Source organism: Erigeron canadensis, chromosome 3, assembly GCF_010389155.1.
Source record: "Erigeron canadensis isolate Cc75 chromosome 3, C_canadensis_v1, whole genome shotgun sequence".
NCBI classification, from domain to species: Eukaryota; Viridiplantae; Streptophyta; class Magnoliopsida; order Asterales; family Asteraceae; genus Erigeron; species Erigeron canadensis.
In genome coordinates, this window is record NC_057763.1 from 44,426,879 (window position 1) to 44,570,345 (window position 143,467).

The window sequence follows — 143,467 nt, forward strand, 5'->3', positions numbered from 1 at the left end:
TTATTCAATGTATCACTTCATCTCAGTGGATGACGAATTATTTAGCTACTCATAATCAAAAACAAAGCACAAAGAGTAAAAATATAGAAGAACATATTGTACCAATGTGTAGAAAACAAGTAAACGCTAAGAAAATCGACAACCGAATGCCTTGGAGACCACGAACAACCCTTAGACCTTGATGGACGAAAAAGCTGCTAAGAATACCCCCAAAGAACCCTAAAGTCGACTCGAAGTGATTGTGTGTCGAAAGGAAGGGTTATGGCCTTGTATTTATAGAGTTTGCAAGAGGTCTTCACAAACCGACCTACAGGTGCAACGCACCAAGCATCAGGTGCGGCGCACCTGTCCTTGTTACCAAATCTGGAGTTGCTCGATATGCGACGCACCACAGCGTTACCTCCCTGCTTTCCAACTTCTTCCAAGTTTCTGAGTAAAAAATGCTCCGCACCTCCTTACATGGTGCGACGCACCAGCCTTGTTTTCGGCCAAAACTTGTAGTTTCCACTCCATCTTCACTCGTACGCGTCCACGAACCATCCCAATGCATCTTTAAGTCATCCAACAGCTGTTTCTAACCATTTTACCTGTTCTAAGCCTGAAATCACTAGCAACACCATCAAAGCATCGAATATACATATAATTTACACATAATTAAGCTTAAAACGTCTTAGAAACGATATGGGAATATGCATATAAATAGACATATCAAGCCTTAACTTTAAATCGAAAAAACCCCAAAAAAATTAAAATCTAGGGTTCCGAACTAGATTCAATTTAATCCAGAAAATAACCCGATAATCACCAATACGATGATATCCTGCTCTGATACCATGAAAGAAACTTCAATCAACCAAGAACCATCTGATGTTGTATCAGATTAACCGAATGATTATTATAAATAGTAGATCGAGTTTGAGTTTGTGGTTTACAAGAATCAAATAACCATCAATTAGATGATTAATAACAAGAAGAATATATATATCAGTTCTAATATATATATATGAACGAATGCAGATATGTGTAGATATAAAAGAAAGAACAATCGATTGATATGAGCAGCAGCAGAATCAGTTGTGTTCATCATGACCCTAAAAGGGTTTGTTTATATAGTCTTTTTCAAATTTCATATTCTCCCCTCTTCTTCCTTTATCTTCAGCTTAGGTTTCTCTAACTTCAGTTCCCTTCTTTTAAGTCCTCAACCTTTATACCTGTTTACTCAAACAACCCAATAAGTAATAAACCTTTTATATCTTTATATTTACCAAGTTTTACTTGATCTAGACATTAAGATTTATACAAATCTTAACAAAATATATATTACTAGGTACAATGCATGGTAGAGTTAATTTTCAAGTTATTAGAGTTGGTATGAGTTTACCAATTATTTCCCGTAATGTTTATAGTTCAAGGATTAGGAGTTTGACGTGCTAGTAAACTTTACTATTATCTATAACAAAAATATGTTCGGACTAAATCAATGGCCGGTGGTGGCAACAACTACTTTCTGATGATCAAATTAATCTTTTGATGTTCCACGAGCATTAAAATTTTTGGATGTGCCGATCATTAAACTTTTTGAGATTAATTTCTTTAAGCTCAAACGGTCATATGAAGTCCAACACCACCTCAAGGGTATTGCCAAATGCCAATCGACGAGTTCGTCAGTTTAAATCGACAAGACTATGGGGAAAAGTCGAAATACTATTTACATGCCAAAAATATGATACGTACATTTGATAACTTGCAACTCCCGTGAGTACTTTTCAGCATCCTACTAATTGATTAGATATTTTTAACTTATCGATCACATGAACACCACTTTATGTCACATATAAACTCTAACGTACAAAAATTTCTATTAACAAATTACCCTTAATTAAAAACATAAAGAAAACAAAAATTCATCTCTATATGCTATTCTATTTATACTTTAATTAACAATAATGATAAATTAACTTTATATAACTAAAAATCAACTCAATCATAAGATGATACATATATAACATTTAAGTTAGAAAATTTGTACTTATTAACATTGTTATGTATTTTATTGAATCAATTAAAAATGGTTTATGCATAATGTATGTAACAAGTTGTGTAGTTTTGTTAAAAAAAAGTATATCTTCTACTATTTTAGAATATTTAAGATTTAATTCACCATCATGTAAGTTGAGAACGAATATCAGATAATCGGTGTGTTATTATTATTATATCTGTACATGTTAAACATATTGGATCCTATATATCCGAAATTGCAATAACTTCCTGTCATGCTACTTGCAACAACCCACAAAAATATTAAGGGTTTGCTAAATACACCTCTTAATGTTCTTAATGCTGTATTTAAGGTGCATAAATTGTTTGTATATTTACCATGAAAATCTGGAGGCGGACTTTTAATATGAAAGGTACAAGTTTTTTTATGCCTGAAGGCGGACTTTTAATATGAAAGGTACAAGTTTTTTTATGCACGTTAAATACAATCCTTAGATGTGTATTTAGCATTTCCCAAAATATTATATATTCATATCAATTAAAAAAAAGTATCAACTTATCATTTACTATATCAAAACTTCAATACGTATGTACTACTTTCTGAAGAACTAAATCTGAATATCAACTCATAATTTGTTTTTCTATACAAATGATATTGTACCAATTCAAAACTAAATCATGAATGAAAATTAAAGTAGCTAATCATAGAATTGACGTGATTCCAACATCACTAGACATCTTACTTTTTTACTACTAGTAAAAGTTAAAAGAAGGGTGGTAATAATCCATTCTTGATTAGCAAAAACAGACCTACACCTATATGGTATTTTTATATTTACAACTTCGTGTCATCAATTAGTCACACAGATTAACTAATCAAAAGAAATCAAACGACGTAGTCGTCGACCCACCAAAGTACCTAGACGAATTCGTCATCGAAGACGTCTTTTGATGTCTAGGGATGAACGGGGGCGTTGATGACCGAATCAACGCAAAATTCAACCCGTGAAAAAACGGGTGGGTCTTAATATCCGCGGCTCCTCGTTTAGAGCCGAATCGGCTTTCAGGATCCTTATCCAACAATTTAGATATCAAATCGCGCACTTGCGTCTCACGCGATGAGACGGACACAGATGGAAACATAAGTCGTTTCTTGACAATGTTACGCAATGTGGCTTCATTTGTTACACCTGCAAAAGGCGTACAACCATAAACCATCTCATATATAAATATCCCCAACGCCCACCAGTCAACAGCATTGCCATGTGAATTCCCGGACGCCACTTCAGGCGCCACGTATTCATGCGTCCCGACAAAAGAACATGACCTCGCGGTCACCGGTTCCGCCACGAACAAACGGTTGGCGGAAAATGACTGGACTTTCTTTGACCTGAATAGTTGGCTCGGTAGACAAGAGAAGGGGTGGAGAGATGGCTGACGTGGCAGGGGTGATGAAGGAACAGTAGCAGTAGTAGGATGATCTGGTGATGAGGAAAGAGATTGATGAGATTGAACGGCTGGGATGGCATCAGAGCATAAGGATAGGTCAAAATCAGTGAGCATGATGTGACCGTCTGATCTGACCAATACGTTTTCAGGCTTTAAGTCTCTGTATATAACTCCAAGCATATGTAGATACTCTAGAGCTACCAATACCTCAGCAGCATAAAACCTGGATTCACCAAAATATACATTAATAAAAAACTACAAGTAATAAATTAATTAAAATCCTAGATCTAGCAACTTTGGTTTTGATGATCAAAAGAAGCCTCCATTAATAGCAAAACAAAATTCACAGGCCAAAGAAAAGTCAAAAAGTAGCATATATCTTAAAATAATCGGTTGAGTCCAAAATTTGTTTTGAAGTTTTCACACAAATGACTAGTGAACAAATCAGGAAAATTCAATATAGAAACAAGCAAAAGAAGACATAACAGAAGTTACTTATATTTAAGTAATTAATCACAACAGTCACACCATTGGTGTTGTTTCAAATAATTAATTACTTTTATATATATTTTAATTTTAAATCACGAAATTAACTAATTAAGAGTAGTACTAGCTAGATCGAAGAAATGAAAATACGACCTTGCGGCGGAAAGGGAGAAGCGTTTGCGAGGCTGTTTATGGCGTAAAGAATGCAAATCACCACCGGAGCAATATTCCATTACAACACACGAAAAATGCGAGGCTTCGAACTGCGCATAAAGAGACGGCAAAAACGGATGATCAAGCATATTCAATATCTTCTTCTCCGTCGCCGCTCTTTGTGTTTTCTTCTTCAGAGCCAGAACCTCTCTGTCCACAACTTTCATTGCATAATAACACAACCGATTTTTATCCAATTCGTCATCATGACGTAATCGGCATAAGTAAACTTTACCTATATCGCCACTACCTATCTGACGTACAAGGCTAAAATCTCTAAAGTTCAAAACGTTATTGCCTCCGTGATCAACACCGCCGCCGTTATAACCTTCGCTGCTGCTTCTTTTCAAGGTCATTGACCGAATTGCTTGCCAAGACGATTCCGATGACCGGTGTGGCTTTGATACCTTGTTGTTTTCCGGCGAGTATAACGGCCGGCAAGGTGCGAGTAGCTCTAAGGCATCAAAAGATAACCGGCTGAAGCTCGTGCAGCTGTCGCTGCTACTCATTGAGCTTTCGCTTGAATTATTCACTTGTTCTGACTGATGAAGATGACTATCTTTTTGTATTAACTCTAACATTATATATATATATATATATTGTAGCTATAGATATATAATGTTTAATTAATTATATATATATATATAGTTGCTTTGTTTTTTCCGTATAGTTCGGAGGAAGGTGGAAATGAAAATGAGAAAGGAAGGAATGGGGAGGTTGTATTTAAAACGACGTCGTACGGAGGGAGTAAAAAGGGAGAAATAGGGAAATAATAATGGAATGGGGATGGGAAATTGGGGTGAACTTTTTTGGGATTTATATGGAAGGTGTGGAGATTAAGGTGACACGTGAGTGGAAACAGTGGTCGCACGTGCTCAAGGGGGTTAAAATTGGTGACGTACTACTATTAGTAGGAGGTCTAGGAGGCTTCGTGGCACGTGAGTTACGAGCAATGCAGCCTGTTCGCACGTGGCAAATGTGAAGAGTGTTGCTTCTTCCGTTAAGTCTATGTGCCTAAACCTATATACGTAATGAATCAGAAGAAATGGGGGAAATTTACTACGAGTACTAGCTAGATGCTGGTTCCTAGAAAGAAATTAACTAAACACGAGAGAAGATTATTTTGGAAGTTGAAATACTCTCAAAAGAATTGTTTGTGTATTGTTTTGTATAAGCTCTCATAAAGGCTGTATAGAATTATGCTGATACAGGCATTATAAAAGTCTAATTTTCTGTTAGACACGAGAAATGAATATGAGAGTAACCGAATCAAAGTGATAACATCATATTATAGATAAATGTTCTTATCTTATTATGACAAAATACTATTATATACTCGTATTTTTTTAAACAATTTATGGTATCTGGGTTGAAAATCGGTATTTCATGTAAACGTATTTTATTTGAAACAAAATTTAAAAGAAGTTACACACATTGATAACTTTTGGGTTCTTTTTACATGACTTAAAAGTAGAATGATATTGTTTCTTTCTAAAGATTATTTTCAATTAATTATGTAGAACTTAGAAGCAACATTTTTATTTAAGTTCTATTGACATTTTCATCTCTCACACACACTGATATTCGGGATAAAAAATGAGAAAGAAACTACCCAGTTTCTTCTTCATTATTGAGGTTTGGTTTAGATTATATATATTTTTTTTTCAACCTAGGTTGAGAACATATCATCTCAAGTTTTTACTCTCTGAAGTTTCTTTGAGTAAAAGTTTTGTGACAGTAAAAATAAGTTAGTAATTAAGGACTTAACTTTATTTCATGATGAACCGTTAATCATGTTTGTAGGAGCTTCAGTCATGTTTATAGCATTTTGATTGGCTCAATTTGACAACTTGAACAAATATCAACCCAGGCCCTCCAAACTTTATATAGTTCATTCTCTTTTTATATATATTTATCTAACTAGATTTTTCGAAACAAGTATTAATGCTCATATTGATTTTCTCAAAAGGATGCCTAAGGTCCAAGTCGATCATTTTGCCATTAACATGTTGCTTCCATGCATCACTGGAGTTGGTCACTAGAGCCACATCTAAGGGGACAAAAGTATGTGTTGATATTACGTTTAAATTTTGAGCATTTCTCACAATCAAGTAGATAGTGACGCCTAATTATTTAACAAAAACGCAAATTATAAATGACACAAAAAGGTACTATATGTGGGCACAAATAATTATCACGAGTATTAACAACCTATCGTGAAAATAACATAACTTTGTTAATACGCCTGTATGTATTGGTCCCTTTGTGATCCACTTGGTTGCCAGTTGGTACTCCACATAACAATTTTCAAAACGTACTTGAAACTTGATACGTGTATTGTTAATTAATTAATTAATTAATTAAAAAGTATGTTTTTATTAGGGTATATTGATATTTCTAGTTTTGTATGAACTTTTATTGTTGATCAATTGAAGATGTCCTGGGCTTGTGTACATATGTATGCATTAATGTTGGGTATATATAGACGTTACAATCATGTATGAAATAAGTTAAATATCTCTTGGCACGATATATAGTTGAATAATTCTATTCTATATATGGATTCCATATACCAAAAGAAGTCCAACCATGACATATGAACGTGAGAGAATTCCATTGACTCAGTACATTTTGCACAAATATATCAAATCACTTTAATGTTCATAAATTTCACGAACATATACAATCACAGTTAATGACATTCTTAAAACAATCATATGTTTCTCTCTTTGTTTCTTTTTATTTATTGTTTTTATTATCACGCGTGAGATGTTAGACATTTATCCGTTGCTGTCTTTAAAAAAAATACACATGATTATTGTGCATCTCAAACATTAAAACATATCGATCTTATGTGCTCCCAATACAAGTGAATATCTAATATAGTGACATATATATTATCAAACTCTTTTACACAATACGCTATACAAACTTTACTTTTCAGTAAAAGTATAGCTTAGAACAATTTATTTTATTTTATTGGTTATGAAGTTTGAAATCGATCACTTCACTATATATAGAGCCCAAATTAACTAGCTACACTAGTAAGTTACCCGACTAATTTGATTGATATATCGTGGAATAAAAGTGACTTCAACGTTGTCATATTTAATTGAAGGTTGCTTTTGGCGAAGTGGACCGAACATGAATGACATGTCAACAATATTGAAGCAAATGCCAAATGATAGTTATATACTCGTAGTTAGAATTATTAAAAGGGCCACCACCCTTTAAATATATAGGCATTGGTCCCAATACAAAATATAAAGAAGACAACTTTTTGGGATACAACAATCAAGTTTGGCCCATGTTTCCCATAAGCAAATCTTTTATCAAGGTTATATATATCTTATTCAATCAGTACTACTGTATATCGTTAGCAATTCACAATAAAGGTGATGTAAATTGAATTATGTTTCAACCAAAATCTATATTGACGTCAATCATTTTAGTTACAATTGGTAAAAAGAATCGAAACATGCTAATCTTAATATAGAAGTTAATTTGAAGTATTTGGTTAAGTTAGATTTAACCTTTTATCTTGACCTAGATGTCCAAGTAAGAACTCGAGAACACCCCAATGCCGTCTTTCATGAGTTTTGGTTTCTATTATCTTGACGATGTATGGGATAGGGTTGAGATGTAGACACGATGCTACTAACGGTGTCAAGCTTTGACGCGACCGGGACACACCGTCGTGAGCGCCCTTAGACACATTTCAAACCTATCCCACCCATTGTTGGGTTTAAAAAACTCATTTTCACTCCCGCATAAAGTTAATACTAAAACTCATAAAATCATAAAACATCCTTTAATGTACACTTATTTGGTATTAGTGAAAAGGTTTCTTGGCTATTTTGTTTATCTATATAGAAATTAAAAAGGTAATTAGATGGGCAGCCTTTGATCTTATGTATCATCTAATGTCCATTAATCTCATAACCAGACTAATGTTCAGGTGAAATCATTTAATAATTTCTGGATTATTTCAAGTTTGTTTTTGACACAACTCGAACACAAATTAAAATTCCTTTAGGAGTGAGTGAATAACGGCTGATGGCCATTGGGCTATCATCCAGTGTTTTATCTATATAGAAATTATACGTCACTTAAATAAAATAAAGGCTTAAAGAAAATCTGTCTCAATGAGCATACTTTATAATCATGTAATCAACCTCAAAGACAATATCAATAGATCACGAAAATTGACAACCATATCTATATCCTATTTGGGCAATCATATAAGTTATCATAAATTTTGAAAATCTTAACTAATAATATACATCAAAATCTTGTATATCGACTTAAAATTTCATCAACACCATATGTGTTAATCATATATATAACGAAACTCGTTACATTTTGTACGAGAAAACGGGTCCATATAGTAATGAATACAAATAAATGTCGAGAAAAAGGCAGCCAAAAAGTAGCATGTAAGTGAGAGAAACTGGAATTCCTCAAAAAAGTGAAGCCACCTCCCAATATTTAATTTGTTTATTTATCTTCATGTTCATCGTCCAAAAATTTTGAGCCCCATAAAACCTTGCAACTAACATGTTTTACTATTGACTCACATGAAACCCCTTTTTAGCTTTTATATCGTTTTATTACTGTTTTAATTTTAATTATGAGTGTTCAAGTCTAAGCATGTAAATTATCTTAATCACTATGAATACGTGTTTAAACTTGGCTTGTCCATGTTCATCAAACATCCAAACTTAAACCACATGTAACCTAAAGAAACCAAACTCATTTAATGAGTGCCAGAAATAAGTGACCAATAACATAAGTTATTTAACTTTGTATCATCGCAAAGTCATGATAAGCACTAGATTGTTATGATTATTTAACGGTTTTAAAGGTTGCGTACTACTAGATTGATATGTCTTTTTTAACGGGTTTTCTTTTACCAAATTTAACCCCTTACTTTGTTCGATGTTAGTACATGCAAACAACTACATAATTAAACTTGTATAAATAAAGCATAATATTATACTATTGAAAATCAATTATGTCAAATAGACACCAAAATCTAAGTAACAAGTAAAGATAATTGGCTACAAAATCAAGAAAATAGCAAATAAAATATGAAGTATAAGCTACACACTAAATATTGATGCAAATGGGAAATCTCACTTTAGAACTCAAGGGATCTTGTACTCTCCTTTGTGGGAATTATTTTTCTTTCTAACTATAAACAATTAACCAACTTTGTTTATTGAGCAGTTTGTGGGATCTTACAATATATGTAAATTTGGATAGGATATATAAGAGAGATTATATAAAATGTTTGTAGAGATAATATTATATTGCATAAATATTTCTTAAAGGATGATGTTAGAAACTATTGGAACTTTTCCAACACTAATTATCTTTGTTTCGTGTGTATTGTAGTTTCGATATAAAAATTAACAAATAATTCCCCTTTTCCTTTGTTGAAATATAAATATTTCATAGCTTAAAAGTGATCCAAGAAGTATCTTGAAATTCACAGTAACAATAATAATTTCGTAACAAGTAATCGGAGCAATATATTTGTTCGTATTATCCGGGAGTAGCGAGCCATATTTTAATTTATATATAACAGTACCCAATCCAAGTTATTATTTTACCAATTTTTATCACCTCAAACATGTTTGCTTAAAATAAGATTTTAAAATAAGACGTTTAATTTTATGAGAAAGACATAACTTTTTATCACTAGATCACAATTACATCAATATATGTGCTTCCATATTGAAAGTCCTCTTTTGACAATTTTTCAACGTAGTGAAAGATAACCTTATATATTCGACACTGTAAAGATGTTCGTTGACCAAGTCAAGTTGTTGGCTAGAATTCATTAATGCGTACTCCTATTTTTCAAGTCATTGAATTAAAGACAATACAAAACATCCTGTGCGCAAAAGTTATATATATTCAAAAAAAACAAATCATTTCCATCCGTAACTTTGTGGACATGTGTATCTGCTTAACCTATACATCTATATTTATACTCCTTATAAAACATTTTGAAGTTTTATTTATAATATGTCTTAAAAATTTAAGCATACTTTTTTTTTCTTCCAAAAAATCCCTTTCACTATATATATGGTTCTCAAAATGGTCCTCCGTACACTACGACACTGAATTACCGTATATCTACCCTTATAACAAATTGTCACTCCTAAAACAAAATTTCGCCGCAACGTGCGGGTATTATGCTCGTAGAAATATAAACAATACGAGTATTAAAGTATTGTTTCGACTTTCGACTTATTGTTTGAATTCTCACAAAACCTGTAATAGTTCCTTACTCTTTTGAGTGTCAATAATTACAGAATTGGGTAATACCTACAAGATTTTTACTTTTTGTTTAACTTATATTAGTTACTTTTTTTCTTTTCTTTTTTTTTTTTTTTTACCATTTTTGTGTTAATTGGGAGATATTTATTTTTCATTTTTATTGATAAACGTAACCTATCTAGACTAGTAATAATGTGAATAAGCTTGAACCATGACTTTTATGTTTATTCGTTTCTTGTCACTAGCTTCAAGCCCCGTCCTTTGATTGTTGACTTGTGCATGTATTGACAATTATGGTGTTCTTTTTAGTCTATGTTCATACTCCATACATTGTTATATAATAATAATAATAATAATAATAACAATAAATGGATAATGATAAATCAATCAAACTCATATCCGTAAAGATCAACCTAATTATTAGATGATGACATTTGAAAGAATCAATTGATAAGATTAAAATAAAGACTTAGTTTTTAGGCTTTTAGGCTGACTTTGGCACATTTTTAGGTCAATTCATCATTTTTCTTACGAGTAATCAATAATTAAATATAGATAATGATAAATCGACCTAACTCATGTGCCTAAAGGTCAACTTAATAATTAGATGATGGCATTTGGAATAATTAATGGATAAGATCAGGAAATAAACTTAGTAGAATCCATATATCAAATTTTTAAGCTTTTAGGTTGTTTGTATACATAATTGAAATTTTTTTTACCAACAACACTACACAATCTGTATAATCGGAGTATCAAATATTTTTTATACAATTTGTTATTTCCTTTATAATGTGCCATGATTATATGATTGATAACTTGATAAGAAAATAAGCAAGCATCAATATTAATACAAAACATGACATGATATTTTTGGGGCCACATGAGCCCATTGAGTGCTCTACTTCAGTGATTCAACATCTTACGTTGTATTTGAGGTAGATTTCATGAAAAAGGACAAACGATATCTGCTAAGTTGTTAATTTAGCATTGCAAAGTTGTAATTGACATCACTTTCATAAAATTTTATTAAGATTTGTGAATTACTCTAAAAATAAAATGATTTTTCATCTATAGCTAAATACACTATGATAAAAATTGTTAAATTCATCAAACAACTAGCAACATCCTTTATTAATAAAATTAAAGATAGTGATGGAGTATTGTTAAATGGTTAATGTGATCTTTCAACTATAGCTAAAATTCCCTATGAGAAAAACGTAGTTATGAGAAATTCATCAAATAACTAGCAATATCCTTTTTTAATAAATTTAATAAAATGAAAGATAGTGATAGAGTATTGTTAAATTACACTTTGAATAAATAAAATGAAGTAAGGATCGAAGTCAGGATTTCTAGGATTTTATGATATTAACAAACATAAAAATTATATTACAAAACTAACTTATGTCAGTTTGGGATTGCCAATTATCTTTAAACTAAGTAAATACTTTAAAATAGTACTCCCTCCGTCTTATTTTAGTTGTCATATTGACTAACTTTAACCGTAAATAATTTTGTTTGTACTATATGTTAGTTGATGAAACTTATATAGACAAAAATACATTAAAAACTCAATCCATTTATATATTTTATATCAAGTGTTACATGACAAAAATAAAGTTATTTACGATTAAAGTTAGTCAACATAACAACTAAAATAGAACGGATGGAGTACTAAAACTATAGACTTTTAAAAATATTATTAAGTTCTTATGGCCGTGATCACCATATATCTCCATCACTCGAAAGAATGGAATAAAATAGAAAAGTAGAGGGGGCATGGTGGCAATATTCTCGGTGTATAGATGGGTGGACAAACGGACAAAATCTGTTGTCACATCAACCAATTTCCAGTTTACCACCCTATGCCTATACACATCGAATCTTTTCTTTTACTATGTCCCCACACCACACAAAAACTTGTATTGTATTTATTTATGAAAAAATCATTAATATTTAGAGATTTACAACAATATTTGTATTTACATTAAAATTTATATTTTTATAGTGAATGGTTAGATTCTGTTGTAAAAAATCATTTCCCTTTATTTATATTTTATTTATGGGGTTTGCTAAATCATTTCCCTTTATTTATTTAGATTTCCATTCAAGTTTTTGCATATCATTTATCATATTTATAAGTCAATTCAGCTTTTTAAGTGTCAATATTTACAAAAACTTAAATATATAATAAAGATGACGGTAATGGATCGAAGAAGGAACAACAACTATATATTATCAGACAATATAAAGTTATCTTACTTGATAGAGATCGTTAATTGAAATCTGTATATTGTAAATTTTCATTTACTAGATAAATTACTCGTACATTTCTTCGTTACTCCTTGCACGAGTGTACTACATAAGGTATTTGCTTAAAAGTTATATATATATATATATATATATATACAAAATGATGATAAAAAAGAAAATATTAAAATCATGATCGTCATACTTACTATATACAAGATCTATAGAAGAATACACTACCAAATATTGAATGAAGTTAAATCAACAAATAAAATATAAAGAGTTGAAATCTACAAATATTTTATTTAGGATTTTGTTGGATGAATCAAAAAATAAATAAAATGTCCCCAAAGACGTTCAGCGATGCTTCTGCACCCAATTTTACTATTTTCAACTAGTTATTAATATATTTATTTTTGTCGTTTAATTTTTTAATCTTAAGTATTTATATATTTTTTTTTTTTTTATGATAGACAGTTTTCTAACACATGACAGGAAATAATAATAATACTCCGAACTATATACTATAAATAAATAATTTATTAATCATTGAAAACTAATACAGTATTTGATTTATATTGTCATTATGAATCATTAGTCTTCATTAAACAACTTAATTTAGTATATATTTTACAGGTTGACCAAGTTGTTATAAAAATAAGATCATATTATCTGTTATCATACTTGGGTGGAACTCATGAATTTGTTTGCTGACTATTAAACAATTTGATCTCTCGCCATTAAGCAAGTTATCTCCTTGATTATGATATATAGATTTGCTTAAAATTACTCTGTCAGTTAGTCATATACTCATATCTTTTAGTTCGATTACAAAAGAAAGTAATTCAAATCTTTACACTCTCACCTGAGGTCAATATGTAATTTTTTTCTTATACCGGCTGATTGAAATCCAGTGTATACTTAATAGTACTAAAATATTTCTTAAATATCTGATATGTCGTAATATTATACTTTAGATTAAAAAGTTTCGTAAGCATTAATTAAATTAATCATCTTTCGATCTCGCATCTATTGTATGTTGATGATGTAATTTTATTGGGTGAATGGTCAACGACAAATCTTGATACTATCCAGCTAGCCTTAAATTTCTTTTACACTATTTCGGGCCTCAAAATTAATTTTCATAAGTCATCAATCTTTGGTATTGGCGTGAAAAGTGATGAAGTTGCCTTTACGGCCGAACGATTTTGGTACAAACCAGGTTCATTTCCTTTCTCCTATCTAGGAATTCCAATTGGCCGATCTATGAGGAAAATCAAAGAGTGGGACAGTTTGGTGTTAAACTTCAAGAAGAGGTTATCGGTATGGAATGCAAAACTTCTTTCTATAGGTGGTAGGTCCACTCTCATTTCATCAGTTTTGGGTTTTCCTTGGAATTTACTATCTTTCCCTCTTTAAACTTCCAAAGAAGGTGGATAGCAAACTTGAGTCGTTGAGATCCAATTTCTTTTGGGGAAGTACGGATGATTGTCACAAGATGGCGTGGATTAAATGGAAATTAGCATTAGCTTCTAAAGAGGTTGGAGGTTTGGGCATTGGCAGTCTATATGGGCTTAATCTCGCACTTCTTTATAAATGGAGATGGCGGGCTCTTTCGTCTACGAATAATTTTTGGGTCAATATAATTATGGCAGTTCATGGCCGAGAGTGTCTTATGAATTTCAAGGCTAAAAACAGTGGTATATGGGATTCGATTTGTTCTTCATTCAAAGAATTCCATGCCTTGTCCTCCGTTCCTGCAAATGTTATCGCTAGGCGGTTAGGCAATGGTGAGTCAACCCGTTTTTGGACTGATATTTGGATGGGGAATGAGGCCTTTTCTAGCAGGTTCCCGAGACTTTATGCTATGGAGACAAACAAACAGGCCCTTATTAGTAATAGGTGGAATAATGGCGAATGGTCTTGGTTATGGCGCAGGAACATTCGCGATGGGGCTAAAGCAACACAGCTTGCCGATTTAACTTCATTGATTCAATCTATTCAACTTATAGATAAGACTGACTCTTGGACTTGGAATGTTCTAGGTAATACATCCTTCTCTATTCGTCAATTTCGACTTTGTCTTGAACGTGCTCTGCTCCCATGTGAGCCACTTAAGACAAGTTGGAATTCTTTAGTACCTAAAAAAGTTAACATTTTTGTGTGGCATCTTTTGAGGGATCGTCTCCCATCTCGATTAAATCTCAGCCTCAAAGGACTAGACATTGATGATATCTCTTGCCCACTATGCCCATACCAGGTTGAATCAATCCAACATCTCTTTTCGTCTTGTATGTTTTTTAATGAACTGGCACAACTCATAAGCATACGAACACGGATTGACATTGTTATTGCTAACCCAAAATCGATACTAGAATGGATTCATGACTCTCTTTTCCCGTTCAAGTTTAAAAGAATTTTGGAAGCTATTTGTTTCGCATGGTGGTGGTCGTTGTGGAAACACCGTAAATCATGTGATTCACCGGGAGATTGGCGACTCGTGTAATGTTGTATTTCACTCTATTGTTTCTATTTCATATTATTGGATCTCTAACCGTGATAAGAAATCTAGTATCCCATGGTCATTATGGGTGACGAGCCCATTATTTTTATTGTAATTTGTAGTAGCTGGTTTATTGCCTAGGCGTCTTGTCAAAGCAATTTATTATTAATAAACTTAATGCTGTTCAAAAAAAAAATAATTTGTGATTAAAAAAAACTTATATATACTTTTAAAACGGATAAGCTTTACCCATTAAAAATACATTGGAAAAATTGCTATAATGATTTTATTTGCGATAATATTTGAAAAGAAAATTTGTTTTGATAATCATTAAAAAAAAGATATATTTTGCATAAATTTTCTCATACGAGTAATTTATACTAATTTTCTCAGACATGACTAAAAAATTGGTGTTGAAAAATGAATTTCATTATCTCTTTTAATCTTAACATTTAACATTTAATCGGTCATATATCGACACTATATTTTAGACATATATTTAAGATGACCAAATACATAATCTACAACCTTTTTGGATGATAAGTCATCTCAAATGCAAGGCCCTTCGGTTTTAAAACTACTCCGTATGACATTACAAAAAACTTATTTAAAAAGGCTACCTCAACATTCAAAACAAACAAGCCTGGTGAATAAGATGAACTAATTGTATGAGAAAGGCTTGCAAGGATGTATGTCATAAATCAATTAATCGGTCTATTTAAGTCATGTTGGCATCACTGAAAAATGGCTTCACGATGACATATGCCCAAGATCACTTTAGCGACTCAAGGCTAAATCCCAAGATCACATATGACATATGCCTTCACGATCCAAATTTTTGTAACAAAAAACTAGTCAAGTATAAACAGGAATTCCCTTCAAGTTTGACTTGCAAAAGTTCTTCTTACTTCAAATCAACCAAGAACTAAATATATCCATGAACAAAAGCAAGATCGTTATTCGCAAGAGAACTTTAATCATAACAAGCATACTAGTTTAGGCCGATATTAATTCATTGGAGATACATGAAGTTTCTCAGATTACCTTAATTGCCAGATCAAAACACTGTACGGGATTATTGCAATGTTATTCGGATTACCTTAATACCATAATATAGTTCTTATTTGGATTTGGATATGAGTTATCTGGACTGAGTTATTCACCAGTACATACTTCTTAAAAAAAAAGGATGATGAACAATACAATGCTTCTTCAATTTACTGACTAGACCCGAATAAACCCGATCCCAAACAAGTAAAATGATTATATAATTATAGATCAAATTAATTGGAATAAAAGAAAGGGACTGATATTTCCCTTGACCTGAATTACGAACACACCTAGAGAAATATCTGTGCATATAAATATATAATCTCCAGACCAACTAACACTTAGCGGGGTTGCAAACGTCACACGTATCAAACCAATACAACCACCCAAAGACGTAAGCATTACTAACACGATAGATTTATTTGCCGGTAATGAATTCGGTTAACCAACAAAGCCCCGTTTTCAATCGTAGTAATCATAATCATCCTCTTCAGAAATGACACTACCATCGGAGAATTCATAGTCGTTATATGAATCATCCCCGGAAAATTCATCCACATCAGAATTCCCAGATGAATACATATCATCAAAATCATCATACGCATGAGCTCGAGGATTAAACCCACAGTTTTCTGTTGGGTCATTAGGGCACATAAAAAATCTAATTCGTTCCATGCATAGTTTTCCTAAGCTCCCACCAAGATCGAGGTTAAAACACCGACGTACATCAAGAAATTCGAGGTGAGGGCAGCCATGCAAAATGGCTTCGAGACCTGCATTGGTCATTTTATTACCAAAAAGCTGCAAATGGCGTAACTCAGGCATGGCATTAGCAATGGCAAGGGCATCACCATCACATTCGATATGTGGGCGTCTGAACTCTTTGTTCAATTTGAAAGATTTCAGCTGAGGACAATTGGTTCCAATCACTTCAATGTCTTCTGCATCAATAGAGGTATAGAAAAGGTGAAGTTGCTCCAAATGTGGTAGCCTTTTGGCTGCGTGACTCAACCCACTACTTGTAACAGCATAGCAGCTTGAAAGGCTTAGACATTTTAGCTTACTTGAGCTGTGCAGAAGATGATCAATAGACAAAAAGAACCGATTAAATTTTATGTTCCTTTGTAACTTTCAGTTGTTTTTATACATCTTTAAACACCAAGGGTTGCTAGAACAAATTTACTGTGAAGAAAAATGATAAAGTCAAAGTGCACATTCAAACTAAACAGAGTAATACACAGACCTACACCAACTAAAGAAAATAACACATAATCAACCAGTTACTTTAACGTGGCCTATTCATGAGGGGACTTGATGTGATCACAACAAGAGGCCTCATGTTTAAATCTCTTGGGTAACTTCTTACTGGTGCCCAACGAAAGGGTTCGGAATTGGAACAGCCTGAATACCCTGGTTTAGGCTCCGCACACTAGAGTCAACACACTTGCCTCCCCAGGATAACAGAAAAACCTCATCCGTTGTTAATTTGGGTTTAAATTCCCTTACGGATATTAAAAATTTTAGGAGCATTGGGCCTTGCATATTTCTCTGGTTTTATTACTAGAGCAGAAGTTTATAAGGCTATAGCAGTGGGCTTTTTGCCTTTCTTTATTCCTCAGTACATGTGCTCTCGTGTGATAATTTTGAATCCTTATATATGTCCATTTTCTACATATCCCTTTTAAGAATTTTCCAATACCGTAGCATTTCTAGGTGGTACTGAATCAGGAACTTTACCATATAGTATTCTATCTCTACAGCTTTCTTTCCCAATCACTACATTTAACAGGATTTCAAGACTATCAGACATCTCCGTTACTTGACACACGTTGGTCTTTTGACATCACATCATCTGCTTCTTAGTTGAGTGAGTGGATAATTCCGGATATTTGATAGCCATATGTAGAATCCCATTGAAACACAGAGCTGAAGCTTTTGTTATATGTATTTTTAGTTATGTCGTTGTGAAAAACCCAACTTTATACAAGGTGGTAGAACTCGTGGATCGGAATCGAATCGGCTAGGTAGGGAGACTGGATTTTTTGAAATATCGGGGTGATATCGGCGAGGTAGGGAGACTGGATATTTTGAAATATCGGGGTGGAATCGAAGCAGCCGATCCCGATACCGAGATATCGGCTGATATTTACAACACTGCCTTTATATGATTAATGCTCTTCAAGCACAAAATAATAAGAAATAAATTTCCAAATGTTGATATAAATCTCGTTAAAAAAAGTGGAATATCCCCTGACTTATCTTGCACACATATTTTTTGATAAAATGGACTATGCAAAAGCTAGATATCAATCTGAGGTTGTGCACACTGACATATCTTAAAGTTTGGCACAATTTTTTGAGACATTCTAACTGCTAACAGTTTCATAAGATTAACTACCCTACCATGTCGTTTTCCTTAATGATCTTTAAATTATTTGTAAATCCTAAATATATGAGACCATACTATATATATAGAGTTTATTGTATAGTACTAAATTACATGCTAGCCATATAAGTGCATCATTGTCCTTTTTTTATCTTACAGAAAGTAGGAAAACTTAAATGAGAAACGTCAGTCTAGTGCTAGAAAGGGCGACTAATAAAGGGGAATGGCAATTGAGATCAGTTTTCATCTGAGCTATGTCTTGTTAAGCCTTAGAAGCACAAGCTAATATTATATGGTAGTCCAGCACAACCAATTGGACGCCTTAGGTGTTACAGCTTCATACTTAAAAATACTTTGTTTCAGTTTACTTTGCCTTCTTAGAGTCTAGGTTCCAATACCCTCGGTTTTCAACTTTTATGTCATTATGTGGCAACCTCCAAAGGTTATGGTTACTCCAAGAGTTTGAGTTTTCTCGATTCTTTTAGGCATTAGACGCTTTTCAGCAGAATTGCTTAGCATTTGTCTATAAAATGAATTGTCATGACGTATGATGTATAGATGACATCATGAATACCACTTAGGAATCAAGTTGGGTTCACCATATGGCACAAGAGTTGGGGCTTCCAATACAGATACTACTGAATTAATAAGATCACCAATTCACCATGCATATCTCTGGAAACCAACATTCCCAACAACGTGTAAAACACTTGGAAATTGATTGACACGATTGTAAGACCACATACTAGGTACCTTAGGTGAATCTCCACCAGTCCACCTATCCGGTAACTCTGGGTTAATTGTGTTGATACTTTAACGTTTTTAACCAAACCCCTTGAAGAATATATTAGTCCTATAATGTGACAGTTTGTGCTAATTATATGTTTATGCTCCAAATTGAAGAATCCCAAAAGGCTTATAATGTACCCATTTTGCAGGAATTTCAATACTGATCTATTTTCATCATAAAACGCTGACACCATTCCGGGTACTACCGATCTATTTTCATCATATAAGGCTGACACCATTCTAGGTATACTTTTACAACATCAACCTATACTTACTGATCTTCTATTAACTAAATTACTCTCATGTTTCAACAGCCGTAAAGAGTATCATAATATCAAAACAATGTAATAGGACGCTCATATAATGATATAACCTTAATCATAAATCAATTATGACAAATAAAAAAGTGACAACAGTTTTTGAGCGAAAAATGTATAAAGACACAGGGCACAAAGGCTTCCCCAGGGCGTGGGTGTAAGTTGTAGAGCAAAACAGTAGCTATTCAGTCAGTATTAATATCTTCCAATCATCTGTCGAACACTCGAACCAATAGTAACAGTAGTAAATCGAGCATGTAACCTTACACTTATTCATGTGCATGCCAACCCAAAACATACCATATCAAATCATATCTTATCTCTATAAAGTGCTTCCCCAATCACTACATTTTTTCAGTAACTAGGGACTTCTCGGAAAATTGTCAGTTTGGGAAATGTTGATTAATTAACAATTTAACATCCACTATTCTACTGCTTATTTAAGTGAGTGCGCAATTCATTCAGGTTATATCCGCGTCTAAAGCATTTGAATGTTGGTAAGCTAAAGTAGAATACATGTATAACTTGTTTATATGTAAATAATGTCAGTTAAGCAAGCACATCCGTACATCATATATTACCCTAGTGTATCCAAAGTGAGTCATATTATTTGAAAAATCTCTCTATTGAAACAATCGAGGGGTTTAGGCAAACGTTCAATCTTAAATTATTCCAACAAATGACAGTTTGTGTATTTTCAATCTTGTTTCATGCTCTTTCATGATGCACCTGAAATTAGGTGCATCACTTTACAAAAGGTAGGTAGTAATAACACCTTCAATCCCCCCTTCCTATTCGCATCCCAACCTTTCCCTACAATATTCCTCTAAAATCTATTCGCATTAAAAATCTTATATAATTATAGTAATAATCAACACACACACACATATATCGGGTGACAATCAAATGAGAACGAAATTAAAATGAGAACACTTAGAAACTACATTTTGATGCATTAAAAGTCCATAAAACTGACATAGTGCATAACTAATTATTATTATTTAAGTGTTTAACAACATATTCATCCGTCAAAATCGAAAAAATCTCGTTTTTTGTTAATATGCATCCAAGATGGATGCACAAAAAAAATGGTGATTTTTTCGATTTTGACGGATCAATTTGTTGTTAAACACTTAAGTAATGATAATTAGATAAGCACTTTGTTAGTTTTATGGACTTTTAATGCATCAAAATGATGTTTTTAAGTGTTCTCACCGTTCTTATTTTAAAAGGGTTATCAACGGAGTGTTACCCTATATATATACACAAAGAGAGATAGAGAGCGAGCGTACCGTTGAGAAATAAAATCGAGTAAATCATCGTTGCAAAGAGACTCGAGTTTAATATCAATTAATTCACCAGAGCTCCGAAAAACCGCCTGTTTATATAGATTCAGGAGCATATCCCAATCATTTAATTCAAGACAATCTGGGGGAAAATTTATCACTTTCCACATCGCCGGATCCTTACAAACTATGCGCCAATATGTGCATACTTTTTGTGCGTTGTTTAGTATCTCTACCACACCTAGTTTTTGAAGTATAACTGACATCAGTTCATGTGGCATCTCTAGCCAGTTTGGTGTTATGTCCGCCGTCGTCTGCGGCGGAAGTCGACGCCATATTTTTTTCCAGTGTTTTTTTTTTTTTTTTTTTTACAATGAGAGGTTACATATGTAGATTATTGCTTTTCTATTTTGATAGAGTGAGATGCAAAACTGACCCTAGACTTTCGTGTATTGTTTTTAAAGTCCTTTGAAAAGAAACTAAGTTGTTGTATTCTAAGATTTTTCGTGTCCGTGAGCAACATTATGTTCCGATACCGTTCTAATGCTGCAATGTATGTACCGGAAAGTGATACCAAATCTCTAAGTTAAACCGGGACCGGTACTCACTTTTGTTAGTTCACTAAATTTAGGACCGCAGTAGTATGATATATGAATATCGAGCTTGACTCAACTAAGTCTGTATCAATTTCAATTTGTTACGAGTCAAATTTCGAGTAACCTGATTCGATTACACCTCTACAAAACTGCTTGTCATTTAACCTATTGCAAATTATTTATTGGTTATATACTTATACTTGTATATGGGTTGACCCAAACCCCATATCCGACAGATCCGGATTGTTAACATATAAATGGATCTAATGACATGCTTGATTGTTATAAATAGAATAGAGGATATATGTAGTTGTATCAAAAAGAGATTCGTAGGGAAGTCAAAAAGAGAAAAAGTCAAAGAAAGAGCAATGAAGTAGGAAAAAACATGCACCATTAACCAACCATTATCCAATGAGACTATTGACACCACAGAAGTCATTGAATTCAAACATCATCATCCTTAACTAACATTAAAAAAACAAAAAAGCAACAAAAACATTTTCTAAAAAGACAAGGAAAGGCTTAGGCTGATCTTTGAGAAATTGGAAGAAATATATAAAAGAGAGGGAAAAAATATTTTAATCTCACCCCTCTCTTCATTTCTCTTATCCTTTCTCAGATCACCATCATACCTTTGATTATATTAATTTTATCATTTTGTTTTTTAATCATTTTTTGATATGAGTAAGTTTAGGGAAAAAAGACCTCCAGAAGTAATTGCAACATCAACACATACAAATTGTTATGATGATGCTGCTTTAGAAGGTAAACAATTTCGTTTTTGTTTCATCCTTTTTCATTATTAATACGGATAAAAATGTTGTCATTTTTTGTGTTTTTGTTTGGTATGGTATGCAATATTATTAGGTGTTGCTGCAAATGTGAAGTTATTGTTGAAATTAATTCAAGACCACAAAGATGCATGCAAAACGCAAAGAAACGATGGAAGAAGGATGTTAAGGGTGGCTGGAATGATGACCATTCTTGACATGGTTCGGACCAGGATTCAAAAATGTCAATCTTTTGGAACCAAAAAAGCTGATTTGGCAAGGATGAGTCCTATTCAGAGCCCAAAGGATAGACGGCTAAGCGAGTCAATGGTGCTTGATGAGAAAGAGAATCTAAAAAGAGAGCTTAATGCAAATGTGGCTGCACGCAAGAGTCTTGAGATCATGTGTTCAGGTTTGGGAAAAGAAAAGGAAATAATGATGGGAGAATTGGCAAAAAAAGCACATGAATTGGCAGAAATGGAGGAACATATAAACGACCTTAAAGCACAAAACGAGACGTTATTGGAAAAAGTGCAGGAATGTGTGGAAGTGCATAAAGATGGAGAGAAAGAGAAAGAAACACAAGGAGCCGTTGAACTACAAGACCGTAACAAGTCCCTTTCAAAGCAGCTTCTGAAGTCGTTAGATGGATATAGGTCTATGAAGAGAAAGTTAAAAGAAATGCATGAAGAGAATATGATAATGCAGGCAACAATGGAAGAAATGGGAGTCAAAGTTAGCGGAAGTTTAGAAAAGATTCGAAACTATAGACAGCATGCGACATCAGAAAGTGATGAAATTGTAGATATCGAAGAAGGAATTATGGAAATAGAGCACATGTTCAAGTGTTTTGAGCTGAATGAAAAAAAGCAGGGCAAAAAAGGTGGTGAACCTGTTAAAAATACAGATATACATTCATAGACAATACCGTAGAAACATGTATTCAATAAAAGAGAATCACTTGTAAGGTTTGTAAAGAGAATGATCAGTTTTGTAGTCCGTGTACTGTCTCTTGTAAAGTATAACATGAAAACTAACTTATTCTTTTTTTTTTTAATGACTAGCACAAAATTAAGTTGAAACAGAAGAAACAAACATATACGTCTTTCAAATTTGTTGATATATTAAGTTCTAACATAAACTTATTTTATACATTAAATTCATCAGAAATTAGTAACCAAGTGGTAATTATCTAGGCATGATTTAGCAACTTGCAGGAGCCAATGGAGTTCAAAACCCAAGAGTTGCTTACAACTACAGCACCACTTGATTTTGCCAGAGCTTCTGCCTCAGACTTTCTTCGACTTAGAATCAGATTTTCCTCATTTGCTTTTAAGTTAACAGGAAGCTCAAGGCTGTAAATTATAAATTGTTGTTCACCTTTTATTGGTATTGGCTTCCTATGCAGAACTGTACCTCCAGCAGCTGTTAGAAGGTCATGTAAGTATCCCTTGTAAGAAGCCACAAAATCTCCACTAAAGTAGAACTTCAAACCATAAAATAGTCTTGGTTCCTGCAAAATAATCACAAAGTTAGATATACAATACTGGAACAGAAAGGGTAGTACTTAATAAAACAAAAAACTTTAAACAGAATTTAGAAAGAAAATAACCTTGTTCAGGAACCTAGACCGGCCAAGTTCAGGTCCACCCTTGAATCCATGAATGTCAAGTTTAATTTCATAAAGCTGTTCGTCAACAGGTTTCTTGACCTCCATGCAAGCCTTAATCCCTTTAACATATAAAATGAAGAAGGTTTCAGAAAATAGTTATCATATGATCTTAATAGCTGATATGTGGATACAAGTTTTCAGAAGCATGCTTACATTCAATATTGAGAATCCACTTCCCCTCTATTATACCCATCAGATATTTGAGGGTTCTTCTGCATGCTCCATTCCCATCCACAGATGCAACAACATGGGTAACCCTGGAATCCCATATTTTCAATACTGTAACTCCAGATAACTTCTCAAACTTTACAATTGTTTCCTGTACCATAGTTAGCATGCTAGTGAGTAAAAACATGATATTCAATTCAATTTCTATATACAAAGATATTTTCTTACCTTCTCAATATTTGTAAGAGCAGAACAACAAAGAACAACTTTTGTGAATAGTCCATGTGAATCCCAACGAGAAGTCGCGGTGACTGTATCACCAAGAACTTGAGAAGGTTTAACAGCAGCTTGTCTGTTGCATTAAATCCAACAACAAATATTAGAATATTTCTAAGTGCAAAGAGCTCATTAGGCAAAATAACTTTATACCTTTTTGGAGCACAATTCTTTTTCTCTTTTGGTTGAGAACCACATTTTTCATTGGGCAGCTTATGCAAGGCATGAAGCGGACATAACATGACAAAATTATCCTAGAGAATAGGAGCATAAATAGAATTAAACAATGTTTACCATATAAGTTTTTCAACTCTAAACAGAAGATTTTGATACATACATCATCCCATCGGCATTGTGGTGTTAACTTCGCACAAGTGAAATGAAAGCTCTTACGACAACTCTTTTCATAACAACCAAGAGCTGCCCCCTTTAATCCACAGCATGAACACTTAATTCTCTTGCTTCTGGCCAATTCTGCTTCTATGTTGATGGCAATATCATCTTCAAAGTACACATTAGGAGCCCTGCATATAAGTTAAAGTTCAGTCTCTAAACAAAAGAAAGAGTACAATGATATTTCCTGTTTCCACATACTGACCATTCTGTGCAGTTCCTATGTGCATGTATGGCACTCTGTACATCTTCATGATCCAAAGTTATAGGCCTTCCTTTTAAATAGTGTGAAATGCATCCAGAAATCTGCATTACATATGCTTCTAATTTGAGTCTGACATGCAAAGCAATTTGTACTTGAAAGGATACCAAAAGAACACATACATTTGATTCTTCTGTCGACTGGCAGAAAGCACAACACATATTAGACAAATTGTCACATATGTGTAAGAACATTGTACTTGACTTCAATGTAGGATTGGAGTCTCCCAAGGGTTGCCTGGTCCTTGTAGCTACTTTTTCTGAAGTTGGTGGAATGTCATCAACTGATTTAACCTTTGAGCTTTCATTTCTAGAAAATTTCACCTTTTTAGAAGTTTTCAATCCCTTTGGAACATGACCTTTTTCAATTTGTTTTCTGCAAGCATGAGCTTTTATCTCACTATCAACAGTTAAAGTCCCATTGGGCAACACGAGGTTGAAAGTATTGTTGATTTTAGTTACTCTATCATCACTATTTCTTGGATCATCTTTTTTCAACCTTCTAATTCCACTACTAAGCTGCTGATTAGTGGTTTCCTTTCTGTTCAAACTTTTATTGTTGCCACTACCTTCTCCATCAAATGCAGTTTCATTATTTAATATCAAAGCCTCACCAGATGAACTATCAACAGGAACCCTCTTGCCTCTCCCATGATTCTGTTTCTTAGGTTTCACCATCTCACTAGTGTTGCTGCCTTTATCTTGATTGGCTTTCAGTGACACGGTACAGATTCCAACAACTTTACCTGCATCTCTCTTAACTCTCTTTTTTTGAATGCTTTGTTCAGTCTTTTTAGTTCTCTTATTAGACCCTTTGACTTTAGGGTCACGGTCAGCCTCTATTGTTTGAAGAGAGGATAAAGCAGGCAGAACAACTTCGAACTTATCAGTACCCTGCTTTACATTCAAGTTCTCTGCGTTCTCATTTTCACACAATTGGACTCTGCCATCAGATTCTTTATCCTGTGACCCAATTCCATATATCGGTGACATGATTATTACTTATGAAAGAGGGGTAAATAAACATAGCATGTGTGAATTTTTGAGTTAGCATGCAATAGCATAACAATACCTGCATCTTCATTGGAGTTGCACAGAGCTCAGGAGAGCAAGGTCTTTGTGTCCATTCAAACATTTCACTGTCAAACATGTTGACATCCTGTAATGATGAACACGATCAGAACACTCTGAGTACTTATACTAATAATTTCTGTAATTCACCTTAGTTAAACACTATCATTGAATTAGCTGAAAACAAAGACATCCGTGGAAGATATTAGCAAGTTCATTAACAGTTCAAGGAGTTACTTAGATAGTTTATGACAAACTTCAGAACTTTACTATAATAGAAAAATAAGGGTATAAGATCAATATACACTATTAAAAATAAATGGTCATAGAGATAAATCAATATAACAATAATTATTACTTAACAGTTTCAATACCTTCGAAGTCACGTGACAAGAAGGATCATCTTCAGAATCCTTGATATCGCTGAAGCATGGACCATCCTGAGGTGAATCACTTACAGGATCTAAAGGTGTAAGTTGTGTTGGGTTTTCAGCATCTTCCTCATTTCTCAGCCAAAAGAAAGGGGTAAACAACCTTTCTCCATTTTCATGCAAGTGGGATGTGCCTTCTGGTTCGGAGACATTAACTTGAACTTTATCTTTAAAAAGCTCAGTCCCACCTTCAGAATTTGCAGGCCTTGTTGGCGTCTCTTGGGGATGATGCAGTGGCACCTGGATCCTTTTCTTTGTGGGAAAAGACGGTCTCTCAATATCTGAATTACATCTTTTTAGCTTCTTTAACGATTCTTTCAAGGTTTTTACTTTAATTTTTCTCTGATTCTGTGATTTTGTTGTTCCATTGCAAGCTTTGCTGGTTTTCTTGCTTTTATCAACAATCTCATTTTCTACTTGGATTTCGTGACCTAAACATCCAAAGGAAAAACAAAAAAGTCTCAACAAAGTCGAGGTAAATTGTGCCTCTACATAATTTGAGGTTTGCCATTTTTAGCCAATGTCTAGAGGAAAGAAACGCCTCTATTCAGAATAGAAGTGGTTCATTTAATTTCTATTTACTGAATTTCACCAGAAATTCATTCTACTCGTTACAAAATTTTGTGTTTGATCATACCAAAAAATAGTCACAGAGTTCAAAACAAAGTCGTAACAAATACTACAAGGCATGTTAAAATATCTGAATCACCTAACAACGTATACCAGATTGACAAATTCATCGACTTTATCATCATGTAAAATGATGCAAGTTATATACCGCTTAAAACGCTCTCAAGTTGAAATTTACAGGCTTTTAGTGTTGATCATAAGTCGAAACACATTGGACCAGCAAATGGGCCAGCTTTTTCTTTCAAGACTGGACCCCTTTAGCTTAAGAGGATTTGGCATTCAACAAGTAATTTATAAACAAGAAAAATATTCAAACTAATATTGTTCCATGCCCTATGTATAACATTTAAAAGCGGAAACAATACCCGATGGTTGGCGTTCCGATTGAGTGCCAAGTATGTGAAGACCAGAAGAAACTTCCATGCTCTTGAAAATGTTCACCAGAGTATCCATGTGTGGTGCCGGACGAACCTCTATAGAAAACATAAATATTTTTTAAAAAATAAAAACAAATAGGTACATGTCCTTGTATAAATTTCACAATTATAGTATAATAATGAATATTACTGTAGCACACTTTATATGTTAAATTTTAATAAATTATAATTATAGATCTGACAAGATAAATACCTCTTCGGCGATATGGAATTTTGCAAACAGGACATGTTGAATCGGACTTCATCGATTTATCAATACATACACTGTATATACAAAATCATAAAACATATACATATGAATAATTATATATTTCTTTGATTAGATGATAGAAGTGAATGAAATAGATAAAAACGACTTACTTGCAAAAGAGGTGGTTACACGGAAGCGAAACAGCAGATTTCAGAAGACTTAAACTACGAAATCAAACATAATAATACATAATTAGATTAGATACATTGATAAATACTAAAAAAATAAATAAATAAAGCAATAAAATACCAGATGGGGCATTTGAGTTCTTCAGCCATTCGTTGGAGATGTGGTGATGATGAATTGGTCTCCATTTGGTGTGTGCGGTGAAATTTTGGAAGGAATATTATTATGAGGGTGTGGAGTGGATCTGTGAATTGAAGGTGAATTTGGAGTTTGAAAATTGAAAGGTATCGCGGGAGCATTTTATAAATTGGGGTTTCCCGCCCCCCAAATTAGCGAATGTCAAATTCAAATTATTGGATGGGATGGATTCCAACGAAAGCTTCATACACACAAATATTTTGTCTTATTTTGTTATCTTATCTTGTTATATATTTTATTACTCGTATTTAATAACTAAACAAAATAGTTTGATGCGAGTAATTAAAACGCCTTGAATCGTTAAGTTATTTATTAAAATTGTTTTGATTTTTTTTTTTTCATAAAGCTATTGTTTACTTTTAAATTATATAATAACAAAACAGATAAGATAAAAGATATCAAATTTGCATGTTACGATACAAAACAAAATGTTTTTAAGTGTCTTTGTGATAAAGTCATAAAATAAATATATATTTGATATGACAAATTTTTAATAAAACTTATATATTATTGATTAGTTTTCATTTGAAAACTCAATCAAACTAACAAACTAAAAATGTATAAATTTTATTTTTAAATTTTTTTTATCCAAAAAAACTACTAAAACGTATTTTATGATTGGGATGAATGACTTATTTTTTTTTTAAGAAAAAACTTTTTTTCATACACATTCAATGTAATCGATGAAGGTGGAGAAAAATATGTTTTAAAAAAAGGGAAACTTTACGTGTGTAGTGATAGTCAAATTGGAAGGCCATAGTCTTGGTTTGGACGTTGGACTCCTTTTTAAAAAGATAAATGATTAATCCTCGTAATAAAATAGCCTAAAAATCTTTTTAACTGTTAGATGATGACATGTAAAAAAATCAGGGACAAGATTAATAAAGAGAATTAGTGGATACCACATGTCACCTTCTTATAATTTTAAAAGGATTTTTAAGCTATTTTGTTAAGAGAAATAGTCATTTCCCTTTTTAAAAATATCAATTTGATTAAAATTACGTGATACACAATGAAGAATCACACCGGTTATGGTAGTCCAAAGGGGAATTTACATATGCCCATATAATCTTTCTCATTTTTTTAGTTAAATGCAAGAACGGTCCCTATGGTTTGTCTTTTTTTGCAACGACAGTCCTTCTCTTGATTTTTTTGCAACGTTGGTCTCTGAAAACATGTTCCAGTTGCAACAACAATCCCCCTCTAACGGATCCGTTAATTAGTTCCGTTAAGTTTGTCACGTGAGTAGCATGTGAGAGATATTAATGTCATTTTACCGACACAAACATATGGTGTTCAAAAGTATCCGTATTCGACCCTGTAATAGGAAAATCCGGTCTGATTTTATCTGAAAAGTCAGATATTCGAACTTCGGATATCCTAAATTTCGCATTTGGATAATGTTTTTTGAAAATATCAAGCATTCGAATATATCCGAGATAATTCGAAGAGTTTGGATATTAAGATTCATTGTGCGAAAGTTCGAATATGCAAAAATCAGATAGTTGAAACTTGGATATTCCCCCAATTTTTTGAAAATTTGAAATTTCAGACAAAGGATTTCAACATCCGACCATATGCAAAAATTTGGATTCGAAGTTTTCGGATATCCGAAGTATTCAAAAGAAAAAAAATCCTAGATATTTTCGTATTAAAACTAAAGGTCCGTTTCTTTTTTTAGTCATTAAGTGTTGACTGTATTAAGTGGCTGAATGCACAAAGAATGCTTGTATGTATTAAGTAAAATAAAGGCAATTGACGGTTATTTTTGTTTATTAAGTCAATAAAAGAAACTTAAAATTTGACTGAATAATTAAGTTTAGAATATTTTTCTTATATTGACGGTTAATTTTTTGTTTCAAATATTTTCGTAAAGTTTATAATATTTTTAGATATTGGAAATAGTCTTTTTCGATATTTTTTGACATTTTCGGATTTAAGAAAAAAAATATATTGAAATTTTTAAATTTTTTTAAAGGTCACTATCTGAATTTAAGTATGAAATATAGAATATCTGACTTTTCAAAGAAAACCATATCAGATTTTCGGATAACAGGTTCAGATATAGATAGTTTTGAACATCCCTAGGTTTGTGTGGGTTGAAAGACATTAATACTCCTTACATGTTACTTACATGGAAAACTTAACGACATTAATTAACAAATCCGTTATAAAGGGACTGTCGTTGCAACTGAAACATGTCTTTAGGGACCATCGTTACTAAAAATTCAAGAGAGACAATGTCTTTGCAAAGACTGACAAACCATAGGGATAATTTTTGCATTTAACTCTTTTTTTTTCTTCCCAACCTCTCCCCCGTGTTTTCTGGTTCTTTTTCCTAGTTGATATCCCTTAACAAAACCCTAAAGAAATCATCTTCGATTTCATCCTAATTTTTTGGGGTTTCAATCAAGTACACAGGAAAAATCACTAATAAACCATTCAAATTTGAACCGGGTAAAGGTATTTTCAAGGTAGTTACCTCGTGTATATATTGCAACTCGTGGGTGAATAAGACCCTAAAACAAAATCTGTCATCGAAATCGAAGTTGCAAACCCCATAACTACCGATGTTTTCTCTCAACAGGTTTTCAAATATTTTTTGGGGTGGGGAATGGCAAAGGCAATGAATACCAATGCTTGGTAGGGGTAAGGTAAGATAATCAATACCCAGAAGTGACTAATGAAGCATTATACAATAATTTGAGGGGTAAGATAATCATTCCTTTTACTTTCATTCTTCTTCCTTTGTTCTCCTTTCTCTGTCTAAGGTCTGATGGTATACATCACCCGCCCATCAAGACATCACTTCCGACAGCCAACACCCACCATCCTCCTGGGTAACCGGCGATACCCCCATCATGTTCCTGTGTTCTCTGATAGGCTACTCCGATAGGCGTGGTGGTGATGGCTGGAGTTGATTTTCGGTCGATGGTGGTTGATGATGTGTGTTCTTAGAGAGGGGAGAAATCGTCGGTGAAGTCATATACCATGCTAGATTTTCTTTCCAGTGAGAGATCGAGAAAAGAACATTCATGATATAAGATGATTTTTTGATGACAAAAACCAAAAGCATCAAAGATTCTATTGAGATAATAGAAAATTCGGGAAGAAATTTTATAGACACATCTATAATAACAGTTAATTTTTGGATGACATAAATTAAATTTTTCGTCCAAACATACTAAAGAAGATGACCAAATATTCTTTTTACATTATTTACACATCAGGCCCCTATATTGTTCTTTATTGGAGTTAATATAGTTATATATAAATATTTTGCATTCTACAAGCGGGAGAACAAAACAAGGAGATGAGAAGGAAGAAGCAAAAATACAAGTGCAGAAGAAGAAAAAAGTAGTGGGAGAGAGAAACAATGGAGCATTATTTTACAACCAAGCAATATTAATAGGGGTATACTTTGATTGCATTACCTTAGCATACCTATTATCTTTTCCTTTCTCATTACCCTATCTGAACCAAGTACCCCTTTAGTAATTAAATTGATGATAAATATATGTTTTCTTAAAGGTGTTAGTGCAACAATAAACTTGTGTTGTCTTATGTGTTGATTTTCACAATGCAAGATTGGAACATGCAACATCCCAATCACTAATTACATTGGCATCAAATGATTCATTCTCAATTTGAATCTTTAACCAAAATAGGATGGAGATATTATATATGGATTGAGATTGAAACCGCAACCCCGGTAGATGAATATGTTTTTCTTTGAATTCTTTTTTTTTTTAAGAATAAAAATAGAACAATGAAAAAGGGGGGGAAGGGGGGAAGTCCCGGAAAAAAGAAAGAAATGAACGAAATTGTATGAGGTGCGTGTCTAATCCCTATTGGAGTAACATAACCCATATGATATTCACACTATGCATGACAAAAGTTTTGACCAAATGGATCATTTTTTAAAAAAGTGTCTAAAGCAAGACCAATACATTTCCAAATTGACCATGTACGTAAATATCCATTTGAAAACTATACTATTTAAATAATAGTGGGATAAAAAAAAAAAATTATCAATAGCACTTTACCATTGGTGATGCTCATAAGACTTATATTTAGTAAATAGTTATTTTGAACATTTTTAAATCTTTAGTCATGATATTTGAACTTATTTTGATAAACATTGGGTTTCAAACAGTTCAAACTTGTTTTCTAACAAAATTTTCAACAACAATATGTTTAGTTCTCCGACGCTGCTAGTTATGTACTCACGAGTTATCAAACCATATATATACATACAAACATAACTATCACCATTGAAAATGTTTTTTACTTTTGCTTACTCGTGACAGTTACTTAGTTACCATGAGACACATAACGAGCTAACTACAAGATTGGTTGTGATTAGCGGATCACTATGAGAACCCTTATAGTCCTTGAGGAACTTCAAACACCATCATTTTTTCTCTTTTTTAAAAATTTAAAATGTAATCTATTATTTCTGAAATTAATCAACTAATTATTTATATATAACAATCAAAGTAGCCTTAGCTACAATAGATTTTCTAAATTTTTTATTCTTACCACTAAACTTTTAGTTTTTTCTATTTTTGTTACAAAATACTAAGGCCTCTCCTTATAGGAGACACTTCTTACCCACTTCTTCCACTATTTATCAGGTTTCTCTCTCCAAGAACACCTCCTCCTTATAACCCCACTTATTCCCCACTTATTCACTATTCATTCACTATTTTATTATTCCATTTTTCTTTTTTCATACAATTCTCTTAAGTTATATAACAAATTAATTAAAATTTTATAAATAATAAAAATAAACAATATACAATTTCAAACTATATATATATATATATATATATATGCAGGGTGTAAAAGTTAAACTTTTTAAACTCTAATAATTATTTTGTGAACAAGTGAAAAGTCAAATGGCTAAATTGAAAATTTACATTAAATATTGGTAATAGATAATCTTGCACGTGATCTTCTTCTTCAAAGGTTCTGCAAGTTCCTTTTAAGCTAGAAACGGATATAAAAAAAAAGAAAAAAAAACCTTTTTTTTTTTAATTTTAATGGCTCAAACTCGCAAAGGGACCCACCTCAAGCCAAGAAACGCGCGTCTGCAAGTGGAATAAACGGTCGGAACGCGCTTGAGACGCAACCGTGCTTATAGCGGCTATCCCCGGCCGCGCGTCCGACGCCGGGAGATGCGACTATAAGGACGGGCCTAATACTTCTGTTGTTTTACATTTTTAACCCAAACTTTCACATCTTCTATTTTTGATACAAACTTAAATTATTTTAGATTTTTTGGTTTCTTATTTTTTGCCACATAACTTTCACCTTTTTTTGTAATTTTTTTATTTTTACCACTAAACTTTTAGTTTATCTACTTTTGCCACAGAGTACTACTACTTTTGTTGTTTTACATTTTTACCTCAAACTTTCACATCTTCTATTTTTGATACAAACTTAGATTATTTAGATTTTTTGGTTTTTTAATTTTTGCCACATAACTTTCATTTTTTAACTTTTGTCACATAACTTTAACTTCTTTTACTTTTAGCACGAAAGTTTGGTTTTATTTCGTTTTTAAACACATGTTTTTTTAATTTTGTCACGTAAGTTTCATTCTCTTATTTTTTACCACATAACCCTTTTTTTTTATAACTTTTGTCAACAATTTTTACTACATAATTTTTGGATTTTTAACTTTTGTCAACGAAGTGTTATTTTTTTAACTTTTTAGTTTTCACCACATAACTTTAAGTATTTGAAGTTCACTTACCAAAGTTTTATTTTATTTACTTTCAATTTTGTAACATTTTTTCACGAAAGTTTCATATTCTTGACTTTTTACCAAATAACTTCAAATTTTTCAATTTCAGCCACCAAAGTTTCATTTTCTATACTTTTGACCACATAACTTTTATCTTTTTAACTTTTGCCACAAAATTTTCATTTTATATAAAATTTTCCACATTTGTAGATGTTTCGTAATATCTACCGAGACAACGCCCGGGGACAAAAAACTAGTTATTTAACTTTTGAATAGACCAATAAAAATTTAGTTTACCTAAAACTACTCTAAAGTTAAATTTTAGATATTAATTTTAAATTGTCGGAGGGGAGATACATTATCTTTCCTATTTTATTTCCAAATCCCCGCCGTCTCCAAATTAATGAAGTAGTTTCTGCTAAACCCTAGCCGGCGCACGATGAAATTTCCCCTTGAGAAACATTCACTTAGCAATCAATCTGTGGGTAAATAATTCTTTCTTCATCTCTTTACTACCTTTATATACATATATACATATATATATTATACAGTACAAAAATCTACCATTGATCAAAAGCCGTCCCACTTGATTAACTGCTAAAGTTGTTGCAATTAGTTACTTGACACAGTCATTTTGTGGGGTAGTACACACAATCATAGCTAGTGTAACGACTTTTCATTTTGTTATGTTATCCTGCCTGTCTTTCTGTATTGGTTTTTTATATTTTTTTATGTTATCTTATTCACTGTATCAGAACCTTACGACTCGAGGCTTTGTCGTGAGGCTTATATCAGTGATACAGTAACTTTAGAGTTTCTGAAGAATCTTATAAGACTTTAGTTGGCTTGCAAGATGAATATAAAGGAAATCACTCAAACAACTTAAATGATTTAGTGAAGAAACATGCGTTGGATTGAAGCTTTTTTGGTGCCCAAAGAGTAATTAAGCTCTCAAAGATGTTAGACAATTGAACGTTTGTTGTTTTAATTTGTTTAGTATTCACTACTCGGTCTTGAAAAGATGTACCTTTTTTTAAAAATTTTTTAAAAAAGTTTTTGGATATTGTATTACTCATACCATCAAAATACCTTTTTTTTAAAAAAGTTACTAAACACAAAGGTTATTTTCCAAATACGTAAATGAAATATACTTGTCAAAGTGCTACCAACAAAAAACAACTAAATTCCCATCAAAAGTTTGACATGGAACTTGACTCTTATGTGTTTGGCAGCCTGCCCCTCATTATTGATTTTGAGCCTTGAAAAATAAGAGCTTACTATTGCATTTGCATATATCCACATAACATATTAAATGGATCGATACTCTTATTTGAGACACTGCATACAGGAAATATAGTTATATCGACATTACCAACAGAAGATATAAATCCCATCAAACATTCAACTTGCCATATGGTCTGTCTAACTTAATTGGTATTCCTTGTTCAGGAACACAAAAGTCAAAAACAATAGTAATAATATGCAGATGTTAAAAAAAATAAAAAAATAGTAATAATCTGCAACATGCTAATGTGGTATTAATTTTAATTGTTGGTGGTGTTCAAGCAACCACAATATATTTATCTTCGTAATGAGTAATGAGCTTTTGGGCTTGATAGTATAAGCTCATGATTTTCTTTGTCTAGTACCCAGTTTTTACTTGAGGAATGGTTTTTGTTTTTTTTGTGGAGCAGTGTTGAACTTTTGTTGACGAATGGGAGAAAAATTCCGTTGAAAGAAAGAAGTGGAAGTAGCTAGATCATTGTTTACGAATGAAATTCACTTCTGGTGGCTGGAGATGGATGAGTAAAAAGTAGATTGCATCTTGATTGAATGGAGAGCCTCTGTACTGGTGACAAAAAGCCGGAGACTAGACAAGTTTAAATCAAGAGGTTGCATAAATACAAGGTCAGAGAAATTATGTTCATTTTTGTTTTGTTTCAAGTGCAATCTTTTATTGTTCCTATATCATAATCGGAACTATTCCTCAAAGACTTTGCTCTCATTGTCTATTTCGTTGATCGATGTCAATGGACCAAGAAATCTGTCCTTTGCTGAAAGCTCATAGGGTAAGAAGAATTGAAAGGTAGGTTTTGTCAGTGATTAAATGGAAAGGTCAACACGAGCGAAAACCAATCAAACTCAAAAAGATAGGCAGATCGAGCGCGCTGAGGGAAATTCCAGAGATCCGGAGACATGTTATCTAACAACTTTAACTTCACACAAAACTTTCTGTTTCTAATTAGTAATAATACGTGTAACCGGGGTAAACAAACATTGTACTTGGAGTGTCGGTATGACGGTGGCAATTTTACTCAAAATTGCCAAAAGTCAAAACATAAACATGTACACACAGGGTCAAAATTTTTAACAAAGAAAATAGCTGTCGAGGAATGAAAGAGGAGTTAACCAGTTTGTAAAGGAGAGGTCTTTTATCTATATGGCTCTATGGGGTGACTTTCTTTTCCTCCGGTGTCGCTAATTTGAAGGTTAGCTTGCAGTCGGTACAGGAAGAGGAGTATTCTTTTCTACTTGCAAGTTGTAACCACAACTATTGCTTATAGAGCATAAGTTCCACTCATGAATCATGATGAGAAATTGATTCATGGGGCATGAAGTTGGCATTCATCATGAGAGAATATTGGAATAAACCACACATTATAAGATATAATGAAGGCATTCAATACTTCATCATAAAAATGGAAAATATCTATATCACTACAAAGCTTAATTAGCCATAGTGTCGGATAATCTATCAAAAAACTGAGAACATGTAAGTTTCAACTTTATCTCAATTTACATAGTGTCGGATAATCTATCAAAAACTGAGTTTGAGGTTTTTATATGCTCTCGCCTCACTACGGGCTAATCGATAGAGGTTAGTAGGCTTCGTGTCAATGCGTTTTTAAATGCTAATACAAATGAATCTTAACTGGAGAATACAAAACGATGATTTAACTTGTGAAGCTAACCAAAAGATCTGAATACAAATGAAACTTGACATTAAATAAGATACACAAGTATGAACACATATCATCATCTCTATATGGTAGAAAATGATATAAACCTGAACTATAAAAAGATATAATAATACCCATTTTTTAGTGCAACAGAAGTTTTTTTTTTCTTTCCTTTCTAATCTACCCTATCAAACACCCTTAAGAATTGTAAATGGAAAATAAAATTAGTATTGGGTGTAATAATAAAAAACAAATTTAAGGGGTGAAATATAAAAAATTATGTTGGCATTAAAAATGAAATTTCTAATTCTGGATCCAAAACAATGCGTTTGATCGACGATTGTATGTATAAATGCAATGCAATGCAATGTCTTTTTCATACATCCCGATATGTCAAAACGTACACTAAACTAAAGTCTAAACACTCACTTTGTAAAATAACACACGTTCAAAACGAGCAACAATACATAGCCTACTACAAGTACCGATCATTTGAAAACCAAAAGTAGAGCCCAAGTTTCAATTATTGCTAAATTAATTTCAAGTCGGTTTATCATCAAAAATTACCAAAGTTCAAAAAATACATTAACACTGCATTCTTGAGTTATTTATTTAAAAGAAAAGAAAAGAAAAGAGAAGAAAACTCATCTTCTTGCATTCTTGAGTTTTTTCTTTTACAAGAAAAGAAAGTGTAAGAAAAGAAAATTGATGATTTTTGCATTAGAAAACTTTCTGGCCATTATTAACCTGATTTGAATGGAAAAATTTTTTCCCAATCTTTTCTTCCCCTATCAAATTTAATCCTTTCTTTTATTTGAATAAAAACTCCAGAATACAGCCTAAGAAAAATCAAATTGGCCGTTACGTAAAATTATAAAGCTAATTACTTTGAAAGTAATCCAATTTGTCATGAACTTTTTTTGATATCTCAACAAATTAATAACGTTTCTGTTACTCCGTATAAGACAAAACTTGACATTCTAATAAACGGATATAACTACCGTCCATACCAACAAATTAATAACGTATAAGACAACTTGACATTCTAATAAGCTAATTTGTCCTAATTTTTTTTTGAAAATGTTGCATTAAGAATAGTTTTATTAATACAACCATCTACAATAAATTTACAAATTGTAATTCAAATAATGTATTGTTGTAGATGTTTAATTTTAGTAAGAATATCAATTAACAAATATTTGATTTTTTTTATTGAATTATGTTGCCCATTTACGAACCTACCGTCCATACCAAAAGTGGCTTCAAAGTTCAAACCCGTCAATCACTATCCAACCCGGTTGCTTCCATAGTCTGACTTAACGTGTCGTTTATTTTGACTAGTCAAAACCTATGAGCATTCTATTTTCCACACCAATATATTCTCAAAACACACCCACCACCTGCATCAACAACTTGTACAAACCGCATTTAAGACCGTACATTATCTAAACGTAAAAAACGTCAACTCTGGAAAAAAACATTCTCATTTTGTATATAAACTGTCGCGTGTATCTCTTCTTAGTAAAGTACAATTTAGATCTTGAAATGGCAACAACCCTGAGACCGGTCAACCACCAGAACCAACCACTCTTAACCACCAACATGCACCGTCGCCGCCGTATAACCGCCACGTTCAACGAATTAGCAATCAACGACGGTGACAAAAAGTCAACCCGATTAGCCAAATCAATCTCAAATATCTTAAACATATATCTCGATAAGCAACCATCTATCAAAAATTTCCTATATCGAACCGCATGGAACGACGTCGTTTCACAAGCCGAAGCTAAACTTGACTTACCAACGGATTCTCCAAAAGAAAATATTTCCCATATCTGGCGGGAAATACACGGCGGGTCGGATTGGGAGAATCTACTTGACCCGTTGGACCCGAATGTTCGAAGAGAGATAATCAAGTACGGTGAGTTTGCACAAGCGACGTATGACGCCTTTGATTTCGATATGTTTTCCGAATATTGCGGAAGTTGTTTGTTTGGTCGGAAAAGGTTGTTTGAGAAATTGGGATTAAAGAAACACGGGTATGATGTTAGTAAATATATATATGCCATGTCACAATATGAGATCCCAAGATGGTTGGAAAAGTCTTATGTTACCGACACGTGGAGTAAGGATAGTAATTGGATGGGTTACGTGGCGGTTAGCGATGATACCGAGACGAAAAGGATTGGGAGGAGAGATATTGTCATGTCGTGGCGCGGGACGGTGTTGCCGTCCGAGTGGTACGAGGATATGCAACGCGATCTCGAGCCGTTAGGGCACGGGGAAGCGAAAGTGGAGCGCGGTTTTTTAAGTATTTATAAGTCGAAACGCGTGACAACTAGGTATAATAAGACGAGTGCGTCGGAACAAGTGATGGACGAGGTTAGACGGTTAACGAAAATGTACAAGGAAAAAGGTGAAGAAGTTAGTTTAACTATAACCGGACATAGTTTGGGGGGAGCGTTAGCGTTATTGAATGCTTACGAGGCGTCTATGATGTTTCCGACGTTGCCTATTAGCGTGATCTCGTTTGGGGCACCTAGGGTTGGGAATATCGCGTTTAGGGATGAGTTACATCATAAAGGCGTGAAAGCGTTGCGTGTGACAATTAAACAAGATCTTGTCCCTCGGATGCCTGGGATTGTGTTTAACGAGACGTTACAAAAATTTGATGACCTAACGGGTACACTTGAGTGGGTTTATCACCACGTTGGGGCAGAGTTGAAGCTCGATGTCAGAGCTTCACCTTTTTTAAAACGTGGGTCTAATTTTGTAGGAATTCATCATCCCGAGACGTATTTACATCTCGTGGATGGTTATGTAAGTAGTAGCTCACCCTTTCGGGCGGATGCTAAACGAGATGTGGCATTGGTGAATAAGTATTGTGATATGCTTGTGAATGACCTTAGGATTCCATCATGTTGGTATCAATTAGCAAACAAAGGGTTAGTTACAAATGAACATGGAAGATGGGTTAGACCAAAAAGGGATCCTGAAGACATACCTTCACCTATTGAAGAAGAACAAAATTCTGAATTCTAGTGTTCATCATTTTGGTGATAATTGCATTTTGGTGGTGCTTTATAAGTTTAGTTTAGTTACTTTTACAAACAATATGTTTTTTGTTTTGTTTTTAGACAGGTCCAGATTTATAAATGACTGAAAATAAGTTTAACTGTACAATCTTATGATTATTAATAGAACAACTAATAATTAGCTATCTGGTTTCTTATTAGTTATTGTATTGGACTACTAGCAGTTTCAAATATTTGAATAAGTATTTTTTTGAGTTTGTTAATCATAATTATTAACAATATATCGCCAGTACACAAAGGGTATTCTACACTTCTACATATTTCAATAGGATAATCTATCTTATAAATATAGCACTCGTATTAACATCATCATTATTAATATCCAGTGGATGGATGTAGTGGTGAAGCAATGATATATACAACACAAGCGTGGCCTAATTAGCTCCATAATTTAAAGTCAAAAGCACGACTGAAATTCCAGAATCAGCACATCATATTATGTAGTTGAAACTGAGCCCAGGAGGACCAAAATAATCAAAGTGACTGACCCCCCTATAGCAATAACTAAGAACTAAATATCAACAAACAAATCATTTCAAATAAAACTTTCATTCTACTACACATCCATCATGCTACTGGTGAAGCAATGATACATACACATATCAACAAACTTGGGTTGTTTTCTCTTTAAACGTTCTCCTCAAACAGTTGGTCATCATGCTTTTCAAACTGTTGGTCATCATGCTTTTCAAACTGCTGGTCATCATGCTTTTCGGGGACAAGGCTTGGTGGTAAGAAGGACTTGTAGACGATTTCCATGTTTGGTGTCTCCTTCAACTCGTGACAGGCAACTTCTAGTGCCGTGGATTGGAAAAACCGGTAGAATTTCTTGCTACAAACGAATGAAAAGATGATGGTCATTATTGGGAGTGGGATGATGACAGGGGTGAAGTGGAACTCCTTTACTCCAAAGTACCCGACCATTGTGACTTGGAATAGTGCCAAGGAGGCTAAGATGCGTGCATGCATGTGTGGCCACATCCTTCCGTAGCTCTCATACTTTGGGACATAGACTTTCAGGACCTGCGAAATAACAACAATTTAATTATACAGATGAACTCTACGATTTAAGCAGCGTAAGTGTTACTTGAATATGACTATTCAGATTGTACTAGGAGTTATTTCATAGTCACCATACCATGGTGCACCAGATCCCAGGATACAGATATTAGTAAAGTTACAATGCAGGTTAATGTTTCTTTATTATCATCATCTCTAAGGGTTGGTTGATTCAGATATATGAAAGAAACAAATAGCTCAAAAGGGGGACAGGTCAGGTGAATTTAAAGTCATCCCAAATGTATAAATCTCCTCAAATCATTTTGTTTCAAAACTTTATTATTGAAGTAATGCATTTTAAAATCCTTTTTGACACACTCACGATTTACTATTTAAGTGTAGTAATTAGTAAAATCCAGTCTGATCTGACAAAAATGATAGTCGTAACATGTCTTGTCCCAAATCGCCTCAACCTGTTGTTACCCAATGGCCCTTTCTAATACATCTAAGTCGAACATGGTGCTCCCTAGTATGCATAAGTTCACAAAAATGAAAGCATTCCTTAAACATGTCTTACACACATGACCGCTCTTTTAATAGTCTTTGTGAAGACCAAAACAGACAATATCGGTTGGGTTTGCACATTGATATGTTTTGTCCATTTCTTTGATGTTAATAATTACAGTATTAGATTAGATACGATTAAGAAAACTACCCATAATCCCATATAATACAAACCCATATTGTGACATATTTTCACATAAATGGGTTAAAATGGTTACCCATATATTTCTGCATGAGCTGAACTAATATAAGTTAGAAAAGAATCGTCTTACCTGATTTCGAAATACCAGCCATCCTAGTCCGAAGTATATTGCACCAAACGGAATAATTAGAGGAGCGATGACAGAGTAACAAAGGGTAATTGTGAGAATAAGCATGTCATTGGGAATTTTGGTTGCGTATCCAAGATCGGAAGGGTACCAAGCCTCTTTCACATCTCCTTCGGTCTTGCACAGATACTTCTTCTTGATATGGAATATAATCAAAGGAACTAATCTTGACAACTCAAGCCCGTAACCAACAAAGAATCTGAGATTTAAAAAATATTAACAGAATAGACATTGTTAACACTTAACACAGAATCAGGTGACAAAAATAAAAAAAGCCAAATTAAAAGCACCACCATGGAATCTATTTTTATGTAGTTTTATAATCAAAGCAACCAAAGTTAGAGGTGGTTATGTTACCCATATACGAAAGCTAGTATTAGGGTCATGATCCAGGTCAAACCAAAAATGGGTCAAATGGTGCGTAAGCAAACAGGCCAAACGTTTCTGAAGTGTCGATGGCTACAAACTCCTCAACCATGGTACAAGTAACAGTCATTAAAGTAAACATAATATTTGTAATTCAGCAGAGAAAATCAGTGTTTTGGGTTAAATGTGTGGGTCAAGCCAACCCATAGTCCCATACCAAAATTTTCCGCTCCAACCCATGCCTATTCTGATTCATTACTCAACCTGTTCAGTCTGCCAATATATAAGTATTAAAAGATACAACTATAAGCTTACTTGAGAGCCACAAAAGTCAAAAAGAAAGTAGCGTTCCCAGGAAGGCTCGTTGCTAGCCTTTCAGGTATGGTGTTTGGTTTTTTCTGAATTTCCTTGAAAGATTCGAAAAGAGTTCCACCAATTGTAACACCAATAAACACATTAAACACTGAGAAATAAAAGTATTTCCCTGAGGCAGCCCTCTCTGCGTGACTCTCTGATGGAATCCCTTCAGCCTTCGATAAAAACAAAAGGAACTTGGGCAGCAAAGCTAGAAATACGATAAGAGCAATCTGAGGGAGATAAGCTCCCAGCACTGTTCTAATTGTTTCCTGATCAAGAATAGAACTCAAAAAGGGCATCAACTCTTTCAAATTTGGAAGAGTCGTGAAAGCAGAAATCAGCCCAATGGGGATCATGTAAAAGCATATCGTCAAGAAAACAATAAAGTATACAACGTATTGTCGTGTCTCTCTTTCATAAAAAGTTTTAGGGAGGTTACTCCATAAGATTTGTCGTGGTTCAGGAGCATCGATGACTGTCCATGTGTCAATCATCCGTGCATGTGCACTCTGAGCGGCTGAAGCCGCATTAACCCGGCTAGTGAAAAAGACAATGGCCGAACCCTGTTGCTTCTCTTTAAGAGTTACTTTCTGTGCAGCCTCAAGTTTTGGGGTCAACTCACGGATCTTGTCATTGTAGTATTCAATTGAATCCACCTTCTTACCAAGGAGACCAAGGAACCCAGTTCTGTGAGTCGGTTTCACAGGTTTTGGGCCTTTTTTTGAGTTTTCATATATGATTTCAGCCCGCACGACCTTCTTTTTACAATCTTGCAATTCTTCATAGATTTTGTTGACTGCTTTGTTATCTGTTACCATCATTGATTTGTAAAATGTATCAGGATATATTCTTTTGAAGAAGGTGTCAACTTGTTCCTTTTTAGAAGAAGCTTCAGATGAAGGAGGTATGTCCCTGACCAAAACAGCAAATTGTTCAGCTTTAACTTCCGGAGACGCAAGTACCTCAGCTCTCAAATCAGATACATGCTTGTATCCTTTCCACAAAAGGAAATACGAGACAAACGAAACCCAATAACAAGCTACCACAGACGCCCATAACCGTGATCCATTCTCCTACAACACAAGTTTTTAAGCAAAAGAAATTGATCAGTATATATAAAAGCAAATTACATATCACTCAAAGCGAAAGGTTTTTAAACTAACTTTGAGGTGTGCCATTGATAGCTTGTCAAGATCTTGGAAAGCATTCTTCCCAGTAGAATTCTTAACACCCGGGTTATTTTCAGTTATAGCAATGGGCAAAAGTACCGGTAGTAATACAATTCCCGATAGAAGAAGTATCCCGAATACTGGAAACAAGATAGTAAACAAAAGAAAATGTTAAAGGAGACATAAATATAATACCAACATGTTGCTAATTTGATATTTGATAGTAGAACAAAACAGGAAGTAAGAGAGACAAGACATAATCATATATCTTAAGTCACAACCAATTGGTGATTATATTTCATTCAACAATTAACCGTCCTGTTTACAACTAGCCATTCTTTACTTAGATGTGTAAATGTTTTTGCATTATATAAATTTCAAGTCATAGGGTGATTGTTAAGGCTGGTTCATGAGCCCAAGATTCCAACTAAAAAATCAGTTGGAGGCTTGGTTGGTTGGTTCCAAAGTGGACTTTCCGAATACAGTCATGTTTCAAAGTATAGTCCTGGTATGGCAAACAGTTTCCTTAACAAGCGGCTCAATGAATCTAATAAACTCCACATTGCCTATCAAATACTGTCCTATGGGGTGGGCAGGGCCGCGGGGCATTGGACCGGCCAAATGTTGCTGCTTATTAACATTTTTTGCAAAGATTACTCGAAAACAAACTAAGAAACGCGAGTAATTCACTAAATTTCCATCAGTTGATTTCTGAGGGGTAAAAAAGATAACTTTACATATCAAACTTTAAGTACTTAATAAAGTTTATACAATTTTTGTAAGGGTATACGAGGGTTGGTGTCCGCGCGTTGGGGCGGTTAAACAGGAATGATAATACAAAACAGTGGGTTGGAATTGATATGAATAGGAAGGAGAGAAAGAAGTGACTGGATGTTAGATCTTGGTAGAGTGTTCTGATTGTGTTTAGAGATATAGAATTAGAGATAATACGTGAATTAAGGACTATGAGAATATTGAAAAAATTAGTTACATTTCATAAAATAGATTTCTAGTTTGTATTATAAAATGGTATACATAAATTTCTTTTGATACTATAGTACTTCTAACACACTTTTTTTATTTATTTCAATCACCATCTTTAAAGTTAATTTAGCATATATACTTTTGAGTCATACTGAGTAATTAAAATTATTCCCACCTTACTAAAAAAAGAAAGAGCATATCAATGAAAAGTAAACAACAATCCAATACCAAATTATAAATTATTCAATAAAAATAAATTAATCCAAAAGTAAACATACTTTATTACCAAAATCAGAGATTAACAAGCAATAAAATAATATAAAAAGTATTTTAGTAATACATAAAAAAAGCCAAATAAATTAAAGAAAATAAATAAAGAATAGTACAGTAGTAGGTAAAAAAAGTAAATAAGAGAGTATATATTTACCGGTGCTTAAGAAAACAAAGTAGACGGCAGAATCAAGACCAGATAAGTTGATAACATCTCTTTCAGAAGAAGAAATAGCTTCATGGATCCAAGCAAAGGGGTTACGGATCTTGGACCTGGATCCTTCATATGGCTCCATGCCTTTCAATATCCGGTTCGGATAATAAATGACTTCATTCCCGGGCTTAGTACATAACCAGGCAAACAATATCATTAAAATCACAAATATGATAAAAGAAGTACCCAGTGAGGTTAAAAACGAACTAAAATCCATCCTTAATTGTTTTTGTTTTTGGTTTCTCTCTTTAATTAGCTAACAAAACTACACACAAACAGTAGTTGTGTTATTTTGTGTTTATGGATATGATAGATGTTGGGTTAAGAGGTGGTTGATTGGTTGAAGGATAGACGTACAGCTAGGTAGGCAGACAGGTATGAGAGGGAGGGAAGTTACCGTTGGGGTGAAGGAAAGGGGGCCGGGGGTGTCTGTGTGAGTGGGTTAAATAAAGTATACGTAAAGGTCAGGGTTTGGATATTTATATAGATATAGTAAGTTTATATATATATATATACATAAAAAGATAAAGAAGAAGAATTAAAGGGTGTCAGAGGAGCAGTCATGGGTGTGTGTAATTTCCGTGTTTTGGCTCTTTATTAGTACGAGTACATTTTTGTCGGCAGTGTCACATGTGGTTCGAGTTAAGCATAAGCATTGCTTAACACGGGTAAACCGCTCTAATTACCGAGATTCTATAATATATAATCTGTAGATGATAACCGACCAATGTTCAAAAAAAGATGATAACCGACCATCTTGGAGTTTTTAAAAAATATATATTATTAATATGATGGAATACACAGAGAATTAATGGTCAATCAAGTTCGCCAATGCGTTTAGTCGTTTAAGGGGAGGCGAGAGACTCTCTTTAAATCCTTGTGTTTAATTTTGAATATTAATACTAGTATTCAATATTTACTTGTACGTTAAAAAGAAAAATTAAGTTCAAGGAATTACACGATATTTTCCATTCTAAATATTTTGCTAGGATATAGATGTTACACGCAATACAGGCTGATAATGATATTATTCATAATGAAAAGAGCAAAATTTCAGCTTTTCTTTAACACTAAATAAAGTTGTTTAAAAGTAATAAATTCCGGTAGGGTATACAACTTTAATAATTTCAACAGGTAGTTTTGATTATTAATAATCCCATAAGGCAACAACCTACTATACGTCTATAACCTATGTCTATCATCATCTATCTATAAACCAACCATATATACTCATGTTTAATCAAAATTGATTACCAAATTAAAGTAAGGTCTAGATAAGAAGCTCTGATCCCAAGTATTATTTGATATCCATTAGTCTTCCTGTCAGGTTAATGTCTAAATGAAAGTCGAACGTCGAAGTAATTATACATTCTTTTAGTTTACGTGGTATACCACAAATGTTTTTAAACTGCCCACTTGCAATATTCAATTAATATAACTTATTATTTATACTCCTTATTAAAGATTATACATTTCCCCCAAATGGAAAGTGTTAGTGTGTTACCAAAATGTCACATGCGAAATTACCAAAATGTCTTTAATAAACACCCCACCATGAGAGAGTTTTTATAAATTACCAAATTTGCCCTTAATGAATTAATTTACATTCTAAACCCTTATTTTAATACTTAACACTTTAAGCCCTTATCTTTTAAAAATTTCCACCTACACCACTTGACACTACCACCACCACCAATAGTACCATCGCCGACACACCACTAGACCGTATTTTCCACCATCACCGCCGCCGCATTGCGCGGATACCATATTCATAAGACCTAACGAAAATATATTAAAATTGAAAATATGTATGTGTGTAACTTTAAGACAACTGTTTTAGTTGATCAATTATAATTTTTAACTACTTTAAGTTAATTAACTCAACAAATGTCATTAATTGAATTATAGTTAAATTTTATCTTACTTCTAACTTTCAGCAAAGTTATTAAATAATTTACATAGACAAATGTTGAAGTTTTTAGCTTTAAACAAACAGAATTATGGAAAGTTGAATATTAGGTTATCATGGAGCTCATACAATTACGTCATTTTGATCAAAAAATGTAACAAAAATCCCTAATAATATCACTTTTTTATATCAAATAGATGGCTTTCTTGATTTAGCTTTTGGATTGAAAAAAAAAATTGCGAGCAAAATATAAACTTAATCTGAATCGAAGAATATTTTTCAAACCAGCCTGAATTATTATTAGTGATGAAAGGAAACTAAAGCTACAATCAAATTCATTGTTGAATATCTTTGCAATAAATACAAATTGGTCCACCAACTTGTGATTAAAATTGATGATTGTCATTTTTTCTTTTATGGAGAGTGATATATCTACATACTTTTTAGTCATCTACAACAATTGTATATAATTCACAGCACAATATACAACTGTATAATGCAAGTATTTTTGTGAATGACTAAAATAGTAGTAAAACCTAAAAGTAGTTGTAGATATATTACTTCCTTTTTTTTATACATGTATGCGCATAATACGACAGTAACAGTGGCGACAATGGCGATAGCTGTGGTGGCTGAGACGAGTGGTAGGGTTGACGGTAGCGACGATGGTGGCGACGATGACGGCGATGTTGATTATTTATGTAAAAGTATTTGATGTAAAAGGGTAGTGTAGTTATTTTTATGGTTACATGATATATTTTATAAATAATTTTATTAAGGGTATTGTAAATATTATTTGTTGGAAAAATAATGATTCGTATTAATTAATATAATATAAACATGATTAATAATACTAACCTGAAGATCCTGGGGAACCTGTTAGTTGATTCAGCATACGTGCCATTGTGATCGGTTCCCAAATTAAGATGATTATAGGTTAGATGGGGAAGAAGAGAAAACACACACACAAATTAGAGAGGGGGGCCCGAAAATAATTATGTGATTAGTCACTAATGACTTAATTATGTTATATTTATATACATAACATTTATACTTAGCCCCCTTGGTGTTTTGTGTGATGTGAATTATAAGTCTCTTTAATTCTAATCACCTAATGGGAAACCCTATATTATGTCATTAATGGTAAATACGTCCATCGTATATTTACCGACATAAGGATTTTAATTATTTGTCAATTATCATTTGAGACTGATATATGATCGGTGAAGGTCACAACTTCGTGGTTCCAACATTCTCCCACTTGACCAAGCGATCATTTATCTATGAATATCACAGTTAATCCGGCCGGGATAATACTCATTTTGTTTTACACCGAAATCATAGCCAATAAGTACAGTCGTAGAGAAGAACATCAACTCAGGACCCCCACTAGTCAAACTATGACTCAGATTTAAAACTAAATAAGCAATGATCAATTGACTGAGACAAATTTTGTTACAGTAATGTCCATACATTATTATGCATGCTGAATGTAAATAATAGACAAACAAAATCTGAATACAGAGGAAAATTTTATTAAATATAATGACCCAACAAGTACAATATGCTATCAAATTAAATCTTTTGTTAGCCCCATCTTCGACACATGTCCTATGAAGATATTAGGAGGAAGACCTTTGGTCATCGGATCCGCTAGCATATCATTTGTACTTATGTACTCAATACAAAGAACATTTTCCTCAACTCGTTCGCGTACAAACAGATACTTTGTATCGAGGTACAGTCCAGCGCCAGTCGAACTGTTACTGTTCGAGAAAGTTACGGCAGCTGAGTTATCACAGTAAAGCTTCAATGGTCTAGAAATATAATTGACGATTTTAAGTCCACTGACAAGGTTCCTTAACAACATCCCATGACAAGTGGCATTGTAAACGACAATATATTCAGCCATCATGGTGGACGTTGCAGTCAGTTTCTGTTTATGACTCCGCCAAGAGATAGGTCTGCCAGCTAACATGAAAATATATCCAGAAGTGGATTTCTTGTCCTCTTTGCTTTTAGCAAAATCGGAATCAGAATATCCTACTACTTCTAAGTCATCACTCATTCTAAAAGTTAGTTTGTAGTCTTTGGTCCCTTGCCGATATCGTAGAACCTTTTTAGCCGCTTTCCAGTGTGCCAATCCAGGATTAGACAAATAACGTCCTAGCATACCGGCGATGTAAGCGATATCTGGTCGAGTGCAGACTTGAGCATACATAATGCTCCCAACTACAGATGCATAAGGTATCACCCTCATCTGCTCCTTTTCAATCTCAGTACTCGGGGTTTGGAAAGAACCGAATACGTCTCCTTTAACTACTGGAGCTACAGTGGGCGAGCAGTCCTGCATTTTATAGCGTTCCAGAATACGGTCAATATAGGCCCTTTGAGAAAGACTCAGAACACCATTACGCCTATCCCGGTGTATTTCGATATCTATGACATAAGAGGCCTCACCGAGATCTTTCATGTCAAAATTCTGCGAAAGCATGCGCTTTGTTTCATGCAGCATATCCAAGTTGTTACTTGCAAGTAGGATGTCATCTACGTACAAAACAAGGATTATGAAGTTACTCCCACTGATCTTGAGATAGGTGCATTGATCCACTGGATTCTTTAAGAAGTCTTGTCCTTTCATGACTTCATCGAACTTAAGGTACCATTGACGTGACGCTTGTTTCAACCCATATATGGACTTCTTCAACTTGCAGACCATGTGCTCTTTACCTTTTGGAATGAATCCTTCAGGCTGCCACATGTATACGTCTTCTTCCAAGTCTCCATTAAGAAAAGCGGTCTTGACATCCATCTGATGTAACTCGAGATCAAAATGAGCTACTAGTGCCATGACGATCCTTAGGGAATCTTTACGAGACACAGGAGAAAAGGTCTCTTGATAATCAATTCCAGCCTTTTGAGTATAGCCTTTTGCAACCAGTCTAGCCTTATAGCGTTCAATATTTCCATTCGGGTCTAGTTTGGTTTTGAAGACCCATTTACAACCTGTTGGTTTGGATCCTTCAGGAAGTTCAACCAAATCCCAAACGTCATTATGTTTCATGGAATTAAGCTCTTCAATCATGGCGTCATTCCATTTAGAGGCTTGGTCACTATTAATGGCTTCTTGATAAGAGGTAGGATCAGTAAGCTTTCCAATGTCCTCATCTTCAGCTAAGAAGGTGACATAATCATCAAAATTTGTGGCCCTTCGTTGCCTGGATGATCTTCTAAGCTGAATTTTGGGTTCTGTAACGGAAGGTCCTTCATTATTCGCAGCATCAACATTATGATTAGGAGGAGGATTCTGATTAGGAGAAGGAGGATCATTGATATTAGCAGCGTTGTGATTAGGAGAAGGTTGATCAGTGGTTTGAGCAGCGTTGGGTACAAGAGGAATTATCAGAGGACTAATAACCGACGAGTGGTTTCCCCCCGCATCTTGTACTTCATGCAAATCCAAGTTATGATTTGTCGTGCTCCCACTGATCTCTGAGTTCTCAAGAAAAGTAGCATGCTGCGTGTCAGTAATGGAAGTAGTATGGGTAGGACAGTAAAACTGATAACCTTTTGAGTTATCTGGATAACCAACAAAGAAACATGTAATGGTTTTAGGGTCCAGTTTGTTTAGGTTTGGGTTATAGATTTTAGCTTCGGCAGGACAGCCCCATACTTTCATATATGCTAGACTTGGTTTCTTACCTGTCCAAATCTCATGAGGAGTTTTAGGGACAGATTTGGATGGAACCCTATTGAGTATATGAATGGCTGTTTTTAAGGCCTCAGTCCAAAGGAAATTAGGTAAGTTGGTGTTGGCAAGCATACTTCTCACCATGTCCATTAAGGTTTGGTTTCTCCTTTCAGCAACACCATTTTGTTGAGGAGAACCAGGCATGGTGTATTGGTTAATAATGCCATGGTCTTTGCAATAATTATGGAAAGGACCAGGAGCTTGACCAATGTCAGTATGTCTGCCATAATATTCACCTCCCCTATCTGATCTTACAACTTTTATTTTACGATCGAGTTGGTTTTCAACCATAGTTTTATAATCAATAAAAGTTTGTAAAGACTAAGATTTTTCCTTAATTAAATACAGGTGCATATAACGCGAATAATCGTCAATGAATGTAATAAATGATGTATGACCAGTGATTGATGTGGAATAAGGGCCGCTAATGTCAGTGTGTATTATTTCCAACAAGTTGGAACTCCTAGTGGCTCCTTTCTTGTTAACTTTAGCCATTTTCCCTTTAAGGCACTTAATACATGTTTCAAAATCACTGAAATCGAGAGAAGGTAAGATTCCATCTTTCACGAGTCGTTTCATGCGATCTTGTGAGATGTGGCCAAGACGTTTATGCCACAAGATAGAGGAATTCTCCAATTTCTTAGGTGATTTTGTCTTTGTTTTAGTTACATCATCAACATTAAGAGACAACAAAGACTGGGAAAATTTATGATCTAGTTCTAATTTATACAGTAATCCATCCAAAAAACCACGACCAAGCAATTCATTATTTAAAGTAATAGCAATCTTGCCGCTACCATGAATCATTACATAACCTTCAAGATCAAGTTTACCAATAGATACAAGATTCCGAGTAATTCTCGGTACATATAAGGTATCTACTAGTCTAATAGTCTTTCCGGTACTCATATGTAAAATTAAAGTTCCCATGGCTTCGACATCTAAGAGATCACCACTTCCAACTCTAAGCTTTCTTTGGCCCTTTGGTAGCTTCTGGATTGTAAGGAATCCCTGCATTGAGTTGGTCACATGAACCATAGAACCAGAGTCACCCCACCATGTATTAATAGGTACATCAGTCATAAAAGAATCAAATATTGCATAAAGTACGTTACCTTTCTTAGCTAGCCATTCCTTGAATTTAGGGCAACTTTTCTGAGTGTGCCCATTTGCACGACAAAATTTACAATGAAGTTTGCCACTCAAGGGATTAGAGCTAGAAGCAACTGCACCAGGATTGGTCTTAGGGACTTTATTTGCATTCTTATTACCAGAATTACCAGATCTACCCTTTCTTTTCTTAGAATTAGCAGTGGTGGTAAGATGAACAGACTCAGGTTGTGCCAGTTTGAGGCGTTCCTCCTCTTGCACACACATCAAAATTAGATAACTCGTTGACCACTTATCCTTCATAGCATTGTAATTCACTTTGAAGGTGTCAAAACGAGCAGGTAAGGATGTCATTATGAAGTGCACAAGAAAGTTATCCGACACTTCCATTTCAAGGCTCTTAAGCTTATTAGCCATGTCAGTCATCTTCATAATGTGTTCACGAACACCACTGCTACCATCATATTTCAGAGTAAGCATTTGCAGCATCAAATTACTTGCCAGCGCCTTTGATGATCCTTTGAAGTGATCCTCTACAGATTTGAGGTATTCCTTCACCTTGTCAGAATCAGGAATTGCTCCTCGGATGCTGAGGTGGATTGTATTCTTGACCAACATAAGTGATAAGCGATTCGCCTTTTCCCATCTATCATAAGCCGCCTTCTGCTCCCTAGTGGATTGCTCGGTAATGGCAGCAGGTTCATCCTGGCAAATGGCAAGGTCGTAATCTAACATGCCTAGAGTCAGCATTAGTTGATCAACCAAAAATTTTCACCCTTAAAGTACTATGGTAAAAATGTCTTAGAAAAAATTATTTCTGAAAAGTTAGAGACAAATTTGACCATAAAATTATGGGGTTATTTTAAGGTCAAGGTTGTTATTTTAAGGCCGTATAATTTCAGATTTCGATAAAGACTAAATCAAAAGATGATTTAGGTTAACTCAAACTCAAATTCAATAAAGACTAAATCAAAATCGAATAAAATTAATGTCGAATTCAATAGAGACTAAATCAAAAAAGGACGACTTAAGTTAACGTCGAATTGAATAAAGTCTAAATCAAAAAATTAATATACGGTCGAGTTCGACTAGCTTGAGGTCGAACTTAACTAGCTTGAGTCGAAGTTGACTAGCTCGTGGTTTAGCCAAAACTTATGATCGAAGTTTAGCCAGCTTGAGGGTCGACTAGCACCACAATTTAGGTCGAAGTTCGACTAGTGCAAGACGAGGTCAAGGTTAAGCTAGGTCGAGGTCGAGGTAGGAGCTAGGTCGAGGTTAGGCTAGGTTGAGCTCGAGGTCGAGCCTAGCTAGGTCGAGGTCGAGGTCAAGCCTAGCTAGGTCGAGGTTAGAGGTCGAGGTCGAGTCTAGCTTGGTCGAGGTTAGAGGTCGAGGTCGAGCCTAGCTAGGTCGAGGTTAGGCTAGGTTGAGCTCGAGGTCGAGCCTAGCTAGGTCGAGGTTAGAGGTCGAGGTCGAGGTCGACTTGTTAGTTAAGATCGAAGCCGAACTGGGCAGCTTAAGGTCTAGCTCGAGTGGTCCAATGTAAGGTCGAGCTCGAACAAGATGATTAAGGTCGAGTTTGACTTGGATTAGTTAAGGTCGAGCTCGAGTTGTGAGCTTAGGTCGAGCTCGCGTAGTTTAGTCCAGTGGTCGAGCTCGAGTGAAAAAACACGATTTAAACATCAAGATTAAGAGTAATTAGGATCAAACTCAAAGAAATTAGATGAGTTTTATCAAGAACACGAAGAACACAATTAAGATTCTTCAATTTTTTCTAAGAAAAAACAAGGTTTTTTATGATCAAAATTATAACCAAAACCTTATTATTGTTTAAAAAACACGTTTTTAATTTTATTAACCATTTTCGGTTTTAATAATAATACGAATCAAGAAAACATAAACCTTGGCTCTGATACCAGATGTTGGAAAAATAATGATTCGTATTAATTAATATAATATAAACATGATTAATAACACTAACCTGAAGATCCTGAGGAACCTGTTAGTTGATTCAGCATACGTGCCATTGTGATCAGTTCCCAAATTAAGATGATTATAGGTTAGATGGGGAAGAAGAGAAAACACACACACAAATTAGAGAGGGGGGGGGGGCGAAAATAATTATGTGATTAGTCACTAATGACTTAATTATGTTATATTTATATACATAACATTTATACTTAGCCCCCTTGGTGTTTTGTGTGATGTGAATTATAAGTCTCTTTAATTCTAATCACCTAATGGGAAACCCTATATTATGTCATTAATGGTAAATACGCCCATCGTATATTTACAGACATAAGGATTTCAATTATTTGTCAATTATCATTTGAGACTGATATATGATCGGTGAAGGTCACAACTTCATGGTTCCAACATTATTAGGTAGAAAGTTTAAATTAATGAATAAAGGAAAAAGATAGTTTGAGCATATCAAGTTCATGTAATAATCACATTATTATTTCAAAATGTCATCTCAAACATTCTCTAAATTTTCTCCCCACTTTTAAAATGATTTAAAAATATTCAATATCTTCAAATAATAAAAATTATCCCACTTCTTTTCTTTTCTTCTAACAAATAACTCAAGAACTACCGTTAAGCTTAATTGTATGATAAGTACTCATAAGTTGATCGACACTTCTATCTTCACAGCTTCACTTTTGTAAGGGATTAATAATAATAATAATAATAAAAATAATAATAATAATAATAATAATAATAATAATAATAATAATAAATTTTTTGTGCTTTAAATATATAATATTATATGTTTTCAGCTACAACCACGAGTTATCACTTTTCAACTAGTTTCCTCAAGCATATGTTGAATGTTTTGCGCAAAATTCATACGTATGCAATCATGTTAATAACACGTAAACTAAAAGAATGTGAGTTTACTAGTATTCAGAATATACATGAAACACGATACCTTTTATCATTAAAAATATTTTACTAAATTTATGGAATATCTAACATTTATACGATGTAAGCATTCGTTGTTTCATGTTTTATTTGCGAATAGTTCATATGTATATGTAATCAGATTACACGTGAACTAAAAAATGTGAATTTACTAGTATTAATATGTGAATATATGAATATGGGGTTTGCTAAATACAACCCTTAAGCTGTATTTAAGTTGCATAAATTATTTGTACATTTAGAGAAATTTTTATTGATAATAAGAAGAAACGTACTAGCGAGAAGCTAGGAATTACAATTCATAGTAGAAAACAAGAAAAATTACAACTAAGGGGAAAAGTCGACATCATATCTAGAAATTGAAAGAGTTCCGGTTGTGCCACTCAATTGCGTTGTTTGCCGATCTATTTGCAATCCAAAGAAAAGTAAGGGATTTAAGCTCTTTAAACGCGTACCGGAGAGATGGGGCTTTGTCGTTGAATAACAGATCGTTCCGGGTCTTCCAAAGAATCCAACAATATGCAATAACAATTAGGTTAACCAGCTTTTTCCTCCTTGTATCAATGTCAACGTTCATATGAACTTCAAATAATTCTCTGGGATTGGATGGCCTGGCAGGGGGAGACGACACCATGAAGAGAGAAGCATCCATAGAGAGTCGGAAAACTGGCAATGGAGGAATAAATGAGTTGCAGTCTCATTATAGATGTTGCATAGGGGGCAGGATGGGGAGTTAACAACAATACTACGGTGGAGTAGCGAATCTTTCGTGGGCAGGCGATTTAGTTCAATTCGCCATCCCAAAATGTTGGCTTTCAGGGGCACCAAACGGTTCCAAGGAAATGGCCAGGTTGTTGGTCTAAGTGTAGCATTTTGGAGGGAGTACCGCATAGACTTGGTGGTGAATGAGCCAGAAGGATCTGCATTTCATGTCCATGTATCGTTTGAATTTGTGAGATAAGTGCTTGAGATCAGAGATAAAAGAGTTTCGAGTTGTCGAAGTTCACTAGAAGAGGTTGGGGGCTTAGACCAGTTCTATCGCCACCGAGAGAAAAACCCATTACCAGTGCATCGCTCTTTGATGAGGCAGGTTTTGTCTCTGTCCAGTTTGAATAAATCAGGAAATATGGCCGAAAGAGGGTCGCTACCAATCCATGTGTCTAGCCAAAAGCGAATTGTGTCTCCATTGCCAACACGACTTGTGAAAAAAGACTCCAGGAAAACGTTAAAGTGGACCAGGTGGGAGTCAGGTTTGGCGATCGTTTTCCAAACTCCAACCAAATCCGATTTGACGGGGACATGGGACTGATTATGTTTAGAAAAGTGAATGGAAGAGATGACGCGTCCCCAAAGATAATGGGGGTCCTTACGAAGGCGCTACCACCATTTGGAAAGTAATGACAGGTTTTTGATATGTAAAGAACCCAAACCTAACCCGCCCGAGTCGATAGGGGCAATGATTTTATCCCATGCGATCCACGAAATTTTCTTTTTTGATATAATACCCCCCTAGAAAAAGGATCTACAGATAGATTCGAGCTTTGAAATAACACTTACCGGCGCCTTATACAAGGAGAAGTAGTAGGCTGGGAGACTGTTAAGCACAGATTTGATCAAAGTGATTCGACCACCCAGAGAGAGAGAATGAGCTTTCCATTGAGATAATCTGGTTTCGAAGGTGCGGATTACCGGGGCCCAATTTTTAATCAAATTCATGTTGGAGCCCGCCACAAGGTTAAGGTAAGTCATAAGGTTAAGGTAAGTCATGGGGAATTCACCAATCTTGCATTTGAGTATTCTGGTAGAGATGTCGGTGGCATTGGAAGGCAGGTTAATACCAAAAAAGCTGGATTTATGCAGATTCACTTTAAGTCCAGATGTTAGATAAAAACACACCAAAATTCGTGATATGTTTTTGATATGGGTCGCAAACCAAGAGCCGATTAGGATAGCATCATCTGCGTAGAGGAAGTGAGAAATAGTAGGCCCGAAGTTTGGGAGTTTTATTCCGGAGATGAGGCCCAAGTTTGAGGCCCTTTGGATCACATTGGAGAAGGCCTCCATGGCAATAATAAAAAGGTAAGGGGATAATGGGTCTCCCTGGGGCATTTCGTGTTCGCAATTAAAATCATCAGTTGGGCATCCATTAACAAGAACAACACATCTTGTTGAGAGAAGGATACCTCTAATCCATGTGATCTAGCGAGGTGGGAAGTCCATTTACAGCCCTTAGGGCTGCATTTAACATTTTCCTATAAATATATATGATACGGGTAAGGTTCATGTGAGAAATATTCATAGATGAACATAAGTAATATTAAGTATAACTTGATTGGTTCATTTGTGAACGAAATTGTTCACATATACGTACATAAGAACATCATATTTATAATTTAAAAGTTCTCATAGTTATTCCAATTTAAATGGTTCTCACATGAACCTTTTCTTATATGATACAATGTAAGTATATGTTTCATGTTTTATTTGCAAATAGTTCATATGTATATAGATGAACATAAGTAATATTAATTATAACTTGATTGGCTCATTTGTAAACGAAATTGTTCACATATATCATTCACATAAGAACATCATAGTTATAATTTAAAAGTTTTCATAGTTATTCTAATTTAAATGGTTATCACATAAACCTAAACCTATATGATACGGTGTAAGTATATATATGTTTCATGTTTTATTTGCAAATAGTTCATATGTATATATGTAATCAGATTTTACACGTTAACTAAAAACTGAAAATTTACTAGTATTAATATGTGAATAGTTCATATGTATATATGTAATCAGATTTTACACGTTAACTAAAAACTGAAAATTTACTAGTATTAATATGTGAATTTAAATAACGATATACCTTTCATGATTTGTGTAATTTTTTTTCTATGATTTAAATATTTCATTAAAATTATGGAATATATAAATGTGATACACTACCGTAAACTCGTTTTTTCTGTCCTGTTATTCAACTTAAGAATTGAATAAAAGAAAACACGAATTGAATGGCAACTTTTTTCATAATCAAAATAGATACTCGTATTAGATACCATGTCGGCATTTTGATACAAATATGCTCTATATTAAAATGTTGTTATTGGACATAAATCACAAATAAGATGCCATGATTGATCCCAAAAAAAAAGAAAGAAAACGGAAAAAAAGTGTGTGGATTTGATAATAGTTGAGGTGGGGCATCCTAATCCAAGACTTTTGGCAGGTGTAAGTAAAATATTTGATGCCAAAACAGGAAGCTGTTTGCTTGTTTGGCAACTTGATACTTTGAAAAGGAAACGGAGCTAACACGTAGCCAACACGTGGTAGGGGACGAAGTGACCACTGACAGTTCCTAGTCACCCATTTTGTTATTTACTCAGTATACCTTTTCTTTTTAATAAAAAAATTTCGATCTTCCCTCTTTCTTCATCTTACGAACAACTTGTGTGATCGTGTTACTTTTCGATCAAAGTAATCTGTAACTCGATCATTTGTAAGCCCGACGCGCGTCATAGCGATCAAATTAATCTCAAGACTACACACTTTGTAAGCAAACATGGTGTCGTAAATTGTTATATGTGATTGATATATTATTACACGTCTTTAAATACTTTTGACGTCGTATGGTTATTTATATCTTTGGGAAATGCTAAACAGCCCTAAGGGCTGTATTTAACGTGCATAAAACAACTTGTATTTTTCATATTAAAAGTTCACCCCTGATTTTCATAGTAAATGTACAAATAATTTATGCACCTTAAACACAGCCTTAAAGGCTGTATTTAGCAAACCCCTATATCTTTCCAGCTTATTATAAAAAAGAGAATACATTTGTCTATCTACAACGTATTAAAGAGTGGAAATATTACCATTGAACTAATTTTAATTTTAGGTAATTGTAATTCTTAGTCATCAGTTATTTAAATTAGGCCAAACTTAAATAGTGAAACTTTTGGACCTTGGTTTTATTAGCTTGTATGATAACCTAACAAGTAATAGGTCATGGATTTAAGTTCCTTTGGCAAATAAGTTTTATTCATTCCAATTAAAAAAACGAAGCTGTGGATATGCATAATTTCAAAAAAGTGGTACATACCCGTGTTATTAAAATGAAGCGTTTTGTTGAACATGAGCATTACTGGCTTCTACCATATATGATAAAAATTTATACTTTGTGCATGGCAATTAAATTAAAACTCTGTGAAAACTAATATCATTTCCCAATGTGGATGCATGTTAGTACAATTGTCTTTCTTTAAAGAAATAAATTCATTAATGAGATATGACTCGTAACTTTAAAGAGGTAGCGTACGAAATGATTTATCTAAAAAAGAGTATGTATACCATTGAAACCTTATTCCATCAATCATGAGTATTTCGTTATCCAGAACACTTGTATATTTCTATTTCATTATTTCTGTCAAAATTTATATTTATGACATGTTTTTGATTATGCCAATAATGTCTTATCCGTCTCCTTTGTTCGCACCCAAAACTGGCCAAATTAAAATGGCCTATTGTGAATTCTGCCTAAAATTAAATTTATTCATTTGTTGATATATGTCTCACATATTTTTCTCTTTTTAAACTTTCTCATTAATTTTGTCATGTATTTACATATTTTTAGGTACATCTTTAAACTTATTAATTAGGTTCTGTACGTGATATAATAAATATATACAACTTGTATGATGAATATATATACGAATAAGGACTAACGGATACTTTGTTAACAGCTTCTAAACGGTATTAATTTATTAAAACGCAGGTCATGCTGATTTACATTATATATATTTGAAAGTGGGAACCACGTCCACGACTTGCCCCTTAGTGATCAAGTTATAAGCTTTCGCAGTGTTACTAACAAACACACATCCTATTCTACAACGTGTGCCCAACATTTACTTTGAATAGGTCGGATAACGATTTACTTTATTATGGACTTAAGCGAACCGGGCATTTAACGAACAGTTAATGGATTACTTGAGTTTTTATTCATTTGTTTTTTAATATAAACATATATGTAAATACAAAGATATGTTCGTTTATATATATTTAAGTTAAGGCCGGGAACCGTACACAACTCCAGTTCATTCATTTATATGTTTTTAGATTCTTTCATAATATTGATTTTGAATCATAATACTTTTATTATATATGATCATTTGGATTTACTTGTGTTCAATTCGCTCATGAATCAGTAATATTGTGATACATATAAGTTTGCGTATGATTTAATCTATGTAGTCTGTCAGTGGGGTCCATTGTTAGCGGCGATGTCGCCGCAAATAGTGGGGTCCATGGCACGTGAAACGGTCGCGTTGAATCTCTGCAGTCTGTCAGTGGAACCCACTATTTGCGGCGACGTCGCTGCTAATAGTGGGTGGTGGGGTACCCTGTTTGACCTGATCGTGTTACGCGCTTCGTTCTTTATATGATTAAAGTTGTTAATATGTGTGAAATAAGTATTATTGTTAATAGTATTAATAGTGGTGTGAAATGGATAATTGAAATTAAAAAATGGTGTGTATTGTGAATGAGTAGTTAAAAATTAAAAGTTTTATGAGTATTTGAAAAATACAATTAGTTACGATGGTTTAAAAATCAATAATATTAATTAAAAATACTTTTTGGGCGTAATAAGTGAATTGTATTATGAGTAATTAGCACAATACCCACGCAATGCGGCGGTAATCGTCGTGGCGACGGTCTGGTGGTGGGGGCGATTGTTAGTGGCGGAGGTGGTGTCGAATGGTGTAAGTTATTGATGTTACAATAATTGATGTAAATGGTTAATGGAGATATTTTGAAAGATAATTGATTGCTAGTATAATTTAATTATTAGCTAGTGTTAAGTGAGTAGTGTAGATAAAAACATTTTAAACGGTGTTGCGTGTAAATATCACACAAACTTCTACATTTCTATAAATAAAAAGCTATTATAAACGGTGTAAGTATCCGCACAATGCGGCGGTAGTTGTTGTGGCGACGGTGTGGTGGTGAGGGCAACTGTTAGTGGCGGAGATGGTGTTGAGTGGTGTAAATTATTGATGTAAAAATAATTGATAAAGGGTTAATGAAAATATTTTGAAAAATAAATACTCGTAGTTGATAGTGTAATTTAATTATTAATATTAAGGGATAGTGTGGATAAAATATTTTAAAGGGTGCTATATGTAAATATTATATAACCTTTAACATTTTCTAAAGAAAACTATTTTTTTTATCTATACTACGAAGTATATCAATAAACAAACCACTCTTCTTTATTTTCAACTCTTTACTTTTAAAATACCTAAAATACTCTTAATTTTCAACACTTTCTTAACTTTCACACTAAATCTACCAAGTATATCCCTAAAATATTTTACACTCATATTTATCCAAATTATCTATCTCCTTTATTAATTAATTTAGATATTTATATCTAATATCTCTACAACATTCTTAACAAAGTTATTTACAAAAGATAAATCTCTTAACCATAAAATAACTACACGATCATTTACGTCAATTACTTTTATATTAATAATTACATTGTTACCACTACCGCCACTAGCACCACCTGTTATCGACATTGTCGCCGTATTGCGCGGGTACTCATCTCGTAGTATAGTATAGTATAGAAAGTATAGATAGATTAACTATAGTTCTATTTATCAATGGTCACCAACTTTTCAAGAAAAAAAAAAAAGCTAAAGTACTGTAGCTACTAACATATACATGGAAAGTGCAACAATCATACCGAAAGGGATATTTCTGTTGACTTTGACGCAGATAAAATATACGTAAATATTTTGATATGTCACACTTTGTATCATTTTTCTAAAGCACGATTATGTAAATTTTGTGGACCATAATCCCCTTCGATCGCGATGTAAGTTGTAACGATGACTGCTGACATTTGAATATATAAAATATAATATTAATTCAAAATAAAACTATATATTATATTTCAATCAATTAAGCTCATGGTCTAAAACTTTAATTCCAATCCAAGTTTTACAGCAAAGAAATATATATAATTTACCATCATTTAATTCTTACACTGCCGTTTATACAAAACTGCACAACTTACCATCAAAATGGTCTGGTAGTCATTATTTTTGATGTCCTAACATAAAGTATCATCAGATTCGAATATTTTTAAACATGCATGTAAATGCATATTACTGTCATGTAGATTCGGTGACATACGATCAATACAATAAATATTTATACATACATAAATGTGATGTGGACAATATATAGATATAGTGAAGATCGAGAAGGGGAATTGAACGTACTTTGGTTTCGAGCATGACCGCACAAACGTTATCGGTATGATTAATGGCGGTACGTACGTAGATTATGAAGTGATGATACCACATAGTGTAGAAGGATTAAGCTTTAGATTCTTATGGTGCTGAAATTAGGATTGTTATATAAAAAATTCTACTCAAGGGAAAAATGGAATACCCGAAAACATACATATATGTTTTTCTTCAAAATAATGTTAATCGAAAACAAGAAACCATGCATGTTTTCCTATTTTTAAGTTTTAACTACATTTTTAAAACCTATTCTTTTTTATGGTTTTCTAAAATTTATCCACTTTGACATTTTAAAAATGAAACTTTTTTCGTGTTTTCCGAACTTGCAAATAAACTTATTCTCAAAATGTTTAAAGGTAAAAAAAACCCTTCTCATTCTTTTGAAAAATAAAAACGAAAACATAAAAATGTTTTCAATAACTAAACATGGCCCTTAGAGCATCCACAATGAGAGTTCAAAAGCTTTTTATGAAAAACTAATCCATAAAAAACTTTTGCTCAGTCACTAACAAAAAACTTTTTATTTCAATGGAGGAAAAACTTTTAATTTAAATCAAAAGTTTGATAGAATAATAAAAAACTTTTTGAAAAAATCTCTCCCTTGGAGATGCTCCTAGGATTTTTGTCTATGAATTTGCATTTCTATAGATCACTACATTTTCACTCTCGGATGATCACATGGTTTATGAAGTGTGTGTTATGTAATTATCTTAACCAGTTAGCCGTAACATTGAGCGACAAGTACACGTTATTGTAAGGAACCAAAGGCAGCAAAAGCAAACACTTTTGGCTAGAGAAATAGACCTCCATCGCATATAAAAACTTAAGCTCTGACATTGATCTATGTAAGGAAGCTATCCCCTAAAAGAACATTTATTAGTTCACTAGGTGAAACCCGTGCGTTGCACCGGTCTTATTTTATTTCTCGTCGATTATTTGTGAACTACATACAATACAAAGTTACAAACAATCTTATAACTTGAAGTAAATAGTATAACCCGCCCGCTCTATATATAGATACATATATACATTGGAGTAAAAAAAAAGCAACAAAACAGAAAGTATTCAGCATAATTACAAATGAAAGTGCTAATCAACCAGGTACAACATGAGCATTCTTTAGTTTAGACATAGTTAAAACGTGTAAACAAATTGTATAGGGACAAACTTCTCTAGTTAATTTCATGTTAAGGATACATAAGATTTAAAAGGATTAACAAAAAAAATATATATAGTACTTAAACTATTAATCTTAAATATGAATGTGTGATGCTAAAAAAGAACATATGTTAACATGTTAAAATGATGTGATTAATCTTTGTCATCTATATTGAACCAACCTCGTTTTTGCAATCACAAACTGGTCTGCCACTCAAGAATCAATATCTTGTGTGATACACTTGATAAGGAGATCCTAGTTATCCTGAAAATGGAAACCAATTTTTGCCACTCGAGAACCGGTGAGTTGCATGGACTAATTTGGTTTATAGCTAATCTTTCGTAAATAACATGCAATTAAAGAATGTTGCCCAAGATCCATTATATATGTTGCATATATAATTTGTTCTAAAAAAAAGCACATTAAAAACTTAAAAACTATGAACAACAAAATAGGGATATCGCTAAGGTATAACCAAAAATTGACATGAACAAATACAACTACTTTAATATATGCATATGAAGAAAAACTATCACTTGCGTGTTTTTGAAACAGTAGAGACAAAGAAGGAACGACAAAACCATAATAAAGACCCTCGATCAACCTACGGGTTTTACTATGTCATGTTCACATGAATTACTACCCGTTAATGGTTTTTCTATAAAAAAAAAACATTTATAATCTATGTCTACGCATATAACTAATAATCATATGCTGAAATTACAGACCAAAAAACAACTATTATCTAAACAACATCTGGATTCATTATCTATGCGTTGCATCGACTCATAAAATAATTTATGCCATGCTACTTCTAAGTTTTGATACTATCACTTTGAATGTTGTTTAGATTGCATTATTGTCAAACTTGTGCTTCTCTGGATGCTCATTGTCAAGATTATAAAGGCAACAAATATAAATCTGTCATGTGGGATTTTAATAATGGTGTTAGTCACTTGAATTTATCAAAGATAAAATTACTATCGCAGTAAATCATTTTTTGTCGACAACATAGATATATTCGCGCCACCTTAGCTAGTTAGGATCCGCGTGTTGAGCGTTTAGTTATGAACAATTTCAATATAGAAAATATGACCTCATTCAAGGATATGATATTTAGAAAAGTAAGAAACTAAATGTCATATCTAGAGTCTCTTTATATATATTGCAATAAAAAAAAGGGTAAATGCCCATGACCCTTAAGTCCCGTAAATGAATTTTTTTCTCTCAAGTCAGCGGCCCTGTAACGTTGCCTAATAGTGACACCCTAGAAATCTTGGCTGATTGAATATGCTTTTGCAGGGATTCGAACTTAGGATGTGTTCCCACCAAATCACTTTTTACGGGGACATGTGACCATTGAGTTGTAACTCAGATGGTTGTATATGGAAGGGGATTCCCTCAAGTTCCTCCAACTTCAAGGGCCAAGATTCAATTATTATCATTGATTCTTGGCCCTTGATTTTCAATCAAAGGAAATCAAGGGCCAAGATCCTCCTGGGGAAACTTGAGGGAATCCCTTTCCGTTGTATATGTATTACAATGCGAGATGTTTATTTATATAGTTTTGTAAAGGGATAACTGCAGAAAATAGAAAACACCTTTCGACCAATTCACGAAAATAGCAGTGACCTTTAAAAGTTTTACTTTTTAGAAATGAACTTTCATTTATTCCCGAAAATAGTAACATTTGACACGCGTACATGATGACATGGACATTTTTTGATTACGTGTCATTTTTTAATGACATGGCATACTATATAACTACAGAAAATATAAAAGACCTTTCGACCAATTTATGAAAATAGCGGTAACCTTTAAAAGTTTCACTTTCTAGCAATAAACTCTCATTTATTATTGGATTACTTCAACACCGACGACGGCGGTGTTGGAGGTGGAGGTGGTTTCTTCTCAATTTCTTCAACTAATTTAGAAAACGACGGCGATTTGTTCGAGTTCGAGCTAACCTCTGGACCTCCGTTATCTAGATTAATGTCATCTGTCGACGAACTATTCTTAAACGGTCCAGATCCGGCCTATGAAACTCTCGTCTCACCTTGAAGTTCCTCAGAATCTCCCTTCGACTAAAACGACGACGTTTTGACATCTAATTTTTTTTCCTTGAGATAGACGAATGAAGAAGAGCTAGATCTATGTCTCCTTTAAGATCTTCATATACAACTTTTCAGCTTTTTAATGTTTGAAATAGGAAGAGACTCAACAGATATCAATAAAATTAAGCTGAAATTAGTTCCAGAAGAAAATGACGAGAAAAAAAAATCTTGTCAGAACCAAAACTGAAAAGGAGTCATGTCATTTTTTGGGGGAAATGACACGGCTGATAAAAATTACTTAATTAATAAATAAAAAATAATGTTATGTCATAAAAAATGCCACATAATTAAAAAATGTCTACGTCATCATGTACACGTGTCAAATGTTACTATTTTCGTGAATAAATGAAAGTTCATTTCTAAAAAGTAAAACTTTTAAAGGTTACTGCTATTTTCGTGAATTGGCCGAAAGGTGCTTTCTATTTTCTGCAGTTACCCTTTTTTTAAATTAGAAAGTGTTTTCTGACAAAAAGCATACCTTTCATCATCTTCATTTTAATATAACCAAAAAAAAAATGATTTTGAAAAAAAATTGAAATAAGATATGACTTTGAAAAATATATTTAACAGTCTTAGATTATAGAAATTATGAAAAATAATAAAAAGAGTTTAAATATGTTAATAATGTGGAAATAATTTATATTTATGTTATATATATATATAAATGAGAAAACCTTAATTTCAAAAAGTAAAAGTTTGAACCTTTAGTTAAAGTTTATGTTTTAATTAGAGTCATTAGATAAAAATATAATGTCATATATATTTCCTAACCTTTTTAGACTTAAATTTAATTTAATATATTTAAATATGATCATTAAATATGAAAAATAATTGTTACATTTTATATTAATAATTATTTTAATGATATAATTATAAAAAATAATTCTTAACATTATATTATACTTTTAAAATAACCTTTTTCTTTACATTATTATATTTTATGTTGTTTTATGTCGTACATTTTATTATACTATGAGTTTTTATCAGATTTTTATCATATAACGTAATAAATATTGGTTATAAGTATTTAATTTGATATCGTTAGTATCTTATGATATTTAGATAAAAGATATTAATATTATTGATATGTATATGGTGCCTAAAATAATCAATAATAAAAAAGATTGTAAAAATAACAACATCACCATTTTTCAACATCTTTTATCTATGTTTTAGATTACGATATTATAAAAATTTAGCATGTCATTAAGTATCTATAATATATATTTAAAAAAATAGCAAGTAATATCTACATTTAACTTTATACCATCATAAAAGATATAATTAACATACATATCCTACTAATAAGTTTTGATACAAAATATTTTAAGATGATACCATCGAATTTCAACATGTCTTATTTATAACTATCAATTATATTATAAGTCAAAACGACTAACTTATGGAATCCAACATGATTTACTCTCATATAGCTCATATTAAGGGAAAAACATAAAGGACATGAATTTATATCACTATAATTTTGGATGATTTGGAACATAAATTCACGCTCGTTTGATCGTTTCCACTTTTGGATTATAAATCATATTTACTTATTTAGTATTAACTATTACTTATTAATATTAGTTAAAATAACATCACCAAGTTAGTGGCTTGTTGGTGAAAGCCCAAACTTTGAAATCGTAGGTACCACGTTTGAAACCCATGCCCCTTATTTTTTTGCCATAATATTAGCTACATATTTTCGTATAATACATATGTAGGTGATGTGATGACTATACAGGTGGCTGACATGTAACTCATAAAGATGTGACCGTGATGCTGACTTGTCTCTCGGATCGATATGGTAACGCCACGTAGGAAATTGCTGATATGGCAGGCTCAGAGAGCGCCACACGAGCTCTTTGAGATAGCCTTTTATATATAGATATAGATTTTCATGATATAACTAAAAATTAGAGAAATAGACCTCCATCGCATATAAAAACTTAAGACTTCCATCGCATATAAAAACTTAAGCTCTGACATTGATCTATGTAAGGAAGCTATCCCCTAAAAGAACATTTATTTGTTCATTTTGATGATATAACTGAAAATTACACAAACAAGCACGATTAAACTTGAATCTCCATCAATTAGTCCAAACTAGGTGGCTTTATTCTATATATTTCTATAAATCTAACGGTACAAACAAGTTTACATTCTCAGAAGTCCTTAGCCTAGACTAAAAATGATGATGTACCATACTTAAGCCTTTGGAACCTCCGGCTCACTTATAGTCAGCAAAGATTAGAGCAGATTAAGATGATAAAGAGGCTCCGAACTCTCCGCCTGACTCGTAGACAAATAGTACAATAGCATGTGCACTGGTACGAACAGCTCATGCTCGTGTCTCCTAGGCCAACCATTTTGGCACAGCTGGCTAACGGTAACGAAGATTTGTCGGAGGATACCGTTAAGCCGACCGTTAGGCCCAACTTTCGGGTCCTTCGGCCCAACTCCTAAACCCTACGTAGGAGGCCTATAAATACCCTCCCGGGGTCTTGAGAAAAGGACAATGCATTCAACACACATACATATATACTTGGTGGCGTGAGATCTCTATGGTCTCATACTATCGAGGAACCGCCAACAAGCCATAAAACACTCATCACTACCCTAAATCCATTTTCATATACGAGATTAAACCTCTATTAATTTAGGTGTAACTTTACGCTTAAACAAAAAACAAATGCATAAACATTAGCCCCTCCACTTTAAAGACATGAAAATTGATTTAGTGTTGCTAACACAAAGAGCATCATCAGAACTATACAAATTAAGTATACAAGATGGCTAACACTAAAGTTCAAGGGTACATACTCAAAACCCAGTGGCCCATAACTAATAATAAACAAAAAAGGGCCAACATGGTTCATCTTCATGACCATGCCCACCATAAACCACAATTCCATGTTACATATAGTTTTCACAGTAAGATCACACAAAACCGCACAAACGAACCAAGCAATTTCACACACCAACCACTAACTTTTCTCATCAAAAATTGCAGCACCGAGGCCTTCCTCTAGCTAAATTATCCCATAAACAAACCATTTGTCTCGGGGATTGGTAATGTGCTGTGTAGTAGTTATCCATACACCCATATTGACAAAACTTCCCATGATGCGAGTATTTGACTGGAGTGGTGCTGTTAAACTGCTCAACCCACATTCCCATGCTCACATCTTCCATTTTGAATATCTATCAAGCAATGAAAAGAAAACATGTCAAACAGGTTAAAGAACTATAGGTCACCCAAAGTGTATTGAAATGCATAAAGCCTCTATAATTGCTATGAGCCTATGACAGAAATGTTAAAAGTTTTTAAAACAAAACTTAGTACATTATTCATTAAACTCATAGAGCAATTGTCTTCATGGGTCAGCCAACCTGTTCTGAACCACGCTTTTTAGTTATGACTACCAGTTTAGACCTGCTACTCCCCTCACACATTTTGCCTCTAATAATAAAGGAAATTAATTAAGAAAGGGATGTGAAATGGACCCTGAGTTTTCTTTTGGCGTGTTGGGATATGATGAACTTGGCTATGTCGCTGGAAATTATATATCCTGGTCCATTTGCATAAGTTGGATATACCGCTTCTGGCCATTCCTGCAACATACAAGTAATAACTCACCTTCACATTGAGAAAAACCAGTAGTATTTAGACATTCACACTTGATTTTTATTGCAAATCACAGTTTTTGAGAGATTGAAAGAAGCCCCACTTTTTGTTAAAAAGAGCATCCTTTATAAATACATTGTGGGAATGTAGAGGCAAAAAATGACATTGCACCATATCCTCTTTGTCCAAAACCAACACTAGCTGATCTCTTTTGCAACAAAAGAAATATTTATTTAGACATGTCAAAACAGGACTGGACCATGCAGGACCAAAAATATGAAAATATTTCAGAACCACAATTCATTCCTATCTAAACCACTCCAGTCCCAGACCAAACAGAACATGAGAATTCCTTTGAAAAATGTAATCCAAAAGCGACATTTAATGTTTGATTAAACAAATTTTAGAAAAATATTGGTTCGGTTTTCGACGGGCCATGAATGTGTTTTAAAGAATATCATGAACCATTAAACGAATTGAGACCCAAACCAAACATGTCCGGTTATGGCTCAGTTTTGAAAACTTTTGCACACCCCTAGGTTGGTAACAATACATATAGTAATCCATCTTCTACAAATTTAATGATCGAATGTTGACCTCAAAACTGACTGCCCATTTGCCATGTCTTAAAGGTCTGTGATACAGATTCAGATTTCCCATATATAGAGATTGTTGATGAGGGACTCTATCAAGTTCTTTCAAGATGGTATCCACTCTTGTGAAAGTGTCATCATCAACTTTCATTACATATGCAGCACTGACATTTTGGACCTGCATTGCAAGTGGTGGAACCAGATATAAGATGATTGTCACGCATCAATGGCTAATATCGATATTATAGAAGAAGGGGTTAATGAATCTACCGCATATTCACAGATGGCTATGGTTTTAAGCACCACAAGCTCATAGTGGTCCATAAATGTTAATACAACAATATCTCCGAAGTAAGCAGCCTCCTTTTTGAGAACTGCATTTTGCTCCTTCCTTGGACTCTGCAGTTTGATACAATTCCGATAAGAACCAACAGAAAATCACAAATACCTAAGAACAAACTAATATAATTGACGGGAGAGGCAGATTGAGAAAGTTAGAAAACCATTTCCGGGGCTTGGCTGCAATGAAACAAACCAAAGCCAGGGGAAACTAATTAGGTCATTTTTAAACATTTCTTTTTGGCAGCAGTCATTAGTGAACAATGTTTACTATCTGAATCACTTGTTTACAAAACATGCATATTATCTAAATACATAGGGGTTTCGTACCTGACTTTTCATGTTGTACTTCTTGGCCCATGACTTAATTGTACATTGCAAAACATCAACATACATGCATAAACTGTTTAGATATTACATGGTTTCCTAGTTTTCTTCAATTATAATTTGTTTTGTGTCAGATACTGGTTAAGAAGATGCTCAATGTGCTAGTAGTTCAGTTAAACTATAGAGTTGGAAAGAAAAATATTTTTTATTCATTAAAATATACCCCAGAGTTAAAGGGATCCATACGCCATGCAGCTGAAAACTTTGTGCTAACTGCCAAAGCGTCTAATATCAGCAATAAGATAAGATGTTATAAAGTTAACATATGATCACTATGTGGTTCTTAGTTGCTACTTCTGAATTTGAATCCAAGCCATAATCACATGGTAGTCAGATACCAGATATTCATATAAATTACAGTGGCTCAAGGGGAAGGAGACTAGGGAAGTAATTCTAATGCAATATAAGCCATCAAGCTTAGATATAGATACTACGTTTATTTAGATTTCTTACCAGCGCAACAAAAAAGCGAACTGCTACATCTGAGGTTTTGATTGCCAAAGACTGCATCCATGTCTTCCTAATAGCCATGCGCTCTGCGAAATGATTGGTAGCAGACAAAATCCCAATAAAAACTCGTATAGGATGGTGTGGCAAAGGTTTAGCTTTCCATTTCTCTGACATTTCTATGACCCTTTGTGGTGAAAAGCTCGGATGAGAGGCTGGGAGGGATGTGGCATAAACAGAATGAACATCTACATCCCCTTTAATTGCTAATCCTGTTGCATCCTCAAGTGTAAACCCCTGCAGAAGAGACAACAGCTTTTTAGAAAACATTTGAAGGGCACTTGTAGGTAAATATATACGAGTAATTAGGACATCTTTCTCAAGTGTATTTTCCCATCATTGATGTTCACTACATCAATTTATAGTCATAAATGAATGTAATCATGTACATAAAACTTGATAAAAGATATATTATGGACTTAGAGTAACATACTGTACGATAGGGAAATGATGTCACATGTCGGCCTCCGACATTTACATGGTATCCATCAAGTCCAGCACGTATGGTCAAGACAAACAATTTACCCTCCACAAAAGGAAATGGCCATGTCACTTCTGGTTTCTGGGCACGTCCTATAAATCGCTTAAACCACGATGATGTCCGTGATTCTTTTGAATCGACAACATCATTACGCATCCATTTTTCACATCTTGGAAATCCATCAACTGCCAAAGACAGTACATTAAAGACCATAGTCTTCATAAAGGAGAAAAACTACGATAAACATTAACATATATAAGCATCATTGTCCTTGCGACATAAAGCAAGACCAAGCAATAAATAGAACATCCCACAAATTGCCAATATGCCTAGCAATAAGCTAACTGTAAGGTAGAAGTATAAGTGCTACGACATGTTCATTAACCATTCAAGACGAACTCTGTTCAAAAGCCTGCTTCTTCATTGATAGCTTATGAGTACGGTTTTCACATTCCATGCATCAGATACATGACATATTCAATTTCCAAACTAACATAATGATAGAAATGGCCTAAAAGTGGCAATCGATATTAAAAGAAAGAAGTCAACATATTAGACATTCAGAGATATAAGCAACCAAGCATTATACCTACCATATATTCTTTCTAGTACGAGTATGTTATAGCAATATGCTTACCAAGCATGTCATCATCGCCTTTCGAAGGCAAACCATCGCACCTCTGAGCTGCACCCCATTGCATCCTATAGCAAGTATTGTGTTCAATCACCGGTTGATGACTCCAATCACCCCTCAATCGAGGGTTCAAATGCAAAATTTTCGGAGGATCCTCTGCAACTACAGACTTTAACCCCTGCAACTCAACCTTAAACTGTGAAACCAAAACCAATGGATCACCAGCCTTAACTCTCGCAAGTTGAGGAACATACTCATTATGAGCACGATGAGGCGTTCCCACTACTGTAATAGAAGACCCAACAGCAAGACCACACGGAAGGAACATCATCCTATCTCCTTTAGTCAACTCTTCACCACTAACCGACACCCAAGGCGGACACCTTTCTTGCTTCCCTTCAAGCACTGACGACAACTCCGTCTCCTTTTCATTGAACTTATCAACCTCTTCCCACGCCTTCAAACCTAAACTCCAAGCCTCATCCGCCATTTTCTCCAACCCCGACATATCTTTAGTCCTATACCTTTGTTTCAATATATTCCCAGTTAACCGCCCGTATCTAAGATCAACAGGCGGAAAGCCATCATCTTTATCCGAATTTTCCTCATTTAAACTCTTATCAACTACATTATCATTTCCTAAAGCCGATTCACTAATTTTTTCACGATATGCAGATCTTATCAAAGGCAAAGTACTAGTACTACTACTACTACCTTCTAACGCGTAATTCCTAACATCCTCAATACTACTACTAGTCGACACAATACTACCCGATGTATCAAAATAATCCGGAAACTTAAAACAAACAATAATCAAATACAATGCAGCTAAACCAAACAATATATGAGGCAGTTTTACCCTTCTTAAACCAAAGACTTCACTTCTTGACCTCTTCATCATTCTCATTTGATATACACATCTATATACACATTTAAGCCCTAATCTTGGAAACCAATGTTGCAAAATTTGAAGTAAAACAAGTTGTTAAAATAGATACAGATAATTATTATGTATATAGATAAATGGGTAAACCTAATTTGAGATTTACCTTGAATGGAAAGCGGTAAATTGTAAAAAAGATGCGAAATTTGAGAGGGATTTGAAGGGAGTTTTGATTTTGAAGAGATGGGGATTCAAGATTCGAGTAAAATAAATGTGAAAAGGAATGTGGGGGTGAACGTGACGATGAGTAGGTGGAGCAACCTTTGTCTAGGAGCATATACAAACAAGTTACTTTTCATACATGTTACATACATTCTTGTCTTAAAAAAATGTTGTCACATTTGTTTTTTGGGGTAATTTGAAGCGAAAATATCTACGTGTGTTACCTTTTGCTATAACAATATACGAGTAATAATTATATAGAGTCACTATTTTTTGATGGTAATGTTATGTTTATGTTGTTTGGGATGAGCCGATCGAAATCGAATCTATTGGATTTAATAGATTTATTTGTTTCGAAGTCGTTTGTGTTAAATCTCTTTTTTCTTCGATGAGCAATAAATACCATTTTCCTCAAGTTTTTTTTCACGTAACTACAATTAAATCTAATTAAGGACCCTAGTGTGGATCCCGTACCGACTCTATCCCAATCTCAGGATCGAGAACGATATTCGTGTTTAATGGTTTTTGGGATTGTGAGGGAGACGGTATCGGGAAATCACGTACTGCGATTTCGTCTCGCTTCCTGTACCAATATCGTACAACGTTTGAGTGATTTTCGGGAATGCCCATCCTCAAAACTAATTAGTTCAATTCATAACAAGAATGTAATCCTATAATCAACAAAAGTAACCAAAAAAACATAACTTCATTTTTGAACTAAGTGGTTTCAATAGAATTGTTGCAACACGATATCTTCCAAACATTTAATAATATTGACACCATTCATATATATGCTAGTATATGTAAATCTGGAACTGCCATTATATCTGACTATTATAGGTATTTCCAATGGTAGTTCATTCCCACTTATGGCCTTATAGGTGGTACACAATTAAAGAGTTGATGCATCTAACTTGCTAATTCAAAAGTTGTCCCAATTATTCAAAATCAAGGGTGTCCTATTAAAGAGTTTGTTATAGCTCACGCGTGGCGAGTTATTTTCGTCGAGTTTGTAATTTTAGTTTAAGGCCCAAAGACGTTTTCGATATTCTGCTAGTGCCCGTAGTGTGAAAGCATTCCTATATCGCGGATAATGCAGCATACAGTTCCTCATGGAGGCTCCAGTAAAATTCTACAAAGTAATAAATGTGAATCGAAAATTAAAACTATGTAATTGCTCAATAATTGGAGTACTGTAACCAGTTGTATGAAATGAGATTCAAAGTTACTTGTTGAGGGAAATCTCCGTTATCCATTTGTGCATTAATCAAGGTTTTTGCAGCTTTGTGTAAGGGTATCGGGTCTCTCTCGGCCTGTCCCCCAGCCATAAGCCCAAGCATTGCCCATGAGGTTTGAACCAAGTTTGCCTGGTTTCCATCCAACGGTGTGTACACTTCACTTGTACAAGACTTGTAGCTCTCCCCCCAACCACCCTCTACATTCTGTATCGACAATAAGAACTTGACACCTTTACGAACCGTTTCAGAGTTGCTATATGTTTTTCCAGCAGACTCTAAGCCTACCAGTGCAAAGAACGTGCCATATATGAAGCATATCCCCCAATAGCCATACCTATATATAGAGTTTTGCAGGCTTTTAGATCAATATATATAACTTTAGTTTTATCTTTTGCTAAGGAAAGTAATATATGGTACCATGAACCATTCGACAGTTGTCTTTCCTCAAGATAGCGCACTGCTTTTGCTACCGAAATTTCTATTTCTGTCTTCCTATGTGTTGGGTGCAACCTTTTGAAGGCTTGTAGAGCTTGGATTATGGATGATGTGTTCTCAATATGCCTGATTAGACCATCCAAACATCATAAATGTAATTTAGCATAGATATCACTGAGAACTCACAAAAATGACATGATTTTGCAAGAGACGTTACTCTCTTTCAACGACAATGTCGGCGAAAACTTCTGAGGGATTGAGTTTCTGCAAATGAATCATATAAAATTAGCGTTTTTCTATCGATCTCTAGCTAGGATATTTGATAATGTAACATATGTACCTGTAAATATGGTTGTGGAATCGGTGTTTCCCAAGTAGCAAAACCTCCGCTAGCAGGAGACTGTACATGAAAAAAGAAATTAATAACTTCATATAACCACTCATTATTTGCTTTTTCTCCTGTAATTTCATCTGGCATTTTAGATAGCAATAGAAGACACTGCAGACAATGTTAAATTTGATTTATGGTTAGAACAATTATTTTCACAAAACTTAAGCATAATAAAAAAGTGTTTATGATATCACTTTGAGGGCTTCAGCTGAACAATCTGAGACAGGCCAGCCATGATCTTGATCAGTGAATGTCCATGCTCCTTTACTAAATTGTCGACACATTTTACTGAAATCTCCAGTCGGGTTGTTCTTGATTTGCGATTCTTTGATATAAAAATTGGCTTTTTTAAGTGAATCCCCATATTCTTCTGGCATATTACTTGAGATTATAGCTTGAGTTGCGAATACACAATCCCATAATTGACTACCAAAAGTCTGCACCTTCATTCCATCTTCTGATAACCACAAGAAATCGGGCACTCTAGCCAGGTGGCACTTGAACTCATCCCCATTCGGGTTCTCAGCCCACCAACACATCATTTGGAAACACTGCATACAAAACCAAACAATAATGGTCATACACATGACTTGCAACATGGTTGGTATTTGCAGTTAGTTACCCTCAATAATATATATTTTTCCTTTTAGTATAGGGATGACACTAACTTGAGTGACAGATGGGTAACAAACAGAATAATAGTGAATTGATAGTTAACAAAGTGAAGGTACAAAAACATATATCAGCAAGTAGTTTACTTTAAGGCGTTAATTGTAAGTCTAAAATGAGCCCAAATAACCAAAAATTACTAGTGAAATCTATCAACACTTACCTTTTCAATACATGCCATGGTAATGTATCGAGTCTCTTGAGCGTTGTAACGAATCAATTCAATTGCTTTCTTGAGTGCTCTTTCTCTAAATTTGGTGAAAGGCCAATACTTGAAGATTGGTTCGCTAATATAGTGAAGACCATCCCACAACATATCTTGGATTGTTGAATGAGGGTAAAAGAGATCTTCCTGTGTTACAAAGATGTATATATATGAGCCTCCACATTACCTAAACAGTGCATATATACATGCTTGTAAAAATCATGATCTTTGACAACCTTGCAACAATCATGGCGATGTTTATTCCAATTTATCTCATCATAAGGAATACAGTGAATCTCCTTTCTTAGATCAAGAACAAGATCAGTGATCGGACCATGGAACTTTCTCCCATACAAATACGACATTGGCATATAGGCCGTCCGACAATAGCACCACATTTTTGCTACATCAAGTCAAATCACTGGTGAGAAAGTGTTTCACTTGGCTATATGGTGAAATTTAGCATTAAAAGGTAATCTAAAATCATAATTAATAAGAGGAGTAACTTTTTTAATTTCTATTTTCTATCCTATGTTCCCTTTCTTAATTAGCCACTTTCTATATTTAAGCTGTCACAAAAATGTAGAAAACATGTTGTCACTGTATGTTTGTGTCATGCCCGCTTGGCACTAGTAGTGACAAATTTATACTTCTATTGAGACATACATCAATTTCATTGTATTATTTGGTTTTTAGGTTAAACAAAATGGATATCTACTTTAATTACCAGGATGAAAAGGAAATATTTGGGGGAAAATCCAAAATTCTGGAGGCACTGGGTTGCACCCCTCCCATTCATACACTCCTAATACCTGCACAAAACAACATATTTATATGATAAATAAGAATACTAGAATGGGATCAAGATTCTTTCAAGTTGGTTTTCTACATGATATAGGTCATATATGGTGTATAGTTTGTGAGAGGGACAAAAAATGAGACCTTCATTGTGAGCGTTCTGTTTTATTAAAAAAAGATTTTTTTTTTTTAGATAATACATATGTCATGTCGAAAACGAATTTGAGAGGATATTGATCCCAAAGGACATGGAAAGAAAGGACGCAACGAACTATGAAATCCGCTAAAACATATCACCGATAGATAAATTTTTCCCCACGATGAAATTGAAGTTGCACCACCATGATCAAGTATCCACTTCCTTCCTCTGCTTACTGCACCATTTTTGTCATCTGCTCCTTCTCCTAACAGCCGTAACGATATGTAGTTTAATGTGGATCCCATCATGGTACTATGTCCCTCGATATGGAACCCCCACCCTCCATCTTCATTCTAAAAAAATATTAACATTTTTTCTAGTTAATAAAAAGGGGAGGTGATCCTTAAACAAACAATATGTGCATCACCTTAGTGGTACAATTTACGGCAGAAAATTTTTGCGTAAGAATCATTACCCTAATAATATACTGTATTAAAATGAAACACGATAAAAGAATTATTTCTACAATCCTTACTTGGTGGTTGTAGATGTAACGTATCAACTCTTTCTTGTGTTCTTTGGTTAGATGTGTATTGATAGTCCCACTGATGTACAAGACAATAATCTACACATATCAAATTTGTTTGAAGTTTTAACTAAGCTCATCGGATGGTATTAATTATCAATCATTTTGAGTTTCACGGAGTATTTGTAACAAGAAGCTCCAGTATGCACAGGCGTACAGCTACAAGCTAGTTACAGCTAATTTTGTCATTCATACCCTCTATATGGGGCACGCATCTGGGATTGATTACTTAAATAGACAAGTGCTTATTGGGCACGTTTGGAAAACTTACAAGAGGCGGAGTAAAGAACAAAGGGCCAGCATGTTCGGCTGGCCAATGGCCATCTTTTGCTTGTATAGCACAATTCAGCCGGACTGCTTTTCTCACTGCTATTGTCACTGCTTCATAATTCACTTCCTCCTCCTCTTTCAACCTTGCTGGCCGTATGCTTAGTAGATCTATTCCGTTTTCCTTAATCAACTGCGCATATATCACGTATGTTTATTAACATTAAACATATGCCTTATATATATATATATATATATATATATATATATATAATAATTAGAAAGGTTGTTTATATGCTGCAATATAACTCTATCATTATAGGCAATTTAGTGACATATTTTAGTCAATTCCAAGGGTGTTACAGTTGATTTTATGCTACTTCCCTCCATATATCAGGAGATCGACCATCTTAAATGGTCAGACCTAGCTAACGGTTAATTTGGATCACTAAAACGGAACACTGGAGTGTCATCGTGCCACCAGTGGTACCATCCGATCCACTTCATGATTATTAATTTTGTTGGGATTTTGCTCTCATGGTTAAATATACTTTTAGCCATGACTATGTTCTATAAGTATTTCATTAATTGTCCTCCCTTTCACATTATGGTAGACCAAATTCTGTATATATGCTAGTGAATCCTAATTAGTTAAATGCAAAGATCACGTGATTAAAATTACTTGTATCCGCATGAGTAAATCACTAGATGCTTGATAACCTTCCTTTTGTCTATTCAAGAAGTATTGACGAGCATTTTCAACTTCTTGTTTTTCTTCAGAGGTACCCGCAATCGGATCAAACTCCCAAGTTTGGCGACCAACAAAGTTGTTGGTGCTAAACAAGTAAGGATCCTTCCCTCCCTCTGCTATCTTCAACTTCCACATCTTCTGTGTTTTTGCTAATGGAATATATATATATATATACTTCAAATCGAGAAGAGACTTCTACATGTTATGATGTTATCTAATGCTAGCTGTTCGTGGCTCTTTTATAGTGTTGTTTAATACTCACATATATGGAAGAAAATATAATAACTCGTAAAACTTAAGGTTTTTCTATTGGCCTATTAGGTGCGGAGGTGCCTATGGACACAATAATATAAATTAAGGGTAACGGATATGTGATCGAATTTGATTTATCCATATGATCAATGGAACAAACCAATGTATACTAGGAAACCTTCCTTTTACCCGTAAAGGATATGTTGACATACATTTTTGACTTCTTGTTGCTCTTCCTTTCGTCCGCCAAAAAAGTTGTTAGATGCCAAACTAGTAAAGATGGTTGCCGTGACAAATTCTCAAACTTTCACGTTGTTTATTTATAAAGAGTTCTGTTAGAGAAGTGATAGTGTTTTCTTCAATCTTAGCTTCGGCTCAAACTAAAAGTATACAAGATAAGTATGTTATTCATGATCAAGTTGAAGGGCTAAAAGTATATTTCACTTGAAGATAAAGGGTCAAATATGAGTGGGTCTTATATGTTCAATACACCCGTTAGTACTTGATTATTTGCAACGTTCATTTTACCTTGCTAATAATCTATATACACCTTCAGCACAATGAACAGTAGAGGATCACCAAAAAATAATAATAATAATATCATATTGAATCATTCGAGATGTAGATCGTTTTTTGTATTTTGCTCCCTTTATAAGGTATCCATCTATTATCTGTATTTGAACCTAAGTAATCTATAATAAATCCTTTAATTTCTTGTTAAATTTATCTTATATTTCATTAGTTTAGTTGTTGGTACTTTATTGATTCATAAATCTTTTCAAGTTCAAACTAGAAAAGTAGCTACTCGCGCGTTTATTGGGTCTTGGTTGTAACACTCATTGCGAATTGTGTATAGTCGAAATGGTATTCAACCATTTCGCACCATTTCGCCTGTTGATATTTGTGATTGATAAAAGTTAACAAGGGGTAAGGGTGACGGCCCATTTACCGGGAAAAAAAAAAATTTCAAAGAAAACAAATAAGGAAAGAGGTTTCTTTTAGAATGCCGAAATACGAGGGTCAAAAAGACTTGAAGACAAAGATTCCAGGGAGTTATGTGTCAATATTGTAAAAGTAATAGTACTACATGTTTTTGAGCCTTAAAATTTTGGCCCAATTAAAAACATGTTTTTGGGCCTTTAGAGCCATCGCCTTCACTTCCTAGTTCTTACATACTACATCTGCCCTGTCCCCTGGTCTAGCTCAATAATAATTTCCTGTTAACATAAAGGAACATCAACGTATATGCAATAAAATCCCACAAATTGCCAAAGAATTAATTATGCACATTTCGTGACAAAATCAAGCAGTAACGATTGCATAGCGGCTTGACACAACCAAAGGCCCCTTGCCACCTCAATCAATGTCTCTATGTCAATCTCGAGTTTCACCCCACATTTCTTCCAAATAACGGTCACATTTGGTTCGACTACTACCATTAGCAAGCAAACCGGGGCTAGCTCTCTTGGTTCTAGCCGGTTGAGCCTCAACAGACCCATGGTGTTTTATGTTGTGTCTATACTCTGATGCCACATGTTCAAATACTTCCACATCAAACATGTTGAGTTTCATCTTTGGGTTCATTTTGTCCCTCACAAATGCGAAGGGCAGTTGATCTCTTGGGTTAAATGCTTCTAGTTCGTTAAACAAAAGGCATGAAAATAGATTGCTAGTCACTCCATGCTTCCTTAAGATTATTGCACTGTCCGGAACATCTGCCAAAATAATCACAAATCAAATCATGCAATCATTTCAGTCATATGGTTGGTGCTTTACACGATTGAAGTTATTGGATTTTTAGATTACATGTGAGTTGATTACTAACTAAAAGTTCATGGGATCAACTCATCAAGCCTATGAATTATTATAGGTTTGTTTGGCATTATATTTTTTAAATAAATATTGGGTCTTTAGAATTGGTTTTTGAAAAAACATGTCTTTGTTATTATTTTTTTTGGAATGACAAGTGTTAGTTTTAGTGATTTGAACCCATATCCAAGACAATATGTTAGAAGTTGGAATCGGTACACTTATACGGAACATGTAAAAATACGTATGTTCATACATTTAAAAGGTAAAAGTCTAAAACCCTAATAAATCAAAATCCAATTCCAGATTTTCAAACTAACATCCTCTCTATCAATTTCTCAAAAAATGACCCTAACTGACCGCTTGATCATAGATCAAGTGGTTCCAAAGACCCCTATATGATATATTGGTTGATTTTAAGTTGTCTTTGATAAACTGGAAAGTATCTACTACTCCATATTTTTACTAATTATTTTTCTTTTCTTAAAAGAGGCACTTTGTTTTCACTTGCACTGTATAGATTGATAAAGGGAGATTAAAAAAAAAATTGTCACAACTTTAATATATTTACAACATTTATGTATAATTAACTTATATATTCAGCTATAAAAGTTGTACCATACGTTAAATAAATTAAAATTTGTAATTCCCTATTAATAAAACCAGACATGAGGTGAGTAGGTAGCAAGATGCTTGTTGAAACTTGAATGGGGCCATGAATTTATTTATTAAACCAACAAGCATAAAGTGAAATGTACGTAAAAGATCGAAAAGATTGATACCATGAATATAAAAACAAATAAAAAAAAGTGGACTGTACCACAAAATATACGTGTGATAAGATGAAAAACGATACTTTTGTCTGTTGTCAATTGGTATGGAACTTTATGTATATAGAAGCTTCAACCACCTTTATTTCTGTTTCAAGTTGTCATAAGTTTGTGAACTTTAGCATCATCCTATATATGACAATTCTAACATTTTGGCTTATTAAGGTATCATTAAATTGTTTGTATAGCTGCTAGCTTAAACATAGCCGGCCATTATATATTTTATTATAAACGAACAGTTTATATCTGCACAATATGGAAGGGTGATAAGAACTCGTATTGATAGTAGCGACGTCTAGATGTGAGAGGGAAGTGATGACCGATGATGGTGATGACGAGATATGGGTGAATCTGTTTTACTTGTTCATAAAAAAATTAATAGTGTTGGCATTTTAGAGGATATGTAAGAGATGGATACATATATTATGTGAAAAACATATCATGGACTTTTTAAAATCTTAATTTTAAGATATAACAAAAGTAAAATACTCTAAAATAAATCTTTTATATCCATAAGTTTTCCAATTTTAAAGCTTACAAGCCAACAGAAACTATTACGAGTATTAACCAACTCTTCACATAATGTTAAAAAATAACTAGTTGCTAAAAAGTATCAATCACGTACTAAATGATACTAAAAATCACTATCTCAACTGCAAGTATAACATATAGTAAAGTAATACTATACAGTAGTAATAAAATTGCCTATTAATTAAGGTGTCTTTGATACGTCATATATATAAACTTCAAAGATAATCAACTCATCATCATAAAAGTAATCTTATGAGTATTCTTGAAAAAGTATTTACAATGTTAAGACCTAAGAATATTATTTATGTCTAATCATTATGTAGTGGCTTTCAAGTTAAGATATATAGCTTTATCTTTGTCATTTAGTGCATGTATCTTTTCATAATTTTTTACTTAATTGACAATTCAATATTATGGTAAGAAAAAAAGAAGAAGAAGAAGCTCGAAGAAGAAGGGAAAAAAAAAGAGTTATCAAAGAAAGCAAATGATTTAATTACGCACAGCGGCCGAAGCAACCATAATATATAAGTATTTTCTTGCAAATACCATTTTGTTTGATAAATTGCCGTATTTAATTTTCCATCGATTGTATATGAAAAGTGTTATTTGTAGCACAAATTTTAATAAATTTATCACACACATGCTTTAATAATTTGTACAGTCTACTCAAAAAGTTGTCATGTATGATAAGTTTTAAGATATATATATATATATGATGCAAATATCATTTCCCATTATATACTTTGACATGCTCGTATTATTTAGTTACCTGAAGGATAGGGGTGCTTCTTGGACGACCATGGTTGCAAGCCGTTTTCACAGTACGTCTCGATCTGAATCCTCAACGCATCAACGTCCCCCCATTTTTTCCACCTCGCGGTTGCCATCGCTTCTTCCATCGTGTGAACGTAAATCGGATGTTTAGATATAGCCATGTCTACATCTTTTGCTATCACTAGCGAATGAAGCAACAATAACGGATCAACCACCAATTGCATTTTTGCGTCTAACCATATGCTATATTTTGAATTTGGAAATAGTCTATGAACCAAATACTTTGGAATCACACCATTCATAGCCGGATTTTCGTATAGTTGTTGAGTATTAACTTTCACAATTCTCCACACTCCAATCGTATTTTTTTCCTTGGTTTTTCTCGAGAGTAAGTTGTGATTATAGAATTGTTTTAATGTGACATCGTCCACAAACATGTAGAAACACGCATGGTCTAGTGTTTTGTATCCAAGGCCTTTTGGTTGGCGAATTTTATCATGGTCTCCAAATATAGCCGAAACTATCACTACTTTGCAACGTTCCATAGCGATTTTATCTGAAAAAAGAAAAAAACATTATAATTACAAGATATTTGTAACTTTTATTTTTCTTCATCTACCTACTTCTATATCTTATTTAAGCAAAATGATATTCGTATTACATATTTTAATAAATTTATCACACCGGACAACTTTTTGAACATAATGTACAAACTATTAAAGCATGTGTAGTGACAGATTTATTAAAACCTATTATACGAACATCACTTCCCATTTTATTTAAACAACATTCTTATCGGCCTACTATATATACATATACATGTAGAATATATTAAACAAACAAAACAACGACAAGAAACAAAAAAACGTCGATGAATTCAATAATTCTAACCATGATCACTAATTGGAAATTTCTTAAGGAACCCACAAGGGATTTCGGTCTGAACATCTCGATGATCAAAATACGATATCCTTTTCTTTGTAAGGTAATTTGTTCCGAAACTTCCTCCATTTCCATTCTCGGTTCCTTTTATGTACCTCAAACCGTCGGAATCCCATGAAGAATTCTCCTCAATTCGTCGAAAATCATTTAAAACAAACGAATAATCTGTAATATTTCAAAACAAAATTTTATGATTATATATATATAGGATAAATTTGTGACAAAAAAAAAAGAGGAAGAAAGTATATTAGATAAATTTGTAAAGAAATATGAATGTACCATTGAAGAAAACAGGAGAATTGCAATGAGAATGAAAGGTAGGAATGGAATGTTTATGTTGGCCATAAGATCGAGGATAGTTAAATAAAGATGATTGAATGGGATCAGAGATTGAGGAGGAGGATCTAAAATGACATTTGGTGGTAGAAGAGATAGAAGTATAGAAAGCATAAAAAAGAGAAGAAAAGAGGTATAAGATAGAGAAACACAAGAGCTTTGATTTGAAGAGAAGGGGTGTAGAACTTCTAACCAATTTTCCCATTTTCCAATGGAAATCCCCATATCCATTGATTGTGTCATTTCATTTCTTTATTTAACACATGAGACATGACATTCTTGTACGGTTGTACCTATGTATCATAATATCATAACACCAACAAATTAGTTATTTTATAAATGTATAAATGACATCTACATTAAATAAGCACGGATAAATTAAAATTTTCACACTTTGTAAATATAAGTGAATTTTACTTCGGACGCGTATTATGTGTGCTAATTGCACAATGAAAGGATCCCGCACTAAGCGGATCTTAAATAACTTTTCTCACCATACCACCTCCTTTATTGGAAAATATCGTCGGGGAGAATCTACCGAGGCTCAAACTCGAGACCTTGGAGTAAACTTCCCCGGGGCCCCGCATAGCAGGTTTAGTTAAACACCCCTGACCAATGGGGTTTAAGCCAGTGGTTAATATATTCACTTGTTAAACATCAATTACATTTATTAAAACCCAAACGTATTTATAGACCAAATCAAGAAATAAGATGTTTGGATTAAACCAATATGAGGTGACTAAAGCAATATCACATGGATGATTGTTGTAACTTACTCTAGAATCAAGGCTTTCTTAAATTATTCCATAATCCGTGGTACAATATTTGGACCATTACTTTTAGGGAAAGGGAAAGGGAAGTGATAATTGTACCACACAATTTAATGGATCCACCACACTGTATATATCTTATAACATACCGTAAAGTATGCTATGTATAGCAATGGTATGTTTATTAAGTCCTGTGATATGAATATCACAGTACCATATCAACTTAATAAATCTATCACACTATTGCATCATTCATAAAAACTATACAGTATGATACATTAATCAAAATGTGTGATACATTTATCATCTCCCTTACTTTTAGGATTGTATGACTTTAATTAGTTATCCTTCTATACAAAGTGAGAGTCCTAATCGAAACATTATTAATTATGAAAAATATTTTATGAAGTTTTTCAGTCTTTTTACTTTGTTCAAATGTTGATACGAAAGTATATATAGATTGAATAGTCGTGTATTTGAATTCATATATAATTCTTTGTTATTCGATTGATAAATTGCTAAGAAATAAGGATATTGACCACGGTTTGGTATAGTTAGAAGAATCCAAACTGATTGAGCAAATTGGACAGTCGACGGGTTAGCCCTCATACACGAGCAATATCATTTGCACATGATTGTGTTAGAAGCCCAAATCACCACAAATTTTGTTTTCGTCGGAGTCCCGGCCCATCTCTTTGATAAATTTATAAAAAAGAAAAATCGAGAAGTAGCTCTGTAGATTAGTCAAGATTGATCATTGATTCATTGATGAGTCAAAAACTAATGATGGATTCAACATCATAGAAGTCGATTTGTGGTCGCCTTAATTAAGTATGTTAGAAGTTATAACAATAGATGAAAGAGCGGAAAGACTAAAAGCTTACTGAGTACTGATCCTGATTTTGGATGGTATGAGTGTATGACCACGAACGAACGTGTGCAGCTGTAATCATTAATCTCATAAGACTATATATCTTCCATCTAATATTGTAGTGGTCCAAAAGTACTGTGCCATACAAAGTACTACATTAAAATCGTGTAACATATGTACTTGTTGGGATCGATAACGTCCACCATTATGAACTATTTTCCCTTTTGAAATTACCGACTTTTTTAACGAGGGTTTTATTCACTCGTACCAAAAAATGACCCATGAACTTCTTATCTAAAGGCATAAGGTAGTGTTTCTTTAATCTCTTAATTAAAAAACGTGACATAATAAAAAATATTTAATCCATTAAATCATTAAAAATGTTTATTTTTTTAATTAATAAACAAAATTAATTATCTTGACTAAATCAGTAAATACATTATTTATCCATTCATTCACTTAATGGTAGGTTTCAAATTCAAAGTGTGATATACTAATAATTCCCAATTTGGAAGACTTTTTGATGATGAAAGTTTTTACTTCAATCCAAATAATAAAAGGGTTGAGCTATTATTAATGAACAGAAAAAATAGTGACATATATGTAGTGACATATCTGATTTATAAACAAAATATATGCTAAAGCAATTAAATAACAAACGGATTACTTGGAAGAAGTGGTCAAGATCTTGGTCATTAGAATTCTGCGTTTCGATTCGAAACTCACTTCAGTTATAAGCTAGCAGATAATGGGCCTTAGCCCAAATATGTTTCCACAAAATTAGCCTACATGAAATGTATATATATATATATAAAGAGCTATCTCGTCACGTCATCTATAATTGCTAATAAATCAGCTTTTAATAATAAAAATCCCAAAGGCGAGAATCGAACAACCGTCCTCCGTGTTAGTAAGGAACACCAATACCTGTTGGACCAACATTAGTTTTGTATTTTACATGGGAACACCACAGTACATAAATGGTTCACCCTAGACTTTCCAATTTGCTAAACTAACATTTCTATCACACATTTCCTTTGAAGACATCTGTAGCTAAACAATTGAGATATATAGAGGAAACCAATAAACACCCAAAATAGAACCCGTAAAATCTGATCGGAAAGGTAACCTCAACTACTCAAATCCCTGAACTCGGATGTAGGGTTTTTTGCACAAGATGGATCTAATCTCTATATATATCGATCACCTACATCCTATAGTTTTTATATTTCCATTGCGCATCGCACAATTCCGATCCTTTTTTCCAGGTATCTTTTATTTAATTGTGATTGTTTTAGAAAATGACGTTTTATGGGTTTTTTTTTTCCTTTTTATTTTCACTATTATGGGTTTTTGTGCGTTCGTAATTAGACTTTGCAGTAGTAAATGATTTTATTAATGATGATTCAAATAACTGGAATTATTTGGCTTAATAGAGGAAGGGTCGATTTGGATTGAACAGAGCATGGGTGCAATATTTAGCTGTACTGTTTTTATTCTTTATTTCTTACTCCATTATCGTTATTAATACCATTATTATTAGTTTTGAAGGATATTATATGACTGTGATCTTAATCGATTTTTCACTGGATGTTTTTTTTAGTCAGTTGTAGATACGTTATTACTATAATAACATGGTTATGTTTAATTATGAACTGTTTATTGTATACAACCAATTTGAACATATTAGTTTCATTTTTTTAGTTTCAACATTTAGGCCAAAATCTGGATGATTTACTTGGCTGGTGTTTGTATTCTATGTCTACATTTATTGATGTTTGGATGTTTAGTCAGAATTTAGTATTTTGGTTACAAAATGTGAGTTACTTGATATACGAGGAGTTCTTATGTTTGGGTTTTTATTATAATAGTTTTACGGGATATCATGTGCAAAGAATGTAGTTTGTTAGGTATTTGAGTTTTGTTAGGTATTTGAGTTGAATGAGAATCCATAGAAGGCTCGATTTACAGATATAGCAGCAGAGAAGACTCACGAGGAAACTATCCAAGCCCGACTTGATATTCTAATTGTAAATGATATTTTAGGTTAGCTGTTTGTGTAAATTTTTCTGCGTTTTCTACCTTTAGCTTACTATTTTTTTTCTTTAATGATTTTGTTTAAATGCAGGAAACGCAGCGGAAGATGAAAGGAATTTAGTACAACAACAATCACCAAGCTAAGGCTCAAGAAAATCTAGGAGTCATAGAAAACACACTGGCTAAAATGGAGAAGCTCCATTCGTATGTGGTTATCAGCAGTGCCATGATCTTTGGCAATTATGCCTTTCCTATCACTGTTATTGCTCCGGTAAGGACTTAAGTATAGCTCTGAAAGATAGAGCCCGACATTCATTTTTGAATGAATATTCATAGCTGAGTCTACTAAAAGAGGGACCAGCTCATCGTAGTGATTAGAGCATAGTCACCTGTCATTTCTTTTGTACTTATATTTGCAAAATGAATTACCTGGCAGGGGTAGAACATTTGTGTCGAAAGTAACTTTTTGAATCAAAGTGCAGATGGGTGGTATTTTTTACAGCTTTCAATTAGGAAGATCATTAATTAAAAATGGGTACTCATGATGCAAAATTTCTTTTGTTGATCCAGGTCCGTAGATAGGCTTGCATGTAGGCAAAGCCAACTACGATATTGGTGGATTATGCAATCACTTTCTGGTGGCTAAGATAGGATAATGTTTCACAATTTGTCTCTCATACCGGAGTATATGTTTATAAGTAAAATACTATTATGAAAACAATCAGCTGTTTAAGCTTGGCGTTTTCCATGTTGATGCTTTAAAAGGGTACAACACCTTATTTTAGCTGTAATACATTTCATGTTTCAATTTGATATTACATTTGTTTCCCCCTATTCTCTTTTTAATGTACAATATATTTTACTAAAATATGTGAATATGCCTTTATGTATGCATTGGCACATCTGCCATACATGGTGATGTTTAAGCAAAGCTCTAAAGTAACTTTAGTTCTAAAATGACCCGTTAAGGTTTAATATGCATAGACTTGGGCAGTTAAGATGTCTATGATTAGATGTCTTGTGCTATATTTCTCCTTTGGGTGCCAAGTAATATGCAAGTTTTTCGTGTAAAAGTGGTCCACTATAAACCAAAGAAACTTGCATGCTTTCATGTTTCAGTATTAGTAATAGATTTCTACTTAATATTTACGAGAGTAAATATCCGCGTGTTGCGTCGGTGAGATGGTGGAGTGATAGCCAAAAATCTTAACCATACGGGCTTCGCCATCAGATTTAAAAATTCGTCGAAAATATATCGAATGACATCTCTAATGAAAGAGCATGAAATTTTAAGAACACCCATATAATTTTTATAATTTATCGATGTACGGTTTGTGAGATAAAAGATTTTTGAATGAATTGGAGGAATAAATGATTTATGGAGGAGAGAAAAAAAAATGATTGGTTGAGATTTGAGAACAGAGAAAGGATGTTTAGTAATATAAAATTAATAGAAGGGACATTTTAGAAGCAAATGTTGAAACTTAAAATGTTAGATAGCATGAATCTGCTTTATAATATAGTATAGATGTGTCAATTAGTTCATGCTTATCTAATTTTATTAATTAAGGGCATTTTTCTTTTTAAAGATAAAACAATTTTTAAACTTAATATATAATGCATGTAACCCGTAGCTTTTGTAGATTAGACTTTATGCTCAGTTAAGTGTTTGTAATGGTGGTTGTGTGGACAAGGTAGAAGGCCATGTGATAGTGTTAACCATTAGGTGGATGGTGTGGTGGTGGGGTGGATAGGGTGGAGGTGAAAAAGGTGGTTGTATTCACCTTGGGATATATATGGTATGGTTTGATATAAGGGTTTTTTTAGTTTTTTAATTTTTTTTATTGGTTATTGGAGTATTGTAAGGTATAATTTTAAAAGTTATTGTTATGGAAGTGATGTGGTTATAGTTGTGGTAGTGGTGTGCTGATGATGTGTCACTACCAGGTGTGGCAGCAATGTCATTACAAATTACTGCCAATTTCACGTCAGTGTAGACGCTATGCAGATACATTAGAACACTTGATAACCTCACTTGCCCTCGATATTTGGTATCCATGGCACATAATACAAGAATGTGTAAGAATCTACATTGACAAATTGTCATATTATAGCTTTATTGGTGATTGTTTTTATTATTTTTATTCATATTATACAAGTTTATGTATTCTTTGTTTACTCAAATTGTAACTTTTCAATTGTAAATAAGATTTGATACTTTTAGTTTTGTGGATTTTTTTTATTGTGTAATCTATATTGACATTTATTTTATTATATATACATATAACTATTCATTTGAAGTTATAAATGGTTTTTACTTTGCATTTACGATAAATCAGCTAGAAATTAATATAGACCGGTGCAATGCACGGGTTTTACCTAGTTGATCAACATATTTAAGCTTCATGTGTTGTGAGTCATGCATACTCAGAGACCTAATATACATTATCTTAATTTGATATACAATAAAGAGTCTTATCATCAAATGGATCTCCGATTTAAATCTTTCGATAAAATACCTGAAAAGAAAACTTACTCAGACCCACCATTGATTAACATATTTAACCTAATAACATTTTTAAAATGTTTAAAATTACTTCTAAATATTAAACTAACATATTTATTATTTAACAATGACACTATTATTACGAGAAGGTTACCCGTGCAATGCGACGACAGCGACGGGTGGCGCAGGTGTTGCTGACCTAGCGATGTGTTTATTAATTTAAAAGTAATTGATTTATTAGGGGTAATGTAAAAATAGTTAATTTCATAAAAGGTATTTGTTTTTTCATTCAGTAAAAGCAAGGCTATTTATAGCCTACATATAACAACTAATTGCAACCACATTCTCCTAAACTTAAGCTACTCACTCACGTTTACTTTCAATCCTAAATAATTGGTCAACATGACCCCCTCTCCCACATAATTCGGTCAACACTAAGGCTAGCTAGAAAGTAGTCTTTTTCCTATCTGAAAGTTATGGATTCCGGTCTTTTTCGATTAACAAGTCGGGCCCATAAGCACCATATTCTGACTTTTTTTTTGACAATACCCAACAAGAGTTTCCATTGAATGAATAACGGATCCCGATCTTAAGAACAATAACGCTTTAGAATAAGCATGTTCTTTTTGTCAAGCGTGGCAATCCCATAATTCAAACTTGGCAACTTTATTCACGACTAACAAAACAAACTAATACTAACAAAATAAAGCCAACAATTAACTATCAAGGTTAGAACCATCACAACATAATTAGATTGTCTGCATCAGTTTAAAATGTCCATCTAACGAACATCATAATTAGCATGACACGTCAGTTTTTCATCCATCTTTCCCACAAACACTTTTTAACCACAACAATAATATACATATCTATCCTTTCTACAAACAATCAAACCATATTTTGTCAAACCAATATATCATTCATCCATCTTTTGCCATTTATTTCCATCATTCACCATCATTCTCCATAAACACCCAAGAATGGATACCCTTTACCTCATCATCCACAACAATATCTTTTCTACAAATATCCTTCATATCATCACAAATCACCTATGGATACCCTTGTTGTGGATGGTCTTAATGTATGTATCACAAAAAAACATATATATATATATATATATATATTAAAACAGTAGGAATCCGAACGATTTTAAGGATTCTATTATTCCTTTATAATGATTCTCCACCCCCTATTTTAGGAAAGAATTAGAAAATAGTTAGTTGGGAAAATACTAAGTTGCCCTTGTATCTTGTTATTAATAAACTATTACTCCTTCATGAGGGGTAGTCTTGGTATTCTAAAACACACCTAGCCATTCTCTTTCCCTCAATCCGTCTGTCAAAACAAAACACACACAAACACAAACACTTGAACAAAATTCACACACACCGAAAAGAATACACTCACACCGCGGCGCCCACTTCAACCCTACACCCCTACCGTGACCGTCCATCACCGGCAACGACATCAACCCTACAGCCCACCGCGATCGTCCATCACCACGATCGAAATCGGGTTCTAGCATTTAATTTATATTTGTTTTCAAATTTGGGGGTGTAATCAAATCGGTTCAGGTTTTTCTCGAAAGGTATATACATATATCATCACATTATTATGTATCTATGCATATATTTTGTATCTATTTATGTTGATAGTTTATTCAATTTATTTTGTTTTGATTGCAGTCTCGCCGTCTCGGTGCTAAACTTCCCGCATATGCTTACAAATCTGATTTACAATCCGTACGTATATCTTTTATGTATTAGTGTTTGTATATAATTTTCGAGATATTTAATTGATTTAGATGTATTAGGTTAAAACAGAAGTATAAATCTGAGTAAAGTAACAAATCAAATATACTAGAATTGTTTATTTATATTTATGTTAGAGTAGGCCGATGTTTAGAATGGAGATTGTGTGGCTAACTGGCTATCAATGCTTCTTTGTTGGTAATTTGGTATACATAAAAGATATGCTTGAGTGCTTTGGATGGCATTGTTTGATATGCTCATCGATTAGAAGATTATGTATTAACTTATTGAAGTAAAATTCACAGTAGTGAGGGATTAGGTTGGTGTGTGAATTTAGTTATGTGTCCATACTGACTTAATTGGTGGCGGAAAAGGTGGATTTTTGATTCAGTTATATTGTCATTAATGACGGCATTGGGGAAAAGAGAGGAAGGGGGATTTAGTGATGACTTAAATCGTCATTGATGGTTCTTAAATCGTTGATGTTCATGGTTCTTGCAGAAGTCTTATGTGGTGGAAGAGATTGATGAAGCCGTGAAGATGTAAAAGCACCTCAAGTAGTAGAAGAAGATGAGATAATGGAATCCGACATTGAATTTGAAGGGGAAACTGTTGATCCTGATAACGTTCCACCACAAAAGGCATATATTTCGGTCATCCATCTTTATAGTATGTGATGCATAATTGAAGTCCATCATAGCAAATATAACAAGACAGGTACATTCCATATCAAAAAATGTTATTGCTTATTGGGATATCATCTAACTTTGAGGAATTTTGATGGGTGGCGAGTTACTAACCTGCAATTTATAAAGAAAGTTTCATTTTCCCGGTATAAGCTTCATTGTTTTTATAGGATAACTTTAACTGTTCAATTTCTTAAAAAAGGTTCAATTTTATAAAGATATTTGGCTTTCTTTCACATGTAATAAAGCCTTAATTCTTATCACTCCAAATCCTCCTCTTAAAATTTGTGGGAATTTTCTTTTAAAGTTTTCATTCGGTGACATATTTATTGATATTGGAAAAAGAAGTTGGTCCTATTGGACTGGTATGTAGAGAAGTGGAAAAGCACTTAGTATACTCATTCTTGATGAGTACGAGATTGGGGTGTTGTGTTGGAGTTCAATGAAGAAGCACAATCTCCATTTGTGAAAAAGTTTAAAACAATCATCTATCCCAGGGAGGAAACAATCATTACGAAATCTTATCAGCCTGTATATATATATACCAAGTGTATTTCATATGTATCTCTATCAGGTTAATTCTTAAACAAGTTGCTTTGATATAAAACTGTTTTGATCTTTTTCTTAGTAGTCACTGATTTTATGATTTTAGTATGCCCTTTTTTTTCTACTCTTAGTTGGTAGTGTTTAAGTTATAAGTTGGGAGCTTATGAGACCAAGGATTGACGTATGCAACTAATAGTTACAACATTTTATACAATTCTACTATAAAATCATGTTTGGGATGATCCTATACTTGGTAGTTGGTACTAATTCTATTGTTGTCAAGTTTCTATTGTTGTTAGGTTTTATGCGAAGATATTGCATTTTTCAGGTAAAGTGACGTTTTGATGATCAATGGCATGATATTGGATACATTCGAGTAAAATGGTGAAGTTCGGATTTGATTCATGGCAAGAGCGAGCCATTTTCGTTCCTTTTTGGATGCTGCAATCAAACACCTCAAAGAGTTTAGTTGCAAGCAGTGAAGATTAGTCTTGGTTGAATTTTGTTGACCAGCCACTAGCAAGCAAGTAGCAGCTTCCATTTTTTTGTTTGATCTTGTAGTGTCGTTTGGTGTTTTTATTTCATTTTTATGTAATTGTAGATGAGAGATTCATCAGTAGAAGTTTTTAAAGAAAACTGTGATGATGCTCAAGAAGCAAAAGGAAAGGGGAATGGAAGCAAAAGCAATTTTTGATAATAATAAGATTGAATTAATAGTCAATAAACATATTATCTATGGTTAATTGTTCATTTAAAAACTATATTTTTGTGAAAACTGAAAAATAGATCCGACTATCCAAAAGTTTTGATCTATGGCCCACATTAAAGCTTTCCATTCTCTCTCATGTTGTTGTTGCTGCATCTCTCTGCCCACTACCATCATTTCCGACCACCATAGCCGGCTTTGATGGTGGACAAAGCGGTTGATCGGCTGAGGTCCGTTTTCTTAAGGGGCCCATTTTTTATTTTTTTAATGTTTTATATATGAAAAAAATATTTATGTAATCAATTAAATTCATTACGAATCGTAACAATCATCGAAAGTATGATATTGTCGACCTAAAAAGACCCACTTACATATCTTTTATGAATTAATTATTTATTGTTATGTATGTTATCTTATAAATATTTATTATTTGAATTTCAAGTTTTGTTTTTTCTTTATTTAATTTAAATTTCAATGTTTTTTATTTATTATTTGACTAAGAACTTTTGTCTTGTTTATTATTAAAACATTTATTGTTGTTTTAAAAAACAGTTTATATAATACATTATATTGTGCTTAACATAAGAGTTCTTGTTTTTTTTACTCGTCATAGGTTCATCTCTGACCACCAGTCGTCCTCCTCCTTCGGCGATGGTGACGACAAACACCACCGCCACCATGAGCATCACGGTCTGCCTCTCTCTTCTCTTCTAGCCACAGTGCTAGCACCGACGTCGGTAAGGACGGACCCCGTACCGTATCCAACCACCACCATCTTTTGGATTACCGCCCATCAAATCCATACCATTCCCATATGCGTCCAGTGACAACCCCTTTAGAACGGATAAAGGCAACGCCCGTACCGTATCCACCGGGAAAAGAAACAGCGACGGTGGTGGCGACTCATCGGAATAAGATGATCGGAGAAGGTGGATGGTGGTAGAGGAAATGAAAAAACCTGAGATTACAAAGAGGAAGGAGAAGAGAGAAAGTGGATCTAAATATTAAAAAGGGATGATGAAGATTTATTTTCTAATGATTATGACTCATTATCTATGTCTATATTTATAGGAAAGTGATTAATTTACAACTATCTTTAGCCATTCACAACAATGTTTGCTTTATACAGTTGTATTTTGTGCAGTATAATGTATACATTTGTTGTGAATGACAAAAATTGTTGTAGATATATCACTTCCCCTATTATCCAGATCTATACTTCTATAAACTACCCCCTCTTTTTTTAAGTAATTAAGACTTTAAAATGACCATATTATTTCTCCTCTTTTGTTCACTAATTTTAACATTTTCACTTACTAGCTTAGTAACCTGCGAATTATACAGACAAGTAAAAGAAAAATTTAATTTGATATATTAAAAAATGTTTGCATATATCATGTACTCCGATAGTAAAAAATATATATGGATAAACATTTAATAACCATATTAACCCATCTTACTTCAATTAATTTACAATGACCACCACGCCTCCAATACTGTGGCCGTTGCCACACCTTTGTCATTATCACCATCACCGTCGTATCGCGCACGTATGCGTATAATATTGTTTATAAGTTAGTAGTTAGTACAGTATTTAATCAATTTTATGAAGTAAAGACAGGCTCTCCTTGTAGTGTTGTGCTCATTCGCACTGACTCGACAACTCACACTCCCCCCCCCCCTGAAATACCAAAAACCTTTCTTTATTCCCTGATTCGTTCATGCAAATCTAATCACAGAAATATCCCTTATAAACCACTTGTTCAGATCCCTAATTTCAATGGCTGATGAACCGTCAATCACTCGTTGGTCTTTTCAGGTAATCATTTTTCCATATTTCACATTTTGCCTTTTTTTTTTTTTTTTAAAACTATAATCTAATTTTTATTACTGGTTGATGATTTAAAAGTTGTCTATTTTATCCATGGATTAATTATTACTTTAGTGTTATGGAATTTGAGGGTGTGCATGTTTGTTAAACCACTAAAAACGATTATACCTGAATTTCACAAAAAAATGTGAAATCTTTTCCCTTGTAAATCCCACTAGAGGTTTATTTATTATGATTGGGTAAGTGTTATTTCTAGGCACAAAAAGGAAATTTCATAAAAAAATCGTGCTCTGTTGTTCGTCTACCTACTAAACAAAGTCAAACAAGTCTTTAAACTGGTTACAAACGAAAAATCCGAGTCAAACAGGTTTATTCTAATTTTGCACCGAATAAACGACTTAAGTAGTTGATCATGTTGTCGTTATTGTGTATCTATAATTATGTTTTGCTGTATATCTAGGATTTTAAGATGTTTTATGATATTAAGTTTGGGAGGAAAAAGGAGTTGATTTCGAAAGATTCTTCTGCTGCTGCTAATGGTGTGGATAGTCAAGAGGCTAATGGTCATGTTTCAAGTAATGGGACCTCATCAAATCAAAATGGGATTCGAAACAATACCGCGTCTGAATTGTCCATATACGAACAGTATAGACAGGTATTGTTGCATCACGTCAAATTAAATTTGGTTGGTGGACCCAGGTTTGTTTTGGGAATGGGTGACTTGTTTGTTGTTTGTAATACTAGTATTTTGTTCTGTTCAGGCAAAAGAGAATTCAACAGCTAATGGAGGTACATTGTCGGATGCTGAGAAACCGTATGCTTCTTTTTCTAGCTTCTTTCGTTTTCGTGTACTGGTTGTATGATGCTAGTATATAAAGAATATATAGAAATGAAGATAGGTGAATAATAAAATAAACTTTATGAGAAAGGAGATGTTGTTGTCAATTAGTAACTAAATTTTGAGTGTGAATGTGCAAATAAAGCCGTATGTGGATTATTCCCTTCCCTCGAGGAACCACTTGATTAGTGAATGCCACATGTGCTTTAGTTTATACCCGATTTACCAAATCATTATTGGGGATGGCTCGTAAATAGGTTTCTAATCTGTCTCCTAATACACGGTTGAGAACCCACTAATTGTTGGACTGGTTTTATAAATTTATCATTGTTTAAACCATAACCATTTTCACTTGTGAGTTGTAAGCGTTTTCCAAAAGGTGTGTTTTCTTGGTTATTTTTACTTTACTACTTTTCTGGGGCTCAGTCTAAACGTTAGATATGAGAAATGTCTACATTTATTATTCATTTTGTTTGAGGGTGTTCAAGACTAGTGGAAATTTGTTACAATTTCCCTACTTGGTCCCCTGTTATTTTCTACTAGTTAATCAGTTATCTGTAATTTCACTAATTTGAAATTGGAAGAAATGATATTAGAGTTTAGTTTTTTGGAAGAGTTACGTTGATGCTCATGTGAACGTTTGATGTCTTGTTTCTACAGAAAAAAATCTCTGCTTCCTGCATTTGAATCAGTAGAAATGCGCACATTGGCAGAGAGTTTAAGTAGGTATAGACTCAGACTTGGTGCTTCTATAGCTTACAATTTGATATGTGCTGAATATAGTGTTCTTAATACAAAATAACACTGACATATGTGTTGTGTATTCAGGGATATTATTCGTGGTAGTCCAGATGTGAAGTGGGAGAGCATAAAGGGGTTAGAAAATGCGAAACGCCTGCTTAAAGAAGCAGTTGTTATGCCAATAAAATACCCCAAGTAAGTCTATTACTTATTTTCTCGAGAACCATCAAACACATTATACACCACATCTTCATTATCATACAAGCTGAGTTATTAAATTGATGAATGAGTATTGTTCCATTTTAGGTACTTCACTGGTCTTCTATCCCCTTGGAAAGGCATTCTCTTGTTTGGCCCTCCAGGAACTGGAAAGGTTTGAAACTTCCCTGTCTTTTTCTTATGTGTTAAGACTTAAGAATATATTTCACTTCATTTGTCTCTTGTCTTGTTCGACTCAATATGATATATTCTATATTTGAGAAATGACTATATATCGCAGACCATGCTTGCAAAGGCTGTTGCTACCGAGTGTAATACTACATTTTTCAACATTTCAGCATCATCCATCGTCAGTAAATGGCGTGGTATGTCACCATAGACAATTTTTTTAGGGTGAGGATCCTCTCAAGTTCTCAACTTGACTAGTCAAGTTGGGAGATACTCAACCTTTGGATTAAAATCAAATTCAAGATTCAAACTTGAAGATCTCCCTAGACTAGTCAAGTTGGAAGAACTTGAGACTTGAGAGAATCCTTAGTTCCCTACCCATTTTTTTTATATAAATATAGATGCTACTAGAAATCGAGTAAAGAACGTACATGTCTTATCTTAATGAATATGCCTTGATATTCATTTTACCAGGTGACTCAGAGAAGTTAGTGAAGGTGTTATTTGAGCTTGCAAGACATCATGCGCCATCAACTATATTTCTTGATGAAATTGATGCAATCATCAGTCAACGAGGTGAATCACGAAGTGAACATGAATCAAGTAGGCGTCTTAAAACAGAGTTACTAATCCAGGTTACATTTGATTCTTTAGCTTTAACCGCCAATAGATTTCACCAATTTCCCATCAAAAGACCATCTTTCATTGTGCACCTAGTGCATCATCTTATGAACTGATAATACTTTGTCTTTCTAAACTGCAATACTTCTTTGTTTTCATAATATGTTATTACTTGTGTGGCTTCAGCCATCATTTACCATTGTGTTTCTATGTTTTTGCATAAAATTTGTATATTTCCATCATTCAGGGTCATCATTTCATATATGAGCATGATCATGAAAGCGTCAATTTGAGCTGCAATTATTTCATCACGAGTTCTTTGGGTTTGATTGCAGATGGATGGTTTGACAAAAACAGATGAGCTAGTCTTTGTATTGGCAGCTACAAACCTCCCTTGGGAACTTGATGCTGCCATGCTCAGACGTCTTGAGAAGAGAGTATCCTTGTCATTTACTACTATTTACATATTTGTTATACCCAAATCAACGTATTCATAAATAAACAGGTTGAAACTGTGACATCTAAATTTTATGCTTCTTTAACTATAATTCAAGATCCTTGTACCCCTTCCAGAACCTGAAGCAAGGAAAGCCATGTTTGAGGAATTATTACCTTCAGTGCCTGAAGAGGAGACATTGCCGTATGATTTGCTGGTCGAAAAAACTGAAGGTTATTCCGGCTCTGATATACGGTTGTTATGCAAAGAGGCTGCCATGCAACCTCTGAGACGTGTAATGGCTATCCTGGAACAACGAGACATTTTGCCTGACGATGGTATGTTGCTTTGAACATTTGATAAGGGGTGTTTGGATTTTTATTTTGGAACTGGTTATCTGATTATGGAGACTTCATTAATCAACTTTTAATCAGGTTATGATTATTATATTTTTTATAAGGAACAAATAATAATTTTCATACAAGCTGCAATAAATTTGATTTGCTTAATCAAATTTGAGTGAATGTTGCTCAAATTCACATAAATGGCCTCTCCTTTGTTTTCTTTACTTGGATGTCCTTTGTGATTATCTTTATAGCATTTGGCAACACTCAACACATCTGGATTAGAACTTAAAGCAGAAAAAGCACATCCAAACTCTATATGTGTTACAGCGAATTATTTGGTTTTGATAATTAAATATGATGATCACTTGCAAAATTCAAATCCAAACACCCACTTATAATTCTGCAGCTTCATTTTCCTTCTTTTGGCTGCCAATTTAGATAAATATAGGTCAAGTGAAATGTTATGTATTGAAGAAAGATATGAAACATTAATAATGTTATAATGTCAATAGCTTAATACTTGAAATTTACATTTTTCTACATTTGCTTAAATCAGGGCTAATAGTAGGTCAGTTTTATGTAGCTGATTATCTAAAATGACGTAGTCAGTTTCAGTAGACACGACCACATGCTACCTTTGATTTATTACTTTTTCTAGATAGTAGTTTTTATTATACATGTGTTACCCTTTACTAATAAATGGGATTATTGGCGAACCTCTAATTATGGAAAACGTATGTTGGATAATTTGCTTGCAGAGCTACCAAAGGTGGGGCCGATCAAACATGAAGACATTCAGATGGCAATAAAGAACACAAGACCATCAGCACATCTACATGCTCCTCGTTATGATAAGTTCAACTCCGATTACGGTAGTCAGATACTCCAATGATGGAACACTCGAGTATCATTCTTTTTTGTCAAATTCTTTCAAAGTGTTGCTAGTTACAGACTTGCCTCCCTTTTCCATCTCATATTTAACTGTGTATTCCCCAATTGCCCTATGCTGCATTACATTAGACACCAGTGACAAGATGAAGATCTGCAGTTCTGTATTGTTATGAAAAAGATGTATTGTTGTCTCGTATGTAAACACTATACGTCCCCGGTGGGTTGAGACATGCATATTTTTTTTGAAAATAATGAATCCGTGTTCAATTTATGATTATAAAGTTACATGACGTCCAAGACATATAGCTAACACATCAAACTACCATCCAGAAGAGGCCTTTTTTCATAGCTTCTCTTGTAAGGAGAAGATAGATGCAAATTTTGGCAGTCAGTAATTTTGGTGAGAGCAATAATACCATATATAAGAAAGACAATCTAATCTTGTAAAGGTCTAAGGTTTAACTCTTGTCCTAGATGTATCTTGGGGAATGGGGATGACAGAGAACCATGATAACCATAGACTTCCAAAAAACCAGCCAAAGGAAAGCTTAGATCGCATAAATATGGTCCAAAACACAAGTATCACTTAATATTAAGGTCTACATGATACACCATAAACCATATCGGGTTTTCTTATCAAAAAAAGAAGGCATCTATCGCCTATTGATAGCTCTTCATAGGATCTGCTGTCTTGCCAGATCTGGCATCTGTCCATGCTTTGGCAATTGTTTTCTTCATTTCATCATCACCTTCCTCGTACATATTCTGCATAATAATTCACTTATTTTAACTACCGGCAAAATCAATCGGTTGTGGAGTAACAGTTGTGTCCTTTCTTATGATTAATTAGTCAACAGATAATTTAAAAATGCATGTACTCCGAATTCAATCCTACTTACTGATTTACTTTGAACAACTTTGAAGTCATTTATGCTCAAGCCAAGTTTTATTTATTTTTATCCATTTAGTCAGTTATATGTCAAACATCACCTGAATCGCCGGTTCAAAAATAAAAAATGTCACCTCTACTGCAAAATATTTAAAATGCTAGAAATGGGATACCTTCATCAAATCCATAATTCCTGCCATTGGGTCACGCTCCTTGTCGAGATTCGGCTTAAGCTGAGAAGTGAAAATAAAAGCAATCACATTACTACCCATTGCACAACTTGCTTGCAAACATAGTAAGCCATTTTTGAGTGGAAATGATTAATACCTTATCCTCCTTGAAGTGCAGGTCCAACCAGTTACCCATTGAAGCCTTGATCAATGTTATTATGACCTTTGTGGGTTTAACTAACACTTTGCATTTCTCTGGTACAATTGCTTTGTTCAATTTAGGTATGACACATCGATAATTCTTCCCTTGAACATCATGAAACTTCACATCAACAGACATGGGATTGAACTCGGCCTGAACCTTTTCTTGATCAACTCCCTCCATAAAGACATAAATCTGAAACAAGCATGCAATTAAAACCATCACCAGCAGTAAAAAATCTACAAGATGTGGAAAAAAAGAAACAACTGGTGTGGCATGTGCGTCAAAACAAAGAGTTTTTTTTGGTCTCGTAACCCTGTCTTTGACTTGTATGCAGAAATTACACTATGGGCAACTGTCAACATATTTGACCCCGTTTACTCAATTGGCAAACTCAGATACCCTATACCTTTGTTCAAGTAGGGACTTACCCCCACAACTAACAATGAGTAAAAATGCCAATTTTGCAAAAGAAGGGTGGAAACTTCATTTCTGGTGCAAGCATAATGGGCTTAGGAAATGTTGAAGAACCAAAGAAAGAAGAAAGTAATACTGGCAGGCACAGACACATAATCGGATTGCATACTCACCTTAATCTTATCACCATCTTGATCCCAGCTAAAAGATCCGAGTGTAGTGTACTTTAATGTTGATTCAGCAGCCACCTTTGGAATTGCTGAAATTGGAGCTGGGGCTGGAGTCTGGACAGGAGTTGGAGTTGGAGTTGGTGCTGCTGAAGCAACATCATTAATTTGCTGCATAAATTCAAGCAATACATGATCACTGTTTAGAAGCAACATTACGTAATAGAGTATTGATCAAACCGATACACGAGCTAGAAAAAGTAAAACATTTGGTCTCTGTCTCGATAGGAACAAAGAATACAGAGATAAGAACCTATAGAACAGATCCTGTTGAAGTAACATCATAGTTAAACATCTAATCTAATAATTAGTAACACCCGTTAACTGAAACAAGGTTATATAATGAATTAAGATTGGTTGGAAGCTTGATTTAGATAAATTTCTAAAATATAAGATTTTATTCTGTCGAGAGTATGCTTATTAATATATTTTATATCAACAAAAACAACCACGATGCGCAAGTATTCCATCAGGCAGCTATGTGACAATCCGGTTTTGTTTATATAAGTAATTATAGATAGAATATAATTGAGTGTCATAGGATCAAAGTCCCAAAGTTCAACCTAGAATAGAGGGTTAATCTAAGTAACCATTAACAGGAATTGTTCATTACACATTATCAATTGAAATGCATAGCCGCCGCCTTTTTGAAGATTTTATAAGAAAATACCAACTTTGAAGATTTTTCTTCTTCGATTTCTCAACACACACCATTACAAAAAGAAAAATAATAATAATTATAAAACTTGAAAGCCAGATTTTTGGACATAGAAAGTAAATATGTTTTTCTTAAGAGCATCAAAATAACAATCAATAATCCAAGCTACTTCAGCCGCCTCCTCCACATGTTTTTTAAAAATTCATTCCAATATAATCTTCTAATGGGCATTCGTAGTTTTCACATGATAAATACCAATAAACAAGTTTTGTGTCTTCAATTTAATAAACCCGACATAGAATTCAAAGATAGAAACCATCTCTAGGATTAATTTCAATGTTTTTTTTTATATCAACAAAATATAATTAAAAATAAATAAAACATCACACATTTACACACGACTTGTCAATTGAAAATGTATATCATGTCATCAATTAAACAAGTCATTAACTAATTGCAACACATTTGACAACTAATGTCCAATTGTCTCAAAAGAAAAGAAAAAAAAACCTATATGTTGATAAAATCATAAAAATAATACAAATTTACAATTTTTTTTATATTAAAAAAGATATTGAAAAAAAAGAGAGAGGGGAAAAACCTTTTGGAGATTGAGAATCTCGGAAGAAAGGAGAGAAGCAACGCGTGGGCGCTTGGCAATGGTTTGAAGATGTCGAAGTTCTTCCAAATCAAGAGACAATTCGTTCGCCATGATCACACCGATTATTAATTAACGAAACAAACTTTTTTGAAATAATTAACAACAATAGAGATGATAAATAATAATGTGTGTGTGTGTGTGTGTGTGTGTGTGTATGTGGGTAAAACTACGGAGGTTCCAGAATGGTCGGGAAAAAGGAGGAGTATCATCACAACTCAAAAGTCTTGAATTGGGCTTAATTTAGCCCAATCTCCCCCCAAATACTCAAGCCCATCTAACCCGTTATATACAAGTTAACAAAAAAAAGTAAAAAACACACAAAAATTCAGTTATATCATTTCTCTTTAATTTTTAAGTAACAACGTGGGGTGAAGCGTATGAAAAGCAAGGAATGATGCGGTTTTCAATAGATTGCAACTGACGATTTCAATGGCGCTGAAGTAGATTAATGCGTTATCACTTCTATGGGGTCATACTCGAGGGAAGTAGCTTCGGGTTGCTGCTAAAGTTTGTTGTTCTTTGTTGTATTTTTGTAAACGATGAGGCAAATTATAATTTATGTGTGGATGAATAAAAATTGATTTGCTCGTTGCCAAAAAATAAAAATAATTCACATACTTAGGTGGTTTAAGACTTATTGTTCTAAGGTTAAGAATGAAAGATGTAAATGATGTGATCGAGTTTGTTAAATGATGAAAATACTACTACCATGTGATCACATATATTTACAGATGAAGGTTCAAAGTCACAAATTCAAATCTTGCCAAATGAAAAATGGAAATCTATATATTGTGATCCATGTGTGACAATGATAAGTCATCGGACATGAATTCTATGCAATTTGCACTTTGGGTATCAAGACAGTAGATGGAATCAAAGGTTTCCTACCCATCAAATTATTTTTTCAAAAAAAGAAATTAAGGCTAAAACATGAAAACACTATAATGAGCTGAATCGGTACTTAAAGAGAATTGTCATAGTAAACTTCACGATAATGCGATTTGATTGTATTAGGTAGTGCTTGATAAGAGAGTTTATATTGAGACTTGTCATGTCATGATCGAGATGAGAACCTATGTATATGTGTTGCGTATCATGCGGTTAACATGATTTATAAACAAGCATGTTAACCCATGAAATGATTTATTGTATTGTGATTAGTACCGGCTGATTTTCAGGTTTTATATAGGTTAGTACTTTTTACGACTAAGCTGCAGTAGTAACTGATTAATCAACAGAGACTGTTTTTCAATCTCTAAAGGCATGTTTTTTTAGTGAATATGGTACCGGATGATAATCCTGTGATATTTATGGCAAGCTTATGGATCCATATACCCTAATGATGGTTGATTGATAATTCACGTTTGAGAGACTATAAGTACCCGATGATGATCTACTAGTCGAGTCAAAGAAAGGGTTGACTAGTTGATTAGAAACACGTTGGTCATAAAGCTATTGAAGATAGTTGCAATTATATTATTGCTTTTTATGGGGTTAGCGCACTCTTGATTAATGATTATTATTCCAAATTGCCTATAAGAGGGAGGGAGCCGAAGGCTTCAACCTTTTCATCTTTCTTCAACCATCCAATCAAATTACTCCATCTCATTTCAACCCTTCAACCTTTTTTCAACCTTTTTGCAACTTTCTTTTAGTGGCATCCGAAACTCCCAACCTTTTCTTCACATTTTAATAATTTAACCTTAACTTTATAAACTTTACATAACTAGCCCTTTTAAATATAAACTAACCAAATATATAAAGAAAACACATACATTTTATTTAGATATTAAAAATTTAAAGATACAAAACATAAATTAAAATAAAAACATATACATTTTATTACGAAATATAAAAAAACTAAATAAATAAATCGGCAATCGGTGTTGGTTGAGCCGCCGGGTCGTCAAGGTGGGATAAATTTAGTCTCCCAACGTGCTCTGTAAGATCATATTAAAGACGATGATGAACTTCTTCATCTTCTATCTCATCCACTGCATCGTGGTTATAAACCACTTGAACTCCCCTATCCACAATACGAACCGGTGATATTGCCCTTCCATCATCCTTTAGAATCATGTTGTGCAATATAATACACGCGTGCACAATGTTACTCAAAATCCCCCATTTTCCTTTCAAAACACCAAACGCTCGCTCCACATCCTTTCTTGTCGATTCTTGAACTTTCTTGAACTTCTTGTCATTTGTTTCAGTCGGATATGGCATTGCCTTGACATGAGTCGCCCACCTAGGATAGATTCCATCGGTAAGATAGTATCCCCGTTTATAACGACGGTCGTTTACGGTAAAAGACTAGTCAGGAGCCTTCGAATTTCGCTCCCTCATATACAAAGTCGATTGCATCAAGACATTGATATCGTTGAGCGATCCTGGAGGACCAAAAAAAGCATGCCAAATCCACAAGTCGTGTGAAGCAACGGCTTCAAGCGTAACTGTTGGGTATGGATGATCACCTCTCTTGTATTGTCCCTTCAACGCTTTGGGACAATTTCTCCAAACAAAATGCGTACACTCAAGACTTCCTAGCATTCCCGGAATCTTGTGTCTCTGTTCATGCGCTTCGTACAACCGGGCAACATCATGACTAGTCGGCCTACGTAAGTACTCGTCACGATATAACTCGGTGACTGCGCTGCAAAAATGATCAAGGCTTTCGCAAGAAGTTCTTGCTGCCATGCACAAGTAGTCATCAAAATTATCTGGAGGGTTGCCCGTTCCGAGCTGTTCCACCGCGGATGTGCATTTTTGTATGGCAGCTAAACTCTTTCTCCCCGACCGATCTATACGCTGTTGAAAGTAAACGAATCGTTGCTCAATATCAGTAACAATCTTCAAAAACAACCTTTGACTCATTCGAAATCTTTCAAGAAACCAAACCGGGCCAAACTTTGGGTTTTCAACAAAGTAGTCACGCATAAGCGTTTCGTGAGCTTGTTCCCGAAACCGCTCGATGTAGGTGCGGGTTTTGATTGAGCTTGTCGTGTCGTCTTCAACAGCGTCAAGAACACTTTGCAAAAAAGGTAGGCTACTACCCGTGGATAAATTTGGAAACGGAAAAGGAATTGAAAATTCCGAAGCCGAAGAAATTTCTTCAGATGACGATAATGAAGATAATGGATCCATATGATGAAAATATAATATTTGTGTTTGAAATGAGAAATATAGAGTAAAAATGGTGTTTGGTTGTGTTTTTGGTATAATAGTTTTGGCCCTTTATATACAAATTTAAAAAAAAAAAGTTTTCCAGACTTGTTATTTTTGCCCCTAGAGCATCTAAAGTTACACAGCCAGTCCTTTAACGGTCATATGACCGTTTCAAATTATTTACACTTCGCCCCCCTCCCGCCTAAACTTGTCTTCAACCTTCAGTGAGCTTGCAGCTCGCTCCGCCATCTCATAGGCCATCTCGCGCAGGTGGCATCCGAAACCTTCCCATCTCGCCTGAGCTCGCCTCCATCTCATTCCCAGTTCGCGTCCGACTCCTTCCCCCTAAATGGTTTGCTTTTATTCTTTTCCTTTACAATTCATTGCAACCTCCTCACCAGCCAGTCCAAACCTACTTCCATTTTTGCAGATTTATAAAGGCTTTTATATCAAGTCTATAATATAGGTCAGGGTCGGATTTGAGCATATGCAATCCGCGCAAACGAGCAGGGCCTAATGTTTTATCAGGGCCCAAAATTTTGTTGGTTCAACCATATATACGAATACACAGAAAATGATATTACAAAATTGTTATATTTACCCTATTGTTAAATTTTTTTTTCTTCCAATTTCTAAGCATATATGTTTGAAACCTAGCATAAATAGTGTGGTTTTTTTAATTACATAGTCCTTTTTTTTTTTCATAATAATCGGTCAAAAGTATTTATTATTAATTATTTTTTGTTTATTTATCATTATTATCCTTACTTTAAATTTAGTTTATCACTCTATATAAACACGAAGATATGAACAATCATGATTTACGTTTTAGAGATTATTAAAATATGGAGCCTATTTTAGTATAGAACATAGCCTTTAAAAACCATGAGACGGCCCTGATTATAACTAGGCACCGCATGGAATTTTGCGTGTTTCTTTGTAAGCGCAGTCTGAGAATGGAGGGACAATATATCTTTTGAACGAGGGAAAGTATCATGAGATTAAATAACATTAGGAACGAGTATATTTTTCGAATATCCGGCCAAGGCTAGCAAGTACATATTTGGAATAGAGCAAGAAAATTGACTATCATTGATTAAAGTGGGAAAACTGGATCAAAAATCCTAAAATTGTTTTTAATATAAAATTTGGTTGAGATTCGTGGAGCTTCTCACCCATTGGAACATGCAATATGCTTTTATATGTTTTAGGATTTCCTTTTTTCTTTAATTGATCATATCATAATACATTAATACGTAATTAACTTTCAAACCACTACTACGGTTACCATCGTTTATTAGGCACGTCATCCTTTTTTTTTTCTTTTTTTTTTTGTACGTGAAGTATTAACAACATCCATTTATTGCAATGGTTGCCGGTTTTGTGTATGTATGGTATTCGAAACATTTACTTGGCTAAAGAAACTAAATTATATCTCACATTATGTTTTAAATTTAATTTTTTTTGAAAAGTTGTTTAAAATTTAATTAAGTGTATGTTTAATTCAGTCGAAATACAACATCACGGAAACCTCACTGTATAATTGTAAAGCCTTGCATATAGACAACGAGATGTTGACTATAGGCTGTTACAAGTATTTGAAGGAAAAACCCTAAAACTTGTCATCCTTAAAGATCGAACGTAATTTAAGACCCTGGGTAAAACCTAGAAATGCCTCTAGTCAGTCTGACTAATCATCATTGGCAATTATCTGTATTGTTTTGAGCAGAGATTAGATATCATTGGTAATACAGTAGATACTCGTATAATATTGAAGGTATTATTTAAACTTTGCACAAGGATTCGTCTTTTCTAACATATATCAAAAACAAGTCAACTTCAATATAGTTGGGGTAGAAAGAAAGAACATGTTTATTTATTTATTTGCGCTACGCTATGTGATACATAAATTTGACAGTAGTGACTTTTATATAGGCAGAGTTAACATATACAAGAGCAAGACCATTTTATTTTTGAGCAATTGTTAGTGCTCTGAGCTATCACTTGTCAAAAATTAACATGCATATATATAATTAAATAAAAGAAAATGGTAAATCTTCCTAACAATTCCTCCTAAAAATCCTTTTAATATATCAATTTGTTAACACATGTAATTCACTAATTCTTTTTTTTAATCTCACCCCTTGATTTTTCACATGTCACAATCCAATTAATTAGGAGGATTTGTAAGCGAATAACTTAGGAGGATTAATCATTACCCTTAATTAAAACTTTGTACATATACTATAACAATTGCATCTAATTATATTACTCGTACGTATAACATTTATTTATGTATACTTAAGGTACGTTGGCTGGAATATTCATTTAGTTCCTATCATTAGTTGACTTGCTTTATTAGTTGACTTGGTTAATTTGCTTCCTTAAAATCAACATTGGCAATATTCCATTTTTTTAATCCTTATTTAAATGTACAAGTTTAACGCGCGTGTAGTCTCACACCAATGTTTAACATTTAAAACTATGTAAAAAAAGATCAGTAATTAGTTAGGAACTTCACGTAAAAGCTATTATGGAAACATTACATTAGTAGTTTAGTACTATATTTGATACCTTAAAGTTCACCAGTTGTGACTTGTGAGTACTAGATGAATACCCGCGTAATGTGGCGGTGTAGGCGGCGATATGTTGGTGGTGGTGGTGGTGACTTTAGTGTCAACGGCGTCGAGTAAAATAGATAATTGATGTAAAATAAATCATGTGATTTAAGGAATTAATGAAGGTAATTTAGAAGATAAAAAATGTATGGTATAAATATTTTAAGAGATTCCGAAAATAAATTATTTAATTTGTATTATAAGAGAGTATAGATATAGATAAACTAGCTAGATTACGTAAAAAAACATGTGATCATTCGGTATGCGCGCGGTGCTCCCACATTACTTTATGATCATACGATCGACAGGTACGTGTTATATTTATTGGGCTGACAACTTACAACCGATCGATCATTAAATTTATATAGTACCTCACGTATACCTTTCAGCTAATTATGGAACTAATTAAAACCAAGTAGCCTAACCACCCTAATATCTACGGCTATAAACGAACCAAATATTTCACGAATTGTCCATGAAATGTTCGGCGTGAAGTTGGTTTAGTTAAATGAACGAGCATAAACAAAGCTTCCGTTCATTCATTTATGTTCATGAACGTTCGATAATATAGTAAGTAAGTAAGTAACTGCTCAGTGCCGCCTTCTGCGGACTTTGAGCCCCAATACCTCAACGGTGTATGGGGGAGGTTAAGATGTAGGCAAACCTTACCTTTACCTAAGTAGAGAGGCTGCTTCCAGTTTCTACCTAAATGGTAGAAAAGACCCTCCAACCTTTGCATGGAATGAGGATCGAACCCATGACCTCTATCTCCAGAGACAAGGATGTTTTTCGTTCGTTTATGTTCGTGTACCGTTGTTAATGAACAATAGTTCGTTTATGTTCGTGAATATTCGTTCGTTTATATTCGTTTACATATATTAATACCTAATCAACTATATTTTAAAAAGTAGTTTAAATATAGATATTTATTTTATATCATATAATTGATATACACATATATTATATATACCTACCTAGTTATCTGTACTTTAAGAAAAAAGTTTAGATACAAATACTTATTTTATAAAAACTTTGTTTGTGTTTATTTATTAGTGTTCGTGAACATTCGTTCATGAACACAAACGAATGAACATGAACAAGTCATTATGTTCGTTAGTCCGTTTGTGAATACAACATTGTGTTCGTTAGTCTGTTCGTAAATCATTCGTTAAGTTAAACGAACGAACATGAACAAGGTTTTGTTCGTATTCGTTCGGTTCGTTTACAACCCTACTAATATCATCGATCCATAGTCATTCAACCAACTAAATTAAATATGAAATTCGCCATTTTTTTCAAAAAACAACTAAATCAAATGATAAATATCTCAAATTGAGCTAAAAACAAATTAATAAATTAAATCACGTTAGCAAAATATATTCAGAGATTCAAAATTAATCTTGCTCGTGTTTATAATAAAGATAGCCCATTCCAAGTATGTAGCCCTTACAACTTGCAACATAAAAAGTGATAAACTAAGGAGTATAAATGTATAATCTATGGGAGGGCTTAAGACAAAAATACAAAATGAATGACTATATAACTTATACTATTGTATAAAAATTCTAATTCCTTTTTATGAAATTTCTTATTTCTTATTAAAAGTTACATTTATAAAAAATATGCATCCGAGATTATCATTTTATCTCTAATAAATTAACTTATATCAAATGTCATTTACTTTTTTCAAATATCTTCACTGTTTCTTTTCATTAATTACCTTCTGATAACAAGTCAGAATAATGGTTTTTTGTATTAATAATTTGATGATCATTACATCTTTGTTATGTCCTCTATTTATACAAGAAATATATGGGCTAATATGACAAACAAAATCAATTGTGATTTACTAGTTGTCTTGCTGGATAAGTCTAGATCTATTTAATTAAAGAAATGATGATTCATTCTGATCCTTTTAGTCTAACACCTTCTATTACCATTTACCAGCATCACTCGACAACGTTACCGTTACCAACGGTTGTAGCGACTATCACATCATCGCCACCACATTGTACAGATACCCTTATATTATAATGTATATTAACACCGCATACTTTAAACAATATATTATTTATAACAGATTACGCATCATGCAGGTAAAAAACCTAGTATATATATGTTATATATTGTATCATGACCTTTGGTAATTACGTATGAGCATTATGATCGGATGACCAAGATTTTAGGTACGTGTGCATTTTGGTTTTTGAGTTGATGGGTCAAATTTGTGGCCCTTAACCTAGAGGCTTTTTTAGTGCCAAAAAGTTTTACCGCCGATACATTAGGCGTACGTACTCCATGCACTACATTTGTGTGGCTTGTATCATGCCAACAATCGACCATGATTAGTCACCTTCGATCAGCCAGTATTGTTTAATACGAGTGTCCTACAAGCGATTGAAATGTCTGTCATTAAATTCAACCAATTAATTTAAGGCACTTAACAACTAATAAGAAAAATACATTAAGAACTTAGTGACAAATTGAAAAGGTTCAGTATTGTAAAACAAATATCAAAGTAAAATAAATAAGGCAAGATCCCGATTCTTAAATTATGGTTAAATTGATGCATAAAAATTCACGAAACAATTGATGCATAATGATTTTCATGATGCACTGTGATTTTCAGTGAAAAGAAAACCTATTGTTTTATTTGTTTTTATTTTAATACTTGTTTTATTTTACCTAAAACTACAAATTAAAATATTATGAAAAAAGTAAAAGAAAAAAAAAACAAAATCAATCAAATTCTTAAGTATGTGTTTAGGGCGATTTCAAAATTTTTAAACTTCATTAGGCTATTTAAAATTAACTTTTGAGAAATTTTAATTAAAAATATCTATTACACGAAGTATTTGGTTGGAAAATAGTGATGAATATAAATCTCATTGAACAAATGTTAAAAAATGTATTGAAATATTAGGTTGCGTTTAGTTTAGTTATGTAAAATATATTCTAGTTTTTAATTTCTATTTTTTTTACAGAATGGAATGAGTTTCCATTTCTAAGAATCAAATGAAAATTTTGAAACATATTTAAATTATGAGTTGTTATTTTTATTTTCAATTTTTTTTTTTAACGTTCGTGTTACGTGACGGCTAGTCATTACATCCAATTGGGCAAACAGTCACTAGCGACCGATCCACGAAGTCAAGAAACCACGGGGGGGGGGGGGACCACCAAGTTAACTGTTACAGAAGGCACGACGTTAAATTGGGGAAAAACCTTGCTTGCTCGGATTTGAACCTTGGTCTCCCAAAGCCCAAACTTCATTATAAGACGAGGATATCAAGGCTAAAAACTAAAGGATAAGTATCCTGGAATGTAACAAACTTTGGACGAATGTCTATAGTAGGAAATAACTAAAGTTTTGTGTATTGTATGTAAACAACTTTAAAAAAAGTTTATTGTATGTAAGAAAACATACGTGTCAACCATATAGAGGTGTCACTTGTCTGATTTTAATTGGTTGAATACATTTTCTTCCATACAATAAACATTATTTTCGAGTTGTTTACATACAATACACACGACTTTAGTTATATCTTACTATAGACATTCGTTCAAAGTTTGTTACATCACAAGATACTTATCCCGAAAACTAAAGTACATGTTTCCCATTACAAAATTAAAAATATTATTTTATTTTTATTTTTGAAAACTTTTCTTAAAATACTATGATTTAAACATACTTTTTGTTTAGGTGTTTTTGTGCTAGCTCTCTTATCTTTTCACCAAAGAATTATTGCGAGTTAATCATGGTGAAATAGTTTTAATTAGGATTATCTTTTTAAATATAAATTTGAGTAGGTTTTGGAATTTATCTATAATCTATAATCTCTTAGAAAGAAAAAAGTAATCTCATGTTGAAAGTTACATGGGGAAAAATGTTTAAAATACACTTAATAATTATATTATACTATCACTTATTTATCTTTTAAAATATCTCCATTAACCTATTACATCAATTATATTTAATTTACATCAATTGTTTACACTACTCGACGCCGCCTCTACCATCAACAGTACTCCCCACCATCATACCTGTTGGGAAAATTCGTGTATAACGAACAGATAATCGGATATAATCAATCTCTGAAAGGCGTGTAATCACTTTTAGATTGAATCACTTTGGCGGTTCACCCAAACTATTCACTCGGATACAATTCAAAAATCAAGAATTTTCTGTGTGTTTATGTTAGAGAGCGTATAAACCAGAAAAGAGAGAGAAGAATATATCGACCAGCAATCACAAACAGGTATATATCAAATCAGGCCCATTAACTGTCAAAATTCAGTTAATTACACAGGTTTACAAAGTTGTCAAATTTAGTCTCTTAAATTCCGAAAATTAAATTTTTCAGAGAGATTTTTACTATAACAACTTAATGGAAATAAAATTTTTCCAAACTGACCTGACAGACCCCAGCCTTGGACCCCGCCAGATTTGTTTATTTGTCTGAGCGGATTGGTTTTCAAGCCAGCCGTACGTAGGATTTTTGATCAAATAAATGCAGAAACATAATTTTCTACAAAAGGTCAAAAGCCTATGTACTATGAAAGAGATATGAATATGAATTTAATTACTTAGCTAGTTGCTCTTATTTACCGTATCAAGTAAAATATTACTAAGAAAAGATGTGAAGTCTATATAAACCATGTCACCATAAACACCATTTCCATATTCATATACACACACACCATCGTACAATCCTCTTTCAACTGGATTTTGAGTTATCTACACTACTTAAAAAGAAAAAAAAAAAACAAAAATGTGGAAGTTGAAGATAGCAGAAGGGGGGAATGATCCTTACTTGTTTAGCACCAACAACTTTGTTGGACGCCAGACTTGGGAGTTCGACCCTGATGCAGGCACTCCCGAAGAAAAACAACAAGTTGAAGATGCTCGACGTTGTTACAGAAACAATAGGAGTAACGGTGTTCATCCATGTGGCGATTTACTTATGCGTATGCAGGTTGGGAGTTGTATGAATATTTTTGGTAACATTGATTGATTAATGTTGGATATCAACAATTATGTGCTTTGAAACTTCAGAAAATCACTTACAACTGGGAGATGAGCAAAAGTTACTACATACATCTCTTGGTATTTCATGCGCAAATATTGGATTTGTGTTCGTTAAATCATCTCGAACAATAACAGTTAATCTTAGAATGATGCAAAAACTTGTTACCTGATATATTTATGATCTATATATGGCATTTTGTGTCATTCTATAGACATTGTTATTGAACTAATTGCTTTTTGTATCACAGTTGCTGCCATATCATACACATAATCATATTGATCGTGTTTTTTATGATATATATGATTGGCAAAATGCATTGGACCAATTAAGTTCTTTCACATAATTAGAGAGCTTTGTGGCTATATACTACTCGTAACTTACAACAGTAGTTGTATGATAAATGCAGTTGATCAAAGAGAATGGTATTGATGTGTTGAGCATACCCCCAGCGAGGTTAACAGAGGACGAGGAAGTGAACTATGAAGCAGTTACCGTAGCAGTAAAAAAAGCAGTCCGCTTGAACCGTGCTATCCAAGCAAAGGATGGCCACTGGCCTGCAGAAAATGCTGGTCCTATGTTTTTTACTCCTCCCCTTGTAAGTTGATCATATATATTTGCTTATGTTAGAATATGAACACCTAAACAAACATAATCACGAGTATGCACAACGGAAGAATTCGAAACATATATGCAATCAAATTAATTAACAAAGACTAGAATTGAGTCGTGTACCTTATGCAAGCTCCAATAAAGATAATAATAATAAGATTATTATTAATGCTTAGGGTTTAAAGCAAAACCCCTCTACGATCGCACACTAGACACCCCGAATAACGTATGCTAGTACTCGATCACAAACCAAACAAACCTTTTGCTTGAACCTTAAACTTCAAAGTCGAAACACCCTAAAGAAAGGGAATTTCGGCCACTTCAAAGAGAAAGGAAGAAAAAGGAGAGAATTGCTTATGTGAAAAAGTATGTGAAAAACCAAGAATTAAGCCTCTATTTATAGGGCTTAATTAGGGTTAACATAACTTGGAAAATAAGCCACATCAAGGCCTTCCTACCCTTGAAAGTGGACAGCCCCCTCATGGACTTTAGGTCCAAGTCCATTTTTCGATTTTCACATTTTAATCCTTCTCTTTAATCAATTAAATATAACTAACCCTTTAATTATGTTTAATTAATCATTTCGTGATCAAACTAATCAATATATTACTTTAATATATCAATTAATATTATCGAGTTACCGTGTCATTTCGTGTGACCCCGTAGGCTTAAACTATTCCCGAACATGCGATTTATAATAAAATGATCACACTCCAACAGCTTAATTTCTGGTAAATAGAAACAGGGGCATCTTATCTCATTTATATGAAAAAATATCAGATGATATCTTGTATGTAGTTCAAAAATATGAGTAATTTGACCATTACCCAGTTCATTTGATCTATTACCCAAGTACCCAACCCACCCATTTTGTAAAATGTGCAGGTTATCGCGATGTACATCAGTGGAACCATCAACACACATTTAACAAGAGAACACAAAAGAGAAATGATACGGTTTATCTACAATCATCAAGTAAGAACCATATCTCCTATCACAATACCTATACCACAGCCTAAACATTTATAATCATGGGCAAAATAGCTTTTTCAGATGACCATTTTTTCTGTTGTTGTTAAAGTTCACAAATTTTTATAGTGAATTTTTTTAGAATGAAGATGGAGGGTGGGGCTTTTATATTGAGGGACACAGTACCATGATCGGGTCAGCATTGAGCTACGTAGCTCTACGATTGCTGGGAGAAGGACCTAATGATGGAAATGGTTCGGTTGAACAAGGCAGGAAGTGGATACTTGACCATGGCGGGGCAACCTCCATTCCCTCTTGGGGGAAAACTTATCTCTCGGTAGATAGCTCACACATTTGACAGTATCATATTAATTAGTAATGACCCGCTAAATTAACTTTTGGTACCTTTTTTCTGCAGGTGCTTGGGGTATATGAATGGGAAGGGTGCAATCCAATTCCACCAGAATTTTGGCTTTTTCCTGAAACTTTACCATATCATCCAGGTCTACATAAATTACGTCCCAAAATAAAGGACATATGAAAGCAGCTATTTGGATTTAAAAAAAATTCATTCAACACGCAACATTTCAAAGAACATTAACAATATCATACAAGGAATACAGTTTCCGAATTTTGGATGATCACAGTTTTTGCTACTTTATGATACGGATAATACGTTGTAAGGGTAATATTTTGCTAATGGGTTAACACGTAATTAGTAGTGTGAAATTTATTTAAAAAAGGAAATGTCACATTTTTTCGGAGACAGACTAATATACATAGTGTTGCACATCATTGGGACGGAAGGAGCATAGGTGTAAGATTTTATGGCGGATTATATCTTCAATTGTAATCATAAGACAGCAATAAGACACATACATGAATGAACCGACCAAAAGAAGGAAATAAAATAGCTTCAAGCACTAAGTTAATCAGAACTTAGTTGCACTAACTATTTTCCTTACATGTGATGTAGCCAAAATGTGGTGCTACTGCCGGACAACCTATATGCCAATGTCATACCTGTACGGGACAAAATTCCATGGTCCAATAACTGATCTTGTTCTTCAACTTCGACAAGAAATGCATCCTATCCCATATCACAAGATAAACTGGAATAAACAGCGTCACAACTGTAGCAAGGTCAATAGTATGATAAATAAAACTCTAGCAGTAGTCTGAAATCTTAATGAGATTAATGCTATAATATGTGTACGTGATTTTTAATGGACTGCAGGAAGATCTCTATTACCCTCATTCAACAGTCCAAGATTTGTTGTGGGATGGTCTTCATTACTTGAGTGAGCCAATCCTCAAGTATTGGCCTTTTACAAAGCTAAGAGAAAGAGGTCTCAACAGAGCAGTTGAACTAATGCGCTATAGTGCTCAAGAAGCAAGATATATCACCAGTGGATGTGTCGAAAAGGTTTGCTTAATAGGATTTGAATTAATCTTTAAGAAATATGCTATGAATACACACACTCAACTTGGTTATGGTTTTGGATGCAGAGCTTGCAAATGATGTGTTGGTGGGCGGAGAACCCAAACGGATATGAGTTCAAACACCACCTTGCTAGAGTGCCTGATTTCTTGTGGTTAGCAGAAGATGGGATGACAATGCATAGTTTTGGGAGCCAACTTTGGGATTGTGCACTTGCAACTCAAGCAATAATAGCTAGTGATATGGTCGAAGAATATGGTGATTCGCTTAAAAAAGCAAATTTCTATATCAAAGAATCTCAGACCAAGCAAAATCCTTCTGGAAATTTTTTGAAAATGTGTCGGCAGTTTACTAAAGGGTCGTGGACTTTCTCTGACCAAGATCAAAGTTGGGCTGTCTCAGATTGCACAGCCGAAGCATTTAAGGTGATACTAGTCACACTACGTACAACCACCCTTTTGTGCTTTTTCTTTGCATATCAATTAAATAAATTTGTACATTCTCCTGCAGTGTCTTCTATTACTATCCCAAATGCCAGAAGAAATTTCAGGAGAAAAAGTCGATAATGAGCGATTATACGAGGCCCTTGATGCCCTCCTTTACTTTCAAAGTCCTATAAGTGGAGGTTTCGCTATATGGGAAAAACCTGTCCCAAAGGAATTTTTATGGCAGTGGTTGAATCCATCAGAACTTTTTGGAGACATAATTGTTGAGAAAGAGTAAGCTCCTTATGAATTACTTTCCAAGGTTAAGCTGTCAGGCTACTAAATGGACAGATATATATACACTAATATATATCTTATTTCGCTTGATTTAGGCATGTTGAGTGCACAGCATCATGTATCAAAGCCCTTTTAGCCTTCAAACACTTGCACCCAGGGCACAAGGAGAAAGAAATAGAAACTTCCGTGGCTAAAGCAATCTGTTTTCTGGAGGAAAAACAATGGCAAGATGGTTCATGGTAGACTAATTACCTTCACGCACTTAATGACATTATGAATTATTAGAACACAAACAGTATTATGAAATCAATGAATTCTGGCAGGTATGGTTATTGGGGAATATGCTTTCTATATGGCACATTTTTTGCACTAGTAGGCTTGGAATCTGCTGGAAGAACATATGACAATAGTGAAGCAGTTCGTAAAGCGGTTAAATTTCTTCTGTCGAAACAAAATGAAGAGGGTGGGTGGGGAGAGAGCATTGAGTCTTGCCCCAGTGAAGTGTACACACCGTTAGATGGAAATCGGACGAACCTGGTTCAAACTTCATGGGCTATGCTAGGTCTTATGTCAGGTGGACAGGTTAGATTTTCATATCTTTTTTATTTGATAAAAGCTTTTGATAGCAAAGGACTAAACACAAATATACAATTATTTCTTTCTTTTTCTACTTGATTATCGTAGGCTGAAATAGATCCGACACCCTTGCACAAAGCAGCCAAGATCTTGATTAATGCACAGATGGATAATGGAGATTTTCCTCAACAGGTCATTCTTAATCTTTTCCTCTGTTGTATGAAATTATTTTCCAGACAAGTAGATTAAGGTTATTAAGGTTTGATTCTCGACTCCAATTTCATCGTGTCACTAGCTTCTAGATTTTCATAACATATGTTGCATCTTCTTTCAACCATCTTTGTTACAACTATTGGCCAAACATTTTAATAACATCTTACTTTCATAAACATTTCAGGAGCTTACTGGAGTCTACATGAGGAACTGCATGTTGCATTATGCAGCATATAGGAACATATTTCCACTTTGGGCACTTGGGGAATATCGCAAACGAGTTTGGGTCAATTGAATCAAGAGCCTGAAGTAAGCCGAAAATATGTGCAAATGATAAGCCAGCCTATGTGTCCAATATATTGTAATCTCATTATCATAATCTTAGTCAATGATGTTATTGTAACAAAAATATTGCATTGACTATGCAATATCTAGTTCCACAAGTTCATTAGACGGCTTCTAAGCAATTGTTATCAAGGCAGTCGATCCATCTTCTATCCAAGCCCATACAGCCCAACAACTGGCTTGATTGATTTCTATGAATGCAGCTCACGTGTGCCTTTGCCAAGTTTTTATTATTATCTTGTGTTTTAGTATGAGTGTTTTTTTTCCTATATGTTCATGTTCAATCAAGTGTAAATATGTAGCACAAATACATGTAAATTAAATGAAAAAAGGACACACTTTTTCTTGTAGTACTCGTGCAAAGAAAAAGGCAGAGAATTTTGTCCCCAAATGTTGCTTATCCTAATCTTGGCAATTTAGTGGTGAACTTTGGCGACCTAATCGAAGACTAGTGGTGAGTCTTCGTCTAGACTTCAATTGGCTTAGCCATGTAACTTCAAGGTCGGTCCTGAAAATTTAATACTAGATGAGCCGATTCATATATGCTCCTATTAAATTTTGTAAACAAACAACACATTGATATGTCTGGTAAGGACTTAATCAAAAATAATTTTTAGGTCATATACAAATGTTTGTTTAGAATTTAATTAATAAGTGTTGTCTTAGTTAAAAAGTTAAGATGCAACAACATTTACATATTTACTCTTTCAAAAACTCTTATTTTTTAAAAATATATTTCATTAAAAGTAATATAATATCTTGTTATTTAATTTTTACAATTTTCCATATTTTGGTATGTGATGTTGATAATATATCCCACTCAAATATCAGACATGGAATATAGAAAATGCAGTACTCATTGTTATTGACCAGGTCAACCAAGAAGACTTGGTTTTGTTTGGATGTTGAAAGTTGATTATTGACCGAAAAATATAAGCCACTTATGAACTACATACTTTTTGTTATTTAAATTTTACAATTCTCCATATTTTATAGTATGGGAAGCAATATTATATCCCACTCAAATATTAGGGTATGCTTGGTTCAAGCTAAGGAATGGGAAAGGGAATGTAAAGAAGGAATGGGAAAAGGAATGCAAAGAAATACTAGAGAATACTATCATTGTAATAGTGTTGCTTGATACATGCAAAACAATCATTATCATTGTCCTTAATCATGTTTGGTTTTTAAAATTACATTATAATATATATAAACTTATTTTATCTCAATTGTCTCTAACAAATCACAAATTTTACACATTCATGGCATAAACAAGTTTGAGAAAAACCAAAAATTTTTTTAACACCTCATCATAATCAATAGCAGTGTTCTTTTTTAAAAGGTATTGAACAAGCTAATTTGAGAAAAACCAAATTTATTTATTTTTTGTTATCAAGAATGAATTTATATTTAAAAACAATTATACAATACCTTTCAAAATTGAATATATCAAGGATAAAAACAAAAAAGTAATCACGATTTACAGATGCTACATCATTAAAAATTTGTTAAATACCATTACAAACTTGTTCGACACCTTTTTTCCAGAAACTAATGCTAATAATAATAATAATGAAGCATCAATTGGTGGCATGAATGTTTCATACGAGCACTCTTTCAAGAATTCGGCTTGTTCTTTTATCAATCCATTATATATTATTAAAGTGTTGCTAAAGAAAAATAATAATAATAATAGAGATATTTTATAGTATAAATATGGAATAGGATTGTGATGATTTTTGAAGTTGTTGATTCGTATATTTGTGATAAATCTTCTTTTTGATGGAGAAGAGTATATGAGAAGATGAGAGATTGAGAGATGATAAAAAAAATTAGAACCTGTATAGAGGAATATAAGGCTGGGAAAATAAGGTAATCATAATCATTCCACCCAATTTACTCTATAATGCCCTATTACCTAGTTTTGGTATTTATTAACCACATTATTTTAAAACAAGCATCATCCATCATTATATAACCCATTCCCCACCCCTAAAAAACCCCTACCAAGCACCCCCTTAGACATAGAATACGAAAAATGTAGTACTCATTGATTATTGACTAGGTCAATCAAGTAGACTATATGTTTGGATTCTCGGGTGAGGATTGAGTTTTGCGTTGAGGCAACCAGGTAAAATTGAGTGTGTTTATTGGATGGTTGGAGTGGTTTTTAAGTTTGAGGAATGATAGTATATACTATACTAGTTAATCAGGGTTCAACTCGGATTAACAGATAGACATTTTGTAAATAAGTTGAATGATATCTGGATAGACTTAAAATATGTTGTTATATTAAAATGTATAATAACAACGTTAAATAAGTTAAAAAGTTGTGATAAATTATTATGTAAAAAATGAAACTAAACGGAAACAAAAGTTGTGTAGTTGTGGACACGCGTTAAAACACATTCGGTTGGCAAAAAAAAAAAAACGTTATATGAAAGAAAAAACACCATAGTTTTCGCCTTATCGTAACGAAAATATAAGGTGATTAAAATCTTACATAATAATCTGGATATTTAATAAAAATTTATATTAATAATACATATTTTTTAATAAAAATATTTTGAATTTTAAATAAAAAAGTATGATGATGTCATAATTAAATAAAAAAAAATGTGTCGTAATACAATTTTTAAAAAATTTTATGTCATCACAATCTTTCTTTATTAATATAATAAATTTTTATTTTAAATTAATTTTTTTGTGACTGTATGGGTACACATATGAAGACAGCAGATCATAGGTTTGATACTTGTTAAGAACAAGTAGTGAAATTATATCTTGTGATCCATGTGTGATTATGGTATTTCACTGGAAATGAGTTTTATACGTTGTGCTCTCTGGATACCAAGAAAATACGTCAGAGGATTCCCACCAGCTTCTTAATTTTTTTAATTTCTACATGTAATAGTATATATGTATAGGGTTCTCGAAATAAGAGTCCCTTATATATATATATATATATATATATATATATACATATATATACATACATACTAGCACGGTACCCGCGCAATACAATGGTAGTCGTGGCGGCGACGTGTTGGTGGTGGAGACGGCGTTGAATGGTGTAAATAATTGATGTAAAAGTAATTAATGTAAATGGTTAATGGAGATATAAAAAATAAATGATTTATAATGTCATTTAATCATTAATGTTAAAGGGTAATGTATGTGAAAAAATTTTAATGGATGTTACGTGAAAATATTACATATATTACATATTTTCAACATTTCCAAATATAAAGTGCTACTTTTATACTATAATATATTATATATATATATGGGGATGTGAATATAAGGCCGACGGGTATATAAGCTTAGGTGTGGAACACTCACATATTGTTTTTTAATCCATAAAAATCATAGGGGCCTATGCATTTATTCATTAAACAATAAATAATAAAATATTAGTATGTGAGGGGTTCCACACCTAAGCTTAGGTGCCGGACAGCCTTATATTCCCTTTATATATATTATATATATATATATATATATATATATATATATATATATATATGGACAATCAAATAAGAACAGTCTTAAAATAAGAATGGTGAGAACACTTAAAAAACATCATTTTGATGCATTAAAAGTCCATAAAACTAACATAGTGCTTAACTAATTATCATTATTTAAGTGTATAACAACACATTGGCCTGTCAAAATCAAGAAAACATGTTCTTTATTTTGTGCATCCATGCATATTCTTCAAAATGATGCATCCATCAAAAAACGTGATTTTTTTTATTTTGACGGATCAATATGTTGTTAAACACTTAAATAATAATAATTAGTTATGCACTATGTTAGTTATATGGACTTTTAATGCATCAAAATAATGTTTTTTAAGTGTTCTCAGCGTTCTTATTTTAAGGTTGTTCTCACTGGAGTGTTACCCCATATATATATATATATGGACAATCAAATAAGAACAGTCTTAAAATAAGAACGTTGAGAACACTTAAGAAACATCATTTTGATGCATTAAAAGTCCATAAAACTAACATAGTGCATAACTAATTATTATTATTTAAGTGTATAGCAACACATTGACATGTCAAAATCAAGATAATCATGTTTTTTGTTTTGTGCATCCATCTTGGATGCATATTCTTCAAAATGATGCATCCATTAAATAACATAATTTTTTCGATTATGACTGATCAATGTGTTGTTAAACACTTAAATAATGATAATTAGTTATGCACTATGTTAGTTTTATGGACTTTTAATGAATCAAAATGATGTTTTTTAAGTGTTATCACCGTTCTTATTTTAAGACTGTTCTAACAGGAGCGTTACCCTATATATATATATATATATATATATATATATATATATATATATATATATATATAACTCTTCCCCTTTCTCTCTCTATATAAATTCATGATTAATTTATACAAATAACTATATAATGATGTTTTCCATGAGAGTTCAAATCTTGAAGGAAAATATTTTCATAAAAGTGTTGACTTAAATGTTAGACATTTAAGCTAATTTAAGAATAGGGGTAACATAATTTGCCATTAGAAAAACACTATAAAAATTTCCACTAAATAATCATGATGTGTGGGAAATATACCTTCGTGATAATTAACCAACTCCACCAAGTAGTTTTTGGAACACGGACCATGTAGGTGCAATAATGCATCAGATGCTAATTATTCACTATTTCCCTTTTTAAAATGATCCGCTTACTATTGTAACCACTTTAGAAAAAAGGCTTAAGCAAGGTGAATGATTAAGGCTACTAGGTGAAACTTTTAGATGAAGAATAAAAGGTAAATAAGATTACCTGAGGTGAAGAGTGGGTTTTTGTGAGTTTTGTTTTATTTTGATTGGTTATGATGGCATATTGTGGGAATTAAATTTGAAGGATATTTCACAACCAATTAAGCTTTTCTTTCTTAAATCATAAACTAAACCAACAACCCTTATAGTATTGAGACTCAAAACATGTACAAAACTCAAAAAATAAACGACAATGCAAGGTCAGATTTTAAACGTCCGAATTTTTAAATCATATATAATATATCAATTATATTATATATGATAATCACTGACAGATTCAAGAATAAAAGCTAAGTGTGTCTCGTTATGATAAATCTGCTTTGAATGCTTGAAAATGTTTACTATATAATTTACATAAGTCCAAATCTTTGGATAACATGTGTCAAAATATAATCTTCTATAGTTAAAAATTTCCACAGCTAACTTATGTCCACAGACCTGTGTAGTTAGTACATAGAACTGTCTCTAATGATAACATAAAGCTCCAATGCGATGAGAACACTCTTAAAATAAGAACAACATGAAAACATTAAAAAAAATATATTTTGATGTATTACAAGTCTATACAACTAATGCAATATATAAATAATTATCATTGTTTATTTGAATGTTTAACGGACACAATGATTTGTTTCTCATTTCTATATATACCACATACAACCCACTTTGAATTGGATTTTTGAGTCATCTACTTTCAAAAAGAAACCAAAGATGTGGAAATTGAAGATAGCAGAGGGAGGGAATGACCCTTACTTGTTTAGCACCAACAACTTTGTTGGACGCCAGACTTGGGAGTTCGACCCTGATGCAGGCACTCCCCAAGAGTTACAGGAAGTTGCAGATGCTCGACGCTATTACAAGAAGAGAAGGAGTCAAGGTGTTCATCCATGTGGCGATTTACTTATGCGGATGCAGGTTGGTCGTTGTATGAATATTTTTGGTTATTGATTGATTAGATTAGGGAAATGCTAAATACAACCCTATTTAACGTGCATAAAAAAACTTGTACCTTCCATATTAAAAGTTTGGCCCCTGATTTTCATGATAAATGTACAAACAATTTATACACCTTAAACACAGCCCTAAGGGCTGTATTTAGCAAACCCCATTAGATTAATATTGGATATCAATTATTATGTGCTTTGAAATATTTGAAAATCACGTACAATGCAAGTCATGGGAGATGATCAAAAGTTACGTCGTCTCTTGGTTTTTGATGCATAAAAACTTGATTTGCGTTAGGTAAATTATCCTGAACAATAAAAGTTAAGATCATATACCATATCGCAATAACTTGTTACCTTATATATTATGATGCAGAATTATATATATTGGACCAAATATTTTCACATAAAATAGGTAGGAAAGCTTTGTGGCTATATACTACTCGTAATTTACAACAATAGTTGTATGATATATGCATCCTGTTATAAATATATGCAGCTGATCAAGGAGAATGGTATTGATGTGTTGAGCATACCCCCGGCGAGGTTGAGAGAGGACGATGAAGTGAACTATGAAGCAGTTACCGTAGCAGTAAAAAAAGCAGTCCGCTTGAACCGTGCAATCCAAGCAAAGGATGGCCATTGGCCTGCAGAAAATGCTGGTCCTATGTTTTATACTCCTCCCCTTGTAAGTTCATATGTGCTTTCTGTTAAATATAAACAGGAGCATCATATCTCATTTACATGAGAACATCAGATATCTGACATGTAGTTCGAAGATATAGTTTGATCTCTTAATTTGATCTGTTACCCAAGTACCCGATCCACCCATTTTGTTTAATGTGCAGCTTATTGCGATGTACATTAGTGGAACCATCAACACACATCTAACAAGAGAACACAAATTAGAAATGATACGTTTTATCTACAATCATCAAGTAAGAGCGTACCAAATCTCCTATCTTGATACATATACATTCTAAATATTAATCAATAGTAAAATATATCTATTTCAGACATTTTTATTTTATTTTTTTGGCTAAAGTTCACTGATAGTTTTTATACTGATTTCTTCCAGAATGAAGATGGAGGGTGGGGCCTTTATATTGGAGGACACAGTACCATGATCGGGTCAGCATTGAGCTATGTAGCTCTAAGGTTGCTGGGAGAAGGACCTAATGATGGAAATGGTACGGTTGAACAAGGCAGGAAGTGGATACTTGACCATGGCGGGGCAACCTCCATTCCTTCTTGGGGGAAAACTTATCTATCGGTAGACATCTCACACTAGGCATCATATTAGTTATGACCCGCTAAACTAACTTTTGGTACCTTGGTGTGCAGGTGCTCGGGGTATATGAATGGGAAGGGTGCAATCCAATCCCACCGGAATTTTGGCTTTTTCCAGAAACTTTACCATATCATCCAGGTATACGTATATGATTACATGCCCCTTTCATTTTGTCGCACTTAAAAAATGTACATATCATAAGCAGGCTTTGGATAAAAAAAAAACTTTTGCACTCAACATGCAACAGTTTAAAGAACATAATTAATATAATCATACAGCGAGTATAGTTGGTGGCTATCCATCTACCCTTTTTACAGGGAGTATAGTTTCAGAATTTTGGATTATCACAGTTGTTGCCACTTTATAAGATACGGAGAATGCATTGTAAGAATAATATTTTGCTAACAGGCTAGTAATGAGAAATAGATCTAAGAAACAAAATGTCACAATTTAGAGACAAACTAATATATAAAGTGTTGCACATCATCGGGACGGAAGGAGTATAGGTGTAAGTTTTATGGCGAATTATATCTCCAATTACCATCATAAGACGGCAATAAGACACAAAAATGAGAATATGAATCAACCAAGCAAAAGAATGAATCAAAACTTAGTTGCACTCACTATTTTCCCCATGTGATGTAGCCAAAATGTGGTGCTTCTGCCGGACAACCTATATGCCAATGTCATACCTATACGGGAGAAAAGTCCATGGCCCAATAAGTGATCTTGTTCTGCAACTTCGACAAGAAATTCATCCTATCCCATATCAGAAGATAAATTGGAATAAACAACGTCACAACTGTTGCAAGGTCAATAGAATAATATATAGAACTCTAGAAGTAGTCTGAAGTTTTAATGAGATTGATGCTAACACATGTGTGATTTCAATGGACTGCAGGAAGATCTCTATTACCCTCATTCAACAGTCCAAGATTTGTTGTGGGATGGTCTTCATTACTTGAGTGAGCCAATCCTCAAGTACTGGCCTTTTACTAAGCTAAGAGAAAGAGGCCTCAACAGAGCAGTTGAACTAATGCGCTATAGTGCTCAGGAAGCCAGATATATCACCAGTGGATGTGTCGAAAAGGTTAGCTTGATGGGATTTGAATAGATCTTTAAAAAATATAGTATGAATACACCCAACTTGGTTATGGTTTTGGATGCAGAGCTTGCAAATAATGTGTTGGTGGGCGGAGAACCCAAACGGAGATGAGTTCAAACATCACCTTGCTAGAGTGCCTGATTTCTTGTGGGTAGCAGAAGATGGGATGACGATGCACAGTTTTGGTAGCCAACTTTGGGATTGTGCACTTGCAACTCAAGCAATAATAGCTAGTGATATGGTCGAAGAATATGGTGATTCGCTTATGAAGGCCAATTTCTATATCAAAGAATCTCAAGTCAAACAAAATCCATCTGGAAATTTTTTGAAAATGTGTCGGCAGTTTACTAAAGGCTTGTGGACTTTCTCTGACCAAGATCAAAGTTGGGTTGTCTCAGATTGCACAGCTGAAGCACTTATGGTGATACTACAGCCACCCTTTTAAGCTTTTTCTTTGCATATTTGATAAATAAATTTATACATTCTCCTTTGCAGTGTCTTCTATTACTATCCCAAATGCCAGAAAATATTTCAGGAGAAAAAGCCGATAATGAGAAAATATATGAGGCTGTTAATGCCCTCCTTTACTTTCAGAATCCTATAAGTGGAGGTTTCGCTGTATGGGAACAAGCTGTCCCAACGGCATATTTAGAGGTAAATACAAGATATTAATTTCTGCAGATGTCGACTGCATTGTTAACACCTATTTTTATGTGCAGTGGTTGAATCCATCAGAACTTTTCAAAGACATAATTGTTGAGAAAGAGTAAGCTCCTTATGAAATCTTTTCCAAAGTTAAGCTGTCAGACCACTAATTGGACAGACATATATACACTAATATACATTATTTCGGGTGATTTAGGCATGTTGAGTGCACAACTTCATGTATCAAAGCCCTTTTAGCCTTCAAACGCTTGCACCCAGGGCACAGGGAGAAAGAAATAGAAATTTCCGTGGCTAAAGCCATTTGTTTTCTGGAGGGAAAACAATGGCAAGATGGTTCATGGTAGACTAACTACCTTCAAGCACTTCATGCCACAATGAATAATTAGAAAGCAAACAATATTCTGAAATTCAATGAATTTTGACAGGTATGGTTATTGGGGAGTATGCTTTGTATATGGCACATTTTTTGTGCTAGGAGGCTTGGAATCTGCAGGAAAAACATACAAAAACAGTGAAGCCGTTCGTAAAGCGGTTAAGTTTCTCCTAGCGAAACAAAATGAAGAGGGTGGGTGGGGAGAAAGCATCGAGTCTTGCCCCAGTGAAGTATACATACCATTAGATGGAAATCGGACGAACCTAGTTCAAACATCATGGGCTATGCTTGGTCTTATATCAGGGGGACAGGTTAGATTTTCATATTTTGTAGTTAAAAGCTTTTCATTTTAAAGGGTTAAACCAAAGATATAACTTTTCTTTCTTTTTCTACTTAATTATCCTAGGCCAAAATAGATCCGACACCCTTGCATAAAGCAGCGAAGATTTTGATTAATGCGCAAATGGATAATGGAGATTTTCCTCAACAGGTAATTCTTAATCTTTTCCTCATTGGTGGCTTTCCTCCATCCCCGTCCGTCCCCTTTGTGTGCTCACTAACAGAGGAGCTGTAATGAAGTAACCAACTAAAATTATTTTCCAGACTGGTGGATTGAGGTTATTAAGATTTGATTATGTTTGTGAGTTCATGTAGCCTCTATACAGGCAACAGTTTATTGGTATTGTTTTAATTCGTATTAAACCCAATGAAATTAATCTTGACTCCACTTTCATCCTGACACTGACCTCTAGATTTTCTTTAACATATGTTGCATCTTCTTTAAACCATCTTTGTTACAACTATTGGCCAAACATTTGAAGTAACATCTTTCATACACATTTCAGGAGCTTACCGCAGTCTACATGAAGAACTGCATGATGCATTTTGCAGCATATAGGAACATATTTCCACTTTGGGCACTAGGGGAATATCGCAAACGAGTTTGGGCAATTAAACCGATAGGCAATAGCCTGAAGTGTAGTGTATAAGTAAGCCGAATACAGAAAATATGATATATTAAACTGTCGTTATCGTTATCTTAACCAATGGTGTTATTGTAACAAATATAATGCATAGTCTATGCAATATCTAGTCCTGCAAGTTCATTATACGGCCTCTAATTCATCAAAAAAAACAATGATAATGAACAACACTATGCATAGACCTTTTTTTTTTTACTTTAAATCTAAAAATGCCTTCACAATAAATGTTGTGGAACATGACGGATTACACGTGCAGCAACTAAATCTGATGGATATGAAATGTACCTGACATTGAAGTTTAGGCTGCGTGCAGTTAAGAAGTTACACCTATTCCAACAATTCCTCAACTCTCGCACACATTCAGTCTCAAACGCCTTCAATTCATCAATATCACGGGCTTTGAAAGCGTTAATAGTTATCCTTTTCCTTATCTAACTCCTCCATATCTTCCACTTCACTTTTCAAAACTCTAATTTAAAACCAATACTATCAGCCACGTTGATATATAAGTGACCAGTTATACCACATGCGATTACGCCATTCACATGTAAAAAGTGATGGATGTGCAAATGAGAATAAAAAATAAAAACTGAAAAAACGTAAAAACAATATGTTATTAATCAATTAGGAACCTGAATTGGTGGATTCGAGTGAGATAGATTGAAGAAATGATTGAATTGTTGTGAGGCGATTTTTTGTTCAAGTTTTAAACACTTTTGTTCAATGTATCTGATTCCGGAAAACTTTGAAGCCTGATTTTTTATTCTACACTTCTTTCTCTGTCTGCCTGCCAATAATATAGATTGATTGATTGATTGATTGATTGATAGATATAGAAAAAGAGAGAATGTGTGTGAAGGAAGGGTAGAAGGGATGATGGTAACGTTGGTTTCTGGTAGCCTCCATCTGTTCGAGTCTGTCTTTTCACTACTGTACGTTAATTGACAACTGTTCAGTTTTGGAGGGAGTAGCGGGTGTTTAGTAAGAGGGATAAAGAATGGAAATAGTGAGAAAGAGAATGGATTCCATTATTTGGTACCCATAAAGAATGAATATATATAAAAAATAAAATTTTAAATAATAATATATTTATTACATATAACATCTTAAAAAAAAAGAATTTCTTTTTCATTCTCACCATTTGTAGAGAATGGAATTGATTTCTTTTTCTCCTTTCTCATTCTCTTTCTTCATCGCAAACAAACAAGGGAAGTCTTTCCCATTCTCTTTCTCCCCTTTCCATTCCATCATACCAAACACCCCCTAGGTGTGAGAGGTTTTATAGTAGTTGGTGCTTAATTAACTAGATTAATACCCGGTTGTTGACCGGGTTATAAAGTAAACTTAAAAGCCTTTAATCCAAAAATAAAAATTAATATGAAATCGAACCTAATGTTCATAATAAGTCTTAAATCATGTACACTTTTAGATATAATATATATAGAGTCGGTTTGATATGTATTAAAATTGTCAATACTCGACCTTAACGGAATTTGACTTGAAACCGACCCGGAAAATTGGGTTAGAGTTGTGAAATCTCGACCCGGTAATCCGCCAACTTGACCTTTTTGAGTTTGGGTCGGGTTGACATATTTGGTTAGAAGATCAACCTCCTAACCCAAATATATTTATATTTATATAATTTTCAATATGTCGACTTATCAACTCATTTGATCCGACAACACACAAACCCATTTGACGTAAAACCAACTCGTCAACCAACCAACCCATATGATCTGAGATCAACCAACAAACCCATTTAATGTGTGAACCTGCCAACCCACCAACCTATCTAACTCGCCAACCCGATTTTTTTGGGTTGGTGGTTGAGTTCAGGTTGATGGGTTGACACTTGACAGACCTTGATTGAGATTTCCAAGTCAACTTTGTAATCAAGAGTAATAATTAGATTACTTATATGCTCTGTCCATTTTAATATACATCAATTATTTATTAGAATGATTTCTTGACGCTATGATAAAAATAAATATAGTTGGGTTGGGTTCAAAAAAATTTTTACTTGCCAAATTGAAACCATTAACCCAAGTCCATTGACAGTCATATATAAAAATAGTAATTTTTTTTCCTTGATACAAAAAAAAGTATAAATATATTTTATGTTTGTAGCTTAAATTTTTTCCAAACAAATGTAAAATATATATCATTTAAGAATATATAAATAAAAAGTGACTTCAAAATAGTTTTAACAAAAATGGTAACTAATAATTAATTATTTGATTGAAAATTATATATATTGGTCACTTCGTATAAAAATTCTTCAATTATAAATAAGTTTAAACAAATTTTAAAACTTAAGTCAATTATATCGATGTTAAAAAATAATCATATTTGTGATAGATGGAAACGACATAATTTGGTTGTAGCAATTAATTCTAACTTGCCAAGATTAGCATTTTATTTTTTAGGGCGAAGATTATATTTTAGTTTATTTTAAAAGGTTGAAATTAAAAGGCAATATTATTATTTTCTCTGTGCTATGGGAACCATAAATATATATAATTAAGCCGTAATTATAAGGGATCATATTTACACTGCATTCTTTTTATAAAAATATAAGAAAAGAAAAGAAAAGATGAAAGATCCTATTTCATAAAGGCTATTCTTGAGTTGAAAAAAATACATTAGAAAAAAAAAGGATAAAAAGTATCAATTTACAAATATATCCTCGATGTATATTTATACTACTGTAATATATATATATACACCATACGGATTTATATAAAAAAGATACCCCAATACCTCACCACCATCTATTGTTTCTATCCTATAATTCCAATCATACATATGTTACCAGTAACCACCTTACCACCATCTTCCCATTATTTAGTTTTGAAAACTTCAAAAAACCTTACCATCTCCTCCGCTTTTGTCACCCCCTCAATACAAATACAAGAACCAAAACTACTAATGTTCCGTCTACAGCTGTTTAAGCAGCACCGATCCAAACTATGCTCACCAGTAGTGTGGCCATAAACAACTACCATCTTCTTCCATAGATCACAACATCCATATATTCGAGGGGTAAATTGGTATTTTTATATTTGGATATGAAGTTTTCTAACCAAATCCGGCCATATTTGGCTGGAAAATATTGAAACAAAAAACCCTTTAGTTTTCCTATCAATTCTTTTCTTTTCTATTTCAAAAAAAAAAAAACTCAAAAAATGAGAATATTAGTAATTTCCCTATCATTCCCTTTCTTATACCTCTTCAAAAAAAACTCAACAATGCAGTGTTAGGGTTTAATTTTCCTCATATCTTTATCTTTCTTTAATCCTTTATAAATATAATTAGATTAAGAGATTAAACATATTTTTTCTCCAAATGTCCCTTTTAGCATATTTATGGTTTCCAGAATGTTCCTCTACACACTACAACACTAAAATACCATATAGTTTAAAACAATCGACATAATCTTATAATCTATATTTTTACACTCTGTAACCAATGTATTCATCCAAAAAGGTGGTTACAACGTGCGGGTACTATGCTCGTATATTATAAAAAGAATAGTTCCTTATTTATATAAATGTTTATACTTGTGTAATATATACACATAGCACCCCTTAAAATATCCATATCTACCACTAACCACTTAAAATTAATAACTAAATTAAACTATCAATCACTTATCTTTCAAAATATCTTCATTAACCTTTTATATCAATTATTTCTACATCAATAAGTTATACCACTCGATACTGCTTCCGCCACTAACAATAACTCCCACTACCACACCGTCTCTACGACAACTACCACTGCATTGCGCGGGTACCGTGCTTGTTGATATAACTTGCATGTAGAATACTAAAAAAAGGGTATGCTTAAATTCTATAGAGAATTCATCTTTGATAAAACCTTTATTTACATTATTAAGAGTATTTTGTTTATACTAATATTTGAACTAAAAACATCAAGGTCTCAAACTCCCAAAATACAATCCATTTATTGACTATTTTAATTGTTTTAGTTGATTGTTGCTTAGACTAGTTTTGTTTCTTTTGTCAAATTAATTTTCCACCGGGTATATCATTGATGGAGAATGTTAACATCGTGGTATTTGAAATTCGATTGTTGTTTTTGTCAATAATCGATTAGGGGTATAGATCAAAGAGTAAAACTCGAGATCAAATGTGTGACGAGCCGTGAGCAAAAGCAGGTTTTCGACCCAAACCGAACCCGACCCGGTCCAAACTGGTTTGGTGGGCGTTGACCAAGATCGGTTTTGACCGAAAACCCGAACCGACTTGAAACCGGTTTTGAGGGTGGAATACCGGACCCATTTGGAACCGATTAGGGTTGGGTTGGAACCGGGTCGGGTCGAAACCGATGACTCAAACTAATTTCAATTTTTAATTTTTTTTTTTGGAAAATAAGTCCTAACGCCCGTTAGCGGGTGGGAGTATGGACCTTTAGTGCCTAACGGCCATTACAAAAGTATTAACGGCCGTTACAACCTCTTTTTAACTAAGTAAATCGATTTTGAACCACTTAATTGCTAATACACCGAGCCTTAAAACCTAAAATACCTTCGTAATGATAATATCTAGTGAACTAACACAAAAAATTCCAAGTTATTTCACAAAAAGCACTTGAGAAAATATGAAAACTTGCTAATAATTAATTTAATGGCCGTTCAGGTCACTTTTTTACTACGTAAATCGATTTTGGGCCACTTTATTGCTTATACACCGAGCCTTAAGACCTAAAATACCTTCATAATGATAACATCTAGTGAATTAACATAAAACACTTAAAAAAATTGAAAACTCGCTAATAATTCATTTATAAAGTCACTTTTTGTATTATAGATCAAATTGTCTTCAAACAAATTTTCAAGCAACTTCAAATACATAGTCTTCTTATGAATTACATAATCTTCATACGAATTACAACTTCAAATAACAACATAGTCTTCATACGAATTACAACTTCATTGGTCTTCGAATCTTCATTGGTCTTCAAATCGTCATTGGTCTTCAAATCTTCATTGATCTTCTTAAAACAATTACAAAGTATTCATCCAAATACAAGGTCTTTAAAACATAATAAAAGACTTCAACCAAATAGTAAGAGTCTTTAAACAAATACTAAAAGTCTTCATTGGTCTTCAATTAGGTCTTCATTATTCTTCTTCGGAGTTTCCACGCATTGCTTCATTGTGTAGGAGTTCTTCATCGGAAAGTGAGATTGCTTCACCATGTTCCACCTCTTCATTGAATATTTCTTCTTCAAGGTCGAGTGCACTATATTCAAGACTTGATACGTTTTGTACACGTTCAATGGCATCATAGTAATCTTTTAAGCAAACGCACATCTCCAAAGATGTCGGTGTTAGTCTTGTTCTTCGGATGGATAAGACCCTACCACTAAGAGAAAAGATGGATTCCGAAGCTACCGTAGAAGCTTGAACACTTAGTAAATCTCGGGCCATGGCGGATAGCACGGGAAATTGACCTTCTCTTTCTTTCCACCAAGCCAAAATATCAAAGTTGGTGTATTCCTCAATTCTCATGTGTTCCAAAAAGTTGGTTCCCATGTACCTCTCAAGTTCGTTATTATTACCATTTGAACTTTCACCCCTAGCCCGTTTAGTGTTTTCTTGTCTTACCATATTATACAAGTGTATATATGGATCACTAGCTTTAGTAGTAGTAAAAAACGAGCTAGAACTTGAACTAGAAGCACCTTTTGAACCAACTTTATCATGATAAACACAAAACAACAACTTCAAATCTTCAACAAAAGAATGTTTCATCTTTTGGGCAAAAAATGGGTCTTTTTGGTGCAACTCCAAATTGAGACATGTTTTCCAAAAGCAAATCCACCCCACTAGTGTTCAAACATGGGTTCAAAGCAGCGGCACAAGTAAAAATCGGTGGCATTTCCTCAAAATATTTTCTCATTTTTTCTTTCATTGAATTAAGCATTGGTTCAAACAATTCATCTTCATACTCATATTCCCCCAACTTTTCACAAATTAACCAAATTTGTCTAAGCACCAAATGACTAGTGGGATAATAAACACCCGAAACCAAGTTGGTAGCATCTTTAAAAATTTCAAGTAATTCGGTTAATTTTTTAACTATCTCCCAATCCTCCCCACTAAATCCCTTTTCAACATTTCGTTTCCTAACTAGCCCATCATGAAAATGTTGCAAAGTAGATTGTTGGCGTAAACTCGTAAAGCACATTTAAACATGTTATGGGTCGAGTTCCATCTAATAGGAACATCCCAATTAGGACTTAAAAAAAGTGAATTCGTTTCCTTACACAACTTCATATAGTTTTGGTATCTCACTTTTGGTCCACAAAATACTTGTTGTATCATTTTCTTAAGTTGCTTTTGACAACATCTATTTCGGGTACACCCAACCCATCTTGCACACACAAGTTTAAAATGTGTGCAACACATCGAGTATGATAAAAAAAATCCCATTTACACAAGGTTTATATGCCAATTTTAACTTTTGAACCGCATTAGTATTATTACTTGCGTTATCAAATGAGATTGAAAAAACCTTTTGTTTAATTTTATAAAAACCCATCACACGTTTTAGTAAATAAATAAATTATCACCGGTGTGTGGAGATTCAAATTGTTCAAAAGCAATGGTACGCTTCATCATTTGCCAACTACTAGGATCAATCCAATGCGCCGTAACGCAAAGGTATGAAGTAGGCAAACCATGAGTAGCCGGCCAAACATCCGTTGTTAAACTTACACTAGTATTTAAGTTTTCAAATAATGTTACTAGTTGTAGTTTAGCCATTTTCCACATGCTCATACATTGCCTTTTTAGTGTTGAACGAGTTAAAGTTTTATAACGAGGTTGGAGAGTGTTTTGAAGTACCCTAGTTAGTCGCAGATTGTCAAAGTGGTTGAAAGGCAAAGCATCTTGAATCACGAATTGAGAAAATTGTTCACGAACCACCGCCTCCAAGTATGCAAAAACCGTCCCATCTTTTGCTATGGGTGCTTGATCTTTGTTCTTTTCCTTCTTCAACTCCTTACAATATTTTGTTGCATGATTACCCAACGGTCTCGGTTCACCGGTTTGACTTTCGAACCGAACCGATTTGGTCAAACTCGGTTTTGACCTGGTTCGATTTCTGGTTTGGTCAAACCGGGTCGGCCTAAACCGGTTTTCCTGGGCACGGCTATGTGTGACAAATTAGTAAAAACTCATTTTCAATTAAGTCAATTGAGTGTTTGCATGAGCTGACATATTTTATTTGCTTTTTTTTCCCACTCCGTTAGAATCAAGAAATTGATTTGGTTTGCACAAGATGTACAATAATGATAACAAAAGTGACATGTCAAGAGACGAAAAAAGTGATGTAAAGTTATATATGTGGTACGTACTATTAATATACTAGACGTTGTTAATTCATATTTTAATACTTTCACAACTTGTGAAGAATGTAGCTTCATTTGAAATCTTTACATTTCATGAAAATGCACACTTTTCTACACAAAATTTCTAAATTTCAGTTTCGATGACATATTTATATTCCAAATTTATAATTGATTATATTTTTTCAATATAAATAGGGAAATTTATATGAATGTTATACCCATCATCATTGACATCAAGTTTAAATTTGTCTAAACTCTAAAGTTCATACTTTAAAACAAATAATCTATTGCTAATGGAGTTGGTGACCCATTGGTAATGTTTTTAACCTTGGAGGATCTACATGGGTTCGAGTCTCACTTCCCACATTTGTGGGATAGATTAATAGAGGATTTTTCGAGAGTCCTGGGTTTCATCTCATGCCTGCGTGTAATTTAGGAGTCGATTAAAATGCTGTTCTAAAAAAATATAATTATAAAATTAGTCTTTCATTTAATACATCACTTTTTCATCTCTAACGTGAACCCGATTAAAACAACGTATGTTAGACCTCTCGCTGTCAAATCATGACACGAAGTTTCAAGCGAAATTCGACTTAAAAAAAAAAACATGTCTTAGCTCTATGTGGCTTGGTTTGATTGAATACGTACTACGAGTATTTACAAGACCTTTGTAACATCGAAATTGTAAATCCCGGATTAACCAACCCTAATTCTACATTTTTTATCACACGTGATATATTGATATATTGATACAATCTCTTCACATCCAAACACCCCGGTTATTCAAGAGTGTGGTGGTGTCTGTAAATTCCTAACTCATATTTTCCCCTTCTTCTTCTTCTTCTTCATCTTCCTCTTAACCTTTGCATACACATCTCTTATCTATATCTATATATCTCTATATCTACACACCTAACAAAAAAAATGATCTTTTAATTTCAATTTCATATGTCTTCTCAATCTCAACAACCTTCAAACACCAACCGCAAACGCTCATCTACAACCACCTTCTCACCACCATCACCATCATCCACCACCACTGCCGGCGGCGGAGCTCCACCTCACTTTCCGGCGATGAAAAAAGCGAAATCCCAAGGCGTATCTTCTTGCTCTTTTGACAATAAAAACGGATTTCAATTTGATAATAATAATAATAATTCTTCAGATAGTTCAATGATTGAAGATCCAAGTGAGCATACATCTTCCGGCGGTGGATTTACTCCAAATTTAGGCCGGAAAAAAGCTACTCCTCCTCAACCTGCTAAAAAACTCGTTATCAAGCTTGTTAAAGGTCCTTCGTTTATTAATTTATTATTTATATTATATGTGTGTATATATACACACACATATCTATGTATGTATATAATTGTTGTATCTTATCTGAATGGATTATATAATGTATGTGTTTAATTTGTTCAAATTTTGTAGATTTAGGGTTTTGGATTGGTTGTGTAGGTTTTCAGGTGAAATTGATTTATTAGTAGGAATTATATAAGGAAACTATCAGATGGTAGTTTTGACTTACAGAATAACATCTAGTGCACACTAAAGGGGCTTGCTTTGTATATCCTGAGTATGTACTTAAGAATTTGAACATAGTGATAAATATGGCTGATTGATAGTTGGTTTATGGAAGCTACAAAATGTGCCACTCATGAGGTTCATTACTCTTCTAGCCCTCTTTAGTGTTTCTGTTTATGCGTGTCTTGTTATTGTATACTGTTTCCATATGTGTAAGGTTAAATATTCTAATGTTTTTCAATTTTTGGTTTGCCATCAATCTCTTTTTCGAAGAGCTTCAACTATTTTATTTCAGTAGCTCAAGTGCATGGAGAACACCCTTTTTACTTTCTTTCCTTGCTTTTTTTTTTTTTTTTAAATTCAAGAACAATAAATAACAAAAGAAGAGCAAGTGAAGTCCTATCTCATGTATCTCGTTTATAAAGCTAAACTACTGTTTCCATTTTTTATTATCCATAATTATAATCATGAATCCCCACCTGTTGTTTTATTTCATTGTATGTTAACATTTCATGCATGGGGATTTACAGTTTTAATCTCTTTTATTTTACTTCTTTAATTTGGACAGTGTGTATGAGTAATGACTCTATTAAAAATGTTTCTTTTTGTTCTTTCTTGTAGCCAAGCCGACCTTGCCGACGAATTTTGAGGAGAATACATGGGCAATCTTGAAGTCAGCAATTAGTGCCATATTCTTGAAGCAGCCAGATCCTTGTGATTTGGAGAAGCTTTATCAAGTGAGTTAAACACTCTATTATAATAAACTAGTATCAAAGATCATTTAGACCATCCATCGACTAATTTATATTTATGTTATTATAGGCCGTCAATGATCTATGCATCCACAAGATGGGGGGAAGTCTTTACCAACGTATTGAGAGGGATTGTGAAGCTCACATATCTGCTGCTTTACAATCATTAGTTGGCCAAAGTGAAGACCTTGTGGTTTTCTTATCACTTGTGCAGAAAACTTGGCAAGATTTTTGTGACCAGATGTTGATGATCCGCAGTATTGCGTTGTTTCTTGACCGTACATATGTGAAACAAGCCCCAGCTGTGCGATCACTTTGGGACATGGGCCTTCAACTTTTCCGGAAGCATCTATCACTAGCTTCAGAAGTCGAGCACAAAACAGTTTTTGGTCTGCTGAAAATGATAGAGAGTGAGAGGTACATTGCAAGCTTATTTCACAAAATCTCTTCAACTCTGGAGTACAGCTGTATAATTTTACATGATAATTATAATTCAACCCCATCAATAATTTGTTTGGTGGCAAAGTTTGATTAAGAGTGTTGTAAGTGGATCATAACTTTCACAGTTTCACCCGACTGGTTGATTACAGAGGCAAAGCGGTAAAGAGGCAAATTTTATCAGCTAAGTGGCGGGCGCATACACATCACTCTGTTAGGATGTTATTTAACTAGGGCGTGAGACTTATGTTTGACCTAAGTACAGGCATACCTAGTGGAACATCTAAAGTAGTATTATTTTCTTCATAATATTTGACTAGGTTTTTAGCCTCTAGTCTTCGAAAAACCCTTACCACTACCATTCATATCACATACAAGAGCTTTGTTCTACAATGCTCAACACTCATATATGCTAATATTTAAGATATATATTTTGTTTAATTGATAATAAGCTGCATATATGTATGTGTGCAAGAATGACTAATCTGATCATACATCAGAGTAATTCTTCCTCTTATCAAACCATGCAAATATGAGTCCGCTATTCATCACTTTTTCTTTTGCATTTACATGATTTATCATTGCTCTTCTCTATGATTAATTAGACATGGGCCGATTTCGTTTACATCAATATGTCTATGAGCTCCATCAAGCTTGCAACTAGTTTATCTTAAATCTATAGTCAGTGTCATAAACAACAGGCGGTTCTGGTGTGCTTATTTCTTTTGAATTTTATGATACTAATATGATTTGATCCCCGTTTAGTATTGATCTTCTATCACAAATCATGTTGTTAAACCGGGTGAATATATTTTCCATCTCTGTTTTAACTGTGTTGCAAATATTCACCCTCCAAAAGCCCCTCACATTTTGTCGGTACAGGGAAAATGTTCAATGACTCTTAAATGTCTTTGTTAATTATATGCCAAGTAAACTGAGAAGACATTGCGACTGAAGATGGTTATTAGGAATTTTTGCATGTAACTTATCACACTGAATGTAATTATGTTTGGAAAAGTTTGTTAGTTCTATCACTTGGTTAATTAACAACATTGAATTGTGTGTTTACATTATTCTATGTTGGATTAACATGCGATGATATACTAGGAAGATTATGAAAAAATTGTTTTTTTTGCAAAGTGAGTGTTAGTAACCTAAATCCTGTAATGCTTAATATGTGCAAGGTTATATCGTCATAATAATCTTGTAATGTCAGTATATTTCTACTTCTGTATTTGAGACTTGTGATCATGGAGCCTTACTTTGAAAGGATATGATTGGTAAATCTGAATAATCCTGTATGTTTTTGTTTTGTGACTAACATGCTTCTATTTTTTCGCTTGCCAGATTAGGTGAAGCAGTTGATAGAACACTCCTTAACCATCTCCTGAAGATGTTTACTGCATTGGGTATTTATTCTGAGAGTTTTGAGAAGCCGTTCCTTGAATGTACCTCAGAATTCTATGCCGCTGAAGGAGTAAAATATATGCAACACTCTGACGTTCCAGACTATTTGAAACATGTGGAGGTGTGCATTGTTCCTCTCTTTCCTTCTTATTTAACATTTCTGTGCTAGGTCAAATTTTACCAACGTTGCAAATGACATCTAAATATACACGGGAAACTGGTTGAGTTGGGTGGATTAGTTAGTAGGTCAAAACTGTTAACAAGCTCGTTTCATGTTTTTCAATTTGCTGGTAAGTGATGTGTTCATCGTTGCAGGTAAGGTTGCATGAAGAACACGACAGATGTCTTCTGTATCTCGATGCCAGTACAAGAAAACCATTGGTAGCAACCGCTGAAAGGCAACTTCTTGAGCTCCATATTTCTGCTATACTTGATAAGGCATGGATATTTTTTCAGTGATTCCTTAATTTCTAATCTTCCTTCCCAATTCTCAGTTTTTTTTATAAGTCTTATTTAACCTGTAAAGTTTGTTTTAACTAAATCCAGGGTTTCACAATGTTAATGGATGGTAATCGAAGTCAAGATCTTCGAAGGATGTATACACTTTTCTCTAGGGTAAGTGCCCTTGAATCCTTACGGCATGCCCTTAGCTCATACATCCGAAAGACAGGGCAGAGCATTGTAACCGATGAAGAGAAGGAGAAGGATATGGTGTCCTCACTATTAGAATTCAAGATGTCACTTGATAAAATATGGGAAGAAAGCTTCTCAAAGAACGATGTTTTTTCCAATACAATCAAAGAGGCTTTTGAACATCTTGTTAATCTCCGCCAAGTATGCTTTCTTTTTTTTTTTTTTAATATCTATATCATACCTATAACTCAAAGTAAATTCATGAAGGTTTCATACTATATGCCAGTTTTTGCTCTGAAACTAACATAATGTACATGTTTTATCTGCAGAATCGTCCTGCTGAGTTGATTGCAAAGTTTTTGGATGAGAAACTCCGTGCTGGAAATAAGGGTACATCTGAGGAAGAGTTGGAGGGAACTCTTGATAAAGTCTTGGTTCTGTTCAGATTTATACAGGTATTTTACACAATGGCTGTAATGCTAGAGGTGCAAAATGGGTAACTTTTGTCTTTTGATATGGGTCAAAAGGAATTGAGCTGGCTCTAAACACTTTTTGCTCAGGAACTTGCATTTTTTATTATCAAAATCGAGTCACAAAAACTACAATGTTTTAAAATTAATATCATATTTTGGGCAAAATAATTTTTGAGGTTCTAACAATGAAAAATATCCTTTGGCTACTCCTTCTTTTACATATTTATGTTTGACCTGTTATAGCTAAATACACAATCCGAATTGATTTATGCATAAGTAATTTTTTGGCCTGTAAGAGTTAAATACACAACCCGAATCCACCCCTACAAATGTAGGAAGTGAGACTCGAACCCTGGTGGAATACCCTAAAATCAAAGACCTTACCAATGGGCCACCTATATTGAAGTTTGATATTCCAATTCTTGTATGGTCTTAGACTGTTAGCTCTTTGTATGAGGTTATCCCTCTTATGTTACTGCTCATGTCTTACATACATGCCTTTCCTGCATTGCACCAAAAACTCTATTCATGTTACATTTTTTCTATATAGGGTAAGGATGTGTTTGAAGCCTTCTATAAAAAGGATCTTGCAAAAAGGCTTCTTTTGGGCAAGAGTGCTTCTATTGATGCTGAAAAGTCTATGATCTCCAAGGTTCTATCTACAAGTTTTTACCTGCTGTTTTTGGTAGCTCATCTTCTGATTATCAACTAATCTGACCAATTTTTTACAGTTGAAAACCGAGTGTGGTAGCCAGTTCACCAACAAGCTTGAAGGAATGTTTAAGGTGTGTATCTGTACCTTGTAACAAGATAATGCAAGTATAACAAAGGAGATATATGAATTTCATTGTCTGACTTCCACTGTTTTAGGACATTGAGCTATCAAAGGAGATAAATGAATCTTTCAAGCAATCATCTCAAGCTAGGACAAAACTTCCGTCAGGAATTGAACTGAGTGTCCATGTTTTAACAACTGGGTATACTTTACACTTCTGAACTTGACTCACAGTCGTTTTTTTGTTGTCAAGTAACATGGATAATTAATCGCAGGTACTGGCCAACTTATGCACCGATGGATGTCCGCCTTCCCCACGAACTGAATGTTTATCAGGTATGACATGAATGAAAAATAGTCCTGTTTAGAGGCTGCAAATGGGCGGGGGTTGGGTAACAGTTTACAGTTTTAAATGATAATCTTTTGATGCAGGCCGAAACAGCTCAGATGTAAACTTAATTTTTTGTTATAAGTGATTTTGGAGGTTTTATGTGTTACGAAAACACTTTGGTAACCTTTAACCATCTAAACTGCTTTTTCTTCATTTCACCTGTTTAGCTTTAAAAGATGTAAACATAACTTGGTTAGAGCGATTAGTAAATGGGTTGAGATTGGCCCCTTCATTTCTGTAATGTTCTTACTCTTTTTGGTCAACTATATGCTGAAACTCTTCCAATTTGCTGCAGGATATTTTTAAAGAATTCTACTTGAGCAAATATAGTGGTAGGCGATTAATGTGGCAAAATTCATTAGGTCACTGTGTCTTGAAAGCA

The 143,467-nt window shown here is 33.6% G+C and overlaps 15 protein-coding genes and 3 long non-coding RNA genes across 22 annotated transcripts in view; 8 read left to right on the forward strand and 10 right to left on the reverse strand.

The window, feature by feature from the left end:
• Positions 1–2,677: 2,677 nt before the first annotated feature.
• On the reverse strand, positions 2,678–4,726 carry LOC122593072 (protein kinase PINOID). The gene is made up of 2 exons (XM_043765416.1): positions 4,087–4,726; positions 2,678–3,670 (listed from the first exon to the last, which is right to left on the reverse strand). Exons 1-2 carry the CDS (start codon positions 4,653–4,655, stop codon positions 2,875–2,877), a joined length of 1,365 nt encoding a protein of 454 aa, XP_043621351.1. The 5' UTR covers positions 4,656–4,726; the 3' UTR covers positions 2,678–2,874.
• An 11,751-nt stretch (positions 4,727–16,477) lies between these two features.
• Positions 16,478–21,336, reverse strand: LOC122590503 (putative F-box/LRR-repeat protein 23). Its single transcript, XM_043762704.1, has 2 exons — positions 21,025–21,336; positions 16,478–17,309 (listed from the first exon to the last, which is right to left on the reverse strand). Exons 1-2 carry the CDS (start codon positions 21,297–21,299, stop codon positions 16,703–16,705), a joined length of 882 nt encoding a protein of 293 aa, XP_043618639.1. The 5' UTR covers positions 21,300–21,336; the 3' UTR covers positions 16,478–16,702.
• A 757-nt stretch (positions 21,337–22,093) lies between these two features.
• Positions 22,094–23,421, forward strand: LOC122590626. The gene is made up of 2 exons (XM_043762808.1): positions 22,094–22,379; positions 22,482–23,421. Exons 1-2 carry the CDS (start codon positions 22,295–22,297, stop codon positions 23,303–23,305), a joined length of 909 nt encoding a protein of 302 aa, XP_043618743.1. The 5' UTR covers positions 22,094–22,294; the 3' UTR covers positions 23,306–23,421.
• A 62-nt stretch (positions 23,422–23,483) lies between these two features.
• LOC122590625 (protein BREAST CANCER SUSCEPTIBILITY 1 homolog) lies at positions 23,484–28,312 on the reverse strand. Its single transcript, XM_043762807.1, has 14 exons — positions 28,223–28,312; positions 28,084–28,137; positions 27,917–27,987; positions 27,652–27,759; positions 26,600–27,087; positions 26,227–26,313; positions 25,278–26,117; positions 25,099–25,199; positions 24,838–25,024; positions 24,654–24,754; positions 24,453–24,576; positions 24,210–24,375; positions 23,997–24,115; positions 23,484–23,897 (listed from the first exon to the last, which is right to left on the reverse strand). Exons 1-14 carry the CDS (start codon positions 28,285–28,287, stop codon positions 23,577–23,579), a joined length of 2,832 nt encoding a protein of 943 aa, XP_043618742.1. The 5' UTR covers positions 28,288–28,312; the 3' UTR covers positions 23,484–23,576.
• A 6,101-nt stretch (positions 28,313–34,413) lies between these two features.
• Positions 34,414–36,470, forward strand: LOC122594098. Its single transcript, XR_006322927.1, has 2 exons — positions 34,414–34,534; positions 35,744–36,470. It is a non-coding gene; the product is annotated as an uncharacterized LOC122594098 (long non-coding RNA).
• A 1,663-nt stretch (positions 36,471–38,133) lies between these two features.
• Positions 38,134–40,229, forward strand: LOC122593059 (phospholipase A1-Igamma1, chloroplastic). The gene has a single exon (XM_043765400.1). The coding sequence runs from the start codon at positions 38,555–38,557 to the stop codon at positions 40,049–40,051; it is 1,497 nt and encodes a 498-aa protein (XP_043621335.1). The 5' UTR covers positions 38,134–38,554; the 3' UTR covers positions 40,052–40,229.
• A 290-nt stretch (positions 40,230–40,519) lies between these two features.
• LOC122594552 (CSC1-like protein ERD4) lies at positions 40,520–45,818 on the reverse strand. The gene is made up of 5 exons (XM_043766993.1): positions 45,300–45,818; positions 43,883–44,028; positions 42,678–43,792; positions 41,940–42,195; positions 40,520–41,127 (listed from the first exon to the last, which is right to left on the reverse strand). The coding sequence occupies exons 1-5, from the start codon at positions 45,571–45,573 to the stop codon at positions 40,732–40,734; spliced, it is 2,187 nt and encodes a 728-aa protein (XP_043622928.1). The 5' UTR covers positions 45,574–45,818; the 3' UTR covers positions 40,520–40,731.
• A 22,521-nt stretch (positions 45,819–68,339) lies between these two features.
• Positions 68,340–73,306, reverse strand: LOC122594174 (hydroxyproline O-galactosyltransferase GALT2). The gene is made up of 7 exons (XM_043766642.1): positions 72,219–73,306; positions 71,534–71,766; positions 71,047–71,337; positions 70,138–70,266; positions 69,872–70,045; positions 69,154–69,261; positions 68,340–68,850 (listed from the first exon to the last, which is right to left on the reverse strand). Exons 1-7 carry the CDS (start codon positions 73,120–73,122, stop codon positions 68,647–68,649), a joined length of 2,043 nt encoding a protein of 680 aa, XP_043622577.1. The 5' UTR covers positions 73,123–73,306; the 3' UTR covers positions 68,340–68,646.
• Positions 73,307–74,338: 1,032 nt separating this feature from the next.
• On the reverse strand, positions 74,339–78,954 carry LOC122591294 (dammarenediol II synthase-like). Its single transcript, XM_043763536.1, has 13 exons — positions 78,731–78,954; positions 78,053–78,241; positions 77,731–77,820; positions 77,354–77,548; positions 76,986–77,070; positions 76,495–76,661; positions 76,217–76,405; positions 75,579–75,935; positions 75,334–75,492; positions 75,211–75,257; positions 74,976–75,119; positions 74,550–74,892; positions 74,339–74,452 (listed from the first exon to the last, which is right to left on the reverse strand). Exons 1-13 carry the CDS (start codon positions 78,932–78,934, stop codon positions 74,339–74,341), a joined length of 2,283 nt encoding a protein of 760 aa, XP_043619471.1. The 5' UTR covers positions 78,935–78,954.
• Positions 78,955–80,081: 1,127 nt separating this feature from the next.
• Positions 80,082–84,486, reverse strand: LOC122593899 (probable hexosyltransferase MUCI70). Of its 2 annotated transcripts, XM_043766353.1 has the most exons (5): positions 84,217–84,486; positions 83,887–84,102; positions 83,291–83,551; positions 82,991–83,176; positions 80,082–80,766 (listed from the first exon to the last, which is right to left on the reverse strand). In XM_043766353.1, exons 1-5 carry the CDS (start codon positions 84,476–84,478, stop codon positions 80,426–80,428), a joined length of 1,266 nt encoding a protein of 421 aa, XP_043622288.1. In that variant the 5' UTR covers positions 84,479–84,486; the 3' UTR covers positions 80,082–80,425. The 2 variants fall into 2 exon arrangements, with proteins under 2 accessions (XP_043622288.1, XP_043622286.1); XM_043766351.1 differs by having other exon boundaries at positions 82,991–83,551.
• A 2,452-nt stretch (positions 84,487–86,938) lies between these two features.
• On the forward strand, positions 86,939–88,779 carry LOC122592713. Of its 3 annotated transcripts, none has more exons than XR_006322746.1 (3): positions 86,939–87,182; positions 87,351–87,960; positions 88,043–88,779. It is a non-coding gene; the product is annotated as an uncharacterized LOC122592713 (long non-coding RNA). The 3 variants fall into 3 exon arrangements; XR_006322747.1 differs by having other exon boundaries at positions 87,843–87,960; XR_006322745.1 differs by lacking the exon at positions 86,939–87,182 and having other exon boundaries at positions 87,189–87,960.
• A 7,002-nt stretch (positions 88,780–95,781) lies between these two features.
• Positions 95,782–100,512, forward strand: LOC122592436 (katanin p60 ATPase-containing subunit A-like 2). 2 transcript variants are annotated; one of them, XM_043764660.1, is made up of 11 exons: positions 95,782–95,968; positions 96,441–96,635; positions 96,742–96,794; positions 97,479–97,544; positions 97,647–97,754; positions 97,866–97,932; positions 98,059–98,143; positions 98,421–98,581; positions 98,903–99,004; positions 99,122–99,341; positions 100,109–100,512. In XM_043764660.1, the coding sequence occupies exons 1-11, from the start codon at positions 95,930–95,932 to the stop codon at positions 100,240–100,242; spliced, it is 1,230 nt and encodes a 409-aa protein (XP_043620595.1). In that variant the 5' UTR covers positions 95,782–95,929; the 3' UTR covers positions 100,243–100,512. The 2 variants fall into 2 exon arrangements, with proteins under 2 accessions (XP_043620595.1, XP_043620596.1); XM_043764661.1 differs by having other exon boundaries at positions 96,468–96,635.
• A 251-nt stretch (positions 100,513–100,763) lies between these two features.
• On the reverse strand, positions 100,764–103,612 carry LOC122592437 (calcyclin-binding protein-like). Its single transcript, XM_043764662.1, has 5 exons — positions 103,406–103,612; positions 102,093–102,257; positions 101,458–101,697; positions 101,304–101,363; positions 100,764–101,006 (listed from the first exon to the last, which is right to left on the reverse strand). Exons 1-5 carry the CDS (start codon positions 103,514–103,516, stop codon positions 100,902–100,904), a joined length of 681 nt encoding a protein of 226 aa, XP_043620597.1. The 5' UTR covers positions 103,517–103,612; the 3' UTR covers positions 100,764–100,901.
• Positions 103,613–105,418: 1,806 nt separating this feature from the next.
• Positions 105,419–106,609, reverse strand: LOC122592207. The gene is made up of 2 exons (XM_043764405.1): positions 105,816–106,609; positions 105,419–105,713 (listed from the first exon to the last, which is right to left on the reverse strand). Exons 1-2 carry the CDS (start codon positions 106,607–106,609, stop codon positions 105,419–105,421), a joined length of 1,089 nt encoding a protein of 362 aa, XP_043620340.1.
• A 7,321-nt stretch (positions 106,610–113,930) lies between these two features.
• LOC122591232 (dammarenediol II synthase-like) lies at positions 113,931–119,503 on the forward strand. The gene is made up of 13 exons (XM_043763463.1): positions 113,931–114,224; positions 114,685–114,873; positions 115,773–115,862; positions 115,999–116,193; positions 116,275–116,359; positions 116,833–116,999; positions 117,094–117,282; positions 117,366–117,722; positions 117,808–118,016; positions 118,115–118,258; positions 118,343–118,601; positions 118,704–118,787; positions 118,993–119,503. Exons 1-13 carry the CDS (start codon positions 114,021–114,023, stop codon positions 119,101–119,103), a joined length of 2,283 nt encoding a protein of 760 aa, XP_043619398.1. The 5' UTR covers positions 113,931–114,020; the 3' UTR covers positions 119,104–119,503.
• Positions 119,504–124,646: 5,143 nt separating this feature from the next.
• On the forward strand, positions 124,647–129,475 carry LOC122591276 (dammarenediol II synthase-like). The gene is made up of 14 exons (XM_043763517.1): positions 124,647–124,868; positions 125,397–125,585; positions 125,746–125,835; positions 125,976–126,170; positions 126,242–126,326; positions 126,834–127,000; positions 127,090–127,278; positions 127,358–127,714; positions 127,789–127,947; positions 128,013–128,059; positions 128,156–128,299; positions 128,385–128,643; positions 128,739–128,822; positions 129,178–129,475. Exons 1-14 carry the CDS (start codon positions 124,665–124,667, stop codon positions 129,319–129,321), a joined length of 2,313 nt encoding a protein of 770 aa, XP_043619452.1. The 5' UTR covers positions 124,647–124,664; the 3' UTR covers positions 129,322–129,475.
• LOC122591277 lies at positions 125,244–130,239 on the reverse strand. The gene is made up of 4 exons (XR_006322687.1): positions 130,200–130,239; positions 129,948–130,102; positions 129,601–129,784; positions 125,244–125,604 (listed from the first exon to the last, which is right to left on the reverse strand). It is a non-coding gene; the product is annotated as an uncharacterized LOC122591277 (long non-coding RNA).
• Positions 130,240–137,486: 7,247 nt separating this feature from the next.
• Positions 137,487–143,467, forward strand: part of LOC122591363 (cullin-4) — an 8,541-nt gene continuing 2,560 nt past the window's right edge. The window contains exons 1-12 of the mRNA XM_043763632.1: positions 137,487–137,986; positions 138,838–138,953; positions 139,039–139,385; positions 140,754–140,934; positions 141,129–141,251; positions 141,360–141,647; positions 141,776–141,901; positions 142,470–142,571; positions 142,651–142,704; positions 142,790–142,896; positions 142,970–143,030; positions 143,381–143,467. The exon at positions 143,381–143,467 is cut by the window's right edge and continues 45 nt beyond it. Of these exons, the coding sequence (XP_043619567.1) occupies positions 137,644–137,986; positions 138,838–138,953; positions 139,039–139,385; positions 140,754–140,934; positions 141,129–141,251; positions 141,360–141,647; positions 141,776–141,901; positions 142,470–142,571; positions 142,651–142,704; positions 142,790–142,896; positions 142,970–143,030; positions 143,381–143,467 (1,935 nt within the window). The 5' untranslated portion in view covers positions 137,487–137,643. The remainder of the gene's footprint in view (positions 137,987–138,837; positions 138,954–139,038; positions 139,386–140,753; positions 140,935–141,128; positions 141,252–141,359; positions 141,648–141,775; positions 141,902–142,469; positions 142,572–142,650; positions 142,705–142,789; positions 142,897–142,969; positions 143,031–143,380) is intronic.

Excerpts from the sequence above, each read along its gene's own strand:
- LOC122593072 (XM_043765416.1), bottom strand. The coding sequence starts at position 4,655 with ATGAGTAGCAGCGACAGCTGCACGAGCTTCAGCCGGTTATCTTTTGAT. Across the intron at positions 3,671-4,086 it reads TTCTCCCTTTCCGCCGCAAG|GTTTTATGCTGCTGAGGTAT; the intron begins GTCGTATTTTCA and ends TGGTGAATCCAG.
- LOC122590503 (XM_043762704.1), bottom strand. The coding sequence starts at position 21,299 with ATGCCACATGAACTGATGTCAGTTATACTTCAAAAACTAGGTGTGGTA. Across the intron at positions 17,310-21,024 it reads CTCGATTTTATTTCTCAACG|CTCAAGTAAGCTAAAATGTC; the intron begins GTACGCTCGCTC and ends TCTTCTGCACAG.
- LOC122590626 (XM_043762808.1), top strand. The coding sequence starts at position 22,295 with ATGAGTAAGTTTAGGGAAAAAAGACCTCCAGAAGTAATTGCAACATCA. Across the intron at positions 22,380-22,481 it reads TGATGATGCTGCTTTAGAAG|GTGTTGCTGCAAATGTGAAG; the intron begins GTAAACAATTTC and ends CAATATTATTAG.
- LOC122590625 (XM_043762807.1), bottom strand. The coding sequence starts at position 28,287 with ATGGAGACCAATTCATCATCACCACATCTCCAACGAATGGCTGAAGAA. Across the intron at positions 25,200-25,277 it reads AGTCGACAGAAGAATCAAAT|ATTTCTGGATGCATTTCACA; the intron begins GTATGTGTTCTT and ends TATGTAATGCAG. Across the intron at positions 24,755-24,837 it reads CACAATGCCGATGGGATGAT|GATAATTTTGTCATGTTATG; the intron begins GTATGTATCAAA and ends CCTATTCTCTAG.
- LOC122593059 (XM_043765400.1), top strand. The coding sequence starts at position 38,555 with ATGGCAACAACCCTGAGACCGGTCAACCACCAGAACCAACCACTCTTA.
- LOC122594552 (XM_043766993.1), bottom strand. The coding sequence starts at position 45,573 with ATGGATTTTAGTTCGTTTTTAACCTCACTGGGTACTTCTTTTATCATA. Across the intron at positions 42,196-42,677 it reads TTGACTTTTGTGGCTCTCAA|ATTCTTTGTTGGTTACGGGC; the intron begins GTAAGCTTATAG and ends TTTAAATCTCAG. Across the intron at positions 41,128-41,939 it reads GGCTGGTATTTCGAAATCAG|GTCCTGAAAGTCTATGTCCC; the intron begins GTAAGACGATTC and ends GTTATTTCGCAG.
- LOC122594174 (XM_043766642.1), bottom strand. The coding sequence starts at position 73,122 with ATGAGAATGATGAAGAGGTCAAGAAGTGAAGTCTTTGGTTTAAGAAGG. Across the intron at positions 70,046-70,137 it reads TAGCCATCTGTGAATATGCG|GTCCAAAATGTCAGTGCTGC; the intron begins GTAGATTCATTA and ends CTTGCAATGCAG. Across the intron at positions 68,851-69,153 it reads ACGCCAAAAGAAAACTCAGG|ATATTCAAAATGGAAGATGT; the intron begins GTCCATTTCACA and ends ATTGCTTGATAG.
- LOC122591294 (XM_043763536.1), bottom strand. The coding sequence starts at position 78,934 with ATGTGGAAGTTGAAGATAGCAGAGGGAGGGAAGGATCCTTACTTGTTT. Across the intron at positions 77,549-77,730 it reads GTTACATCTACAACCACCAA|AATGAAGATGGAGGGTGGGG; the intron begins GTAAGGATTGTA and ends ATATTTTTTTAG. Across the intron at positions 75,120-75,210 it reads GACATTGTCGTTGAAAGAGA|GCATATTGAGAACACATCAT; the intron begins GTAACGTCTCTT and ends TGGTCTAATCAG.
- LOC122593899 (XM_043766351.1), bottom strand. The coding sequence starts at position 84,478 with ATGGGAAAATTGGTTAGAAGTTCTACACCCCTTCTCTTCAAATCAAAG. Across the intron at positions 84,103-84,216 it reads TTCTCCTGTTTTCTTCAATG|ATTATTCGTTTGTTTTAAAT; the intron begins GTACATTCATAT and ends GAAATATTACAG. Across the intron at positions 80,767-82,990 it reads GAAGCACCCCTATCCTTCAG|ATGTTCCGGACAGTGCAATA; the intron begins GTAACTAAATAA and ends TTATTTTGGCAG.
- LOC122592436 (XM_043764660.1), top strand. The coding sequence starts at position 95,930 with ATGGCTGATGAACCGTCAATCACTCGTTGGTCTTTTCAG. Across the intron at positions 97,933-98,058 it reads GCCCTCCAGGAACTGGAAAG|ACCATGCTTGCAAAGGCTGT; the intron begins GTTTGAAACTTC and ends TATATATCGCAG. Across the intron at positions 99,005-99,121 it reads TCAGACGTCTTGAGAAGAGA|ATCCTTGTACCCCTTCCAGA; the intron begins GTATCCTTGTCA and ends CTATAATTCAAG.
- LOC122592437 (XM_043764662.1), bottom strand. The coding sequence starts at position 103,516 with ATGGCGAACGAATTGTCTCTTGATTTGGAAGAACTTCGACATCTTCAA. Across the intron at positions 101,364-101,457 it reads TGCACTTCAAGGAGGATAAG|CTTAAGCCGAATCTCGACAA; the intron begins GTATTAATCATT and ends TTCACTTCTCAG. Across the intron at positions 101,007-101,303 it reads GAATTATGGATTTGATGAAG|AATATGTACGAGGAAGGTGA; the intron begins GTATCCCATTTC and ends ATTATTATGCAG.
- LOC122592207 (XM_043764405.1), bottom strand. The coding sequence starts at position 106,609 with ATGGATCCATTATCTTCATTATCGTCATCTGAAGAAATTTCTTCGGCT. Across the intron at positions 105,714-105,815 it reads GTCTTGATGCAATCGACTTT|GTGGGCGACTCATGTCAAGG; the intron begins GTATATGAGGGA and ends AATCTATCCTAG.
- LOC122591232 (XM_043763463.1), top strand. The coding sequence starts at position 114,021 with ATGTGGAAGTTGAAGATAGCAGAAGGGGGGAATGATCCTTACTTGTTT. Across the intron at positions 115,863-115,998 it reads GGTTTATCTACAATCATCAA|AATGAAGATGGAGGGTGGGG; the intron begins GTAAGAACCATA and ends GAATTTTTTTAG. Across the intron at positions 117,283-117,365 it reads CCAGTGGATGTGTCGAAAAG|AGCTTGCAAATGATGTGTTG; the intron begins GTTTGCTTAATA and ends TTTTGGATGCAG.
- LOC122591276 (XM_043763517.1), top strand. The coding sequence starts at position 124,665 with ATGTGGAAATTGAAGATAGCAGAGGGAGGGAATGACCCTTACTTGTTT. Across the intron at positions 128,300-128,384 it reads CAATGGCAAGATGGTTCATG|GTATGGTTATTGGGGAGTAT; the intron begins GTAGACTAACTA and ends GAATTTTGACAG. Across the intron at positions 128,644-128,738 it reads GTCTTATATCAGGGGGACAG|GCCAAAATAGATCCGACACC; the intron begins GTTAGATTTTCA and ends TAATTATCCTAG.